The following is a 121,896-nucleotide window of genomic DNA, read 5'->3' on the forward strand; positions in this document are numbered from 1 at the left end:
AGTTCCTCCTTTTATAGATAGAAAATAGAGACCAAAAGTAGAGAAAAACGAGAAAACCTGGAGGATAATACAGAAGAGGGATGTTCATTTACTCTTTTGCCTTTACTTCTGTTAGAGATTAGTTTTACATGAAGCCCCGTAGCAACTGAGAGAGAGAGGCTGTTACTACAGCCTGTGGCACATAGGTTAAGTCAGAAATATGGAATTTTGTCTAATAGAAAAGATTGTTTCCTTCTGGCCTCTGAGGATCTTTCATGTAGATCTGAAATAAGTCTGGTATTTCCTGAAAGCAGGAGGCATGCATTCTTGTAATTTTGCTCATCTCTCCCCAGCATTAGTGTGGCCTTCATTTTGGGCATGGATCTGTGCTTGGAGTTTTACCCATCCCTATGCAAAACCATAAATCTCACACCAATCCTCTGAAAATTTCTCTACAGTCCTTTCTGAGATTCTTACATCACCACTAAATGTGTTTGTTTAGGTGTGTCAAGTCTCCTAACTTAGGGTGATGTCATTTGAGAAGTTGGTGGAGGGTGAAAGTTGAGAGAAGTGAAGATGTTGGAGATTGGAAGTGAGACTTGTGGATACTGGTGAACAACTTGAGAGAGAGGGCAGGCAAAGTAAGAGGAAATCAGTCATGTATTATTTTCTTTAGAAGAATAACATTGGTATATGCACCCTGTATTTATTAGCTCATTGAATCCTCATAACTAACCTATGAGGCAGGTACCATTAGAGTGAGAAACTGGGTTCCAGAAAGGTTAGAACCCAAGTAGGCCAGCTGAATAGGTGTCAGCACCCATATCTGAGCCCAGGAAGTCCAGGTCCAGAGCTACCTATGCTTCTATCTATGACACTACAGTGCCTCTCAAAGGAGATAAGGTATACACACACACACACACACACACACACTCACACACAGAGGAATATTACTCAGCCATAAAAAAGAATGAAATGCTAATTGTTAATCAACTATACTCCAATATAAAATAAAAATGAAAAAAAGAATGAAATCATGCCAGTTGCAGCAACATGGATGGACCCAGAGATGATCAAACCAAGAGATGTCAGACAGAGAAAGACAAATATCATGTGATATCACTTATATGTGGAATCCAAAAAAAAGGATACAAATGAACTTACTTACAAAACAGAAATGGACTCACAGACATAGAAAACAAACTTATGGTTACCAAAGGGGAAAGGGGGGTGGAAAGAGATAAATTGGGAATTGGGGATTAACAGATACACACTACCATATATAAAATAGATTAAAAAAACAAGGACCTACTGTATAGCACAGGGAATTATATTTGATATCTCTAATAACCAAGTGAGATGGATAGGAGGTGAGTGAGGCAAAGAACTGGAAAAGGAGAAGCCCACTAGAAGAAGATGCCTGTAATCCAGTGATTCATTGGTACTCAGGTTAAACGGGAAAAAACATGGCCATGAAAGACTGGAAATCTAGGACTGACCAGAATGAAAGTTGAAAAAAGGAAAATGACCCAAAGTTTGCAATCAGAGAGTTGAAATAGTGGAAGTGTTAGCAACAGGAATGAGTCTGTGTGGGATGTGTGGAATGTGAGAGCTCTGAGCGGGAACTGTGACTGAGTCACGTTTGTACCCCAACTCCCATCACTTGTGACTTCTCAGTAAACAAAGAATATGAGAATGAAAGAATGAGCTTGAAATTTTCTTTTTTGAGAAAGAGGAATCACTTTTAGGGGAAGGGGATGTGCTCAGTTTTGTAAAATGACTTTGCTTGGGCTGCCATAATGTAGTACCACAGACTAGCTGGCTTAAACAACAGACCTCTATTTTCTTGTAATTCTGGAGAGCAGAAGTCCACGAGCAAGGTGTCGGCAGGTTTGGTTTCTTCTGACGCCTCTCTCCTTGGCTTACAGATGGTCGTCCTCTCCCTGTGTCCTCACAAGATCTTCCCTCTGTGTTAGTCTGTGTCCTAATTTCCTCCTGTTTTTTTTGTTGTTGTTTGTTTGTTTGTTTGTTTTTGCAGTATGCGGGCCTCTCACTGCTGTGGCCTCTCCCTTCGCGGAGCGCAGGCTCCGGACGCGCAGGCTCAGCGGCCATGGCTCACGGGCCCAGCCGCTCCGCGGCATGTGGGATCTTCCCGGACCGGGGCACGAACCCGTGTCCCCTGCATCGGCAGGCAGACTCTCAACCACTGCGCCACCAGGGAAGTCCCCTAATTTCCTCTTTTTGCAAGAACACACTCATATATGGTAGTAGAACACCAGTCATATTTTTAAGAACACCAGCCATAGGACTTCCTTTTACCTTAATTACCACTTTAAATGCCCCATCTCTAAATGCAGTCACATTCTGAAGGTACTGGAGGTTAAGACTTTAACATATAAATTTAGAGGGAGACACAATTCTGCCTATAACAGATGGTTACCCAAATGCACATTCCACAAGAAACAGGATATTCAAGATTATAACCTGGGGAAGAGTACCACACTGAAGAGAGTGATTTGAAGAACTTAAAAGTGGATGAATATGTACAATGGAATATTACTCAGCCATAAAAAAGAATGAAACCATGCCATTTGCAGCAACATGGATGGATCTAGAGATGATCCTACTAAGTGAAGTAAGACAGAAAGAGAAAGACAAATACCATATGACATCACTTATGTGTAGAATCTAAAAAAAAGATACAAATGATTTCATTACATGATTAAAACTTTTATAGTATTAATAAAAATGAATAAAGTTTATTTTACCTTTTAAAAAACTGCTTATGATATGTGGACTTTAAAAGCATCTTTAAACTGATTTCTAGCTGCATTTTACTGTAATCAGAAAAAATATTCCGCATGGTATTCTTTGAAATTTGTTGAGATTTGTCTTATGGATAAGAACATAATCTTATTTTGCAAATAATCTATGTACTCTATAATGATATACTCTATAGTTTTGGCTTATAGGATTATAACCACGACAATTTCATCAGGTTTGCTAGTCATGTTATTCAAATCTTCCATATGCTTACTGATTTTTTTTTTGTATACTAGTTTAATCAATTACTGATAAATTTGTGTTGAACTTTCTCACTATATAAAAAAAAGGGATAATGAAGCCATGAGACTTATAGTCTTGCATGCCAAATTGCTTCTAATAGAAAAAATATATATATATATACATACATATATAAACAAACATGGGAGTTTCTCAGATAAGATTTGGGATTGACTGAAGCTAGGTGGGTCCAGGAAATAATGCAGAGAATGGAGCTAAGTCATTAGTACACTCACAATCCAAACAGTGCCTATCAGAGGAGTTCCCAACCTCTGCCCCAGCTGTGTGGGTTTCAGGACCATTACTCAGCTGAGCTGCACCATTGTCCCTAGGCAAAGACTCATGTGGCAAACAGATTTGGTGAGTTCCCCGTCTACAAGAGAAATGTTAGGTGTGTGACTGTCACCCTAACTATTACTGAAACAAGATTAACACTGTTTTCTCAAAAGAAAAATTTGTGTGTTTGCTGCATCTTAAAATCAAAGGCACTGTCTCTTCCATCCTGGTATCTTTCACTGTCCTCTCTGTTCTAATACTGCGTTTGTATAGTTGGGTCCACCTGGTAGGATTGCGCCAGTAGCGTTCTCCCAGCAACTAGCTCTCAGATTTGTGCCAAATCATGGCTATTTTGATGTCAGTGTTACAAAGGTAAGTCCAGTGGTCTCTAAATTGGCTTAATGAAGAGGAAGAAAGGAAAAAAAATAGTTGCACTTTGCTACCAGCAAAAGCCATAATGTTGATTTTCCTGTTTGAAGCACTGCTGTTCATTGGTAAGGGTCTCAGGAAGGTGTAGGAATTAAATATAAGATCAATACCTTGTAAAGGCTTCGCCTTACACAGGAGATCTTAAACAAAGACCTACAAACATGGCTTTTTTTTAACATAATCTGGCCCATGTTGACATCTCCTGGACGTCCCTAGCTTGTCAGCACTCAACAGGGTTTCTCCTATCACCTGTCGGCACTCAACAGGGTTTCTCCTATCATCACCTGTCAGCCCCAACCCAGCCCATCCCATCTCACCGACTGCTGCCACTCTGGAGATTTCTGTTCCAATAGATTCCATCACTGAATTTCATACCAAGTTGGGTCCTTCTGCTTATACCCTTTTAGAACCCCGTGTTACTTTTCCTCCATAGCTCTTGTTAAATATGACTATTTGATTAATATCTAGCAACTTCATAGGACTGGAAGCTCCACAAGGCGCAGACATCATACCTACTTTATTGGCCAGTCGATGCCCAGTGTCTAGATCAGTGAAGAATCTACCAGCTGTGGGATCAACATATAATTAGTGCATATATTTCTATGCCTATAGGTATTTGACTTGTCTTTTCAGGACCTCGGGTTTCTTTCTACGTTTGTTTGATTTTAATAACAAGTAGCATGGAACGGTGGAAAGATCACAGATTGTGGAATTAGACACACCTAGTTTAAATTGAGCTGTTACATGTTATTTGTCTAGATTCAGATGAGAGAGATACCAGTAACCGATGTTCAATTCTCATCCTCTTTGATCTTTCAATCGAATGTTCACTTTTACTTGAAAGTGTCCCCTTGGCTTTGTGGTCTCACTGTCTTATATTCTCCTCCTAAATCTCTGAACACTTCCTAGGTTTTCTTTCCTTGTCCCCAGAGTTGCATTCTGTGTCTTCTTCACATTGGGCACCCTTTATACAGAGCACTCATTTTTCTCTTTTAGCTTTAGCAGTCCCAATCTGAATTTTTCAGCTGCCTCACTGATACCTTCATGAGAACACAATAGGAAAGTATTGTAGTTAACCCCAGAACCATGCTGTAGTGATGTCTGCCCATCACTTGCAATTCTGTATAGTTTGAAGCTTTAGGTAACATTTTAGTGAATCACTTATAGTTTATTCTTAATTGCTGTGGAAAATGTATTTTGCACAGTATTAGTTCAGGTTCACTTACTTTGTAATAAGGACAATTCCTGTGTGTGTAATATATAATATACAGCTGCATCCATCATCTATTACAAAAAGAATCATCTAATATTTCACTGAATTACCTCAGAGACCACGGATCTCTTCTAATCCATCCATAGGACTTTCTGAGTGTAAATACTCTTCAATCAGATATTCAGACAACTTTTCAGGGCACTCAAACCTATAGCGAGGGAGATATGTATTCTAAAAATAATTCCAATAGAAGCAGATATTAGGATAAGAAATATATTCTGGACATATTTCTGTGTTATGGAAGACATCCCCAAACTTACTAAAACGATCTGAAATGGAATAACCTTCCTTGATGGGGAGGATAAAGATTTGACTGATGATGATCTAGCAAAAATCAAACCTGCCATCAGCAAGAGAAATGATTTTTTGTGTGTGTTTGAATAACTTCTGATAAGTCAAGGCATTTTCTTTTGATAAAAAATGTATTAGTTACATTTTGAGCTTCACATTACGCACTTTGGAGTGAGCCACATATGCTTTTAAGTTACTCTGCAGCCCTAGAGAACAAGAGAGACAAAAAATAATCAGGTCCTGGCTGTGGAAGGTACAATTGGACACCTTAGACATTGAGACTTACTCTCCAAGGTACTTTTGCCCAACTACTTTCTCATGTCATCTCTAAAATCAGTTGCTGCTTGGAGACATGTGGAGACCAGGTAAATAAGAAGATAAAAATTTTGCCATGAGAGCTTCCCTGGTGGCGCAGTGGTTGAGAGTCCGCCTGCCGATGCAGGGGACACGGGTTCGTGCCCTGGTCCGGGAAGATCCCACATGCCGCGGAGCGGCTGGGCCCGTGAGCCATGGCCGCTGAGCCTGCGCGTCCGGAACCTGTGCTCCGCAACGGGAGAGACCACAACAGTGAGAGGCCCGCGTACCACAAAAAAAAAGAAAAAAAAAATTTGCTATGGCTCTTCTAAATACCTACCCACCCAAAGTAATAAGACAACCATATACTAGAAAAACAGCTGTCTTCAAAGTTAAAGCCTAACTTCTTTTCCTAAACAGAAAAAAGGAATAGAGAAAAAAAGAGAGAAATACTGAAAACATTCTATACTTAATACTACCCCAAATCAGAAATCAGGTGTTCAACAGGCTTACATATCCAGAACTTAGAAGCAAAGCCTCTAGGTAACTATAAAGGATGATGGTGCCTCCAATGAGATTTAGCCATTTGACTTGTACACAAACCCTTCGGGAATTTATTCAAGCCCATTTATGGTTATTTTATGCCACACTAAATACATTTTCACATTTGAGAGCTAAGTCAGTATCAGTTTAAAATAAAGACATTAGAATAAAGAAATAGGCAGGGTTCAGTTTCAGCAATGATGTAACTCGTTTGAACCTATTCAACAGACAGAAGAAAAAAACTAAACAATCAGTAGTATCTCAAAGAATACAGAACATGTGATATTGGGGGAGGGACATGGAATCTTATCCAGCAAAATAGGTCCTGAGGAAAAAATATATGATAAACAGCAAAAAACCCTGCTGATCATAAGACACCAAGAAAAATTAAATTTAGAATCGTCTGTGAAAAAGAGTGCAATTTTTAATTTTTATTTAAAATGGATACAATTCGGGACTTCCCTGGTGGCGCAGTGGTTAAGAATCCACCTGCCAATGCAAGGGACATGGGTTCCATCCCTGATCCGGGAAGATCACACATACCATGGAGCGACTAAGTCCATGAGCCACAACTACTGAGCCCCCATGCCACAGCTACTGAAGCTGGTGCGCTTAGAGCCCGTGTCCACAACAAGAGTAGCCCCCTCTCACTGCAACTAGAGAAAGCCCGCGCGCAGCAACAAAGACCCAACGCAGCCAAAAAATTAATTTAAAAAAAATGGATACAATTCAAGGTTTGATGTTCAAAGAAGTCTTCAGCAGTTCATAATTTTTCCTGTGCTATTTACTTACTCTCATTCCCAAGCCCATCCTCTGTCCTCTGCATGTGATGCTGGGGCTTGCCATTTTGCTTCTGCTGAACATCTGACAATGAGAGGCAGTGGGAGACAGAACGGGAGAAGGAAGGAAGAAGGCACTTCCTCCTGCTTTCCAGCACCCTTTAGCTCTTCTCAAGCAGCAACAGACAGTTGGTGCCAGCCTATCAACGCTCTTAGCACTCCCGACACCTGCCTCTGCTGAGTTCTTCCTCAATAACCAATTCACAAAAGAGTGAGCACAATTAGAAGGCTGCTGTTTTGTACCACTACATTTTGGGATAACTTCCTGTGCAGCAATAGTAACCAGAGCATCAGACTTTTAAAATTTGTCCTCCACAGGAGGTGCTCAAGTAATATTTTATTGAGTAAAAGAATAAATGCTGAGAAACTAGATGGCAGAAGGTGGTGGCAGTATACCAATGGTATTCTCCATTTAGTCCCTAAGTTGGCATTACATTGACCCTAGAATGAACAAACTACCCCAGAAACAGTTCAGAAAGCAAATTCCACTATACAAAGTGAGTAGGTTGTTTTCCTTTTCTTTTTAATGAAGAGGAAGGTATTTTTCTTACCTTACAATTGAGGAAGCCTACTTGTGAAATATTGAACAGGAATTCCCACATTTCCCATACTACCACCTCAAATTCCCTTTTATTCTCATCCTTTCCTGAGACTGGACTTGATTTTCACGGTATTTGAAGAATTTCTAGGAATTGGTGTTAATGAAGTGCTTATACTACCTCATCATCCTAGAATTTAATTGATTAGCATCAACATTCCAGATGAAACTCAGATTTTAAATATTTACATGAATGACAGTAGCAAGGGGCACAACTAGCACCCAGATCTTGGTTTCTAATATCATTCTCCAGCCAAATAAACCAAGGCTCCCTGGAGAAATGGCTGACTGTTGGATTAGGACAGGAAATGTACAAGATGAGCTTGGGTCATCTTATAGTTCCAGAAAATAAAAAACTGCTCAAAATTTTAAAAGCCCAAACTGATGGGGGTATGTTGAAGGAACATGGGCACCAAAGAAAAGAAGTCCCAATAGTCAAAGCTAGAAAAATTTGAGCAACAGAATAAATAAAGTAGTATTGGATTATAATCCAAAGTATAAAATTAGTATCCATTAATCCATACTTATACAAATAAATGATTGAATAAATAAATAAATGGAGAGAATAGATAAATTCCTCAGGCAGAAAAATTCCAAATAATTTATACACACACTCCACTTTTAAGGAAATGTACTATAACTTCCCACTCCTTAAGTGTGGGCTCCACAGAGCAATTTCTTTCCAAGGAGTACAGTATAGAAAAAGACAGGGGAAGAAGAGTAACTTGACATTGGTGAAAGATATCAAGGAAGAAACAAATAAATGGAAAGATAGCTTATGCTCATAGATTGGAAGAATTAATACCATTAAAATGTCAATACTACCAGAAGCCATCTGTAGATTCAGTGCAATCACTATGAATATTCCAATGGCATTATTTAACAGAAATAGAAAAAAGTACTCCTAAGATATATATGGGACCCCAAAAGACCCTGAGCAGCTAAAGAAATCCTGAGAAAGAACAAAGCAGGAGGCATCACATTTCCTGATTTCAAGCTATACTATAAAGCTAAATTAATTAAAACAGTGTGGTACTTGCATAAAAACAGACAAATAGACCAATAGAACAGAACTGAGAGCCTGTAAATAAACCCAAGTATATACAGTCAACTAATATTTGATGAGAGAGCCAAGAATACTCAGTGGAGAAATGACAGTCCCTTTAATAAATGGTGCTGGGAAAATTGGATATCCACATGTAAAAGAATGAAACTTAAAATCTATCTTACACCACTCACAAAAATTAACTTAAATGAACTGAAGGAAAAAACCTACTTACTTTGTATAGTGGAACTTGCTTTCTGAACTGTTTCTGGATTGTTTATTCATTCTAGGGCCAATGTAATGCAAACTTTCTTTTCAAGTTAGTGTTTTTGGATATATTCCCAGAAGTGAAATTGCTGGATCATATGGTAGTTCTATTTTTAATTTGTTGAGGAACATCCATGCTGTTTTCCATAGTAGCTGCACCAATTTACATTCCCAACAGTGCACAAGTGTTCCCTTTTCTCCACATCCACTCCAGCATTTGTTATCTCTTGTCTTTTTGATGACAGCTGTGCTAATAGTCATGAGGTGATACCTTATTTTGGTTTTAATTTGTATTTTCCTAATAACTAGTGATGTTGAGCATCCTTTCATGTACCTATTAGTCTTTTATATATCTTCTTTGGAAAAAATGTCTATTCAAGTCCTTCACTTATTTTTTAATTAGGTTATTTGGGTTTTTGTTTTTGCTATTGAGTTGTATGAGATCTTTATATGTTATGGATATTAACCCCTTATCAGATATACGGTTTGCAAATATTTTTTCCCATTCTGTAATTTGTCTTTTCACATGGTCAATGTCTTCTTTTGCTGTGCAGATGCTTTTTTTAGTTTGATACAGTACCACTTGTTTATTTTTTATTTGTTGCTTGTGCTTCAGGTGTAATTTCCAAAAAATTGTAACTAAGGCCCACATCAAGGAGCTTTTTCATTTTAATTAATAATAATGTATTGGTTCATTAATTGTGACAAATGTACCATACTAATAAAATATTATAATCATAATCAAAATGGAAAACAGGTTGGAGTATATGGGATCTGTCTGTACTACCCCCACAATAATTTTGTACCTCTAAAACCATTCTAAAATAAAAAGTTTATTTAAAAAATGTTCACATGTGCTGAGTTTTGTCAACATAAAAAAAAATTGACAAAACTCAATAAAGTAACTTCACCATATGTACAACTGCCCTGTTGACCGTCGTCTCAATGACTAGACTTACAAGTTAAAAGCCTATACAAGTGTCCACTCATAAAGGGCAACATTAAAATCCTGCCAAGTTTGCTGATTAATAGTCTGGGTGCTGCCATAGCCAGGCTGTTCCAAGTACTTAGAAAAAGGAGCTTAGTCATCTGCCTACTCTCTCCTTTATTGTTTAATTTATGGACTGTGAGTTTCACTGGAGCGGAATCTTGAGCACAACAGCAAATTGTTGAACAGAAAAGGGAGGGCATGGAGGCTGAGGCCCACGCTTCTCAGAAACAAAGGGGAGATACAATTGTTGAAAGACAATAAGGGCTCCACATCGTTGAGATGGTCCCGGAACAGAATAATTACACCTAACTTTGTTCCCACCCCTTCCCACTTAGCCCGGCCCAAAGAGTCACTTTGAAGGTCCTAGATTTTCACTGTTGCCTTAAATTTTGTGAAACAAATAAAATAGCACTTAAAAAGAAAGGTTAAAGCAGCAACATATCTTAATTGTATTCATACATTTGCAAGAATTTAAATAATTTTTCATCTGTAATATTTAAAATAAACTCCTAAAAATATGTGGTACTAACAGGAAAAGTCTAGGCACCCTTCCAGAAGTGACCTTGAAGACCATCTTTGTACCACCTGGGCCACATGTCTCTCTTAGAGGACAGGAAAAATAAATCAAGACCTAATAACTGAGGAGGGGTGAAGGCCATCATTCAGGGTGTTGCATTCATCGTAGAGCTTTGTGGCTTTCCACTGGCTTCAGGTCAATTTGCTTTAAGAGCAGGGTCCTGTGAATCCAATTGAATGATCAATTTATTCAACTATTGTATTTCATAAATTTAATAAATTATTTAATTGTCGAAGTGTCTTTCAAAGTTTTCTTTTCAGTTTCAACCCTTACCCCTGCTCCTCCTACCTTTTCCAGCAACCCTGCCCCTGCATTTTCTTCTACTCCAGCCTGTTAATTTTTTACGAACGTAGTTGGCCTTTCCTTTAATCACTGGCACAGAAAGAGTCATGGCATAGTGCCAGACCCTGTAGAAGTGTAAAATTTCTCATAACGTCTCGGGCTAAAGTAAGTACAGAATCAAGACCCAAATCTACAAAAATAAAGAGACTAAAAATCGTAAAAGGAAAGGCTGTCCATCGACGTATAAAATGGCAAGAATAGGAACAAGAAGAGATGTAGGTGCAAGGGCTGAATAGGGGCTGAAACAATGTCAAAACTTTGAAATATCCTCACTACTTGGCAAATAGGATTTAAAAAAAAACCTGATCTATTGGCAAAATGGCTTTCTGCAAATTGACCAATTCTCTTTTGACAATACTATACGGCCTCATCATCAAACCAAATTGGACTTCTCTTGGCTTTACCAAGGACACATAAGAAATTAATTGAGAAATAAATGTTCAAACAGCCATGCACATAATCCCATTTCTGGTTTTCCTTTGCACCTTACTGTGTGCCTTGAGTAAGAAGCCAGAGCTGGCTGAATTTCAACATTTCTATTGATTTAAGAAAAGGGAGAAGAAGGAGAGACAAACTTCTTTCATTTTCCCAACTTCTGAATAAAATCACCTGACATATAATTTGTGCCTGCTTTTGTTGCTTGAAATGAACCCACTATGATGCCAGAAACCTCTTGAAAAGAATAATAGGACTTATTGGTTGTCTATTTTATATGCAGTAGTGTGTATATGTCAATCCCAATCTCCCGATTTCTCCCACGCCTCTAAACCCCAGTAACCATAAGTTTGGTTTTCTACATCTGTAACTCTACTTCTGTTTTGTAAATAAGTTCATTTGTACTCTTTTTTTAATATTCCACATATAAGCAATATCATATGATATTTGTCTTTCTCTGTCTGTCTTACTTCACTCAGTATGACAATCTCTAGGTCCATCCATGTTGCTGCAAATTATTTTGTTCTTTTTTATGGCTGAGTAATATTCCATTGTATATATGTACCACATCTTCTTTATCCATTCCTCTGCTGATGGGCATTTAGGTTGTTTCCATGTCCTGGCTATTTTCCATGTAAATAGTGCTGCAATGAACATTGGGGTGCATGTATCTTTTCGAACTATGGAGAAAACTAATAAGGACCTACTGTAGGGCACAGGGAACTCTACTACTCAATAATGGCCTGTATGGGAAAAGAATCTAAAAAAAGAGTGGGTGTATGTGTATGTATAACTGATTCACTGTGCTGTGCACCTGAAACTAACATGACACTGTAAATCAACTATACTCCAATAAAAATTTAAAAAAAAAAGAATAATGGGATTCTCCAGTTATAAAATCATTTAGGAACTGGTAAAGACAGTGGAAGAGGGGACTTCCCTGGTGGTCCAGTGGTTAAGACTCCTCACTGCTTTCACTGCAGGGGGTATGAGTTCGATTGCTGGTCAGGGAACTAAGATCCCATATGCCACGTGGCCAAAAAAAAAAAAAAAAAAAAAAGACAGTGGAGGAGGGTACGCTAGGAATTTAAGGCAGAACAACCCCCAACATTTTATAGGCTAAATTCCCACATCCTTAGAATAATAATATGAAGTCATGAATAATAGAGTCTTGTTCTACCCAGCAATCTGTTGGAAGGAAGAAGAGACTGGAAGGAAGGAGAGAGAGAGGAAAAAAGAGGACATGAAAGGACGTTGTGTTACATTCTTGGTACGGCCACCAGGGAGCCCAACGTTGTGGCCACGACAAGATAAACATTTTCCCACTTTCTTCACACTAGTCACCCCCAGGAACAACCTCGTCACTGTTCCCTGAGCACACTGTCGTTAATCGGACTTCTCACCCGTGATTACCTTTTCATTCTGGCTTTCTGAATCCCACCTATTTTCAGGCCCCTTTTCCAAGCCTCTCCCAGCCATCCTGCTATCTTACCTTACCGCCCTGGTATCTTCGCCCCTGCCATAAATTGACAGTGAGTTTAGGAAAGAAACTCATCTGAATTTTGACCCCTTTTAGTTTGTATAACTTACTTAGAAATGAAGGAGCAACAAATGCCCTGGACATGATTATTTCCTGTGTGTATTGTCTAAGAGGTCACTAAAGTACAAGACTTTTTTCTTTCAGCAGTGCTGGACCCATTGCAGGGGCTCTGTGAACACCTGCTGGGTGAACATACAGATTAATGAATAAATGAACAACTGAATGGGTGCCCTGAGCTAACAGTTGCAGACAAATGGAAGAAGCATGAGGACGTAGAGCAAAGAGTCAGGTCAGGGCCCTTTCGCTGGCTCAGCGGGCTCTTTCCCACAGAACTCTCAGCTTTCTTTAGAGATCAAAACTCAGTTGCTTTGAAATAGTCATGGCAAAGGAAGTGAGAAGACTTCAAAAGAAATATGAGTGATTTCAGAAACACGGATCCCTACATTAACAGCCCTTTATGGGCAATAAAAAGTCATAGGAGGCAAATTTAAAATAAGTCTCCTTTCCAGAGCCCAATGGAAAAATAACCCTTGAACATCTTTCTTCTATTGAGTCTACATTTCCAGTAATGAGGAAGCTGTTTATGTAAAATTTTTTATCACTGGATGCAGGGAAAAATATTCATTTTGTTGGCCTTCTCATGAAGGTATCACCCACTCACCACTGCCCTATTCTTTCAAAGGACAACTCATTAATGTCACCACCGGTCACCCAAAGACTAAATTGAGGCAAACCTCATGTTTTCTTTGTGTCCTGCAGTTTCACAAGGGAAGAGATTGCACTTGCCTAATATTTCATCTTGTTCCATGTCTAGGGGTTTTGGAAAGCATACTGTAAAGTTCCACCTGGGGTCTGTGTGAGGGATTCCTGGATTTGGACCGGTTTCATTTTCTAAAGCAAGCCGGCCTGCCTTGGTGCCCTTTTAGTGATGGTCTTTGCTGTAAACTGAGCCAAGATTGATAACTATTTATGCGGCATTCGCTCATCGCCTGCTTTCAGCTGGCAAATGCCAAAACTCTGCATTTGTTCAAACTATATTCTTGTTCTGCCAACACACTGTAGAGATAGCATCATCTAGAGCTGGCCGCTGTTCCTGCTAACTCCCTCATTCAAGAGGGCAGGGAAGCATGTGATTCTGGTAATTTGCCTGTGATGGAACTTTCATAGCCTGCATCCTTTTGCTTGCTGTGCCCAGCTGTTACATGATACTTTACCAATAATGCATATTTGAAAGAATTTGTCTTATGTGTTTGTTTTGAAAAAATTTTATGCTTACTCCATGTTTTATCATTCCCTCTCTCTTTCTCTCTCTTTCTCTGTCTCTCTCTCTCTTAATGTCTGTCTATGTAAATTCTTTTCTCAACCATTTGAAAGTAATTTGCAAAGACAATGCCCCTTTCCCTCCGTGTGTATTTCCTAAAAAACAAGAACATTATCTTAGGAATTCAGAGTGTGTACAGTTTTCCAAATCAGGAAATTCGCATCAGTACAGCACTGTTATGTAATCTACAGGCCTTAGTCAAGTTTTGTCATTTGTCCTACTGACTACTTTATAGCACAAGGATTTTATACTTTTTTCTGGTCCAGGATCCAAGCCAGGATTAATGTTGCATTTGGTTTACTTGTGTCTTTATTCTCTAATGATTCAAAATAGTTCTTCAGCCTTTCTTGGTCTTTCATGGTCTTCTAATATTTTTGAAGAGTAGTGGCCATTTATGTTGTAGAATAACCCTCAGTTGGGAATTTTCTGAAGCCTCTTCATGGTTAGATTGACGGAACTGCCATCAGGAGGTATCTGTTTTTCTCATTAATGGTGATGCTAACTTCGTTCACTTTGTTAAGGTTTCTCATCAAATGTTCACCCACCTGTTTTCGTATCTGTTGATGATTCTTGACTAAAAGAATTATTACGATGGTGGGTTTCAAATTGTGGTTTTCTGAATATATTATGCCATCTGCACTTGTTATTTGCCTTTCTACTGTAAAAAAGGACTTTTCCCTCTTGTTTATTTATTTATTACTAATGTGCATATTAATATGCATATTCAATATGGATTCATGAATTCACATTTTATATGTTTATGTTGATGCCCAAATTACCTCAAATTTGGCCGGAGGGGGTCTGTTCAAGCTGGCTCCTGTGTGCTTTGGATGCATCCCATTATTCTGTGAGCACTTCCTTACTTTTTGGTATAAAAATATATTCCAAAATTATCTTGAACTTTTCCAGCCCCAGCTTTAGAATTGGTGATTTCTATAAGGGACCTTTTTTTTTTTTTTTTTAAATTGGAAAACGGTACTTAAAATCCAAGATCTGGGGCTAGGTATGCTAATTGGCAGTGTCACTGTTCTAAGAAACTCCCAGTGGGCAGAGTTAAGAAAAGTATGCATGTATGTGTGTGCGCGCATGTGTGTGTATGTATACACAAATTTACATTTATATTTATTTAAAAATCTATGTATTTTATATCAAAAACTGAGTTCTGATAACCTCATTTCCAATCTAAGGTATAAGTTCTCAAAATGAAAGGTCTAAAGAATCCCAAGCAAGATAAATGAAACAAACATTTTTTTAAAAATCCCATTCAGGGCTTCCCTGGTGGCGCAGTGGTTGAGAGTCCGCCTGCCGATGCAGGGGACACGGGTTCATGCCCTGGTCTGGGAAGATCCCACATGCCGCAGAGCGGCTGGGCCCGTGAGCCATGGCCGCTGAGCCTGCGCGTCCGGAGCCTGTGCTCCGCAATGGGAGAGGCCACAGCAGTGAGAGGCCCGCGTACCACAAAAAAAAAAAAAAAAAAATTGCATTCAATTCATATCAATTAGAATGTTTCAGCACATCAGTTAGAAAGAGAAACTCAAAATGGGATTTGATAGAATGCCTGGAAAAAATGAGAATCTAATTAGATTTAAAAAAAGAAAAAAAGAAGCTATTTGGGTTTGTAGTTCTCTACCCAGAAAAATCTGTATTTTTTAAGGTTAATAATATGAATAAATCTTTGGCAACTGTGGTCAAAAGAGAGAGGAAAAAATCATGAACAAAGGGGGGATTTTCATGGAACTTGGTAAGCTATTTCTAAAATTCAAGCAAAAGAGAAATGTGTAAGAATAACTAAGACAGCTTTAAAAAAAAAAAAAGAGGGAAGTCTTGTCCTAACGAATGCCATGACATACTATAAACTTTTCAATAGCAAAGCGGTGTGCTAGTAGAAAAAATAAATACAAACAAGCCAATAGAAAAAATCAGGGAATCCAGAAGCAGAAATTATGTATACACGGGAATTTCTTACATGATAAATGTTGTCCTCATATTGAAGAGAAATTCTAATACATTAAATGGTATTGGAAAAACTAGCTACACATTTGGGAAAATATTAAATTAATCCATAGTTTTCAACATTCACAGAAATACATTTTATTTTTTATTTTTTTTAACATCTTTATTGGAGTATAATTGCTTTACAATGCTGTGTTAGTTTCTGCTGTATAACAAAGTGAATCAGCTATATGTATACACATATCCCCATGAAATACATTTTACATGGGTTTTAGACCTACAGGTAAAAAAGTATACAAAATACAAGAAGAAATATGAGATAATATATTTATCAACATAGGGCATGGTGTACATAACGCAATTGATATAATGAAAAATATTGAGGTCAATAAACTTTCAAATTTTGTGAGGTAAAACAAAAGCCAAAAAAATTGTAAATCATAGACTGTAGGAAATATTGATTGTAGTACTGTAACAAAAATTATTTTCTCATGAATTAATAAAAAAATCAAATAAACAATGAGCAGTTCATAAGAAAACTGGCAATATATATTAAGAAGAAATTCAAGAGGAAAAAATATAAATGACCATTAAACATATAAAAACTAAAAGAAAAAATTGTTAACCTCTCTAGTGATCAAGAAAAATGCAAATGAAAATAGAAATGAACCTTTTCTACCCAACAGTCTAACAACACATGAAGTTTGATAATAGAAAATACTGGCAGATCCATGGAAACTGGTTGCCATAGATGGGACATTGGTATGGCCCTTTTGTGTTGAAAATTTAACAGTATCTATTAAAAGAAAAAATGCATATCTTAAGTCTCAGCAATTCCACTTTCAAGACCTACTCTGGAGAATTATTTCAATGTTCAAGACAATGTATACAATGATATTAATTGCAGATTTATTTGTTGTAAGGAAATATTGGAAAAATCCTGTGTCTATCAATGTGGGAATTACTATCAAATACTATAAAACAGTTAACATGTATCTGTAAGGTATATTGTTTAGTGAAAAAAAAAAGCAAATTTCAGAGTGAGATACACAATATTCTATGTCAAGAAAAAAATCCAACCAATACAAATTCAGTGGAACAAACAGATGCATTGTGAACATACAAAACATTATTTAGAATACATCTCACACAATGGTAAAACCTGGGAATGGATTAAGGTATCTCAGAGTAAAAGTTCATTTATGGTTGTAGCAGATCTTAGTAAAGATCTGCATTCAAGAAGAAATGAGGGATGAAGTTACCAGTAAGAAGCTGAGCGACCATCATGCCTCAGTGCTAATGTATCAGTTTTACAGGCTCTCTTGTAGCTATGATCATGTCCAACATAAGATTCACCTCCACCCCTACCAACTTTCCAGGAATTGTTTTGGAATCCATAAGGTTTTTAAAAAGTAAAAACAACAACAAACAATATAAATTTGCATATGATTTATTTTCCTTCTCTAGAGGTTGACTGCTTGCCTTCTCCCATCAGAGCATAAGCTCCACAATGAAGACAGAGACTTTTTGTTCTCACCAATCTATTCCCAAAGCCTAGAACGGAGATGAGTACGCTCATAGAAGTTTGACTCCCATTTATGAATTTAAAGAGAGGGAAATTTGATGATGATGGTGATTATTATTATATTATTGTGATGTTCCACATTATTAGTGACATTACATTTCTGAGGGATGACAAAATTTCTTTTGTACCCATGTTTCAGATCATCTGGCTTCCCAACACAAGGAAATGCCGCTTCTCTCAAGAAATCAATGATAAATCTGTGTCATGGGAAAAAAAGTCCCTTCACCTGTGTTTCAGCCACTGTTACTGCCCCATGGTGGTGGTGGTGAGGTGTTTGCAGAAGGACCAGATAAGGCCTCTCAGGGGTTATTGGTGGAACAGGAAGGACAGATAATATATATTTGAAACCAATTCAAGCACACATTTTGAAAAAGGGAAGTGATAATAAAGGAAACCAGATATACAATTTGAAAGCAAGGGCAGTCCAAGTGAATAAGGTAAAATACATACATAAAGATAAATTTCGATAAACATTTGAAAAAGAAAATGGTCCCAGTATAATATTCATTCAGAAAGACATACAAGAGTATGATATTTAATGTAGATAAAACCATCATGGCTGTTGTTCAAGGGATAAAAGTTGCATTTTCTTATTAGTGTCTTATCTATTGATTCCAATCAGGTCCACGTGGCGGCAGGCACACTTAGAGGCAACCAGACACTCCATATTTAATGGAGCTTTGCACCAAATATTCTGAAAGATAAAGCTCAATTAACAAAACTCTAAAAGAATTTTTGTTTGAATTTTATTGTCAAAAGACTCATCTGCTTGCACTAAAGGAGATTGTCTGTTGTTTTTTTTTAATTTTTATTTTATATTGTAGTATAGTTGATTTACAATGTTGTGTTAGTTTCAGGTGTACTGCAAAGTGATTCAGTTATACATATATCCATCCTTTTTCAGATTCTTTTCCCATATAAGTTATTACAGAATATTGAGTGTAGTTCCCTGTGCTATGCAGGAGGTCCTTGTTGATTATCTATTTTACATATAGTAGTGTGTATATGTTAATCTCAAACTGTCTGTTTCTTTGAAATTAACCCTTGTACCAGCTTGCAGTTTCTGGGCAAGAAGTGGAATGAAGAAAAGCCTCTTAGTTCCTAAGGAGGGCAATATTCCACAATGCCCTTTCCATCATTAGGGAAGGAGGATAATCAAAAAAGTACTTTCAGAGGACCACAGAGAACAAAGGACAAGTGAGCCCAAGCTACTCCCAGGGCACTGACTGAGGACCTAATCGGGGAACATTCCAAACATTCCACACTCCCCAGATAGGGGGCCTCTGAATACATTCTCCCCGTGGAATTTAGGAATTGCTGCAGACCTTTGCCAACTGCGTGTCTCCCATTCTTCTTTCGGAAAAGCAGGGCTTGGTGTGTTGGGAGGAGCCAGGTAGGTTTGCTATCTATCTCCTAAGCCTCAAGAGGTCCCAGATTTCGACCAGAGCTGGAGACGACCGCACACTCTCCCTGGTGATGAGATGATTCAGTATCCTCCAGAGATGCTGGACCTTGAGCTCAATGCCACTTCAGGACTTCAGCTGGTTATCTGTGGAAGAGGTGTGAGTATTTGCACGTGGAAAGGAGAAGGGACAGAAGGTTTGGTTTTCAGCAGAGAAAACCTCGATTCCTCATTAAAGTTGTTGAGAAATATTCAGTTTCTCCTCCTTCCAGGCATACGGTAGGAACGAATTCTATATTTTATTCCCACCCTTGTAGTGAAATGTGGCCACGTGCCCTGTGCTGACCAATGGAATGTAAAGCAGGAGTCTATGTCCCTCAACGTGTAAACTTTCAGGGCGGTTGTGCTTATCACTAAATACTTCTCTCTGCCCTGGCACTGCCTTTGCTCTGGATCCTCCAGATGGTGGATCGTGGCTGCCCCAGTAGCCTATGTCCTGAAGTGAAGGACAGAGCAAAATAGAACCCAAGATGGCCCTCAGGGCCTGCATCAGGAGGAAGAAATACACCTCACAGCTCTGTCACTGAGATGTTAATATTTTTTATTAATGCAGCGTTTCCTAATCTATGCTGACTAGTTCACTGATGATCATTTTTTTACATAAAAATGCAATTAAATATTACCTATATAGTTATCTTTTTTTTAAAGGAAGATCAGAACAATGTCTAGAAGAAGAGAATTAAGAGAAAAGGCAGGTGATTTCTGTCTGTGAGGGGCTTGTCTAGGAAGGAAACTGGCAATACAGGGTGGAGCCCAAGCAGCTTTGTGATACCCTTGTGGTCATCCAAAAATAACTAATTTAGCCCTCAGTACAGGAGGTCATGTGCAAGGGGACTTCCTACAACCCGCTGAGCTGGGAAGATGGGAAAGCAAAACACCAGTCAAATCTCAAAATAACAAGGGTTAACTTCTTGGACTTTTTCTGACTTTAAAAGCTGTCTGTGGTTAAACATTAGAACAAAGAAAAATGGAATTTCTCTCTTTTCTCACTATCAGCAAAAACTTCTGGGAGATAGGCGTGAGCAAGTCTTGTTTACCTTTACATTCCTCTGCCAGGCAATAAATTATTAGTAAATCAATAAATAATCAATAAATTATTATTAACTGGGAAAGTAAATGTGAAAGAAAGGATAATTGAATGAAATGTATATCAATGCTTTGGGCTAAAGGCGTAATATTTGGGGTATGTATAACTCATATTTTGGTAGCCAAGTGGAGGATATAATGTAACACCTCACTGTATACACACTTAACACGTACAATTCAGTTCTTTTTGAAGGCTATGGATTCCATCACTTAAATACGCCATACCTGCCTGTTCTCCAACTCCAGTGGCTTTATTTGGAAACTCATTATCTCTTGCTTAGACTACGGCCATTGCTTGCTAATTGGACTGCAAATCTTTACGCTGCAATGCATCTCTCGCAGCCCTCTGAATGTAAAGCAGACTAAGCTTCTTTCCTAATAAAAAATATTTTAAGTTTCAGCTACAACAGAATCAACTTCAACTCCTTAGCAGACTAAGCTTCTTTCCTAATAAAAAATATTTTAAGTTTCAGCTACAACAGAATCAACTTCAACTCCTTAGCAGGCTAAAGGAAGCTTCATCTGGGTCTACTCACATTCTTCAGTAAAATTTTAACTCATTCTGGGCCGAGCACTAAATTTACGGCATCACTTAGTTTATTGCTTTTTCTTCAACATGTTGTAAGTGTGCAGGAACTGTGCCACAGGGCATACTATTCCTTTAGCAAAGACCTATCCTGAAGGTGCCCTCCGTATAACAGAACATAACATCAGCTGACTACTGCTGTTTATTAAGTGCCTACAGTGTCCCAGGCAGTGTGTTGTACATTATACGCATCCTATTATATAATTTCCACAACCTTCTGAGATGAGTATCATTAGGGGCGTTGGACAGTGAGGAAACTGATGCTTAGAGATAAAGAATAACCTCACCTAACTTCACACAGCTAATAGATTTGAGAGGTCGAGTAGACCCTGGGCTGACTCCAAGTCCATTAACCGCTATGTGATACTGCTTCAGACCAAGCTCAGACGTTAACTCCTACCTCTATACTGCCTTTTCTGGCACCTTGAGGCAAAGTTAGCCATAAATTTTGCCCAGAATTACCTTACAGAACGTAATATATTACGTTATTTGTTATTTGTTACACATCTTTCTCTTTAATTAGACTATGAGTTCTTGAAAATAGGTAATATATCTTATTCAACTTTGAATTTTCTTTTTGGGCATCACTGTTGAGCATAGTGGTTGGGCAAGAGAACGTAACAAGTGTTTGGGATAAGAAAAGTGGAGAAAGTATGAGAGCAGAAGTTTGTTTACAGTGCAGAGAAAGAGAGAGGAATATGTACTATTTCAAAAAAAATGGTATAAGCACTGGAACCCTCTATGGGTGTGAAGATACTGTTTTATAGAGAGACTGCATTCTCAAAGGAAGGAAGGAGATGTAACAGAGATTAGAAATGACAATATAAGACATTATAGAGTTAATGGATTTGGGCATTTTTTGACTTGGACTTTTTTTTATAAATACACCTTTAGAAATATCACAGCCTTTACGGTTGCCACTGTAATGGGTGGTCAAAGTGGCAAGTAGATTCAAAATAGGTATAAATGGAAGAGATTTCCAATGCAGCAAGCCAAAAAGAAAAACATAAAATTAAGATTCAGAATTAAGGGTGCCAAAGACTTGCAGAGGGAAATAATAATAACATATTGACTTTGAGCAAAGATAATTTGGATAAATCACTAATCAAGAGAGCAATTCAAAGAACTTAAGGATGACATTAGACACTTCAGGAATGTCAACCAAGGAATATTATCACGACTGGAAAAGTCTTCCAAACATCGAGGAGATAGGCTAAATTGAATATTAATTAATATTAATGGCGATCCTAACAGTGCAAATATGGACCAAAGCACACCTGACTTGGAAAGCTAGGGCAGAGGTATTCTCTACACAATTTGCTGAAAAACAAACCAACATCAACAAGGCTAGAATCATCTGACACATCCACAAGATCTGGTTCTAGGACATTAACTAAACGTGATAGAAACAGTTAAAATCAGGAAGCATCTCCAATCCAAGTGTTTTCAACCCAGGTCAATTGCAGATAAGCATGAATAAAAAGTAAAAGAAGGCAAGCAGGAAGAAGATGTATTTGTTCTGTGCAGATGGATTCAGGGACCGTGGAATACCCCCAAGGAAGGCAAGTGGAATCACCGTGAGGACCAGGCAACTACTGTAACTGGTGGGAACCTTTTCAGAAGCCCTAGGCTGTACTTGAAATGCAAATTTCACTTTGTGCCATTCTCAGCATGGGGGAAGGGTGTCCAAGGTTAGTCAGAGCCGGAGCCGGCTGAAGAGAGATATCAGATGAGTGTGTGAGCAGAGAGTGAAACGCTTAGAGTCAGCAAACATCCCAGACTTTTCAAAGGAATCTTTTTTTTTTTTGCGGTATAGCGGGCCTCTCACTGCTGTGGCCTCTCCTGTTGCCGAGCACAGGCTCCGGACCCGCAGGCTCAGCGCCCATGGCCCATGGGCCCAGCCGCTCCGCGGCATGTGGGATCCTCCTGGACTGGGGCACGAACCCGTGTCCCCTGCATCGGCAGGCAGACTCTCAACCACTGCGCCACCAGGGAAGCCCTTTTTTTTTTTTTAATTAATTTATTTATTTTATATATTTTTTATTTTTGGCTGTGTTGGGTCTTCGTTTCTGTGCGAGGGCTTTCTCCAGTTGCGGAGAGCTGGGGCCACTCTTCATCGCGGTGCACGGGCCTCTCACTGTTGTGGCCTCTCCCGTTGCCGAGCACAGGCTCCAGGCGCGCAGCCTCAGTTGTGTGGCTCACGGGCATAGCCGCTCCGCTGCACGTGAGATCCTCCCGGACCGGGGCACGAACCCGCGTCCCCTGCACTGGCAGGCGGATTCCCAACCACTGCGCCACCAGGGAAGCCCGAAAGGGATCTTTTTAAAAACACAATTTGTGCAAACTTTCTCATCTGTTTTGCTACCGAGTGGTGGAGTAAAATCGAGGCCCCCAGCTTTCTTTTCCTAATGCAATGCCCAGGAGATCAATCTTGCAACCAAAGGAACACCTGTTCGGCATTTTCTGAATCAATACAGTTTAATTTGGCTGATTATGGTTTAATACCAAATAGTAAATGGCTCAATAAATAAATATTTACTGAGGACCCACAATGCACAAAGCAGTAGGTGCCCCAGGTGAGAACCAGAGTTTGACATGCATGTTTAAGGATGGATTGTGGTGGGTAATTTCATCACATTACTGGGCACATTAGTGTTTATTCAAAAGAAAAATGAGAAAGTAAGCTGTAAAGGACCTGATCTAGCTCTCAACCTCCTGCAGCCTCATTAAAAAATACACAGACTTACTTCTCAAGCATGTTCTTTTCTTTTGACTTTACTTCGTTGTCTCCAACTTATTCTTTTTTTTTAACTTTTCTTTTTTTTAATTTTTATTTTATATTGCAGTAGAGTTGATTTACAATGTTGTGTTAGTTTCAGGTGTACAGCAAAGTGATTTAGTTTTACATATACATATATCCATTCTTTTCCAGATTCTTTTCCCATATAGATAATTACAGAGTACTGAGTAGAGTTCCCTGGGCTATGCAGTAGGTCCTTGTTGTTAATCTATTTTATATATAGTAGTGTGTATATGTTAATCCCAACCTCCTAATTTGTCCCTCCCCCACCTTTCCCTTTTATTCTTTTTTTTTAAAAAGTACTTTGCGTCTATTTTTTAAAATGCAAATATATAGGAAATGCTAAATATAGAAAAAGCGGGCATATGCTATCCACCAGATTTAACAAATATCATTTTTTCATATCTGTCATAGATCATTGTTGAAATAAACCAAAATATCACAGAAACGCTTAAGAAGTCCTCCCCTATCCCATCTTTCCTCCCCCCATCTAATACATAACCATTATTTTCCAGCTGTTAATGACATTCTATGTTCTGTTTATAAATTTATTATATATGAATGTAGAACATTTTCCTAAGCTAGATCATTTGTCCTAAAATTGCTTCTTGGAGTTTTAAGGTTGGTTTTTCACCCTTAGGACTTTGACCCAGGAGACATTTCATTTTCATCACAGAGCAATAGTGTGTGGTAGTTAAAAGCTAGCGCTCCGGAGCCAGACTGCTGTGTTCAAAGCAGGGTCTGTTTCTGCCACCCACTCGCTGTGTGACTGTCAGCAAGTTCTGTCTCTCTCTGAGACTCAGTTTGTTCATCTGTAAAATATCTCATTGGCAGGTAGAAAGGATTAAATGAGTTAACACATATACAGCGTTAGTACAGTGCCCGGCATTTAATGAGCACTCAACGAATGTTCATCATCGTTATTGTTGCAGTTATTATTATCATGTGATCTTGAAATGTGATTTAATTTATTATGAATGGTTAATTACTCCAACAGTATTTATTGTACAGTCCTTTTTTTTTTTTTCTGCACTACTGATTTCTAAAGCCACCTTATAACAAGCTTGTGTATATCCACCAGTCTGTTCTGGTTTCTCCCTTATTCATTTGTTTTGTTTTGTTTTTATTACAAATATTCCCAACTCACTAGCTTTTCTCTTCCTTTTTTTTTTAATAGATCTTTATTGGAGTATAATTGCTTCACAATACTGTGTTAGTTTCTGTTGTACAACAAAGCGAATGAGTCATATGTATACATATATCCCCATATCTCCTCCCTCTTTTTTTTTTTTTTTTGCGGTACGCGGGCCTCTCACTGTTGTGGCCTCTCCCGTTGCGGAGCACAGGCTCCGGACGTGCAGGCTCAGCGGCCATGGCTCACGGGCCCAGCTGCTCCGCGGCATGTGGGATCTTCCCAGATCGGGGCACGAACCCGTGTCCCCTGCATCGGCAGGCGGACTCTCAACCACTGCGCCACCAGGGAAGCCCTATCTCCTCCCTCTTGTGTCTCCCTCCCACCATCCCTATCCCACCCCTCTAGGTGGACACAAAGCACCGAGCTGATCTCCCTGTGCTATGCAGCTGCTTCCCACTAGCTATCTATTCTACATTAGGTAGTGCATATATGTCGATGCTGCTCTCACTTCATCCCAGCTTACCCTTCCCCCGCCCCATGTCTTCAAGTCCATTCTCTATGTCTACGTCTTTATTCCTGCCCTGCCACTAGGTTCATCAGTACCATTTTTTTTTTTTTTTTTAGATTCCATATATATGTGTTAGCATACGGTATTTGTCTTTCTCTTTCTGACTTACTTGACTCTGTATGACAGACTCTAGGTCCATCCACCTCACTACAAATAACTCAGTTTCGTTTCTTTTTATGGCTGAGTAATATTCCATTGTATATATGTGCCACATCTTCTTTATCTATTCCTCTGTTGATGGACATTTAGGTTGCTTCCGTGTCCCGGCTATTTTAAATAGTGCTGCAATGAATATTTTGGTACATGTCTCTTTTTGAATTATGGTTTTCTCAGGATATAGGTCCAGTAATGGGATTGCTGGGTCATATGGTAGTTCTATTTTTAGTTTTTTAAGGAACCTCCATACTGTTCTTCATAGTGTTCATTTGTTTTTATTGCTCATTCCTGCATCTAACAACACTCCCCTGACTAGTAGCCTTGTGGTAAATTTCACCTCTTCTCCCTCTTTTGTGTAGTTTGGCAATTCTTGGCCCTTTATTCTTCCATGTTAATTTTAGTATCCATTAGTTAAATTTGTTTGTAAACAACAAACAAAAATCCACTGTGAGAGTACTGGTTACTATTACAGATATTTAATGTTTCCATTCATAAATATGACTGATATCACCAATTATTTTGATCCTTTTAGAATATCCTTCAATAACATTTTATAACTTTTCCATAAAGTTTATTCTCTACTTTTCTAAAATATATCCCTATGTACTCTTGCTGCTATCATGGATTTGTTAAATTATATTTTCTGAATTTTTACTGTCAACGTTAGACATTATGGTTTTTTGAGTAATGCTGATGCACTTTTATTAATTTTAGTAGTTTGTATTTTCTTATCTTTTCTGTGTAGATAACCATATCGCCTTTGAATTATGTTCATTCTGTTTCTTATAAATTGCACACCTTTTACGTTTTCCTGTCTTATTGGTCTGGCTAAGACTGAGGGTTTAATTCTGAAAGGAATTGCTGAAAGCAGGCAGCCTTATATTTTTCTTTACTTTGGAGGGAATGTGTTAATGTTTTAACATGAAATACAATATTTGGTTTTGGATGTTGATTGACAAGCTTTGTAAGGTTAATGCCATTTTATGCCTTGTTTGTTAAGAGATTTTTAAAAATCATGAATATTGAATTTTAACACATGCTTTTTTGCAGGTGTTAAGATAACCATAGTTTATCTCCTTTAATCATTAATTTGTTAAAGTAGCGAGTGAACTATAGTTGTACATTTTATAATGTTAAACTCTCTATGAATTACTGGGATGCGCCCTGCTCATTCACTGAAAAAATGGCTGAATTCAGAATCATTTGCTAGTATTTTCTTTAGGAGTAATGCATCTGTGTTCCTGTATAAGAAAAGACTGTCCTACAATTTTTTCTTTTGATATTTACTTGTTCCAATTTAAGAACTGAGATTATATTAGCTTTATAGAGTGATTTGGAGAGCTTCTTCTCTTTGCTTGTTTCCTGGAATATATCATGTACTGTTGCTTCATGTTACTTTCTAGGTAGGATTTTTTGGAGGGGTTTGGGGAAAAGGAGGAATGGGTAGATTTTTGACCATCAATTGAATAACTTTAATGACAATTTCTAATAAGGTCTCTCTCTCTCAGGGATGTGCCTATATTATTAATCTTTTCAAAGAACTGGCTTTGATTCTTGTTCATCCTCTTTGTTTTTCTTGCTATTGTCTTTCTCCTCTTTGTTATTTCCCCTTCCTTTCCTCATGTTCACTCTCTTAGTCTTTGCATGCTTCATGAATTGAACAGAGAGCTCACTAAATTTTTTATTCTGTGTTCATTCTTCATTTGTGCATTTAAAGCTCCAATCTTCTATATTACTTCGGTTGCTACTCATGAGCTTTGATATATGGCTTTTCAGTTCTCTATTTTAATATCCATTCTGAATTCCTCTTTGACTTGTGAAATACTCAAATGTTCAAATTTTTAAAATTTTTGAATGAGTTGTTTGGGTATTTGTGGTCATATTTTTGGTACTTGGATTTTACAAAGTAAAATGTCCATTCCTATCAAATTCTGGCACATTGTGAAACATGGTCGATTTTTATCAGTATTCTATATCTGTTAGGAAACAACAAATATTTTAATTGCTGGGTATAACAATTAAAATTTAATTGTTTAAATTTAATTTAAATTTAATTGTTTGGTACAACAATTTAGGCAAATTTGTTATTGTGATTTTCTGATGCTTTTTTACTTTTTTCCATTTTTCCTGGTTGTACTGTTTGTGACAAGCGAAATCTTCTATGATTTTATTTTATCAATTTTTCTTGTAATTTTGTCTACATTTTGCTTGATATATTTTGAGGTTAGACAATAGTTTTAGAGATGGATGGGTTTAGTATTATTTTATTTTCCTGGGAAATTGCTTATTTTATAATTAAGCTCTATGGTTATCTTTATTGCAAATATTCATTTATATCTTTAAGTCTGATTGGCTGACATTAATACTGTCATACAATTCAACATCTTTATTTAGATTTGTATTTGCCTAATGTATCTTTTCCCATTTTTCATTAGTATCTTTTCTCCGATGCCTGTAAATTGCATATAACTTAATTTTTCTATATCAACTAGAGGATCTTTATCTTTCAACTGATGAGAATGCTCTATATTTATTGGAATTATGGATATGTTTGGAATTATTTGTATTTTTTGTGTGTTTTCATGCTATTTCTTGATATTTTTCTTTTTTAAAATCATCCTTCTGTTGGGTTATTAGAACTTCTTTCTGCTTTTTCCCTCTCTACCAACTTAAAAGATATGCTTTGTATTTTTTCTGACATAATGACGTCATGTTAAAATGTTAAAAGGTTCTTCTCATGAACAATAAAGGACTTTCATATTATTGTTGTGTAGCACTTTAGCGACATCCTGTGTTACCCCTCCTCCACAAGTAGGTGTTATTTTAATTATAATCATTAGTTTTTACAATAAAGTTTATTTAGATGTACTCACGTTTTCCTGATTTATTTTCTAACCATACATTTTTGCTTCCTTTTCCTTTCTTAGGTTCAATTTCCATCTTTATGAGATAAACCCTTTAGTGGTTCTTTCAGCAGGATATCTGAGTGGTAAAGTCAGCATTTGTGTGAAAATATTTCTATTTTACATTTGCTTTTGAAAGAGAAATTTAACTGGGCATAGAAGTCCAAGTTCACATTATATTCCTTAGCAACTTTAAGATATTATTCAGTAATCTCTACTTTCCATTTTAGTTGATGGAGCATTTAACTGACAACCTAATTATTCCCTATTTTGCAGGTAAAATGTCATTTCTGTCTGATTATTTCTGAGTTATTTTGCTTTTCCTTTCCTCTGCAATTCACTATGATGCATCTCATTAAATGTTTATTTTTATTTACCCAGTTCAGGAATTCATATCATTTTTATAATGAAGATTCATAGTTTTTAAAATCAAGTCTGAAAATTCTTAGCTAGTTATCTTTTTTTTCCCCCAGCTGTTCCCCTGTTCTTTTCTTCTGGAGCTCTTACTAGACACACATCAGTTACCTTTATTCTACTTCCCATGACACTCAGTCTTCACTCTTTCCATTCCTCTGTCTCACTGGGTTATTATTTCCTGTAGTAATTGCTATAGACTGTTCTTTCAGTTCACTAATTTTTTGTGTTCAGATTCTTTATTCAATTGTGTTCAACATGATATTTAACTAAACCTTTGAACACCTAATTTTGATGACTACATTTTCTTTTTCCTTAAAGTTCATTTTGTTTTTCTTTCAAAAACATTATTTCAAAAACGTTGCCTTTTTTGGGCTTCCCTGGTGGCGCAGTGGTTCAGAGTCCGCCTACCGACGCAGGGGACACGGGTTCGTGCCCCGGTCTGGGAAGATCCCACATGCCACGGAGCGGCTGGGCCCGTGAGCCATGGCCACACTGAGCCTGCACGTCCGGAGCCTGTGCTCCGCAACGGGAGAGGCCACAACAGTGAGAGGCCCGGGTACCGCAAAAAAAAAAAAAAAAAGTTGCCTTTTATTATAATTTTATTACATCTTTAAATCTTTAACAATTTTAAGCACACTTTATGATTTTTCTATTACTTCTAATTCTTGAAATCTTATTCCTACTTTTTGCTTTTAACCTGCTTTTAACCAGATTCTCCCTCAGGGTAGATTATTTTCTTGTGTGGTTTGTAATTTGTGTGTGTGCCTATTTAGCTGAGATGTGTGTGTGTGTGTGTGTGTGTGTGTGTGTGTGTGTGTGTGTGTGTATGCTAGGAGAAAAATCCTCCTAAATAACGTTTTGTTTTGTTTTGTTTTCCTGAAGGATCCTGTTTCCTTAAATCAGGATCTCAGCACGTCTTTATGGGACCAGTATTTATGCCAGCTTTTTCTCCTGCTTTATCTAGAGCATAAACTGGGGCTTCCATTTCCCACAGAATATTTTTTCCCAGTTATATTTCCAGGAAGTAATCAGGATTTTGTCTGTTCCTTTAGTTAGTGATAGATACAATTTAGCTTTCCTTTCAGTCCGTGAGCAACCCTCCCCTGTTCTGGACTTTATGCAGGAGTCTGGATTACATATTGCTTTTTCAAATGTGCCTGAAAAAAGGCACATTTTTCAGAACCCCTCGGCTACTCAGACACCATTGCCCCAGCCCCCAAGATTGAGTCATATCGGGAGTCAATTCCCTCCTGGCTACCAGGACATCACGCGTGAGCTTTGACTTGGTTGACCTCCCCCAGCTTCATCTCTTCTTCTCTGCCCGGATTTTCTGTGATGCTGCTGTGCTCACATCACCCCAACCTTCTTTCAGCTTTCTCCTTCCTGCAGGTCTTCAGTGTATGGGTTCTTGTGTCTGGAATGCTTTTTCCTCTTTCCTTTTCCCAGCTGACTCCCACTTGGTCCTCCGATATCCACTTCACCAGACCTTCCTCAGAGATGCCATCTCGGACATGATGAACTAACTATAAAACCCATATCTCAACTGCATGTCACACAATGGGCAACTGTGTGTATGTTTTACTTTTAAAATGTCAATCCCGTTCATTAGGGGGAAAGTCTACTTTATGCATCATTATATATGCAGAGCCCAACTTACATTAGGTACTTCATAAATTCGTATGGCCAGATGAATGTCAAAATAATGTAATACACAAAGATAGCTGACTTCAAAAGTCAGGTTGACTGCATGCCTCTACTAATAAGTCCTCGAGCTGCAACGAAGACCCGGCGCAGGCAAAGTAAATAAATAAATAAATATTTGAAAGTCAAGTTGAGCCCTTAAACTACTGATTATCTAACTCTCCTTTCCTGGAAAGCATGCTTTCTCATGGTTACTTTCGAATCTGTCACCTTGACCTTTAATGATGGTCTGGGATGTGTACACCAGAAATAATTCTTCATCTTGTGTAATCCTGCCACATTTTATCCTAGAGACAGCCCCCAGAGGAGCCTGTTAGATAACTTCCTGATTCTGGGACTCTACCGCTGACAAGGTGTAAATCACATCCCAAAACGGAGAACAATCTCTTTATGGCAAGATCACAACGCTTTAGATCAGCAAGCCCAGGTAAACTGTGCTGCTACTGCTACTACAAATAATAACGTTGTCATGTATTGAGTAATGCCTGCGTATCAGTCATTTTACATATCATTTCATTCATTTATTTCATTCGTTCACTTATTTCAGCTAACTGTGAGTTAAATACTGTGGTGGATGTTATTGTTTTCAGTGTTCATACCTGAAAAATGAGGACAATAATACCATACTATTTGCTTCCAGATGAGTCGACTGAGCAACAGAACAGTTGATTGCATGGCGGGCTTTGAAGCCAGAGGGGTCTGACTCAAAACCTCCTAACTCTTGACTTTAGGACACTCTCTATTATTCTAAGGCAGGTTCTGTCCGAACTGCCTACACATTCATACAATGTATACATACAACAAACGTCTAAAAGGGCTTGTGAAGTAAAATTCATATTTTATGGCAAGAAAAGAGAAATTTAAACATAAAAATTTTTCTCTGCCCTTTGGCCTCCTCCCTCCCCGCACTGTGCACTGTGTATCTGCATTAGGCATCACCAAACCTCCCCCATCGGCAGAAATACCTGCTCAACCATGGAGAGCAGCATTCTCCTAGCATCAGTAAGACAACTCCTTAAAAGATAACATTCCTTCCTGATCTTGCAAGGGGTCACATGACCCACCATGATGATGCTTAGATCTGGATTATGTGAACTGTCAATCATACATCATTCGATGTACAACCCTCTGTCTCAAAAAACTTATATAATGGACGGAACAGTTCTCAGAGCTTTCCGAGAAGCTCTTTTGGGGTCATAATCTTCAAATTTGGCTGGAATAAAATTTTCCATTTCTTTCTTAGATAGACTGATTAATTTTTCATTGACAGGCTAAAACACAAGGAGAAAGCATAAGCCCTCTAACGTATGATTTGCCACATCTGTTGCTAAAAGAAGCCTCTTCCAGAATTGTGTGTGTCGGGGGAGGATCTTTTCTAAATCTCATCACCCTTCACACTTCCTCACCTGGCCCTTTCTCAGAGTCGGGAACTACATGCCTCACTGCAGCTACATCTCCGTTCTGGGCTCAAAAGAGGGAACCTTGAGGGAACGGGGGATTTGCCTGTTTCAGACTCTAGGGGAAGGTCTCTGACATTCATTTTCCCTTTCTAAGTGCTTCTACTGAGGTCTGGGAGTGAAAAGCCCCAGGCTTCCCTGAAGTGTCACAGAGTTAGTCAGCCCTTCCTGAAAGCAAAAGGTACTCCCATGGAAGAGTCACCAGGCTGAATCACCTGCTGTTAGCACTTTCTAAAAGGAAGTGCCTGCAGACAAGTGCCTTCATTTGCAGAAACCACTGGTGTTTGTTTTGGAGACTGCTTGCTCCAGAAACTCCAAGGAAACTAGCCTTGGACTAAACATTCTAACAACCTGTTACAATTGCTGGTACGCTGACTTCCGGACTTGGGCGCTGTGGTTTTAATGTCTTTTTTTTACGTTGAAATCGGAGTGACAAAGTGGTCACATGTTTCCATCTTGCAAAGTTATTTCCCATGAGTGGAACAATGCTCCCCTTTACTTGCTTCTTACCTTAGAGACTAAGATTTGATAACCTTACGAGAAAGTTTATCACCCATAAATTTTGGACGTGTGATGGTGATTTCTGGTTTCATTAGACATTGACAGAAATTAGAATAATGTTTTTGTTAGAGCCTGGAAGTATTTTTTAACTATAACAGTATCAGCTTTGTAGGATGTCCATCTCCAATTAAAATCATATATTTTATATTCTGACATCCAAGTACTATGGTTAAGTACCAAAGTTGGTATTGTGTCTCATTCTGTGAAAGACTTGTCAGCTTGCAAAATTGCAAGGGAAAATTTTGATTGGAATATAAGATTGAGCTTGTGGGGAGTGTAAGAAAACAGTCTCGTGACTGATGGGGGTGGGAAATGTGTCCTGACTGAAAAAAAAAAGCCTGTAAAGAAATGAGGCAACATACCTGAGCAAAAGCCCGCCCCAGGCTCTGCTGGACTGTGGCAGAACAATGGGAAGGTTTTACCTTTCGTGTCTCTTCCCCTCTACCCCAGTTACATGTCCAATGCTAATGAGTTGACTTTGGGAGCCTCTGTGGAAAGGTGCCACGTGGGTCCTGTGTCACCCAGACCAGGGTGGGCCTGCAGCATGGTGGATGGAGACCGTATCTCAGCCACCTGAGACGTATATACATATATATACGTATATATATATATATATATATATATATATATATATATATACATTTTTAAGAATACTCATATAGATATATGAATCACTTTACTGTACACCAGAAACTAACACAACATGGTAAATCAACTGTATGAAGCAAGGATAAAGATCTTGGTTGGTGTGAGGTCTGCAGGAGCTGTGGGGAAGGCAGCCCTGTGTCAGAAGAGATGCTCTGCGGGAGGTAGTTCTGGTTATCCAGCTCCAGTGGTGGCCTCGCTGCAAAGCCATGGGACCAGGACAGTCACATCCATAGTCAGCTTTTCCTCTGTCAGCAGCCAAGGTGATTTTTCTGTGCTACAAAACAGAATTACGTCTCCTCTTTCTAAACAAATGTCCTTGAGTCCCTATTGCCCTCCAGATAAAGTCACACCCCCGATACGGCTCCGAGGTCTTTTGTCATCAGAATGCTGGGGACCTCTGGGTCCCACCCTCTCCTGCCTTTCCCACCCCTCACTCCCTAACTGCTCACTCCAGTCCTCCTGGACCGTGTTCAGATCCTTAGTTATATTATATCCCTTTAGATCTAGGCTGGGCCTCCGCATGCTTCAGGTCCGCTCTGTCCCCACGCCTCTCCATCAGCCCTTGTTGAAACACTCCTTTCCCTGTTCACCAGGCTAACCCTTCATCTTCCGGTAGGACTCCGCCTAGACATCGCGTCTTCCAGGAAGCTTTTCTTGAGCCTCCTCGAGCTTGAATACTGTGCTCCTCTTTGCATGCCTCTAGTACCTTGTACTTATTCCATCATGGCTACACTTCTGCTGTGACCACACTTCATTAAACTTCCTTTCTTTTCTTGATTTATATCCTCCAACAGACTACAAGCTCCATGAGAACGAGAACTACAGTGGTCTTATTTACTGTCCTATCTTTAATGTTTAGCACAGATTCTGACATATAGTAGGCAGGCATTCAATAATATTGGTGGAATAAATAAATTCAGTGTATAATACTCTTTGGTTTTATGCAAATATCTACACAAGTACTTTCTCATTTTGTTCTCTTAAAACTTCTGCCAGCGAGACCGAACAGATTGTACAGATTTCATTTCACAGACATGGAAATTGAGATCTAAAAACACTCAGGCAACAGTGTAGAGACACAAAGAAAGAAAGTGGTGGAGTGACTACCCGTTCCATCGTTCCATCGCAAGCGCCTTGTTTATATCACAACACTTCTTGCCCTGGCTTCCTCTTTCATATAACGGAAATTCCTCCTCTCTAGGTATCTCTTCAGATGCAAATTTTGTGTGTATCTGCTGACTGCAGCAGACACTACTGATGCCCCAATTCCCTGTCCCCATGGCCCACCTCTGAGTCCACCTGTGGTGGCAGTAGACAGCTTCCAGAATGTCGAGAACTTTCCACCTCAAGCCCCTCCATGTCTCTTCCCCTCTCCCCCGGGATTTCTTCGGCACCCCTTGTGCTCGCTGTCTGCATACCAGTGCAACCCAGCGGTGTGTGGAAGGGGTTTCAGTGACCTTGGGAGCAATCCCCAATTAATGGGGACGGAAGCTGCTGGAGACATCATGCAAGCTTCCGCACTCTCTGGAGGCACAGGTCTGAGGTGAGTTCCCTTCTCCTGTTTCCTTACAGGGTCTCCATCGGGGTGGAGCTCAGCCGCCTGCAGAGCTGAATCCCCACAATAGCGCACCTCTTAATGGTCATCACTCTCTCATCTGTGCTTCTACAGATTACGTCACAGATAAACTACGGGCACCCGAGCCTTTGCCTCAGGGACTTCTTTTGGAGAAAACCAATCCAAGATATTGATAAATCCATAACAAGTAGGAAGGACATGGGGAAAGGACACTGTCCCGCCATGTTCCCCTCCTGCCTCCTTACCAGATGATCTTTCGGAACCCCTTTCATCTCTGAAAGCTCACCCATTCTACCCTGGGCCCTTCTTGTCCATCAAATGCCAAGCTTGGAGATAATTGTCCTTCCCAATGCAGTGTTCCTATAGATATCCAGGCCCCCTCAGGGTACTGGCCTGTGGCAGCCTGGTAACTGGCACAGAGCAAGCAGTTTCCTACCTCTGTGCCAGTTCTCTCTGTCCTTTGTTTATCAGAACTGGCTGGAATTACTGCCTAGATTCCCTGGGGGAGGACAGACATTGCAAACAACCATGGCCATCACCACTTCAAGAGCTGAAGCAGACAGAGCCGGCAGCACAAGAGGGCATTAACTTCCAGACATACACATTTAATTGCAGAGAGTCTATGAACAAGGGTGGACGGTGCACAGGAGAAAACATCCCCACGCAGCAAAACGCCAAGGAGCGGCACACCAACCGTCCTGGGTCAACTCTTTCACAACGGGTTCCTGAAACCAGTGTTCCCAGAGTTGCTGAAATGTTTGTTTGTTCAAGGGGCCTTTCTCTAAATTCCAAAGGTCAATTTCGTTGATGCATGTCAATGCCATCTCCACCAAGAGATGTGTGCTTCTGACTCGCGTCCTTCTCTCCCCTCTCCCCGGGGATAAGGGTGACTACCTGCTTAGCGCCACTGGGCACCAGCTTACTCTCTTCTTCACCCCCAACTACCTTAACTGACTCTTTGAACCCTGCTCCACCACGCACTTGGCCCCAGCAGGAAGAACTCGCAGGCACAAGGAGGCAAATGAGTTTCACAGGCAGTGCGTTATATTGGATCAAACTTTGGGCATCTGACTAAATTTGTCTGTTTTATCTTCATATCCCTTTCCTAAGTAGAGGCTCTGGCACTTAGCAGTTGCTCATTAAATATGTGTTGAGTCTCATTAAATGTGTGTGGATGCACGCAGGAGTGGATTCATGAATATATGCATAATTCTTTCAGTTTGAAGGATTGGGGCTAATGCTATGAATATATTTCCTGAATAATCAGCTTTGTGCATAGTGGGTGCTCCATAAATGTGCATTAATGGATCAATAACGTGCCTAGAGAGGAACAAATCACTACGGAAGCCTGTGGGTATGCTCCCACCTTGCTGTCGGAGGGCTTCACGCTGTACCCCCTGAGTGATTATAGTCTCGTATAAGTGATTTTCATGGTAGTTTGCACTCCTGAGACTGGGAAAGCATCATTTGAGTTGGGCTTTCCATTTTGGCATATACTCTTTTTCCGTATCCTGTTCTATATTAGTCTTTTGAGGCATCTAGGAAGAATTAGATAGTGGGGGGAGATCAGGGCTATAATTAGGTTCCAGACAAGTTCCCTAATTGAATAAGAGTTTGTCTGTAATCTTAAGTGTAGCCAGTTAGTCCCCACGGGCAAGTACCAGCTATGTTATCTATAGTACACTGTGGGCACGCAATACATTTTATAAAACCATAATAGAGTAATGGGTACAATCATTCATTGTTATCTTTATCCATTTAAAGCTGCTTCAAAGTGTCATATCAAATACAGCTTTTTTTCACTTTATAATAATACTGTAGAATTGAGGTAAATTTTTCTTCTCTCATATAGCATTGAATATTTCCAGAAAGCTGTATAGCTTGGGTCAACCTCTCTTATGTAATAATAATAATAATAGTGCTAGCACCTGCCATTTTTGAGCCTTTACTCTGTGTTAGACTCTGTACTAAATGTTTTATATATGCGTCACCTTATTTATTCCTTGAATTAAGCTTTTGAAGCATTTATCGTAATTTTCAGTTTACATATGAGGAAATGGAAATTTAGAGCAGTAAGTAATTTGATCAGTATCCTATAGTTGGTAAATAGAAGTCTGTTTGATTCGAAATCCTTTGCTGTTAATTACCTTACTAGCATGCATGCAGGAACACTTTACAGAAGGCTGAAATTAGGGCCATCATTTTAAAAACTGGGACTTAGACTAACAACAGCTGTCATAAGATGCTGTGCTATTATGTAAGTTGTCTCAGTTAAAATTTAGGCTGTGTGCCTAATAAATTAGGTACTATAGCCCCTTTATACAGATGAGAAAATTGGAGCTCCTAAAGGTCATGCGATTTGCTACAGACAATCAGAAACTAGGTAGTAGAACTGTGGCCTACACCAACTCTGTCTGACCTTGCAGCTGTATCAGCACCCTGATAACACTCTACTGCATCTAATTGCCAAAGCGTCTATCTAATAGACATTTGTCATCTTTTTGTCTGTATAGCATCTGTTCCCCCTTCTTATCAACACCTTGATTTTGCATTTCACTTTTTTTGTGGGAGATTACCTCTTCTCGTGTATCTGGAGCTGTTGGGATAATGAACCCATGTTTCTACCTTTTACTAAAGAAGCTGAAAGGACCAGATTTTACCTTCAATCAACTCATGTTGACAAAATGTGGACAGAAGATCTAACTTGACAATTGGAATACGTTTTGTTTGTTTGTTTGTTTTTTCAGGAACTTGAATCTTGACAGTCTGATGCAGGTAGTGGAACATTGTTGGAATGTGTTAATCTCACTTCTTTTCCATCAAGTTTCCCTGCTATGAGATTATTCTTGTGATCCCCACATCACTTTAACTTCCCTCTGGCATAGCCCTGAAGCATCATGAAAAAAGAAAATACTTCCACGAGCCGAATTCTAAAGAGCTCATTTCATCAGCTTTGATTAGGAGAGATGGTCAGAGATGAGACCCTGCCTTAAACATGGGCAGTGGCTAACAGTCTGCTCAGACAATGAGGATCTTGGAAGGATCCTGGTTAGGGAATTGATGACAAGGACCTTTTGAGAAGTATGTCGACGGATCTTGATGAATAGATCCTATATTACCTATTTAGGATTAGCTACAGCTTACTACAACAGAAAACCCTACAAAACAGTAACCAAACAACATGGAAAGTCAGTTTTTGGTTTGCTTTGTTTTCTGTTCACATAAAAAAGAATTTGTAGGTGGGTGTCCAGGACTGATATAACTGCTCCACGGTCATCATGGTTACTTCCTGGTCCAAGATGTCTGCTGGAACTCCAGCCATCATGATGGAAAGAAAGAAGAGGAGAAACGCAAAAAGGGAAGCATGTCTCAGCTGAGTCAGCTTCTGTTAAGCAATCTTCCTGGATATTCCCTATGGTATTTCCGTTTCCATCTCACTGGCCAGAATTTAGTTACATGGCTACACTTAGGTACAATGGCAGCTAGGAAGTACAGTTTTGTCAGGTAGATGGTTTGATACTCTAAATAAAATCAACATTCTATTTCACATAAATTATCACCAGCAATTCACCACTGCAAAAGGGAATCTTAATAATCAGGTGGACAAACTTGTTTTGTACAATGCTAACTTCCTTTACTGGTCACCCCAATTTGCTCAGTACACTCTTGAGCAAAGACCAATTTCTTGAAAAGCATAAACCATCCAGTGGTTTGAGTTGAAAAGCACAACTCATCCAATAGAAAATATATTTTAAGGATAATTGAATTCCCCTATAACTATTGAGGAGATCAGTTACCAAAAACAAAACAAACCACTCTCAAATAGAAATCTCTAGGCCCAGATGGTTTTTCCAGAGAATTCTATCAAATATTTAAAAATTTATTTTCTACATAATCTGCTCCAGAAAATAAAATAAGAGGGAACACTATGCAATTATTTTATGAAACCAGTATTTACCTAAAACCAAAATCAGACAAAGCCTGTACCAAAAAACAAAGCAAACAAAAAAGACCCTCAAATTATAGAACCTGTATAAAGATTGTTCCTAGCAGCTCTATTTGTAATAGCCAAGAACCTGAAACAGTTAACATCACCCACAATGAGTGGCTGATTAAGCAAACTGTGCTCCATCAGTATAATGGAATACTGCACAGCAATCCAAAGAAACTGGCTTTTGACAAACAACAACTCTGATGGATCTCAAGGGCATTATGCTGAGTGAAAAAAGCCAATCTTAAAGGGTCACATACAGTGGGATTCCATTTATATAACAATTTTGAAAAGACAAAATTATAGAGATGGAAGACAAGTAAGTGACTTTTGGGAGTTAGGGATGTTGGGGGGGGGGGGATGAGTGCGACCATAAAAAGAAATAAAAGGAATCCCTTGGTGGCGACTGAACAGTTCTGTATCTTAAGTGCAGTGGTGGTTGCATGAATGTAGGTAGGACCATACCAATATGCCAATTTCAATTTTCTGTTTCAATATGTTGCGCTGTTAATTACATAAGATGTAACCTTTGAGGGAAACTGGGCGTAGGTTACATAGAACCCTTCTGTACTACCTTTGCAACGTTTTGTGACTCTGTGAGTACATAAATAAAGTTTTGACAGAGCTGATTATCTAGGCTTCCTTCAGTTCCATTAATTCCTAATATCTTTTCAATAAATCCCTCTTTTGCTCAATATAGCATGTCTTGCTTTCATCTGAATTATCCTGATATGCAACATTGATGTAAGTGATTCATCTTACCCTGGGAAGGGTGAGCAGGAAAAAAACTTCTAGAAGATACGCATTGGAAAAAGGGATCAGAAATCACCTGTCTCTTTCTTCTAAGTCAGGTTGTGTTAAATTTGACTCGTGTTTTCCTTTCTGCTGAACACAATTACACATTTCACGCACACACCCTCACCGCCAGATCCCACCCCATGCCACTGTGTCTTCGTCTGTCGGGACAATCACAGTCATCTTTATCTTTGGTAAAGAAGACACTACATTTTTATAACACTTACTGGACTTTTATGGTTGGTTGCAAGGGGCAGAGAGTCACTGCGCTAGGTAAGCACCAGGAGCTCAGTTGGAGAATATTAATTTCTTTCGTGTAGAGTAGTTTGGGAAATGGGCTTTCCATAGATATCCAAAATCAGGATCTTCACACTGTATTTTTTGAGTCAAAGTGATTATTCACGGACTTTCTTTGAAATTGTCTAGTGTTCCTTCTTCGGCATGAATCAAATATTCAAAATGTAGGTGCTTCTCTCTGTCTTTTCTACTGTCACCTGTTTGACTCCGGATCCCAAGAGGACAGGGTAACACAATACAAAACATGACCCGTTAGTTATCAGGAACCATAGGTGGAGCAGATTTCCTTGGAAGGGAATGTGAACAGAGCAGGAAATGACCAACATCACGAACGTGGCTTTGCTTGGAGAAGCCTGGGAAAGCTTCCAACCCCGCTGACCTGTCGCACTGCTTGAAATCTCATCTGTACTCCTTTTCAGTTGAACACATCTTGGGTTTCAGAATGCAGACATACCACTGGAGTACTAATGCGGACATACGCCTTCAATTAGGGTATTTTCTTTTCCAGGGTTACCTGATATTCTGAATGGGGATTCAATATCATCTGTCCATGCATAGACACAATCTGTGTGCTTTCAGGACAAGTGAGAAAAGTAAAGAAAACCGGGAATGGGATGAGATAGAATGTGAGCTTAAATGGGCTGGTGGGCTTAAATGGGCTGGGGTCATGGGGGCAAGTGAGACTCTCAAACATACTTATGAAGAAAAAACAGAGCCAAGGGTGTGGTCAGCATGAGAAACCTGCTTATCACCAGGGAGGATATAAAACCTTATCCTGGAATCTGTGAGTGTGAAATTCTCTTGATAGCTTTGAGGTCACATCTAGCAGAGTTTAAGAAAGAAGCCATGTACAAATTCCAGGACAGGTACATAGTGAGGAGAAATAGCTGTAGACAGCAGTTCATTGTGTCTAGACTTTTATTTATTTATTTTTTTAATGTAATGGAATTTATTGGCTTATGTAACCGGGAAGTCCAAGGGCAGAGCTGGCTTCAGTTGCTATGGCTTGGAAGGTGTTTTCTAGGTTCACTCTCTCTCCCTCCCACTTCTTCAGGCCCTGCCCCTCCCCCTCTTGACTCCCTTCTCTTTTTCGGTTGGTTTTGTTCTCAGACAGGCTCTGTCCACAGCCATCCCCAAAGTGACTTTTCCATTAATTTCTCTCAGCACCCAGATATCTAAAGTAAGAAGAGTGTCCATTGACCCTGTGGGTCTGGCCTGGGTAACAGAACACTCTGTTCAAATGTGATCACATCACCTATCCATCTCTGTGGGCAGGAGAATTGCAATTGGCTCCACTGTAATACATGAAATGGAAAAAAGCCACTCTCACCTTGACCTTAAACGACTCATGGGACTGGAAGGTGCTCTTACAGGTAAGATAGACCCAGTCTGGGGAATTAGGACTTGGGCATAAAAGCGTTAAAATGCTTGAGGGATGACATAAAAGTAAACATAGATGGGGGAGGGCACTGCAGGCCAAAAACATTTCCTTCAGCGTTTTGTCAGAAAAGATGTGTGTGGGAGTGAAACCGTGCAACTCAGACTGGGACTCAAACCCACATTTTTTAACTGAGATCACACACCTGGTCTCAGGACTTAATGAAGCTCAGGCTCTTGATGTCTCATTGCAGAAAGAATTCAGTGAGAGACAAAGTGATAGGTAAGGAGTGGATTTATTTAGAGAGAAACACACTCCACAGACAGAGTGTGGGCCACCTAGAAGGCCCCATGGGACGGGGTTGTCAGTTTTTATAGGAGTGGGTAATTCCATAGGCTAATTAGTGGGAAGAGTATTCCAGCTATTTTGGGGAAAGGGTGGGGATTTCCAGACATTGAGCCACAGCCCACTTTTTGACCTTTATGGTTGGCCTTGGAACTGTCATGTCACCTGTTTGTGTGTCACTTAGCATGCTGATGTGTGGCACTGAGCAGCTACTAAGGCTCAAGGTCTAGTGGAAGTGGATTCGTCCTCCATATTGGACTTATTTGGTCCTAATCAGTTTATATCGTGTCCTCAGGCTATGTCATTCTTTTAAAGGTTGTGCCCTGCCCCCTTCCCTCCTGTTTCAGGAGGAGGCCACACGTGGAACAATTTTGACATACAGATGCCACACTGGGAGAGTGACACAGAAGATCAAAGGAGGAAACATGGGAGCTCTGTTTCCCTGTGTCCACACCAGGCTGTCTCTGCACTTAACAGTTACCCCTAGGGAGTGCTGACATGGAGTAAAAGTCATCCAGCTCAGGAAGAAATAGAAGACAGATGTGCTAGGCCAGCCTGGAATACTCCTCAGCACTGAAGTGAAGAAACTGAAAATCTGGACCCTGGAGTAGCTTTTAGCTACGCTTCAAACATGTGTGAAATAGCAAAGGAACAGGTCAGGGGTACAGCTCATAGAGCAAGTCCTATTAAAACACTTAGTACTCACACAGTGAAGGATGTTTTGGAGCTTTTCACCTGATAATACCACCAAAAGCTAATGCATCATTTTATGCCTGAATCTCATGGTTTTTAGATACAAGACAAGGCACAGAGTTAGTTCTGGTGTTTTGAAAGTTGCCCCATAACACCAGCAGTTGATCCACACTCTTCTTTTTTTCTTTTAAACATCTTTATTGGAGTATAATTGCTTTAGATCCACACTCTTTATCTGACTTTCTGTGTAGGATCACAGCTCTTTGAGGACATGTCTTGAGACGATGCTATATGTACAGAGTATAGAACGTATATAATCTAGCGCCTGACATGTAAAAGGTGCTTTAAAATTTATCATAAGATGATACAGAAATGAATGCTCTAAAGACAGGCACCTGAAGTATGTCTTTGGTTTGGAAGCATAAAATCTAGTGTCTATTTTTTTTTTTTTTTTTGTGGTACGCGGGCCTCTCACTGCTGTGGCCTCTCCTGTTGCGGAGCACAGGCTCCGGACGCGCAGGCTCAGCGGCCATGGCTCACGGGCCCAGCCGCTCCGCAGCATGTGGGATCTTCCCGGACCGGGGCACGAACCTGTGTCCCCTGCATCGGCAGGCAGACTCTCAACCACTGCGCCACCAGGGAAGCCCGTGTCTATCGTTTTTAGCCCTTTCTAAAATCACAAGATGATTTTACTGGGCTCTATATGAAAGATTATATGCTGACACTGATTCAGCCCCTTAGCTGTAGGCAGCACCCACCTCAGGCGGCTCTTTGACCGTGTGGCTGAGAATCTCAGTCTAGGATCTACCCCTCTGTGCTTGGGACAGGAAATCAAGCCTTCCTTTCCTCTTTGGACAGAATAATCGAGGTACATAGCTTTTTGATAATACCATTAGGGTTTCAGAAATGGGCACTAAATGGAACCATGCAGAACCCTGTGGGGCTCCTGGGCAAGGGGGCCGTTCAACCAGTTGCTCATCAGGGAAGGGAGAGGATGCGGAGACAAGGGAGGAGCAGCCAGGAAACAACAGTGCAGCCTCGGGGCAGGTCCTGGTTCCGCCTCAAGGGATACAGTGACAATGTCTTTGAGCTTCTACAGCACAAATCCCCCCACCAGATGGAGGATGTTCCAGAGAAAAGGTCACAGTTTGATAAACACAAGAAGCTCATCAGGAGACCACCTGAGGCCAGACTAAAGCAGTGCAGGTCCTGCACACACCCTGATCCTTACCAGCAACCCAGCCCTGGAACTATTCCTATGAAACTCCTCACCAAATCCCCCCGAGTTGGACACAGAGTTTTGAGAGGCATGAGCCTGCTGTGTCCCCACTTTGCCTGGCAAAGCAATAAAGCTCTCCTTTTCTACTTCATCCAAAACTCTTGTCTCCAAGATTCAATTCAACTCTGCTGCACAGAGGCCGAGGTTTTGGTATCATAAAGAAGCCCCGAACCAAATCTCGCTCTGTTTTCTCCACCCAGGGCAGCCCTGTTGAAAGCTGGGGAACATACTTCAAAGCCACATCTGTGGAATTCCTCTGTCACTGCTGCAATAAAGGGTGATTTATGGTGATGCCTGTCCTTGGTTCATCCCAGAGCTAGGAGGACAGATGACAAAGGCACTCTGTATTACTACCTCTCTCACCATCGAGGAGTCCTGGAGGTGACCACAAGGATGGGCATGGTGGAGAAGATGCTATATTAATGGTGATTTTTACTGAGAACAAAAGGGGACCTCTGCTTTCCTCTTCTGTTCTCTTTTCTCTCTGTAAGGGGACTTCTGGCAATGGGCATTGCCATTGCTCCCGACTTTTAAATGAAAGGCTTCTGAAGTAACTGGCACTGTTTATGGAGTATGAATTAAAGATGGAGTTAAGTGGGCTGACTCACTGGCGATTGGTGGGTGATTCACTGCAGGGGAATCGCTCCCCAAAGCCCTTAGTGTAGAGTCACCAATTAGGCCCCTCACGTTGGGACCCTGTGTCTCTGTGTTTCGGTGGCCAGAGCAGCACAGACGCTCAGAAATGGACACTGGGACAGGAGAAAAAGCTACAGAAAGCTGAGGCTAATGGACTGGGTCTGTTTAAAATAAAGAATGTTGCAAAAGACAAGGAAGGACACTACATAATGATCAAGGGATCAATCCAAGAAGATATAACAATTATAAATATATATGCACCCAACATAGGAACACCTCAATACACAAGGCAACTGCTAACAGCTATACAAGAGGAAATCGACAATAACACAATAATAGTGGGGGACTTTAACACCTCACTTACACCAATGGACAGATCATCCAAACAGAAAATTAATAAGGAAACACAAGCTTTAAATGACACAATAGACCAGGTAGATTTAATTGATATTTATAGGACATTCCATCCAAAAACAGCAGATTACACTTTCTTCTCAAGTGCACATGGAACATTCTCCAGGATAGATCACATCCTGGGTCACAAATCAAGCCTCGGTAAATTTAAGAAAATTGAAATCATATCAAGCATCTTTTCTGACCACAACGCTATGAGATTAGAAATCAATTACAGGGAAAAAAATGTAAAAAACACAAACACATGGAGGCTGAACAATACATTACTAAATAACCAAGAGATCACTGAAGAAATCAAAGAGGAAATCAAAAAATACCTAGAGACAAATTGCAATGAAAGCACAATAATCCAAAACCTACGGGGTGCAGCAAAAGCAGTTCTTAGAGGGAAGTTTATAACAGTACAAGCCTACTTTAAGAAACAAGAAAAATTGCAAATGAACAGTCTAACCTTACACTAAAGGAACTAGAGAAAGAAGAATAAACAAAATCCAAAGTTAGTAGAAGGAAAGAAGTCATAAAGATAAGAGCAGAAATAAATGAAATAGAAACAAAGAAAAGAATAACAAAGATCAATAAAACTAAAAGCTGGTTCTTTGAGAAGATAAACAAAATTGATAAAACTTTAGCCAGACTCATCAAGAAAAAGAGGGAGAGGACTCAAATCAATACAAGTAGAAATGAAAAAGGAGGCGTTACAATAGACACCACAGAAATACAAAGCATCCTAAGAGACTACTACAAGCAACTCTATGCCAATAAAATGGATAACCTGGAGGAAATGGACAAATTCTTAGAAAGGTGTAACCTTCCAAGACTGTACCAGGAAGAAATAGAAAACGTGAACAGATCAATCACAAGTAATGAAATTGAAACTGTGATTAAAAATCTTCCAACAAACAAAGGTCCAGGACCAGATGGCTTCACAGGTGAATTCTACCAAACACTTACAGAAGAGCTAACACCCATCCTTCTCAAACTCCTCCAAAATATTGCAGAGGAAGGAACATTCCCAAACTCATTCTATGAGGCCACCATTACCCTGATACCAAAACCAGACAAAGATACTACAAAAAAAGAAAATTACAGACCAATATCACTGATGAATATAGATGCAAAAATCCTCAATAAAATACTAGCACACAGAATCCAACAACACATTAAAAGGATCACACACCATGACCAAGTAGGATTTATCCCAGGGCCACAAGGATTCTCCAATATACGCAAATCCATCAATGTGATACACCATATTAACATATTAAAGAATAAAAACCATATCATCACCTCAATAGATGCAGAAAAAGCTTTTGACAAAATTCAACACCCATTTATGATAAAAACTCTCCAGAAAGTGGGCAAAGAGGGAACCTACGTCAACATAATAAAGGCCATACATGACAAACCCACAGCAAACATCATTCTCAACAGTGAAAAACTGAAAGCACTTCCTCTAAGATCAGTAACAAGACAAGGATGTCCTCTCTCGCCACTATTATTCAACAAAGTTTTGGAAGTCCTAGCCACGGCAATCAGAGAAGAAAAAGAAATAAAAGGAATACCAATCGGAAAAGAAGTAAAACTGTCACTGTTTGCAGATGACATGATATTATACATAGAGAATCCTAAAGATGCCACCAGAAAGCTAATCAATGTATTTGGTAAAGTTGCAGGATACAAAATTAATGCACAGAAATCTCTTGCATTCTTATACACTAACAAGGAAAGATCAGAAAGAGAAATTAAGGAAACAATCCCATTCACAACTGCAACAAAAAGAATAAAATACCTAGGAATAAACCTACCTAAGGAGGTAAAAGACCTGTACTCAGAAAACTATAAGACACTGATGGAAGAAATCAAAGATGACACAAACAGATAGAGAGATATACCATGTTCTTGGATTGGAAGAGTCAATATTGTGAAAATGACTAACTACCCAAAGCAATCTACAGAACCTTGCAGATTCTCCAGCCCAGCTCACTCTCTTCACAATTGAGGACCCTGACTCTCAGTGAGGAGGGGTGACTGGCCTGCGATGGGCAGGCAGAGGGAAGTAATACAACCATCCCACCAGGCAGTTTATATTTATTTGCAGAAGAATCCTGATTTATATGGAACATTTTTCCAGTGCTGTCTTTTCTCACTAACATTTTCTTTTTTAATTTTTACTTTATATTGGAGTATGGTCGATTTACAATGTTGTATTAGTTTCAGGTGTACAGCAAACTGATTCAGTTTTATATATATGTGTGTGTGTGTATATATATATACACACATCCATTCTTTTTCAGAATCTTTTCCCATATAGGTTACTATAGATTATTGAGCAGAGTTCCCTGTGCTATACAGTAGGTCCTTGTTGTTTATTTTATATATAGTGTGAATCCCAAACTCCTAATTTATCCCTCTCCCCCCTACCCCCCCTTCCCCTTTTGGTAATGATAAGCTTGTTTTCTGTCTGTGAGTCTGTTTCTGTTTTGTAAATAAGTTCATTTGTATCATTTTTTAGATTCCACATATAAGTGATATCATATGATATTTGTCTTTCTCTGTCTGAACTTTTGAAGGCGTATTTTATCCATTAATTTTAGCACCACTTAAGAAATATGCCAAACTTGTTTCAACTCAAGTACCAGAATCAGTCTCCCCTCAGATAAAATCATGGTTAGTCAGCAGTTGATTTGGAATTTTACCATTTTGAGGAAACTCTTCATCTCCTTTCCTGTGTCTTTTGGCCCAAGCTGTCTTGCATTTTTTTTACTATGTCCTTCGTTTAACAGTAGTATTGTTTTTTTCTTTTTTTTCCTGAAACTTGAATTTGTGTTCTATTTCAGTTGAGACTTAATGGTGCAAGAGAATGATCAGAAAGAATTGCCTTTTATATAATAAAAACAAACACTTTTATGCAAGTTTTTGGAGAGGGATGGGTAGCCAGGCTATCAGAAGAGACATAGGCATTTTTTGCTTCTTATTCAGATGATGATAAAGAATTTATGTTTTCTGCTTCAGAAAACAAAACTCTTTTTCATTAAATGTGAGGTGAATTATAGGTAATGGTTCATGGTCTCCTTGCCAACAAGGGAAAGAGGAGAACGCCATTAACCAGTGGGTCTCAAACTTTAGCTTATAATGCCGTCACCTGGAAACTTGTTAGAAAAGCAAATAATCAGGTTGAACTCCAAATCTACAGATCAGAAACCCTGCGAGTGCTCCAACCCCATGTTTTATCAAATTTCAGGCAATTCTGACGTAAGCCTAAAATTTGAGACATACTGGGTCAGCCAAAAAGTCCGTTCAGTTTTAAGTAAAAATAAAAGATGCAGGCTTCCCTGGTGGCGCAGTGGTTGAGAGTCTGCCTGCCGATGCAGGGGACACGGGTTCATGCGCCTGTATGGGAGGATCCCGCATGCCGCAGAGAGGCTGGGCCCGTGAGCCATGGCCGCTGAGCCTGTGCGTCCGGAGCCTGTGCTCCGCAACGGGAGAGGCCACAACAGCGAGAGGCCCGCGTATGGTAAAAAAAAAAAAAAAAAAAAGATGCATTTTTCATTTTCACAAAGAACTTTACTGAACACCATATTCACTAACCAAACGAACTTTTTGACCAACCCAATAGATTGCTGGAAACTAAGGAATACAACCCATTTAAGAATTTACTCCTGACTATGAGAACAGGTAGAATTTCTTCCAATCTGAGAGCAGCTATTTTACCGAGGCAGGACCTTTTCCATATCATTGTAACTGCAAGGTGAAGATAATATTACAGCTTTTAGTGCAGGCTGACTGGCCCGAGGGGAGGAATGAGTTGTCAGTGTGCGGTGATTTCATTCTCTGCTCCTATCAGACACTGCCTCTGCTCCCTGTATTTGCCTCTCCCTCCCTTGAAAGTTTACTAGTAACGTTTAATAACTATACTTAAGGCTTTAATCTTATTATACGTCAAATACCTTAGGGAGGAATACTTTCATCCTTTACCAATCTCTTATACAATGAACTGAGTTTTGGACTCCTTTCTGAGGAAAAGTTTGGAGAACCATGAAAGACACAGAGAAAATTAGACTATTTAAGGAAGGTATAATAAAAATATGTCTTGTTGCCTACCTCAACAGGCATTCATGCCTTCTTCCTTTTTTTAACAGAATCCTATTTTTTGTGAGGTATACAGCAATTCTGCCTCTGTTGTAGCTGGGAAAGCTATGAGATTAAGATATAGTCAACAGAAAGTAAAACATCCATAGAGGACTTCGTGGAAGTCTTCTAAAAAAAGAAATTGTGGGGGCTTCCCTGGTGGCGCAGTGGTTGAGAGTCCGCCTGCCAATGCGGGGGACACGGGTTCGTGTCCCGGTCCAGGAAGATCCCACATGCCGTGGAGCGGCTGGGCCCGTGAGCCATGGTTGCTGAGCCTGCGTGTCCGGAGCCTGTGCTCTGCAATGGGAGAGGCCACAACAGTGAGAGGCCCGCATACCACAAAAAAAAAAAAAAAAAAGAAATTGTCCGTATTTCCCTTTTTCTTCCCATCACCTGGAAGGCAGATATAAAGGCTGGAGCTCCAGCAGCCATATTAAACCATGAGGCGGCAGAAATGTCCTGAGATGTCTGAGTGGAGAGAGAGCAACTTGAATTATTAATGACTGAATGGAACCAGCATTCCATTCCTAGATATGTTAAAACATGAGAGAGAAACAAACTTCTATTCTTGGGATTTTTTTTTTTGGTTATATAAAATACAACATGATATAAAAGATGGTGCCAAGATGGGAATGGACAGCACAGAAAGGGGGGATTAGGAGTGTGGAAGCTAAACTTTCCTACTTACAGCTTAGCCAACCCTGTCAAGCAGTAGGATATTAAATTCCTTCTCCCAGAAAATTAGCTCCCCCTTGCCAACCGGCTTATGAGTCTTTAACTCTGTAAGTACTTGTTCTAGTTTTTCAAACTCTATAGTATCTCCACTTCCCTCAAAGAGTGTTGTAAGGTCTCACAACAACACTGACATGATTTCAGTTATATGTTTTAAAGCTAGATATTTTATGTCATTTAGAATCTAGGAGTGGGATTGGAGAAGGTCTTTTATAGTGAATTTGACAGTAATCAAACAGAGTCCGAAAAATATTTCTCTAAAAAGATGACAATGTAATACCATAGAAATTTCTCCGTTTTCCCTGCAGCCTTCCTCTGGGGTTCTTAGGGCAAAAATTCCCTTCCAGGTGAACAGAAATGAGAGAACAGAAATGAGCAGAGCTTTTCTATGACTCTATGCCTCAGGTTTAAGAAAGTCACGTTTCCTTCCACACTGTTCAACTGTGTGTCTAACAGTCCCTGGAAATTCCTAATAGCACCAATCATAGCAGCAAATAGTTACATGGTGTTTGCTCTTTGTAGACACTGGTCCAAACGTTTTATATACAGTATAGTAACTCATATAATCATCATACCCTATCATGTATGAATCGTCATCACGCTGAAATTGACTCACAAAGATGTCACAAACACATTGAATGGAGGAACTGGAATTTGTACCCAGGCAAGTGACATAGAAAGGAGGATGTTATGAGGAGATTTCTGTGGGCTTCATGCTCTGTATCGAAATCTCTAATCCCAAATTTGTTTACTATGTGGCTACGGCTCATTTTGCAGCATAGAGTCTACATTTGCTTTTTTTCATTAGCTTCACATCAGAATTAATTCTCTGTTTTAATTTCTGTATTGGAAATTAATGGACAAGGGAGATGATAAATACGGACTCTTTAAGTTTGTTTTCTGTTTATGCTTGTTTTGTATTTTAGAAGAAGGTGAACGTGGTGACAAGGAGCAGATCAGTGAGATGTCACATTGTCTGTTCCTTCTCCTGTCTCTGTCCACCCGAAAGTTCCCCTCCAGAGTCTGAATACAATTTCAGTGATTGCCCTGATAGGACACATTTAAGTGAAGCGTCTATTTGCCTGTGCAGGTTTCATCCCTGTGTTCTTACCACAGTAGGAATTCCACAGGAGTCACACATGGCTCCGCGGGCAGTGGATCGGGTTGGGGGGTGAAGGAGGCAAAGAGGAGAGAAATATGTCATCAGTGATGACGTTTTTCTTTTCTTGTAGGCAAAGCCCCAACTAGTCTCTTTCTAAGCCCAAGGCAGTTATTTGGCTTTTCCTGTTTGTAGTATTTATGTGATCTTCCTTTTCAATCCTTAGTTGTGTTATTAATCTTCTTTTCCCAATCCGCCAGCATTTAAGCTTCCCTGACAGTAAAGATTCTCATATAACAGTGGTCACTGAGGTAGGAAGAAGAATTCCTCTCCAACTTTCAAAACAACAGGGAGTAGAGTTTTCTTTTTGATAAAGGAAACTCTTAAGAAGAGGAATCCAAGTTATCCACAGTTCTACCACCCAGAATATCCCTATTAAAAAATTTACAAATAAATAAAATAAGATTTGCTTTTATTTATTATTTTTGGCTGTGTTCAGTCTTCATTGTTGTGCATGGGCTTTCTCTACTTGCGGCGAGCAGGAGCTACTCTTTGTTGCGGTGCGCGGGCTTCTCATTGCGGTGGCTTCTCTTGTTGCAGAGCACGGGATCTAGTCGCGCGGGCTTCAGTAGTTGTGGCTCGTGGGCTCAGTAGTTGTGGCTCGTGGGCTCTAGAGCGCAGGCTCAGTAGTTGTGGCGCCCGGGCTTAGCTGCTCCGCGGCATGTGGGATCTTCCCGGACCAGGGCTCGAAACCGTGTCCCTGCAGTGGCAGGCGGATTCTTAACCACTGCACCACCAGAGAAGCCCTGATTTGTTTTTGGACACACAGAGAGCTGTCTGGATGGATTACTGTGGCTCTGTCTGGTGCCATGGCCCTGGGGGATAACCTCTCAAAATTCCCCAAGTCCTACTGTGGAGAAAGAGTTAATTCTAAAACATAGGAAAAGCTTTTGTAAGGTACTTGGGAAACCACCCTTGCTCGGGCTGGTGCTGTCTTGCAGGGCGCTGTTGCCCTCTGGTGGTGACAGGGCAGACTTGCAAGCAAAGTTTAAACTTTCAAGCCTGGGACAGAGGGAGGCAATCCCCACCCCTGATGTCTGCCAGGGCCTTTGGGGTAAATGGACATCCACATGTCATGTCTACACATATGTAAAAGTGATAAATCAAGATAGCAAATTATTTAAAAAGGTTTCCATCATCCCACCTCGAAAAAGATACTTTCGTTATAAGCTGGGGGCCCATCTTCAAGTTAAAATTCCCAGACCCCTGAGAATCCCATATGAAACCCGGAGGCCTGGAGACAGTGGGTGTCAGGCGTGGCTCACTCTTCCCAGCCCCGCTCTGTTGCACATCTCCAGGGACCGCACCATCGCACCATGACACCCCAGCCTCCTGTCCAAACACCATCCCCATCCCTGCTCTGCAAAGAGCCCCTCCTTCCCACGCACTCGCTGTGCGTCCACGGAACGAACAGCACTGACCCCATCAGGACCAAGCCCAGCAGAGGACTATGCAGGTTTCAGAAGCAGTCTTGGGACCCCTTGTGCAAGGATTCTGTGTTTCTCGTACCCAGAGCATGATCTAGAAGGTGGCAGTGGTGGAAGTGGTGTGGACTCTTGGGGGCAATTAGGGTGACCTGACTGGGTTGCCTGCATCTGTCCTGCTCTCAACACTGAAGTTCCATGTCCTGGGAAACCCTTCATCGGGATGTGAAAAGTCCCACTTTTCAATCTTGTGTCCAAAGATTAAAGGAGAAGGGCAAAATGCACATGACAGTCGCCTAAATAGGAGCTGAAAGTAACACTGTTTTCAATGTCAAACCGATGTGCTGTAGATTATCCCTCTCCTACAGTCGTGGTCACGGATGTTGGCAACTGTGGTCTGTGGTTCACAGCCATAGGTCCCCCGCGGATGCTCACTCCGAGGGATGTGCCTTATAATTCCAAGTGTTCACAATCCGTCCAACTTTGCCTGTGGACTGACTATGGTGTCTTCTTTGTATTGAGACAGTAAGAGAGTTTGATTTTTCACGGTGTCTGCAATCATGTTTACTGAACCCTATTGAAAAGTTTAGATAATTAAAGTGAGAATAATTACATATTATTGGTTTAATCAGTCCTCCTCTTAACCACTACTATTCCCACAGTTAAGTATATTTTTGACGATGCTTATGTTCAAGAACTCAGTTTTTTGTTTTTTTTTTTAAGAACTCAGTTTTTTAATGTTGCAGGCAGGCAGATGCTAAGCTGCAAAAATTAGAGATGGCATTTCAGAAAGCGATGATATCCGACTTCTTTATTAAGTTTACTGTTAAGCGAACAAAGAGAAAAACATTTCTTCCATTAGCAAAGCAAATAGGACATCTGTGCACAAGGAAATGCAACACACAATTTGGTGGGTGAAATTCATTGTCGTGGAAGGAATAATTGGCTTGTGGGTACAGAGAGTTTTCTATCCCAGATCTTAAATTGGATAAGATCTCACAGGCTTTAAACATTTCTTTGTTGTCATAGTTTAGTTTCATTTTGATTTTAACCCTGATTCGGAAACAACGGAAAGCAAAGTACAGATTAACAGTGAGGAAAGGGGAACTCAGTCTCTGAACCTCTCTGTCTTGATGTCTTATAAGTTGAGAGACCTTTGCAGATCTTTGCATCCAAGTTTGACCCAAAGGCAGCCCGGGGATCAGGCTGGCGTGGGGCTTGTGAGCCCACATAGGGAGCATGACATGTCAGCTGTGTTTGTTTTCTTGTAAAATCATTCCGGAGTCTTCAAGTCCTCCCTTTCTTTCGGGCATTGTTGTCGCTCTTTCTTCTGAAAAAGACAAATAAAATTAAGTCTTGCCCCGAATAAACGCATCATTTTGAATGAAACAGTGGCTAATCCCTCATGTCCCTGCGGCCCCGTCTAAGTAAAGACACTCATTTTTCAAAAATAAAATTGTCATGACAAAAATAAATAAATAACCAACATTTTTGGTTATTTATTTATTTTTGTCATGACAATTTTATCAAAAATAAAAATAAAATTGTCATGACAAAAATAAATAAATAACCAACATTTTTGGGGGGTTACAAAACTTCCTGTAGTCTGAAAGCCTGAATCTTTAAAGTCTCTTAAAAAATGACCACACCCATCCTAGCCAGACAAGGGCACAGGATGGAAAGGACTCAGTGCTTCCTTGTCACCAGCAGTGGTGGGCGGTGGCAGCTGCCAAAGGGAAGCTGAGTCTCGTGTACGAGGCTTAGCACTTGAAGGCCTCGTCCCTCCTTCTCAGGTGAAGATTTGTCCTACATTCTCAACCTCGGAGCAGTGGGGTTTTATTGTTATTAAGAGAAGCAATGGGGACTTCCCTGGTGGTCCAATGGCTAAGACACTGGGCTCCCAAGGCAGGGGGCCCCGGGTTCGATCCCTGGTCAGGGAACGAGATCCCACACGCAGCAACTAAGACCTGGTGCAGCCAGATAGACAAACTAACAAATAAATAAATAAGTGAGGCAATGGTGCCATTCCACGCAGATCACCCAGCGTGGTGGAGCCTTTAGCTGTGCCCTAAGTCAGCTTCTTCTAGGTGGTGTTCCTTGCTTCTCCCTAGCGGCTTCTACCCAGTCCACGGCTGCACCCCTCCCTGGCATGTCTTAGAGAATAGCTCTACTTGGTACCATTTTTTACCTCCTTGCATCGTTACAGAGGAAGATTCTTCTGCTAATACAGAGTGTGGGGAGAGTGTGGCGTTAGACACCATAACTTCTCAAGGAAGCTGGGGATGGCTAAGTTTAGACATCCGCTGGGCTGGGCCATGATGCCCAGATATTTGGTCAAACACTATTCTGGATGTTTTGGAGGGGGTTTGGGGATGAAATTAACATTTCATTCTGAGGACTTTGAGTCAAGCAGATTGCCCTAACCCTAGGAGGGTAGGCCTCACCCAATCAGATGAAGGCCTGACTAGAACAAAAAGGCTGATCTTCCCCATGAGAGAGGAGAAATTCTCCAACAGTGACCTTCAGACTTGAACCGCAGCATTGGTTCTTCCCTGGGTCTTCAGCCTGGGATATATATAGATGTGGGTATAGGTACAGATACAGATATATATGTAGATGTAGGTATAGGTATAGATACAGGTACAGATGTAGAAAGAGTTTCTAAGCCTTCACTTTGGCCTTTTCTTCGAGCTTGCGTTAACATCCTCACCTCATCATGGTCATGATCAAATCATTTCTACCATTAGTTATTTTTCCCACTGATACGGATTCCCTTTATCTCTAGAAATCTTGAGGAAAATGCATTCTCTTTTGTTCTGGAAGCTTTATTTTCACACTATGCCATAACGCTGCACATGGAACTCACTGGCCCTGGAAATCAAAGCTTGAACGTGAATTAGGAGTTGGTTCTTTGGCGAAGGAGCTCTTTGGTTTGCATTGATTTCATTCTTGTGTAAAGACAACAAACAAACAAACAAACAAAACATTCTGAAAGCTTTGAAAGACTACACTTTGTTCACTCCCGTTTCAGCCCCCTTTAATCTATCTGGTTTTCTAATTCTTCAACATTTACTGAAAACCTGCTCAGAGCCAGGCCCTGTGGTCTCTTTGTGTGGACTTGGATCTGTTGAAAGGATACCAGGGAAGAGGAATCTCTGTTAATCCTGTCACTCTCAGGGAAATTTTTTTTTTTTTTATTCACACAAACCTAGATTTAAAACACAGACTGAACTGGCATGCTTTTTTTGTTTGTTTGTTTGTTTTCGGTACGCGGCCCTCTCACTGTTGTGGCCTCTCCCGTTGCGGCGCACAGGCTCCGAACGCGCAGGCTCAGCGGCCATGGCTCACGGGCCCAGCTGCTCCGCGGCATGTGGGATCTTCCCAGACCGGGGCACGAACCCGTGTCCCCTTCATCGGCAGGCGGCCTCTCAACCACTGCGCCACCAGGGAAGCCCGAAAAGGCTTTTTGAGTGATGAGAGTCTCGGTCTTCTGAGCTGCAACTCTGACTTAAACGGTAGGCAGAGAGGACCTCATCAGACCCAGAGTTTCCCTTGGTCCGCTCTGACCACATGCTCTTGGCCCCTTCATGCCCACCTCCTCATTTTTTTGGAAAGGCCACGCCCTGGGAGGACGTGGGGCAGTAGGAGCCTTCCTGGCACCCCAAGAAATATACTGGTTCGTGACTTCTCACCAAGGGCCCTGGGCATTGAGGAGAGTCCAGAAACCCCTGCCCCACCCCCCCATTGCACTGAAGAGTGGAGATTGTGCCTACAGCTCTGGGCAGATGCTCTGAGCCGGTCTGGTAGTCGCCCAACATTCCTGGGGGCTGTGGGAATAAGTCGGTGCTTCTCCAGGTGGCGCGATAGGACCTTGAGGGCTGAGCAGCTTTTCTGGCTTAGACAGGATGAGGCACGCTGCGGGCTCCATTAGACCACTACCCACACAGGGAGGGGGCCTGCTTCGCAGATGCTCACTTGCCCACCAGCCCGATGATCAGGTGCCTCTCCCTGATGCTGTGATATAGATCAGCCCTCCGGAATTTAGAACTAGCCCAGGGACGTGTGTGTGCACAGTGAGGGCAACCCTAAATTAATGGAATTCATCCTAAGATTAACGTTTTCTAGTTTTCTACTGCCAGGCGGAGTGAGATCTTGTGATATAAACCAAGTCAATAAAAAGTGACATTTATTTGCCCACCACACATGTGGATTTCCCATGTATTCCCATTTCACTCATTTACTTCCAAAGGGTTCATTCATTTTACAAATACAAACTTTCAGCGTAAGGAGGAAGAATCATTCTTCTAAAAAGAAAGAAAGAAACCAAAACAGAAAGTACAAATTTCTGAACTTTGTGGCTAAGCCTCACCCGTTCCCATATCATTAACTTCTCATTTCCACACTGGTGATTTCAGAGTCTTATCAGCAGCTGCCTCTTCCCTTCACATGTCCACTGGAGCATCTCCAAACTTCTGCCCCCAAATTCTGCACACGTGGGGAGAGAGGACTGTAAAATCCCTGCTGTAACCCCTAAGCCAGGACTCAGTATGGGCTGAATAAGTCAGTAAGTGAACCAACGAATGCAGGAATTAAAATTTTTTTTTTCTGAGAAATCAGCAAGGTGATCTTTCCACAAGCAATTTTATTTGATTTGTGAAATTATGTTAGTTTTCTAGAATAGGGGTACACTCACTCCTCCGTGGGGTTCTGAATGAGGGGCTCTCCAGAGCTGTTTGCTATTACCCAGTGATCAGGGAGGGAAAGACAAGTTCCTGGCCATGAAAATTCTCTCAACATAGAGGAAGATGGTGCTCTGTGCAGCGAGAACATGAACAGGTCTGAGGTCCCTTTCGGATTATTCCAGACAGAACCCTCGTCCTCATTCTCCAGGCCCACCTGCTGTCCAATGAAAGGAGGATAAGGAAAGACCTGTGTGGTTTGCATTGCTGGGGAGAAGGGCAGTCTCTTAGCCACTTTGGTGGAGAATCGCCTCTATGGTCTTATCCCTGACACTCTTCAGGAATCTCACGACTGCCGTTCCGCCTGTGCCCCTCTCTTCTAAGGCCTGAGGTGGCCCCGGGAGATGGCTCGTCTTCCTGCCCTTTGCTTTGGGTGCGGCCGTGATGAGGTACTTGGTCACCATGGCGAGGTGGTAGCTGCGCAGGGCTGCCAGGGCCTCCACGCACTGGTTATAGGCTGTCAGAAGCTGGCTGTTTCCAGAGGACAGGATGTGGTCCCTCAGGGAAGGAGCGGAGTGAATTTCTTCTATGAAGGCCCTATGGGAAGGAGGCATGTAATCCCTCATTCTGTGCAGAAAATCAGCTGAAAGAAACAAGGCAGAGCAATGCCATGAAACAAGGCAGAACGATGCTGGAGCTCCACGTGGAAAGGTAAGAGAGCCTGTCTGCCTTCCCAGACATCAGCACAGCAGATGCTGCTGCTGCCCTCCTGACCGCTCATCCCAATGGTGTCTAATCAACTTGGCTGGCTCTTTTGCATACAGACATCAGATCCTCCAAACGTAGATTGGAGATGAGGCAGGAAAAGAAGCAAGTCCGTCACAAATAACTAAGATGGAACCAGCTCTACCGGCCAAGGCATAAATATTTATCATCTACCACATGTGGGCAACATATCTTGCTAGTTACACATGAGGTATATCTACAAATGTAAGGCATGAACCCTTAAACTGATGAGCTAAATACTCTGCTGAATTTTGTTTCCTGAGTGCTTCGTTGTGGAGGGAGTGCTAAGGAAGAGGAAAGTAATAGGGTTTCTAAGGACAGGAAGATAAAGAACGATCAACTGTTTTAGCAGCAGCCTCTTGAAGTCAAATTGTTTAAAAATCAAATCAATAGAGATTTATGTGAAATACAGGTAGACGAGAGATCATTTACAGGAAACTCATTATGGGATTAATATTAGGCATGGTACATCAACTACTAACCTCATCAAACCAAAAGTCTGTGAAAAGTGATCATGGTTCTATAGGACAGACTTTTGTGGATGAGACTGGACCCTATGACACCGAATTCTAGTCATTTATTTTTTCTTAATCCAACTTGAAAACTCTGTACCAGGAAGTGCCTTTTTGCAGCTGTTGAACATTAGGCTCGATGCCGGCAGGTAAGGAAAGGAGCCATTTCAGGCTTGTAAAATGGCAGAACCCCTCTTCTGGTCTACGTAGCCTTGGCTTGCGGCCACACCATTTTTACGGAATGGGCTTCACGGGAGGAGCCCATCCCCATCCCCAGCTGCATCCAGACCTGGCAACATAGTATCACAGCCCTGGATCTGCAGATCTCTCCCCCACTCTGCAGAAGCAAGCTACTGCCTAAGGACCCAAACAAAGTTACAGGGAACAGCTGGAAATATAGGAATGTTTTAAGATTTGGAAATAAAACCCAATATTCAGCTGAGCTCTGATACTGATTGGCTTGACAGCCCCAGATGGCAGGTGCACAGTCTCCTGGTTGATCTGGAGAAGTATAGACTTCCTGAGAGTTTCATTTACTTACTTGGACATATCAGTCGATAAAAACACCACTGTTCTTCCTCCCTGTTAAGGAAAAAACAAGAAAAAGAAAAACGTCCGACTTACCACTTTCCTTGCTGTGACGAACACCCAAGAATTCATCAAAGGCATGCAGCACTGTGCTCTGAGCAGCGCTCGCGCCGGAGTAATGCAGGGGCTCTTTGGAGACGCCTTCATATAACAACCCCGCAGGCATTGCTGGGTTATCCTTCCAGCTAGGCAAGAGTGAAAGTCAGAGAGAAGAAGTGGGTGCTAGGAGTTAAGAGTATATTTTCTGATATGGAAACAGAGATTGAGCGAGAAAGTGAACACAATTTCAATGGCAACTTTAGGGCAAGAGGCTGGATATCTTTGTAGGATGTGTACTTAAGCATTATCTTGACCCAACTTCCTAACAGGCCAGCCCTTCTCTTTGCTCATATAAAGGACTGTTCCAGAGAAGTAAAAGATATTTAGAGAGAAATCATTGGCATCGGTCCTATGACATGTTTTTGGAAAAATTCAATTATAAAGATGACGTCAGTGCTGATCAACAGGAACCATTAACATAGGGGATCTGGAACAATCTTCACTCCCTCTGCTAATCTCAACCTTGATGACCTTGATGCCCGTAACTCCACAAGTAGAGTTTTGAGAATACATGCACGTGCACACACACACACCCCCCCCCAAACACCGACACAAACACACAAATATACATACAAATACACACACATCTTTTCCCTTCCCTAAAAGTTATAGCTATAACAGTTTTCACATTAAACTTCAGTTCTAAATGCTACCTAACTTCATGGGAATGCCTTTATCAGATAGTTTGTTGATGGTAGGTGTTAATAATAAGGGTAGCCGCAAAGAGAACACAATATAGCCATGCAGATCACCAGAATCTACGGTCAAGGACAGGAGGAAGGACCGGAATTAAGGCTCAGATTAAATGGTTTTTCCTTCCTTCTCTCTCCTCTCTTCTCTTCTTTTCTCTCCTCTTCTGTCGCCCTGATTCCACGTCTTCATCTTTTTGTCCTTGAGTCCCCCTCTTCCTGAGGACCCAAGCCACTTTACTCAGTTCGCTGTCTGACTTTTTATAGGGTCTTGAACCGTCACAGAGTGTATGTGGGTGACTCCACAATGAGACAGTCAGCAGCGCCAAGAACACACCACACCTGCCCTTACGACGCTTTACAGTTTACGTATCATATTCACATCCATTTTCTCGTTTGTCCTCTTTGGAGCAGATCAAGGCAGGCATTTTAAAATCCATTTTACAGATAAAGAAATAAAGACTCAAGGCACTAAGTCTCTAGGACCACGTTGTTAGAGAGAGAGGGAACCAGAACTTGACCCCCAAACTTGACATTTTCTAGTTTCACTTCCCAAGACCACCCACGGGTAAATTTCTACTTTTACTAAAGAACAGAATCGTTTCCTTTTATTGCTGGGAACCCTGTTGTTAATGGTTTTAAATAACAGGCTTATGTTGATGTCTCTCCTTCTTCCTGTAATTCTACAAGTGATTCTGCTGGAGAGAAGGGAAACACACACATCTCGCACACACAAAAGCCGCAGACAGACTGCTCAACTCGCATCCGTGACCTTTTCCAAATACTTCCCTGAGGTAGGAAATGCTATTGTTTTCTTTGGGGGCTGTTTTGCATTGCCTGTTCTGTGGTTTCACTGGATGAATATCGTAGTGGCCTTTGCAGTTGTCGCAATATCACTATGGAAAGAGCTGACACATGCACAGCAGGGCAGGGGACAAGTTAGAGGAAACCAGGGAGGATTCTGAGTCTAAGATCACAACCTGCTGTAGCTCTTAGGAGAGAGCGCTCTATCTTAAGCAGATATGGAATGGAATCTCAGCTTTGATACTTAGTAACTCTGAGCCTTGGGTGAGTTAATTAACTTCCTGGAGCGTCAGTTTCCTCATCCCAGTAATATTAGTATCTACCTTACTGGGTTGTGAGAACTAATTAAAATAATACCTGGTCTGTGCCTGAAAACTATTAAGCATTTGATAAATATTAGCCGTTTTATCATATTATTCACAGTGAATTTTAACCTCTGCTCCCTCCTTTTGTAACTTTGTACAAACCCTTCTGAGTCTCAGTTCTCCTGACTTGTACCTACTTCCTGAAGCTGCTGGAAGAATCGAGTGGATTCCACAAAGGTCTACTGACTCCGCAGAGTTCAGGACACTGGTCCAATAAAATTTCTAAGCAACATTTCATGGGGCAGAAATATTGAAGACCAGACCACTATTGTGTGGTAAGTGGACCAAACACGATGGCTGTACTGGTTCAGGTTTTTTTCTCTGTAATCCTGTTGATGGTCTCATATAGTCACTTTGGTTTCCTTCTCTAGTTCCTTCCCTTCACGACCACTTCTAAGTGCTGGACACTCTCAGGACTCATTCCTTGGGCTTCTCACTACTCTCACTTCCCAAGTGATCTCATCTAAGTCTCCTGGATTTCAAAGCCAACTATATTAGGATTACTGACAAATGTGCACCTGGACCTGGATCTCTGCCCTATATTCCAGAGACGTGTATTCAACTGCCTACTAGACATCTCCATGGGAGGGGACACATCCCAAACTGACCTCTCAATTCCCCCTTCCTTTGGCCAGACCTGCCCCTCCCATGTCTCCACCTTCAGAGAAAAGAAAATGGCAGCTCCATTCTTTCCGTGGATCCGGCCACACACCTCGAGTCCTCTCTGAAGGACCTCATTCTCTTCCATTCTACGTGCAATCCAAGAGCAGATAACTTCAGTCCACATCCAGAACTGCCTGTTTCTCAAGGCCTCTTCTGCTCCTGCCTAGTCCAGGCCACCACCCTGGACTGTAGTCAGAGTTTCTTAGGTGCGTTCCTCGGTCCATTCTATTCCCCACTCAGAAGACAGCGTGGCGATTTGCGACTTCACACGGCTCGTGTCATTCCTCTCAAAACTTGCCTGTGGTGCTCACCCCACTCAGAAAAGGAGCCAACGAGCCTCTACGTGATCTGGTCCCCCCACCGCTTGTATTTCTCATTCTCCCCACATTTACTCCATGCGAGCACTGCTGGGCTCGGTGCAGCTCTTCCTCCAAAAGTGCTTCCACCCCAGGTCATTATGATGCTTGTTCCTTTCAGGCAGAGCAGGTACCTGGGTGGTTTGCTACTCTTCCTCACCTCCTTCACATATCTGCTTAAGCATCCTTTAGAAATGCGGCATTCGCAGATCACAATAAATAAATAAGGACTTCGGCTACCACCCCTAACACTCCATAATGCTCTGTTATCCTACTTTCAAGTTTCCTGTATCTCTTCTTGTTGTAACACATTGAGTATGGTATTGCCTTTGTTATATTTATTTATTCATTATCTGTCTCCCGTGATTAAACTGTAAGCCCCACAGAAATGAAGCTGCTGTTTTTACTGCTCCATCTCCAGCACCTAGAACTGTGCCTGGCATTTTGTCAGCCCTCGCTAAATATTTGGTCAATGAGTGAATGAAAAACTAGCCCTCTATAATTAGGTATTATCTACGTAGAATATGTAAATCCAAGTGTATTTGTTGAAAGGACCTGGTCAGCTTAAAAGAAGATGATAGAGAAAAAAAGAGCATGAAAGTCAAAAAAAAAATAAAAGGAAGGCATCTACTTTCAAAACCCATATTCTCCAACTATGATGAGATTAATATGAGGAAGAAAAATTGGGTTTCTCTGAATAGCCCAAGGATTGCTCCCATGCATTCTCAGGCCCAAACTGCTGTTTGTGAAGAAAAGGAATTAGTTTCCTTACAAATCTCTGTAGGCAAGTTTATTTTTAACATTTCTTGTAGCATATTTCTAGCAAACCCCAGAAAAGGGGAAGTTTAAACAGAAAAAAAAAAGAAAGGAACAGAGATGACTTTTATCCATAGGGGCTAACTTCCCTGAGAAATTTGACGTGAGTGAGAAATAAAGGGACTATGTTTCATTTACAGATGGAATTTCTTAATGCTCCTAAATAAAAATGTTTTTTAAAAAAGTCAACAAAAATAATGAGTCAAGCATAAGACAAATCAAGAACACAGGAGCAGATTTAGACTTTTCAAGACAATCCTACTGGGAACTCTCAACCATCCAGATGCTTTTGGCCACCAACACATTTAGGATTGGCTACTGGCCACTTAGTTGAGCTACGTGGGAAATAATTTTGAGGATCAGAAATAGAAAAGAGGCCTTTATGTAGATCACAGATAAAATGCATCACTGACTCAGAACTTATCTTAATGAAAATGAAGTCACCCTTTGGTATCCATTTAACTATGATAGATGGAATTCTAAAAATGTTGTCCCAAGATTCCCATTCTAACTCCTAGAACTATTAATATGATAAGAAAGCGTGCCTGTCAATATGATATATCATAAGGCAAGGCAAAAGGGACCTTGAAGGTGTAATTAAGGTCACTAATGAGAGACCTTAACATAGGCAGTTATCCTGGATTATCTAGGGGAGCTTAATCTAATCACACAAGACCCTAAAAGCAGGGAGTTTTCTCTGGCTGATGACAGGAGATCTCTGAGAGATCTGAATTACCAGAAGGATGGGAAATATCACTGCTGACTTGGAAAGCATACTGGAGGCTTCTAGAAGCTGACAGCAGATTCTGCCAGGAAAGAATGAGAGACCTCAGTTCCCAACCCACAAAGAGCTGATTCTACCAAAGACCTGAATGAGTTTGGAAGTGAATTCTCCCCCAGATTCTCCAGATAAGAGCTCAAGCCCAGCAGATCCCGACTTCAGCCTTTTGAGACCCTAAACAGAGAACCAAGCCAAGCTCACCCAGACTTGTGACCTACAGGAATGTGGGGTAATAAGTGAGTCTTGCTAAGTTGTGGTCATTTGTTATGGAACAGTGGCAACTAACCCCAACTCAGAGAGCAAACTGAAGCACGAGGAGATTTTCCAGAATTAGGTCTTCCTAAAACGCAGTCTATTTAAAACGTGTTGGAAAAATGGCCCTTTTGTTCTCCCCTCTGATCCTACCAAAGCCTGGCTGCATGCTTTGCTTAATATTTGTTGCTAGAATCTCTATTTTACGATCAGATCTTTGTATTGACCCTGGCTACATGCAAAAGATACAGAGAGCAAAAAGAGTTCCACAGGATGAATAATCCCTTTGTCGGGGTTTCAGGAGTGAAGGGTACATAGGAAGGTGTAAATTGTGAGATACGCTCTCAATTCCATTCCTTTGCTCTTCCCCTTTCCTTCTCTTTTCCCCATAAACCAGGTACCTGTTACTCTCAAGTTATTCTCCAGAAACTTTGCTTCCACTCACTACCCCTACAATGAGGGGTCCCCACCCAGGCTGGCCTCCCCTGAGAATGTCTCATACTACAGACCTACCCAATCTAGAGAAAATACTTAATACACATGGTCACTCCCTTCGTGCACCCATGGAATATACCACTAAATCTACGGATGAATCCGTACATCTATTGATGTTGGAATTCGGCATGACTCTTGCTACATCCAGACACAGCTTCATATTCTTCCTACCAGCAGCGTTTCAGGCACCTCCTAGTTATCAAGATGGTGCTTTAGATGATGTCTAGTTCACATTTTCACCTCTTCCATCCATCACCTCCACCTTTCACTCTTCACCATTAAAACAAAAACAAAAACTTAGTTTCTCTCAGTTAATGTGAATAGGAAAGCAATCTCATTAAAACATGTCACGTTATGACAAATGTATTTAAAATAAGACATGTATCTAAGAGTAGAGTTCTCTATCTGGGGAAATTGCAGGCCAGGTGACCAAAGAAGAACACCAGAAGTATGAAAAACTGTCTTTGTTGTAGCTATTCCAAGAATGGTAGAAGGAAGCTTTTAAGCTACTGCCTATGCCTCCACCTGCCTGCATAACAGGCGGGAGAAAAGATACACATAATCGAGCTTTGTGGGTGGCACACTGGGCTGTGTTCCCCTCTGTCATCCAGTGGTTTTCTAAGGTGAGTACATTGAATCGAAAGTGATGGCCTCAGGACAATTACCCTAAACTTAAATATTCAATCCTTCAGTGTCATTTATCATGCAAATGGTTCCCCACTTCTTTTATCCAGGAATGGATCCTGGTGATTCCTTTGTTAGCAAGGGTTACTTGGTGTGTTTCTTCCTCTGGGAAGCTTCTGTCTGTTTCTCCCCTCATAAATCTGGGAAAGGCTACAGATGTCTCATGCAGGAGAAGAGTTGAACTGTACTTACCCAGAGAAGAAGATCCGGATGACTGCGTAAAAGATGTCTGGATCTACATAATCTAGAGGAGCAATCAAAATGTGAACTTTACTACAGGCAAAAAAAGCAATTGGTTCCACATGCACGGGCTCTGCTGCCCTCCCAGGACACCCCCTCTATCTGATCTGCACAGAAACCTGGAGGGAACACAGCAGCAGGAGGGGGAGGAATGTTCCCTTCTGTCGCTCCCCTCACTGGCGCTGACGGGAGGGTTAAACGGTTCCAAATGCTGCCTTTTTCTATTTGTGGTTACTTCCCTCTTCTGCACTTAACAACAATCACCAAAAAGAGAGGTCAAGGCCATCTTTAAAAAATTAGTATTTTAAACAGCCAGAGAGAATGAAAGAATGTGGGAAGCAGAAAGGAGAAAAGCAGAGAGAAAGGATCTGCTCTCTTCAAGGCTTTCAGAAGAGAGGACCGCTGAACCCCTGGGTGCATTTCTGTGTCGTCAACAAAGGGCAGAGAGTGGAGGACCCTCTGCTCAGGCTCTGCCACACTTGGTCGGACACAGGCTCACTCATTAGTCCGTGCAGCTCGTTGTGTGTGTGTCTGTTGTTGTTGTTGTTTCTGTTTGGGGGGGGTTTTCTTTTAACGGTGCCACATGTGGGACCTTAGTTCCCCAACCAGGGATCCAACCCACGGCCTCTGCATTGGAAGCACCTAGTCTTAACCACTGGACCACAGGGAAGTCCCTATGCTGCTATTTTGAATGTAAGCCAATGCGTGGGGATAACTGATCCCACTCGCTTGTTAACTTGTGTGTGTAAGGAAGCACGTCCTCACGTTTGCACCGAATTTCTTTTCATCCACTTTTGAACGTTATTCTCTCTTCTTCTCACAATGGGGCCCCTCTGGGAGCTGACATGTTCCTCTCATCCAGATTCCTGTCTATGTCTCTTTGTTTCGGAGAAAAAAAGAAACATCTTTTTGATGAGACCTAAATAATGGCATCTCTACACCATCAATTTACCTTTTCCACCATCACACCTGATCTCTGGTCTTCCATCTCTGTCTTCTCTGAAGCCCCCTGGGCTCAGGTAACTCACATTTCCCATCAGCCTCAGGGCTTCCCAGGGCCTCTGAGGGCTGTCACATCCTCCCTGCTCATTTGCGACACCATCCCATGTGCTGGACTTTTCTCTGGGCCCTATTTCTGGGTCTTTCCCATTTGGTGCTCTGTTCCCACAAATATGCTAAGTACTATGTACAAATTTTTGCTGAAGCAGTAATGACTGGAGACAATTTAATGTTTTACCCAACTTATCATATTTAAGGAGGAAAAGCCAAATGATTACTTCAGTAAATGTGAGATAATTTTTTCTTTTTTTTTTTTTGGCTGTACCACATGGCTTGCAGAATCTCAGTTCCCTGATCAGGAACTGAATCCAGGCCCTCGGCAGTGAAAGCGCAGAGTCCTAACCACTGGACTGCCAGGGAATTCCCACATGTGAGATAAGTTTGATGTAAAATTTTCAATAGATATAAAAAAATCCATTCATGATTAAGACAAACAAAAACTTTTAGCTAATTAGGAATAGGAGGGAACATCCTTAAGCTGATCAAAGGAAGCCACAGAAAGCCTCCAGTGCATGTTACACTTAACGTTGAAATATTAAAAATGTCTTTTAAAATGTCAGACAAAACCAAGTATCAGCACGTCCATTCAACACCGTGTTAGGCATCCCCTCGCCTGAAGAATAAGAATAAAAATTGAAAGAAAAAAGTTATGAGTATTTAAATGAAAAAACAAAACAATGTTATTCTCAAATAATATGATTTCTACATAGAAAACCTAGATAACCAACAGATCATCATTAGAATGAATAAGAGTGTTTATCAAAGGGCTAGATTCAAGGTTCACACTAAATATCAATTTCATTCTATAAACCAAGAACAAACAGGAATTAGTTCAGTCAAAAGACGCCATATTGGCTAGAAACAAAAATATAAAGTAACTATGAATAAAGCAGAATGTATCTAAATCTCTTATGTTGAAATAAGTCAAAGTAATTTAAGAAAATGTGTCTTTGTTCATGGACAAGAAAACTCAGTATCAATATCCAGGAAAATAAATGTATCTCAAGAAGAGTTTTTTGTTTTGTTTTGTTTATTTTGTTTTTATTGTATATTCAAATATTTAATGTAATTACTGATATATTTGGGTTATATATACACTTTTATTTATTTTGTCTTTGTCTCCTATTCTCTGTTCCCTTTTTTCTTCTTTTTTGACTTTCATGAAAAAGATGTTTTAAATTATTTTATTTCCCCCCTTATTATCATTAGTTTCCCCCTCTTAATGCTATTCTTTTAGTAGTCATTCTTGAGATTACAACAGGTAGCTTTGATTCAATAGATCTACGAAATTTAGTACTTTGACCACTTCCCAATCAATACAAGGTCTGTAGAATACTTTATCCTCTTTAACCCCTTTGCCTTTTGTGCTATTGTTATCATTTATTTTATTTCGACGTACATTTTAAACCTACATTATTATTGTTGTATAAATTCAATAATCATCTGAATTTAACCACATAGTTACCATCTCTTGCTCTTCATTCTGTCCTGTATTTCTGTGCTTACATCTGGAATCTTTGTACTTTTGCCCGAAGAACTCAATCGAATATTTATTTTAGTGTGGGTCCTTTGGCAATAAGTTTTCAGAGTTTTTATTTGCCTGAAAATATCTTTGTTTTAATTTCAAATTTGAAAGATATTTTGGCTAGGTGTGTAATGCCAAATTGGAAGTTATTTTCTTTCTGCACTTCAGTGGTACCATTCCATATTCTTGGTTTCTTTTTTTCTGTTGACGAGTCTTCTTATTTCTTTAAAGAAGAGTTTTCTATCTGGATAAATTTCAGGCCATGTGGGAAGAGAAGAACGCCCAGCAATATGAAGACATGATTCCGAGAGCACGTTAATGTCTTTACATTAGTCTCCACCTGTCCATCCGCCCTGATCAGAGGACAGAAGGACCAGATAGAATATCAAAATCAGGTAATTTTTCTCCAAATTAATATACAGATTTAATGCCATTTGAGCAAAATTCTTAACAGAATTTTTTTATTGGGATTTGACAAGCTGATTCTAAGTTTATATGAAAAGCAAAGGGTCAAAGACAGGATGCGCGCCCCTGGAGAAGAGAAAAGTGAGGGGGATTTTCTCTACCTGAAAATGAGAAATACTATGAAGCTATGGTTCATTTAAGACAGATGGTTTTTGTGTGGGGAAAGACAAACAGACAATGAAACAGAATAGGGAGCCTGGAAAGAGATCCAATCATTTAAGAAAATCTGATGTAAGACAGTGTTAATATTGTAGGTTAGTGATTATTCACAGAAGGGAAATTGAATTTATTTCCTATGTCATACTGTATAGAGATAATAATTATATGTGTATTAAGGGGTGAAAGGTGAAAGACAAACAACATCAACTACAGAAAAAAATGTAGAAAAATATATCTATGACCTCTGATTATGAAATTATATCTTATGCCACACTTCCTAAAAATAAACTGTTACAAAAGAAACTACAAATACTTTGACTATACTTAAATTAAGAACTTCTGCTTTCACAAGGCAGAATGAGAAAAACCACAACACTTGCAATCCATAACTAACAAAGATCACCCTCCAGAGTGTACCCAAAAACTTATTAAAGGCAATGAGTAAAAGATAAAAGACATTTCCAAAAATAAGGAAAGCCATGCATTTCACAAATCAGGGACACACGCGATGAGCACGCAGGAGCACAGGCCCTTCCACCCCCATCCCAGACACACAGACGGTTAACTCATTAGAAAACAGGGAGATGCAAGAGTGACATCATCAGCATGGCAGAATAAGAGTTTTCGACTGTCTTCCCCCCAAAGAACATTGTTTTAGACAGTCACCCGTGGATAAGACAGCATTTGTGGAAGTCCAGGAGTCCAGCGAAAGGTTCCAGAACACCACTGGAGCAAAAAAAAAAAAATCTAAGAGTAGATGCACTGAAGAGGGTAAGAAGAATATTTCACTTTACCCACATCACCCCTTCCCCAGGGCAGCACAGCACAGGGCCAAGAGAGACCTTCTTGGCAGACTCCTGAGGGTGGCAAGAGTGAGCCTTTGCAGATAGGTAGCGAGCAAGTACAGCGGGACTCTGTGGGATTGGGAGAAAGCAAACACACTTGAGAGTTTAGCACTGCCCTGGGGGAAGCAAAGGAAGAATGTCAGCTCCTGGCCTGGCTTTACAGGATCCAAAGAAGGCATGCACGACGATGAGTACTAGAAATTCTGCCACAAGAGGGAGCAAAAAGATTGGAGCAGGTGTAGCCATAGACGTGTGAAAAAGCCTCAGAATCCCTACCGGGGCTGACGGAAGGTATTTCTCGCCCTAAACCAGATAGAGAACATCTATTAACGTGGGGCTGGTAAGGGACAAGGGCCACATAAAAACTCTTGCTTCTGGATCTGATGTGTGTACACTTGGGCTGAGAAGGGCAGTTCCTGAAAGCCAGTGCCATTATCCTCCAGGGAGCATAGAAGACCCAAGAAGACACCTGAGTTACGTCTCCCCCTTTCCTTCCCTGTGTCTTCCTAGAGGAGTGGAAAAATGGCCCCATGGACTGACTGCAGTTTCTGCCCCGATGGCCAAGCCCAGGTGCGCTTAGTGGATGGGGCTAGATGTCTTCCAAAGTTGCTGTTGTTATTGTTCAGAAAAACACAAAACACTTTGGTCAAGTATCTTGTTCTTTTAAATCTAAGTGACTCTCAAGAAAAAAACAATGTCTGCTTTTGATTAGTTCACTCTCATCTCATTCGATCATAAGCAGTATTTTTGTTTTGCTTGGAAAACCTAAGGAAACTTGCTTTTTCAGGGGTAGGGATTTAGGTTTTATACTGAGAAGTGGCCTTTAAACAAAACAAAACTCAGCAAATCCTTGCTTTGGGTCAGTACGAAAGCCACAGACCCAGAACCACTGCAGTATTTTCATATGACATCATTAATGTTCACTATGGTCATCCTACCCAGAAGGGTAAGGCAGTCAACGCTCCATTACTGACACCCAAAACAAAGCACTGTAGGTGCATAACTGAAATATACATCTGATCGACCTGACCACCAAACTGTCTTTTTTGGGTAATTCCCACTTTTTTTTTTTTTTTTTTTTTTTGCCGTACGCGGGCCTCTCACTGCTGTGGCCTCTCTCGTTGCGGAGCACAGGCTCCGGACGCGCAGGCTCAGTGGCCATGGCTCACGGTCCCAGGCGCTCCGCGGCATGTGGGATCTTCCCGGACCGGGGCACGAACCTGCGTCTCCTGAATCTGCAGGCGGACTCTCAACCACTGCGCCACCAGGGAAGCCCGCCGTAATTCCCACTTTTAAAGCCACATATTTCCACTGAATGTCTCACCATCACCTTAAATGTGACATGTTTCAAAGCAAGTATTGTTTCCTTTCTCTGTGCTCCCTATTTACTTTGAAACTCAATCTGCCAACCAAGCAGAACTTGATTCAATCTTCCAAATAACAGATCTGTGCCAGAGGCCTCGTGACTTTTTTCAACCAGCTTTGAAATCATACGTATGTATATACCCTTGACCCCTCCTCCTGCCTCGGCTCACGCCTAAGCTCTGCCAATCCTCAGCCCTTCTCCTCGGGGAGTCTTGTTTATTTCTCCTGTGGCTCCATCCCTTGCCCCATTCCTGGGTGTGGCAGCATTGCTGATAGGGTTTAAGCAGCTATAGATGCCTGGATGAGACCAGGGCTTAAATCTGGGTGTAAACAGGAGTTAAGTAGGCAGAGGGTGAGTTAAGAAGAATGTCTGAAGCAGAAGGAATAGTCCGTACACGAGCCTTGAAGTGGAAGAAGTTATTTTCAGGAGCTAAAAGCTAGTGTCAGAAAGAATAAGTGAAGGGAAAGATGATGTGAAATAAATTAAAATTAAAATAGCCTGGGGTCAGTTCATCTTGGGTCTTGCAGAATAGGTTGATTTTGGCCTTATCCTTAGAATAATGGATAAACTAGTGCTTTCGGTTGAAATCTAATGTGATAGACACGTGTAGTTTTAAATTTTCTAGTAGCCATATTTCAAAAGGTAAAAAGAAAAGGAAAAATGAATATCAATACTATATTTTAGTTAACTCCAAATATCAAAAATACTATCATTTCAGTATGTAATCAATATAAAAATTATTAGTGTGGTTTTTAAAAGTAATTATTTGAAATCCTGGGTATATTCTTATAGATTTAAAATTTATTTTATACTTAGAGTGCATTTTAATTCGATGCTGAATTTTCCACAGTTAAGTGAAAGGTAATCTTTCTAACAATGAAGCTGAGTCTAACAGAAAAGTATGTGACACTGATCCAGTCTTTCGACTTCAATTTCAATTAGCTAAATTTAAATACAATTAAAAATTTAGGGCTTCCCTGGTGGCGCAGTGGTTGAGAGTCCGCCTGCCGATGCAGGGGATGCGGGTTCGTGCCCCAGTCCCGGGGGATCCCACATGTCGCGGAGCGGCTGGGCCCGTGAGCCATGGCCGCTGAGCCTGTGCGTCCGGAGCCTGTGCTCCGCAACGGGAGAGGCCACAGCGGGGAGAGGCCCGTGTACCAAAAAAAAAAAAAAAAAAATTTAGTTCCTCAATCACACCGTCCATATAGCAAGTGTTCAGTGGCCGCGTGTGGCTGGAGGTTACCATATTGGACTGTGCCAGGAGGGCAACGGGAGGGTTTTAAGAGTCAAAGTGATGCAACCGATCTGCACTCCTAAGAGTTGATTCAGGCTTCTGTGAAGAGCATGGATTCGAGTAGGTAAAGGACAGATGAGAGAAAGGATTGAGAAGGCCACTGCAGGAGTGCTGGCGGGAGATATGATAGCCAGGTGCAGAGGAAGTGATGGTGGAAACACAGGGAAAGGAAGAGATGACAACAGTACTCCAGAAAGAGACTTCCCTTTGTTGTAATGGAATGTTGTTTTACTTGGACCTATCCTTCCCCTGACAAAAACAACAGAAAGCTGGGTAAATGTGAAAACATCCGAAAGGCCATCAAAGAGCTCAAAAGACAGCAAGGAACCACCGAGCAAACATTGCAAGGGAAAGCAGAAACCCAAGGAGGTAGAAAACAAGACCAGCAGAGATAGTGTTCCCTGAAATCACTTGCCCATCCGGGTTCGCCAGGGCTCTGGTTAGGTGGCTTCTCTGTACGATGGGAGCCCTGGTCCCAGCTTTGGTGAGGAATTTTACACCAGACTCTCCTCATATTATCCGCAGAGCCCCAAATGCCTATACTCACAACCTCCAAGTGAATCAGGGCCCCCCTGTACCCCCGTTTGCCACAGGAGGCAGAATTAGAACTAACTTTGGCACCAAGCCAAAGAGGATTAAAAAAAAAATCTGTCCCTGAAAAGTCGTGACCTTTTCTTTTGCACATTTTTAGCCCAAGTTCAGTTGTCGGGTCCTTACTTGTTCAACATGATTTAAGATGATCCAGAATTTTAGAGTTCCAAAGAACCAGGAAGAACCAAATATTTCTCTCTCCTAGTCCCAAAAGCCTGCCTACAGATGATGTTTCAAAGACAATGAACATTACAAGGTGAAAACAAAATCAAGCATAGAAAAAAACATGGCAACCACTGTGAGGACTGAAAAAGGAAGAGAAGGTTAAAAAACAAGAAGGAAACAGAAACCAGTTTCAAATATTAGAATGACCACATCTTTAGGCGTGACTTTGAAAATTCCTGGAAAGGAGGGTTTATACAGGAAGGGAGTACACAATTCGTGCTAAAGTTTGGCTCCGAAAGAAGAATGGTTGGGTAAGCTCCATTTGGGGGAGGACAGCAGTGCAGCTGGGCTCTATTTATCAGGCAGAAGAAATTCAACAACCATAAACCACAATCAATCACTAACAAGTCCATGTGATTCCTTACACCTTGCAGTTTTTATTGTTCGTTATCATTTTTTTTTTTTTAATTGCTGTACGCAGGCCTCTCACTGTTGTGGCCTCTCCCGCTGCGGAGCGGACGCGCAGGCTCAGCGGCCATGGCTCACGGGCCCAGCCGCTCCGCGGCACGTGGGATCTTCCCGGACCGGGGCACGAACCTGTGTCCCCTGCATCGGCAGGCGGACTCTCAACCACTGCGCCACCAGGGAAGACTGTTATCATTTTTATAATTTTACTTTTCTGGTTACCGTGGCTGCATAACAAACCACTCCAAACTCAGTGGCACAAAATAACCATTGTATTATGCTCACGGACTCAGGGCAGGAATCAGGGCGAGACACAGTGGAGATGGCCTGTCTCTGCTTCTCAGTGGTTGGGTCCTCCGCTGAGGAAATGGAAGAGTGAGGATGCCTGGAAAGTGGGAACTTAGACTCATCTGAGGGCTTATTCGCCCCTGTGCTAGGTGCTAATTGGAGCAGCTACAGTTGGCCTCCCTGTGTGGTTTGACATCTTCCTTCACAGCCCTGGTGGCCACAGAGTAGATGGAGTTTTTACATGGCGGCTCAGTATACAGGGTGGCAGCTGCAACACTTTTTCTAGCCTTGTCTGGGAAGTCACGCTGTGTCGCTTCCGCTGAGTTCTACTGATCGCGAGCATGTCACAAGCCCGCCTACGTCACAAGCCAGGACATGGGCTTTGACGAGAGGACTATCCGGACCACATTGTAAAGGAGCCCTGAGGATGGACGGCGGTGGTGTGGCCATTTTTGAAAACTGCAGGCTGATACATTCATCTATTTCGCTGCAGTGACTAGTAGTGAAACATTTAAAATACAGGATGTCAGGCTTCCCTGGTGGCACAGTGGTTAAGAGTCCGCCTGCCAATGCAGGGGACACGGGTTCGTGCCCCGGTCCGGGAAGATCCCACATGCCGCGGAGCGGCTGGGCCCGTGAGCCATGGCCACTGAGTCTGCGCGTCCGGAGCCTGTGCTCCGCAGTGGGAGAGGCCACAGCAGTGAGAGGCCCGCGTACCGCAAATAAATAAATAAAATAAAATAAAATAAAATAAAATACATGATGTCTGTGTGGGAAAATTTGCCTTTGGGGGACACAAGGGAAATCACCCCATCACCTGCCCAGGCCATCAGACCTCCTGCAGAGGATGGTCAAGAAAGCATCAGGGTTGGCCTGGGCTGAATACGTGACTTTGAAAATGAGTGCTAGGGAAGCGTGTGAGAGCCAGACAGGGCTGTGCCACCTTACTGGGACACGCCCTGGGACAGGGTGGAGGGCCTCCTGTGACCTTCCAAACCACTCACTGCTGCTTATGCCTAAGATCTGAAGACCCTGCAACGCGCCTCTAGTGGTCTTCACATCCTGAGTAATAAACGCAGGCCATCTTGCAAAACTAAAATCCATCTCCCTGAGCTGGGAGAGCTTGTTTGGCAGGAGACCTACTGATGTGATCAGGAGGAATTTACAATTAAAAATCAGGGCAATGGGGAGATGTGAGTCAAACGTGTAAAACAGGGGCCTTGAATGGAAAGAATACATAACCTGGTGACTTCCGATGGACGTCCCAGAGAGTCTGGGATGACAAAGAAATCTATCCTTTGAATGAAAAGTCACAAAGCTGAGTACCATCCGGTCTCCGGCTCCCTCCCTCCTGCCCCGTTTCCTACAAACACTCTCTTTTTCCAGAATCTGTTTTGTTTTCCAGTGAAGAAGGACTTAGGGGAACTGATACTTAGCTGCTTTTCCCTTGCTAAACAGATCACGCCCATTTTCCCCCTTAAATTTTTGAGATTCTTCTGCTAGGGGAAGTTGAAGAGCTGCCCAGACATTGGAGAGGAAGGCAGTTGCCAGAATAATATGTAACCAGTTGCAGCAAGGGTGGGCCCCTTAAGTGGCCACACTTGTGGTAACCCATCCCTGCACTGGTCACAGACGAGGGCTGAAGAAGCCAAGGTCAGTCATGTCCTCCGGTACCAAGGTCACTGCTGGATAAAGCAGGTACAAGCCATGTTGTGTGCCCTTCCCCTCCTCCCAAGCTTCGTGCAAGACCTCAACACACAAAGAAATACATGGCAGCCGAAGAGAGGAAATTAGCCTAATCACATGAAAATAGAAAGACTATACCAGGAGAATATCCCTGCCAACTGAGAGATCATTTTCCAACAGTATGAGCGGCAGTTACCTAAAACAAAGCTAGCACAGCAGTGCCATCTCATGGACGTTGCCAACCTCCAGGCCCTTTCTGCCCCGCAAGCGATCCCTCAGCCTTCAGGAGCCCCTTACCATGCATTTGTCCCAAGGCTCTGGTGATGTCCTGAATGGAGAGCCTCAGTTGCTGCAGGGCTTGGAGCAGGGAGTCTGGGCTGGGCAGCAAGACGGCATTCACCGCCTGAACAAGGGCCTGGGGATGAGATTCGGTCTCACAATGCATTAGCATTTACTGAAGGCCCACTGAGATGCAGTGAGCCTCAGAGATGGGGGAATCCAGGAAGGGCAGCCCTCTGCCTGCTGGACTGTGTGACAGGGCTCCCCAGGGAGTGCTTCTAAACTACATTTGGCCATGAGGTCCTTCTCAAAGGAGAATCTTCCTGGTCACCTCCCAGGTGGACCTGGTTAGGTCTTTCTGGATCTTTCCACTGGCTGATACTTCGTGTGCCTCTCAGGGGCCTCACTCTGTCATTTTCCTCCTTTCTGCTTCTTGAGTTATTACACATAATAGTCCTGCGTCTTGACTCAGGATGGCCTCACCCCTGAGCTCTGTCTTACAGAACATCAGAATTGTGGAGCCCTCAGCTCAGACCCCCCTTCATTAGCAGTCTCGACCTTATCTGAGCTGTATTTGGAAGACCAGTATTTTATTCTGTATCTTTCTATGGAATGAACACACGGATGAGAAGTAAAGTGACCACATAGTTTCACTTCTGAGAGTGCAAGAGGGAGCTATAATAATTGTAGCCCGATCTGGTCACCCTACAGTAGGTACAGTAGGCACCCAAAATGTGCGTACCAGGGAAGGCGGTGAGGAAGGACAGAGATCTAACTTCAATATCTTCAGGCAGGGCATGGGTTCTCTGGCAGACACCTGACCTTTCTGGGACCTGCCTGACCCCTAAAGGAATTCAAGTTTACAGCCCCAGGGCTAGGTAATCTCAAGGATGGTTCATTTGAACTCAGAGCCCTTGCATGGTAGTTCCAGGCATCAGCATCTCTCTCTCTCTGTCTCTGTCTCTGTCTCTCTCTCTGCTTAATTCCTTTACATTACTCAGGCATTAACTTTCAGAGCTGTCATTTCCCTTGGAAAGCTTTGCCCGACCCTTCCAGTCTGAATTAGGTTTTAGACGTCTTTTCATGAAACACGGCACTTTTTTTCATGTTACTCCCTCCATCGATGCACCCTCCTCCACTGGATCCTGAGCCTCTGTGGAAGCCAGAGCAATGTCTGTCTTATTCCCCCAGATCTCCCATTGCCTAGAACAATGCTTGTTTGTTGATGGGCAAACGGTCAACTGCGTGTTTTACAGTCGTTGAGGAAAGGTAGATACTTCTGTGGGCCAGAACTTAAATCTCTTTGCTCAACTAACCAAGTAAGATGAGGCCTGTATTGATGAATTCATGCAGGGAAAGGGCCTGGGTGGGAAGCAAAGCTCAGACTGACTTTTCATTTAGAAAAAAAAAAGTTCTGTGTGTGGGAAGATACCTTAATCCCGGGTACAGCTGCTTTCTCCACCAAAACAGTCACCAGTATAAAACCACGCAGGCTTTCTCCCCCTGGGAATAAGACAATGGGGTCCAAGTTCCTTGGGAGGGACATGACCACGTGGTTAGAAAGGTCTGGACACAGTGAGTATGCACGGCCCAGCAGTGGCCTCGAGTCAGGTAACTGCTATAGTCCAAGGTGGAACCAGAGGTTGATGCTCTCCTCTCCACAGGGCAGCCCGAAGATGGGCCTCTTCCCTCCAGCAACGTTCAGGTAGGAAAGAGACAGATCTGCTCCAGCCCAAGTTCACCTGAGGACTCCTAAGCTAGCATGGCCCGGATGATCCCAGACCATCTCCCCCACCCCCCACCCCCGCCCCTGCTGTGGAACTGCTAAAGCATGAGGGGACAAGTAGGGTTGATTCTTCACAGGGCCAGTCCGGGGCCCATCACACCCTTCCCGTTAGGAGCACAGTGTCTTAATGCTGCAGTGACCACAGGCAACAGCTAATTACATGCTCCTTTCTTACAGACAGAAAACTATGGCCCAAAGAAGCAAAATCGCTTCCCCAGTTGCATCCAGCTGCTTAGTCACTGGACCTGGTCCAGAGCAGTTTCATAGCTCAGGCTAGTGCTCTCTCTCATTAGTCATTTTCCCCCCCAAATTCTGTATTATAATAGTGAAAGCTGAAGACTGTTATAGAGGGATCATTCTTAAATGATCTGTTATCACATGGATTCAAATAGCCCAGAGGCGGATCCAGTCTACAAAACATAAAACTTCATTCCATAAGTCACTTCTGCCTCTAAAACATGAGAAGACATGAAAATCAAACACAAAAGATAACTCAGTCAGGGACCCCCGTAGTTTCAGCAGAGTCACGTTAGTGTGGAAATGGGGTCTTCAGGCTTCATCTCTCCATCTTCTGAGGTACAGCTTTTATACTGAGCCCCTTTATGGAGTTGAGGTTTGGTGACCGGAGAGGCAGTGTCAACTTAGAGGTTAACTGTGCTCCCTGGGGAAACAGGGGCCTAAGAACATCTGGACCAGACTTGCCCCACGAGCTCCAGTCTATGTAATATTTCAAAGGGATTCTGTAGCTGTAGCAGCCACAGCCTGCAATTCGGCCTTTCAGAGAAGTTACAGTGAGACCAGAGATCTTCCTCAGATCATTAGACTTCAAAAAATCACAGAGAATTGGAGAACTGGTGAAGTTTTGGTGTTTGGGGGGGTTTTGGTTTGTTTTTTTGCTCTTCTTACATTGCATTTTACTTGTTTTATTATGTACAAATTGGAAAATGTAGTCAAGAAAATTAATCCCTTAATCTCTACAAAGCAGAGACAACTACTGTTAACTTTGGGGCTGTTGATTTGGGGTACATTTCCTTCTACTATTTTTTCATGCATTTTTATATGTTTTATGTACTATACGTACAATGTGGTATGCTTTCTCTTTTTTTTGCTTGTTGTTTTTATTGTAAGCTTTTACAGTTAGCAAGAATTCTGAAGTGAGTGAAGGATTTCTGAGAACTTACCTGATTTCCAGGGGTCTAGTCCAATTTCAGTTATTGACAAAAGGAAAGAAAAAGAAGAGAACAAATCAGTTTGCAAACCTGATATGCCTTCTAGGGTCACGTGGACACAGGCATGCACACTTGTGTGCAAATGCACGCACAGACACACACACATCGTGCACAGTTTGGATGTCACGGGTTGTGACTAGACCGTGGGCCTGAGGGGAGCAGAATAGACCACCTCAAATATGCCACTTAGTGGATTGATTATTTTGAATTAAAGATACTTGAGAAACAGCCGGTGCCAAAAGGACACTAGGACCTCTTTGTGCCGCTGAAAGTAGGAAATAAATCTCCCATGTGAAGGTCCCCCTCCCTGTACCAGGAAGTAGAGAGAGACAGGCTTATCACCAGAGACAGGAATTCAGGGCTGAGAAGCCTGTATAAACGAACCTTGTTACTTCTTCCCTAGTTAGCTAACCCAAGCCCCAAAGCCTGTGTCTTGTCAATTCTTCATAAATGCAGTGCTGCCTCATCTAGAAGATATACAAGCTTCCGGCTTTAGTCGCATATTCGAGTCTCATCTTTTTATGGGGATCTAATAGGTACAAAAGTAAATTTGTTTTTCTCCTGTTCCCCTATCTGATGTCAATTTGATTATTAGACCAGCTAAGCAGCCTAAATGGGAAGAAGGGCAAGGTTTTCCTCCCCTACGGTCCTCGGAGCAACAAAGAGGCAGATAGATCTCAATTTACATATCAGCCCCAGAGCATTTAGCCTGTGGCCATCCTGACAATTGAAATTGCTCCTTTTATATACTTGCAATTACCTGCCCCAATGTTTTCAGAGTGGGTTGAGAGGAAGCTCCTGGGAACTGTGATTATTGAACTTGCGTTCAAGTTCACCCCTTCTTTGGCACCATAAATCGGGTAATAAATATGAACATCCCTAATCACAACATAGCTGACAAAGCCTGGATTTTCCCTGCAGAGAGAAGGAAAAGTCAAGACTCTCCCTTACCCGCTTTTAATCTGTGCAAATCCCAAGCGCCTTCTCCCGCTCTTACCTTCCTGGGTTCCTAGTAGCCCAGTTGGCCAGAACCACGTCCGAGTGAAGCAGGATAGGAGGGAGCCCCAAGGTCCTGGAGACCTCGACCAAGGGAAGGGCAAGGGTTCTCGGCAGAACCTTGAAGATACAAATCCAGACAATTAGCACATTCTAGAAAGAATGCAGCAGAGGAAGCAATCTGTCTTTTATTCTGGCAATCTTGGGGTAGAGCAACGAGCCGGGGATAAAACTGGAATTATATGAGTGATCTATAGACACACACCTCATTCTCATATTTATTCTGTTAACAGCCTAGTGGGTATATTGTTTATGAGTGCGGTCTGAAATATATGTGAAGATTACAAAACTGGAACACACACACTTACACATAGGGTATAAAATAATCTCTGAATATTGTGCAGAGAAGGGCCTGAGCAAATGTTTAAGCATAAATGGGGGCTGAGTTGATGAGCAGTGGGAAAAAATCTCTCTCTATCTATATATATATCTCCAGAGAAATAGATCAGACAGATATGTAGCTATCTAGATATATGTGTGTTTTTGTGTACAGTCTTAGTTTTAGGAACATATGCGTATGTGTTTGTATGCAAGCGTGTGTGTGTGTGTGTGTGTGTGTGTGTGTGTGTGTGTGTGTGTATCCTCTCCTCAGGGAGAGGGATGGGAAGGATAGAACGCTTCATCAAACCCAATAACAACTTTGAGTAAGTCACCTCAAGACAGTCCCCATTCAACCCCTGAGTTATCCTAGGACACTCTAAAGAACCCTATATGCCCCAAAATCCAGAAAAACTACCCATGTGGGTACCAGTGGGGGACTCCAACCACGAACAAGGCTAAACTAGTCCAGATCCAAAAGAACATTCTTATGCTTCCTGTCTCCCACTTCCCATTTTCCTTCCCCTTAATCTACTCAAAGAAGTCCAGCTTCTGCCTTAGTTTTCCGTTAGATTTTTAGAGAGAGTTGGGACAGAACTGTTTCTCAGGTAGAAAACAATAAAGAGCTTTAAAGAGTTGTCAGATTCAAACCTAAGGCCAGCTTCCCTTGGGGGGCAGTGGATGAGTAGGGCAGCGCAGAAGCGAGGTGTCTCCACAGTGAGGAAGCGAAAGGAGGAGATACAAAGAAGGTAAGAGATGGCCCGAGGCGGGGGTGGGGTGTGACAGGGGGCTCCCACCCCTTCCCCTCATTGAGGATTGTGGTTTGGAGAACGGAAGGAGGGAAGCCCATTGGGATGTCCTGTCATATGTGCCTAGATCTCAGACTTTCCAACATCAGACACATGACTCTTTTTAAAAAAAGAGTCTGAAGCAGCTCTATGCTTTCCTCTTCTCTCCTCTCTTACTTGCCTTTCTTTTTCTCACTGGGAGTCTCCTGTATTTACTTGAGAGAGAAAAGGTAGAATCAACCCAGCAAACAAGATAAGCACAGGCTGCTGACTCAAGAAGCAGGAAGTACTAGAACAAGGGTAACACCCGCATTTCTGGAGAATGTCCATTTATAAAAAATGCAGCTAATAGGAATTTATCCTGCAGTTAGGGAAACAAAGACTTCACGTTCCAAGTTTCAGATTGAAACTGTAAAAAGTTATGAAAAGATTCAGAAGAGATTTACATGAACTATTAAGAGACACAGACCAATATTTGGTGGATAGCAAGCAACATTCAAGAAAGGAAGATTAGTGTTATAAATAGCAATGTGTGCTCTTCCCCGCTGGGGAAAGAAGGTTACATTAGTGAAATCAGAAGGTCTGAGTTGTGGCCCTGGATTTTCCACGAACTTGCTATCTGACCTTGGGCAAGGAATTTAACTCCTGTAGTCCTCAGCCATCTGTAAAATGGGCACAGCATTGCTATACTTACCTTATGGGATTGTGAACATTGACTGTGATTACGGATGTGTATAAGAGCACAAACTGCTGTAAAATGGAAATCATTAAGTTTTCCATGACACCTCAGAACTTGCCTTCAAATGCAGCTCTTCACAATTCTTGGAAGAGGGTGAGTGCCAGAAAAAACAATATTCAAAAACTAATGAGAGGGCTACCAGTTCTAAGCAAAATTAACCTCCTGGCCAGGGGAAAAAGGTGTTTTCATTTAAATGGGCCCTTTGCCCTTCCTTCACCTCATACCCAAAGGAAAGAACAAGAAAGGACCCATTTTCCAGGCAAACAGAGAGCGTTTGCCAGGTGCAGCAGACCTTTGTAGAGAGCGTCCTCCAGGTGCAGCAGACCTGCCAGATGACAGGACAGGTGTCCCTTTGTCCCTACCTCTTTGGGCTGTGCCTCTCCATCCTGCCAGACATATCCCATGGTAATAAAGGTTAGGACCAGGTGTGCCAGCCGCTGTTCCCGGTAACCCGTGAGGAACTGGCAGTTCAAGAGGGGCATCTGTTCAAGAGAATTTCCAGAGATTACCAGCTGCAGGGGTGTGAAGGGTGCAGGGGTTCTGTGGCTTGAAGGGGTTATATTTCAGTGACGGGGATCCACACATCCCCCTCTCTACCCTGATCTTAGGACACTGCGGTAGAGGAGGTATCCCAGATGATATTGTTCACGAAGTACCTACACCAAATTGTCCCCGTGGTTGTGCCGGACACTGATCACCATCACTGACAGCTTGGTTAGAGTGTTCTAGAATAACTCAGTCCCAAGACTGACATCATTTATTAAACGGGAGTCTCCCGGGGCAACTTTTACAATCCTGCCTTATCAAAGCATCTCTGCGTAACGGGTACCATTTAACCCTAATAACAGCCCTGCTGCTGTGGGCGTTACTGTCTCTGTTTACTCTGTTTAATTCGTAGGTAAAGAGTACACGGAGGCCAGTGGAGTTAGGAATCCGATCAAATCCCTTAAGGGAGGTTGCTGAGCGGGAATAAGAGGTTGTTCAGTTCTTGTCCGAACACTCCCCGTGACCCTGTGACCTCTCCACGCCCGCTCCCTCCCTGTCAAGATGCGTCATAGAGAGGTGTAAAGGTGATGTCGTTGAAAGCAACACCCTGTACACAAGTTAGTTATTACTGACAGCCCTGCCTAAGCAAATATTACCAGTTTCTCAGTTTTCCCCCGGCCAACCCTGCCTGTCTCGGTTGACGTCAACAGCCTCTGAGCTCCAGCTTCCCTGTACTTCCCCCTCGGCTTTCCTCCGTCCCCTATCCCTTCCCCAGCTCTAGACACAGTCTGATCTAGTTCTTCCCAGGTGCCCCTCTCCAGGATCCGAAGCGCCAGAAGGGGCGGCGGTGGATGTGTGTATCTCTTTAAGCTCCGGGCTCTTAAACGATGAGTGACAAGTGGGCTGGGACCGAGGTTCCCCACGCCCAGCGCCCGGCAGCCGGAGCCGCAGCCTCCCCGATGGTAATCCTTCCTCCGCTGGCCCCTAGGGGACAGCCTTTCTGAGTCTGTCCTCACTGTGCCAGACTGTTTATTTCACCCTTAAAATTGGCTCTGAGATAGAATCGCGAAAGTTCTGTGCAGAATCGCGAAAGATCTGTGCCTTAGGGGGTGTGTGTGTCTATTGGAGAGATTGCTGAGATGTTGCATTTTAACAGGAACCAGCCTGAGAATTATAACCACAGTTATAATGTATTCAGTTATTTCTTCAGCACTTATTCTAAGGCAGTTACTAAAGTGTCCAAGGCATAGTGCGAAAAGCGTCCCAAGCAGGTTGATACTCCATTTTCCCCCAAACCCACAGGCCAAAACTGAGGGTCAGAGCGGGTAAGATATTTGCCCAGAGCCACAGAGCCAGGAGGGACTGAGCCAGGATGCTAGTTCAGTTCTGCTGACCAGCCTTGCCCTCTGAAGTCAGCACTGCCCGAAAGAAATATGAGAGCCATACGTGTAATTTGACATTTTCTACCAGCCACATTTTAAAAATAGCAAAAAACAAAAAAGCCCCAGGTGGAATTAGTTTTAATAACATTTTATCTAGGTCAATGTATGCAAAATGTTTACACATAATCAATATTAAAAATATCGAGATTTTTACACTCTTTTTCTAGTAAGTCTTCAAAATCCAGCGAGTGTCTCACATGCCAACTTGTCCTGGCCACATTTCCACTGCTCAGTAGCCATGAGTGGCTACTGGCTACCTACAGTGCAGCCTCAAGGTAAAGGAATAAGGTCCCAAGATGTTCTGGGGTCACCTTCTATTTTTCCCTGTTCCGGGTTTATAATCAGCTCTTTCTCCGAGAAGCCCCAGTTCCATTTATTGGAAAAGAGTTCCAATAAATGGACACTGCGTTTGCTCTTTGCTAGTGGAATGCCACTGTTTCTAGATCCCTCACAGTGGACAAAGCTAGGAAATGTGTGTTCTGTGTGTGTGTATACACGTATTACGTACACATACATATAATGTTTGTTTACCCATCTATATATCCACAAAATGTGTGTGTGTGTGTGTATATAGACATTTTAGTATCATATGTATATATGATGCTAAAATGCTAAACATGTCAGACGTCTCCAACTCTTATCTGGTGTCACAGGTTGATCTTATCTTTCCCCCCTTGCTAATTTATAACTTTCATCTCTGATGGTGAAATATTATCCACCATTCATTTACTTATTTATTCATCCTAACATTGGGTTGGCCAAAAAGTTCGTTTGGTTTTAAGTACAAATAAAAGACATTTTTCATTTTCACGAAGAACTTTATCGAACAACATATTCACTAACCGAACGAACTTTTTGGCCAACCATATATTTTATATATATATATATATGTCACATGAATGGAATCATACGATATGTAGCCTTTTGGTTCTGACATGTTTCATTTGGCAAAATGTATTTGAGGTTTATCCATATGTTGAATAAATCAATAGCTTATGCATTTTTGTCACTGTACAGCGTTCCAATGTATGAATACAGGAGTCCTCGTTCAGACTGCTGTAACAAAGTACCATAGACTAGCTGGCTTATAAACAATGGAAATTTGATTCTTACAGTTTTGGAAGCTGAACGTCCCAGATCAGGGTGCCAGCATGATTGGGTGCTGGTGAGAACCGTTCTGCTGTCTTCTTGCTTCATCCTCACGTGACAGCAGAAGAGGGCCAGAGAGTCCTGGGGTCACTTTTATAAGGGCATTCATCCCATTTATGAATATCCCATTCTACTTTCATGACCTAATTACCTTCTGTGTTGGTCAATTTGATGTGTCAACTTGACTGGGCTAAGGGATGCCCAGATACATTATTTTTGGGTGTGTCTTTGAGGATGTTTCCAGAAGAGATTCTGGAAGAGATTGGGAGACTGAGTAAAGCCCATCACCCTCACCAATTCGGGTGGCATCATCCACCCTGTTTAGGGCCTGAATAGAGCAGAAAAGTGGAAAAAGGGTGCATTTGCTCTCTGGTTGAGCTGGGACAGCTATCTTCCCCCAACATTAGCACTCTTAGTCCTTGGATTTTCAGACTCGGGCTGGCAATTGCACCACTGGCTCCTCTGGTTCTTGGCTTTCCTGGGCCTCCAACTTGCAGGTAGAAGGAAGATTGTGGGACTTCTCAGACTCCATAATCATAATCATGTGAGTCAGCCACTCCCAATAAATCTCTTTCTACACATCTCTGTATTGGTTCTGTTTCTTGGGAGAACCCTGACTAATACACCTCCCAAAGGCCCCACCCATAACAACATCATGTTGGGGATTAGGATTTCATCATATGAATTTGGGGACCACACACACATTCAGGCCATTGTACTCAGTTTAACCATTCCCCTGTTGAGGGACATCTTGGTGGTTTCCGGCTTACGGGATCATTTACCCACAAGCTTTTCCAGGCACATAAATTTTCAGTTTATTTGGGTAAATACTTAGGAATGTGATTGCTGGGTCATATGGTAAGTCGATGTTTGCCTTTAAAAGATTCTGCCAGACTCTTCTGCATTCCCATCAGCAAGGTGAAGTAGAGTCTCTTTTGGTTTATAGCCTCACCAGTGTTTGATGTTGCCAGAGTTTTAAAAAAACGTTAGCTGTTCAAATAGGTTTTAAATTGCCTTTCAGTACTTATGAACATAGATACATCGTCCTATGTTTCTCTGTAAGTCACCTAGTTTCATTTTTCTTCCTTCCTGATTAAGGCTTGCAAAACTTTCCTCTTATTCTACAAACTCTGAAGTTTCACCAGGATATCCATGGGTGGTCCCCCGCCCCCATTGTCTTTCTGATAGAAATACTCCAATCTTTCATAAGAGCTGAAAAATTCTGTTTTTATGTGTTTAAAGCTTTGCTTTTTCTTCACCCACACTAGTCTACTTGTGGGACTTCTGTTTTGTGGAATTTAGATCATCAATTTCTCTTTTTCATATACTTTTATTTTTCTGATGCTGGCATTTAATTTTTGCTTTCTGCTTTATAAAACCGTTTCAAGGAAGTCCCTAAATCACCATTATTTTTCTATAATCAATGTTTCCCTCATTTACTCGGGTCGCTATTGAGCTTTTTGGTTATTTCTTTGCTTTCCAATAGTTCCTTTTACCGAGCAACTTTATTGATTTTTATGAAGTACATATACTGAAGACATTAATGCAATTTTTAAAAGCACTGATCTCATCTTTTGGCTTCTGTCGGAGACCAAATGTCCTGTGTCTCCCTCATCCTTCTTGACTTGCTTATTCTCTTCATATCGTTTGGTCATTTGGGGTTATCCATTCGTGTTCAGGAATGGAGGCCAGGGTTATCAGAATTAGTAACTAATAGAGCTTCCCTTATCATGTTTCCAGAATACTTCTGAGCTTCCTCTTGTGACCTTCCTGTGAGTCCACCAGCTGTCTGTAGTGTTTTGTCCCAGAGGGCTGGAGAAGGGGTACCCTTCCTGGAAGAAGATGGTTGAGTCTAAGCCAGTTAACAAGTTTTTGTCTGTCTTGTTTTGTTTTTTACCAACATACGGATAGGGGCCTTGGGGGCTTTCTAAGAGTAAGGTGGTTGGCCTGGAGGTACTGTGAGATTAGAAGTGCAAATTCACTTTCTGTCTTGTCCGTGCCAAGTAAAGGCCTCAAGAGGACAAATGTCTTAGTCTGTAGCTCTATGTGTGGTCCTGGAAGCCACAGTATTTGCTTCTCATGACGGTTTTCCAATGGATTCAGTCTCCATCTGTGGTGGTGAAGTCTAAAGAGTGGTTTTATCCAGTTAGTTGTTTTAGAACTAATTAGAAGCATAGGGAATGGCCACAGATGTTATATTAGTTTCCTGGGGCTGCCCCAAAGAAGGAACACACCAGAAATTTATGCTCTCACAATTCTGGGAGATACAAGTCTGAAATTAAGGTGTTTGTGAGGTTTGTTCCTTCTGGAGGCTCTCGGGGGAGAATCTGTTCCCTGTTTCAGTCCAAGTTTCAGGTGGTTGCCAGCAACTCTTGGGAGGGGCCTGTAGATGCATCACTCCAGTCTCTGCCTCTGTCTCCACATGATGTTCTAACCTGTGTATCTGTGTCTCTGTGTCCAAATTCCCTTCTTGCTCTAAGCATGCCAGTCCTCGCGAACTTAGAGTGCACCCTAATACAACACACATGACCTAATTTAACTTGATAACATCTGCAGAGACCCTATTTCCAAATGAGGTCATCTTCACAGGTTCCAAGACACAATTTCTGGAGAGAAACTATTCAACACAGGAGAAGTATCAGGGGGATTAATTCCACGGCTGTACTGAGCTGTATCCCCCATGCCCATGTTTACAGTGACCAGAAATTAGCTGGACACTCCTGGCCTTTCCTCATTGACACTTAACCTATGAGAAGCACCGATTCAACAAGTTCTTCACTTCGTTTATGGAGGTTGAGTTACATAAAGCCCGAGGAAAGCCTTGTACAGAGGACCGTGAAGTTCACATATTGAACTTGAATCTACCTTCCTGCAAACTGCCCCTTGCCTCTGTGCGCTCTTACTCTGAGATGGGAGAGGGAGCCTCGGGGGTGTTCTTTGTGCTTTGGTTGAATGCTTGGCATGGGTACAATAGACTCATTTCTGGATCTGATATAATTTGATTAATATGGTACGAAAGCCCTTAAGGCTTTTATTCCACCATTTCTCTGGTTTTCCCTCACTCAGATATCTCCTTTTTTCTTCTTTTTGTATTTCTTTGGTCATTTTAATGAGACTTTAGGCAGCAGGAAAATAACTTCTTAGGCTTAGTTTCCCATCTTCATAGACACTGAAGACAGTGTCTTACATCTCTTACAGGGTTTTAAACCTTGTGCTTGCACTTAGCAGGCATTCCATAAGTATTTTTAAATGAATTTGTAATTATAGACATGAAATATGCATACGTCAGTGAAGGAGAATTTTGGAGGGGAAAACCTCTTATATGTCTAAAATCACACGGCACGCCAATTGGTGAGATTAAAACAGATGGAGAAGAGACGAGAGGGAAGTGTAAATATAAATATCAAACACTGTTGTGTGGCAGGAAATACAAAAACACTATTGCAAAAGTCATTTAGTTTTCGCAACAATTCTAGGGACCCCGAATTTCTCCCATTTTATAAATATGAAAACAGAATAAGTAACTCGTTAAGTCAAAGTTTATAACGACTAAGTGATAAAACCAAGAGTCCAACTCAGGTCCTCCTGAGTCAAATCTGTGTTCCTCCTATAACACCTTCTTCTTATTCCTGTGGGGTCATGTCAGTTCTCCCAGGACGAAGGAGTTTCACCGTTCCTTACATAATTTGGGGAAACATTGCTCATCTTGTCTCATATGTGGCATTTACAGACTTATCAATGATTTCTGAAGAATCTGCCAACCCTGACTTTATAACTGGGAAAGTCTCTTGACTCAACTATTCTGTGAAACGCCGACAGTAAATCAATGTGGCTTCACTCATGGGGAGGGGAGCCCTGACCATGTGGCTTGGCGTGAGGGCACTGAGAATTTTCACACCTGTCCTTCCCCAGCTAGGTCTTATTCATCAGTTTCCTGACACTTCTCAACCAGACTGTCTTTCTTCTTTAAACACATGCTTGTTGAGTGCCCAGGAACTGTTCTGTGCAGGCTCTGGAAATTTTAGGGAAACACACTTGTCATACCAGAAGCAAGTGTCATTCTGCTCATCATGAAGGGTGAGATAGTTCTAGTTTCGTGGATAAACTCAACAGCAGTGATTGGTCAGCTGACCCACTTCCACAATGCTGAAAAAGGAAAATGGTGTGAGGATGAAAATAGGGTAGTGAGAAGGGGTTAAGGAGAAGAATACAAAACATTTGGGGCTTCCCTGGTGGCGCAGTGGTTGAGAGTCCGCCTGCCGATGCCGGGGACGCGGGTTCGAGCCCCGGTCCAGGAAAATCCCACATGCCACGGAGCGGCTGGGCCCGTGAGCCATGACCGCTGAGCCTGCGCGTCCGGAGCCTGTGCTCCGCGACGGGAAAGGCCACAACAGTGAGAGGCCCGCGTACCGCCAAAAAACAATACAAAACGTTTTACCTCGTTCACTTGAGCTCGAAGCTGGTGACTCCCAATCAAGTGAGGCAGTCGGTTGGCAATTTCCATCCAAGGTCTATAGTGATCAGGGAGTTCTTTCTGCATTGAAAAAATAAAAATGTCTCAGTATTTTAGAGCTCTCTGGGAAGCAGCTTCGTGTAGTAGCTGTTTGCAGATTTCAGTCTTAAGGCAGAATTCAGGTCAATTCCATTCAACAAACATTGAGAATTCACTATCTGCTGTACCCTATGCTAAGCACTGCAGATACACAGGTGACTAATATACAGTCCTTGTGGTGAGGGAGCATATGATCTAGTAAGGATAAATAAAATGCAATCAGACATACCCAATGCAGTATAATATGTTCAATTAAGGATATGTGTAAGCTTAACAACCAGCTGAAGAGGAAGTAGTTAATTCCATAAACTGTGCTAGGGAATAATGGGAAATGTTCATAGAAATATGATAGTTGGGGCCAGTAGTAGGGTCTGAAAGTGACTTTTCTAGTTGGAACTTTTAAGATGGGAAGCCAGTGAAACAGAGGAGATAGTGGATAAATAGAGATAACTGTGCTTCTTGGGATTACAGATGATTCAGTGTCACTAGAATATAAAGTTCAAGAGAAAGGATGATGGAAGATTTGACCAGAAAATCAGATCAAATATGCTTTTTATTGACTACATAAGAACTTTATTTTTTATGTATGTTGGTGACATGATTCAATCTGAATTTTAGGAAGATAACTTTGCTTTGGGATTTTAAGGTATAAAGTCAGATTAGGAAACCTTTGAAATATTGTCTGAAAATTAAGCTTAGGCAATGGCAGTGAATTTGGAAAGGAGAAGGTATGTATTCAAAAATATTTGGAAAATAAAATTGAAATAATTAAATTTAGAGGCAGGGATGGGGCTAAAGGCGAGGTGATCCCTAGCCCAAGAGCACAGTTTATTTGCCCACTCTGGGTCGTTGGTTTAGCCAAGAAGAACACAGGTTGGCTTTCAGCAGCCCTGACTCTATCCCAAGAAATGGCAAACTGCAGCAAACTACACTCGTGAATAAGCTTTTATTAGGACACAGCCAAGTTCATTTGTTTCCACATCGTCTACAGTGGCTGTCACTTTACAATGGCAGAGTTGCATAATGGCAACAGAGATCATATGGTCTGCAAAGCTTAAAATATTTACTATTTGACCCTTTACAGGAAAAGTTTGCCAACTCGTGACCTGTCCCCAGGGTCTGGGCCTCCTTTTACAGAGTACAGTCTGCAAGACTGAAATGTTGTGTCTCTGGGTTAAGAAGGAGAGGCAGTGAGGATGATTTCCATGTTTCTGAATCAGATGACTGAATGAATTGTTGAGAAGACAGATTGAAACAGAAATGCAGGTGGAAGTCAAAGAGAGGACATGCAACAGTGAATTTGTTTTTACATATGTCCAACCTAAAATATCTGTGGAATGTCAAGATATGGCTATGTACTTGGCAGTTGGATATACAGTTGGAAGCTCAGGGGAGAATTAATATTAGAAATATACAATCGGGAGGCATCATAGTAGTGCAAATTCTGCATTGTGGTAAAAACCACAAGTGGGTACAAGACCATTCGGGAGAAGTTGCCAAGTGGAAGGAGAAGGCTTAGATCAGCACACTGGGGGGATACTTACAAGGCAGGCAGAGGAACTGAATCCAGCACAAAAAGATATGTATAGAGGCTAAATAGGCCAGAAGAGAATCACCCTATAGAAGTCAAGACATTAGAGGATCTCTCGGAAGCAGGGATTCATCAGATGGCCAAATGCATCATTTAAGTAAGGTTACCCCTTTGGAAGACAAAACTAAAGAGTCACTAATATATCAATATATACACCAGTCTTTCCACGTATATGGCATAGAAATTCAGGTCAGGGTCATGGAAACAGGGTTCAAATTTTAGTGTGCTGAGGAGGGAAGAAAACAGAGATTGGAAATGTGAATTACTTTTTTGGGAGAGCCATAAGCCATCACAAGGCGACAGTTTGTGTTTGAGAGCTGTTCCCACTTTCGAATGGGAAACTTGAGCGGTTTACAGCCTGCTAGTGTAAGAGGCAGAGATTGAAGAGAAAGGAGAGAGGGAATAATTAAAAGTAAAGGGTCGTGAGGAAGAAGAGGAGGAGAGGAAGAGCCCAAATGCAGCGCCTGGCTGCGAAGAGCTGGAAGGAGAAAGTCTGGATTTTGAGGGACTCATTTCTTATGAACTCAATTTCTCCACAAATGGTGAAGATTCAGGTTACATGACTTGGGGAGAGGGGTGGGTGTTCAATTAATTATCGGAGGGAAGGGAAGAGGAAATTAAACATAAAAATGCAAACAACATAATATATTGCAATATAGAATATGTGTATTATAATACACTATAATGACTTTCAAAACCCAGGGAAGTTTGAAAACTATAAGTTTGGAGTGCTGTAGATGTGTAAGTTACCAATAAGTCACTTGCTGGAGATCCTCTGTCTCTCAGCCTCTAAAATAAAACTGGGTGAATCTAACATCCAATACACAATCTTTGAAAATTATAGACTTTATTTAATCCTCTGCTTCTATCTTTGTCCCTGAATCAATTTAGGACAAATTGGGCACCCTTTACTACCTTTCTCGACAAATCAAATTACACCAAACATCATAATTTAACATTTTTAATATAGATATTGTGCAGGAGGGGGCGATTTTACCCTCTACTCCTCTTGAGTTCTTGTGTCAGGAGTCAATAAAATTGACGCAAAACAGATTAACAGGAGAAACAGAAAGAAATGTTAGTTTGTACGTACAGAGGTCTCATAGAAATGGGACCTAAAAAGTGGCCAAAGCAGGCTTTTATACTTTGTAGACAAAGAGACAATAAATCTGTGAGGAATGGACAAGACAAAGAAACTTAGGCTTCAGGTGCTTATCTAACCAGAGTTTGGTCTTGGGGTCGTCAATTAAAGAAGTAACAGGGTTTTATTTATTCAGGCCTCTCACCTTGAATTCCCTACCTCTGGTGGTAAGGGTGTCCTATCTCCAGATGCGTGGAGGGTACCTTTCATAGGAGAGATTTATTTCCTGCTTTTAGGGAGACAGAGAAGAGGGTCAAATTTCCTCTTAAATTGACTGTTTCTTAAGTAACTTTCACCCAAAAGAATCAATATGCATTGAGGCATATTCGTGGGTGACTTGCCCCGGGCGCCAACAATACAGATATTCACAAAGAGGAAATCACACCTCTCTCCTCATGCATTCCGCATCCAGTACCTCAGCTTCTGAGAGGTAGAGTCCACTATGCTCCCCTACTCTTCTCCCAGAGAGAACATTTATAAGCATAATGGTATAATTTTCCCTAGCAGTGCTCAGCGGTAGTGCAGAATTGAAGAAAGCCGCTAATTGACCCGAGTTTGGGGATTTACAGAGCAGTGGCCCAGCTGAGAATGCTCGCACACATAAAGGCAGAGAGATTTATGGTAAACTGACTCTGAACTGGCAGCTTGTTTTTCTTCTCGTCTATATGATGCATATGTTTTATGAACAAAAACTGAATGCATCTACAGAGACAAAGGAATATAATATTTATAAAAGAAAACCACAGAAGCAGACTCATAGTATTCAGAACCCCTTTTAAAGTGGGTTTGAAGAAAAGCTGTAGCTAAATCTGTCCTTCCTTCTTTGATGCCTAGAGAGGGGATCGTATTCTGAGAATTAAATTAGAGCATCCTGGAGAATTCCCTGCAATCTAGTGGTTATGACTTGGCACTTTCACTGCGGTGGCCCAGGTTCCATCCCTGTTTGGGGAACTACGGTCCTGCAAGCCACGATGAATAGCCAAAAAAAAAAAAAAAAAAAAATTCAAGCATCCTGGATTTCTGCTTCCTGGCTTGCATGGGAATCCTTAAATACTACATTTTGCTTCAATCTAAGCAGCACTCTATTCTTGAATATCTCTTTTTCTTTCCCCTTAGATTCCTAGAGGCTTCTTTTTCTTCCTTCTTCTCTTCATCCTCTCCCTTCTTTAAACAGTTCTAGTCTTTGGACTCTGGTATCACCCCACAAATGTAAGAAAACCATGAGCTTTGAGAACCTCTGGATTCTCCGAGTGTGGTTCCCATCCAGCACCGTCAGCATGATGTGGAAACTTGTTAGACATGCAAATTCTCGGGCTCTACCCCAGACGTACTGAACCTGAAACCAGCTGCCTGTGCTTTAGCAAGCCCTGTAGGTGAAGCTACAAAGTTTGAAAGTTTGTTGTACCCCAAAGCTTGAAAACCACTGATGTGGGGACCTCAAAGGAAAGGGAGAAAGGATTTTAAAGCTAGTTCATAATCCATTAAAAATGTATTCACCCTAAGTGTCCATCGACAGATGAATGGATAAAGAAGATGTGGCACATATATACAATGGAATATTACGCAGCCATAAAAAGAAATGAAATTGAGTTATGTGTAGTGAGGTGGATGGACCTAGAGTCTGTCATACAGAGTGAAGTAAGTCAGAAAGAGAAAAACAAATACCATATGCTAACACACATATATGGAATCTAAAAAAAAATGGTTCTGATTAACCTAGGGGCAGGACAGGAATAAAGATGCAGAGGTAGAGAATGGACTTGAGGACACGGGGAGGGGGAAGGGTAAGCTGGAACAAAGTGAGAGAGTGGCATGGACATATATACACTACCAAGTGTAAAATAGATAGCTAGTGGGAAGCAGCTGCATAGCACAGGGAGTTCAGCTCGGTGTTTTGTGACCACCTAGAGGGGTGGGATAGGGAGGGTGGGAGGGAGACACAAGAGGGAGGGGATATGGGGATATATGTATATGTATAGCTGATTCACTTTGTTATACAGCAGAAACTAACACAACCTTGTAAAGCAATTATACTCCAATAAAGATGTTAAAAAATAAAATGTACTCACCCTTTCAATGGGATTTTCCTCTAGAGACTGAATAAAATATTGAATTATGTTACTTTTTGATTGCCAGATCTTGTTTTAAGTTACAGTATGGGGGGACAGGATCAGCTGATGAGTTTTTCACTAAATAGCACCCCTTTTGGTATTAGTTAATACTTATCTATCACATCTATTTCAAAACCTATATACAATTTCAATATTCTATTAATGAATATTGGCAATTGCTTACAATTTTTCACTATCATTAACAAGTTTGAAAGAGTCATCCTTATACATGTGTTTTTAGATGTTTTCTCATTATTAGGACAAATTTATAAATGTGGATTTACTGGATTAAAGATTTTGCACATAGAAAGGTTAAGAGCTACTTCTTGGTTTTCTTACAGAAAAGTTACATGAATTTATAATCACATTTATAGTATGTAATATATAATGGGAGTGCCAGTTTATTTACGATTCTAACAACAGAGCATCACCAAACTTTTTTGTTATTTTTAAAGATATAATATGTATTATCTGCACTAAAATTCTATAATTATTTCAATATTTAATAACAATAAAATAACCACCCAAAAATACACCTTTCACAGAAATGATTAAAATAATGTAATCAATATTTATGGCAAGACAGTCAAAAAGCACAAAATTTATAAAGTGGAAAGTAAAATTATTCTTATTCTCATCTAGCGATGATGACCCTTGGAAGTTTGAGTGGTTTTCCAGAAATTTTGTATGCTATCATTTTATTGTTTAAATTTACATTTCTGTGATTATTAATGAGTTTGAATATCTTGTCATGCTTTGGTCATTGCATTTTGTATGCGGGTGTGCAATGCCATTCATACCAGGGTAGTCAAATGAACCAACATTTTCATTTATGCCATTGGGTTTTTGATGATGCTTAGAAATTTCTTCCCATCCCAATATCATTTCTTTTAGAGAATTTCTAGTTTAATTGTTGGTGCTTACATCTTTCATCTGTCTACGCTTGTGTTGTGAGTTAGGATAGATTATCTCATTATTTCCATTTCAAAATAGAGGAAGTTCAAGCCAGAGAAGTTTTATAACTTTCCCGAGTTTACACATCTGGTCAGTGGTCAGGTCAAATCTCTTCTGACTCAGAGTTCAGTGTACTTTCCAGTACCTCCTGAGAGTAAACACATGGAGAACGGTGACTGCAGAGGTGGTTAGTACAAAGGGACAAGAAATTGAAAGAAACTTTACATGTTTTTCTTCCCCTCATTCCAATAATCAGAAGACCCAGAAGTGGGATGGACACAAATAATAAAATCTCTGACCTTCTTTTCTATTTTTTCAGTTTCCTATTTTATGTTATTCTTTTTCTGCACTTTTATATCTGTCAAAGTACAATTTTCAAAAAGTTAAAAAAAATGACTCATGCAAATATGGAACGTGTGTCCAAAATATATTTAGTTTATTAATGAGGAACTCAGCAGGATGGTCCAGTTGATTCAAAAGCACTTGATAAACTGAAGTGTTTAGAGTTTTGATAAAAAGAATGTTAAAATTAAATGCTAAGGTAAAGACACAGTAATTGGTTAATGTCCTCTATGGCAGAACAATCATAAGGTTTAGGGTTTTATTTTCTACTCAGCGGAAATCACTGGCAGCTCTTTTGCACAAAAATCTGCAAGCTAATGTGCAGCTTCGGAGATTCGGTCCTAATCGATAGGAAGCAGCATGTCAAGAAAGGAGCATCCCTTAGGTAGTTAAGTAACCTTAAGGTGAGACTGCTTAGTTAGACAGGGCTCCGGATGGTACTAGATAAAACTCAGCCCTCCTTTTGCTCTGTTTTGGATAATTCTTCTCAACACATTTATAATCTAGAAAAGAACAGACTTTTTAAAAAAATAATGTATTTTATAGAAACAATAAACTGTATTAGCACTGATTAAGTTAATGAAACCAGCTTCTGGTTAAGAAAATAGCACAGGAAGTTTAAAAAATGAAAGTTTAAGTGAAATTAAAGCTGGCGAACATCAACAAAGGAAGTTGGGTGACAATATTATGATCATAAAAATTAGAATGTAAACTATGGGACAGAGTAGAATGTGAAGGAGAGGGTTTTAAGTGAAATAAAAGACAAGTTTCAATGGAAAGAGGCTGGTGTGTCATTGCTGCCAACTACAGAGGAGAAAGATATTAGATGACTTTGAAGGGGTGGGTAAGCAGCATGAGAGGGCCTTGGAGGCGACACTAAAACATAGGATTTTGTTCCAAGGAGCGGAGTGATGTGATTTGATTTTTGTTTTAAAGGATCACTCTGACTGCCATGCGGAGACTGTACTATGGCAAGAGGGGAAATAAGAAGACGGGTTACAAGGCAATAGTCCAGGGAGAAATAGTGGTGGATGGGACTAGGGTGGAAAAGAGAAAGGTGGGCAGCTAAAAGACAGTTTTCAGAGACAGGGCTGAACTCCTTAATTATCACGAGTCATTTGAGAATAATGAAGATCACTGTGAGACTCAAATGGGAAATGTGCAGTTAACACAAGGCCTAGTACAAAGTGAGCACCTATTAAATAATAATTACTACTCTTATTGTATATTATAAGAAGGTTACCATAGGAAATAAGAAAAACTCCATTCTTAATGAAATATAGGAGAATGCTATCAATAAATTTTGCTAATACTTTGAAAATCTGAATTAAAACCACTGCTTCTCTCAAGTGCTTTGAATTACTACAGGAGATTATATATGACTATTTTTCCTAAATCGTTGCTTGGCCACTATACAAAACAAGGTTCCCGGCATCCCGATTCCTTTTCTTCTGCTCCATGGCACCCTTACAATTTGTTTTTGTTTTTCCCTTTCCTTTGTTTTTGTAGTTAAACTACTTCCAAGCTCTTCTCACTGTTTCTCATAGTTACGACACCTTTCTTTCCACAAACAACCTCCTACGTGTAGCCCCTCAGCCCTCACCTGGACCTTCACTGTCCTTTACGTATTCTGTCGTTTTCAAGTACCAAGCTAGTTAGGCTAGAGGTTCTGAATTAACTCCTGGCTGGGGTTCTGGCATCAGTAATTTTTAAGCTTCCCAGCCAATTTTGATATGCAGTTCAGGAACCATTGCTGGAACCCACCCTGCACTTAACCTTCTGCTAGGAATATATTCACACACCAGGGCATTGTTGCTTACCAGACGCATGAAATCCAAATTCCTGAGCCTAACGTTTGAGTTCCCTTGGTCTCACTCCAATCTAATCTCGTGCTATAAACTCTCTTGGTTCCTCCCTTCCTGCCAAGCAAATTTCCTCACATTCTTTATGTCTAAAGAAAAATTACTCCTCACCCACGCACCAACCCAAACACACGTACACAACAGACACACGATCTGGCAATGGATTTCTGTGGCTTCCTTATGGACATAGGTCTGAAAGGTATACATTTTCCTCACTGAAACATTAGACCCTGGAGGTGTTTGAGAGTTTATAGAAACAGTGGGATGGAGTATTTGAAACCAAGTCAGACCCTTCCCCCAAAGCCAGAATGATTGCTTATTCATTAGTTTGACTGTGTTTTCTTTTCTTTTTTGTTATTATTAAAAATCAGAACCGTTTCCATTATTTGTTAGTTTTAGTCATAAAAATGCTATTAGAAATAGCATACAGATTGGTCCAATATCCATAAAATCATTGAAATATAACAAAATATTTACTACCTGTGGTACATGGTGACACTCACATGCTTTAAGTATTTACGGTAAACAGCCAAGCTTGCTGAAAGAGTATGTTTGGGCTCATTGACATGAAGGGATAGCCAGCCCATCACTTACCTAAAGGCAAACAAATCCTACTCATGCCCTTAGCAAAGTCAGCGGCTCCTATTTCACAATTTGTGATCTATTGCGACACCACTGTTCTCCGATGATGGGTGATAGATTCCCTCCTGATCAGGTGAATAAACTGCCTCAGAATCTGAGGCAGATTCTGGTGTAAACTCTCTTCCCTTTCCTCTTCCCAGAAAGGGAGATGTTTAAAATTCTTCCACAAGTGAGAGAAAATTAAAACTGAAACAAAGAATCGCATTCTTCAGAACTCTGACACATGACTGCGAGCGTAGGCCCAGTTTGCCAGGAAATTCTGAGCTCCAGAATGGAAATTTCTTCTAAGGAGTATCCATCAACCAAACTACAGGGCAGATAGAGTCCTGTGTTTCCTCAGAAAGTCACAAACACTTGATGTTCCTCTTGTTTCCCGTCTGGTTTTCTTATTTATAAGATAGGAAACAGCAAAGAAAGGAACACAATCGTGGTGGCCCTATCCAATGTTTACATACTTTTAAATATTATTTTTCTCAGCTCAGTGTATATATTTAATCCCAATAAGAGAGCGTTGGCCTGTTGACAGACTCTTCCTTGTGAACTAGGGATGATAGAAATATTCCTGAATCAAGTCATACACACAGAATGGAATTTTGAATAAGCACTGGACTGAGGGTTGTGCAAACTAGCTTCTATCCTTCCACTGGATTTATGGAAGTGCTTTCATACTCCACAGCAATCCAGTGGCGGGGGGGCACTAAATCTCTCCAAGTACATGTGAAAACTGAGGGTCAGGCAATGCTGGTGGTTCATTCTAGGTCACGAGAGTTAGTAAGTGAAACTTAGGGTGACTAAATAATTCTGTTTTGCCCAGGACTTTCCTGGTTTACCATGGAAAGTCCTGCATCTTGGAATCCCCTTCGGCCTGTAGCAAATGGACGTTCTTGATCACCCTAGTGGCAGGGTCAGAGAACACAGTCCAGTGTTCTGGGCCACAACCCTCCTCTGCATAACACCCTAGAGTCATTACTTTTAATGCTCAAGTTACTTGCAGATCTGTGACTTGGTCTCACAACTAACAGCTCTACAGAGGGCTTTGGGGATCAGCAGATAGATCCTATCTTCATTTTTATTCTTCTATTCACACTCAGAAGAAGGTATTCCATAAAAGCTCCTTAAATGCCAGATCATTGATCACAGTTAAACCCCCTATTAGACCCCTAGAAGGAAAAACTAGATCTAATAAATGGTGGCAGTGATTGTAACTTTGGATCCCTAGATTCTTAGCTGAGTAGGCTTGGCCCTTATTTAGAATGTAGTAGAAAAAAGATGTCAAGGGTCCTGAGTACTACTTCTGCTTTTTCCAGTAATATAACTTTGGGCAAGAACCCCTGGCCTTCAGCTATGGTTTCTAAGGACTCTTGCAGTTTTGACATTTTAGACCTGACCATTAAAGTGTTGAAAAGGAATTGCATTACAGGTTGAGCCTTAAGAACAATTAAGAAAGAGGTACTGGGGCTTCCCTGGTGGCACAATGGTTAAGAATCCGCCTGCCAACACAGGGGACACGGGTTCGAGCCCTGGTCCAGGAAGATCCCACATGCCATGGAGCAACAAAGCCCATGCACCACAACTACTGAGCCTGTGCGCCACAACTACTGAAGCCCACGTACCTAGAGCCTGTGCTCCGCAACAAGAGAAACCACTGCAATGAGAAGCCTGCGCACTGCAACGAAGACCCAACACAGCCAAAAATAAATAAATAAATATTTTAAAAAAGAAAGAAATAGGTACTGTTTGTCCTCAAAAGTTCTTTCCTCTTCTCAGCACTTTCTGTGAATATCTAATCCCTCCTACGAACCTCGAACACAGCCAGGGTCCCTTGTGATCTCTTTTCTCTCCCACTAGCAAGTCAAGATAAACTGATTTACTCATATAATTGATCTTTATCTAAATTCTCTCTCTTTCTCTCTCTCTCTTTTTTTTTTTTTTTTTTTTTTGATAACTGCACATTGGCTCATGAATTTGCTGGAATGATTGACAATCCATTAAAAAAAACCCTGACATTAAAACATTCCATTTGCTCTATCCCCTGCTGTAGCGGTCTCTTCTCCTTTGTTGGTAATCACACTGTGCCTTATTTGAATTATCTGTCCCAAATCAATGGCTTGGCATTTATATTGCATCTCTCTTAATGACCACATAAGTTAAACAAAAAAACACCCAAGTCAGCATCTCAAGAAACCTATACTGACCTGCTTTAAGACCCTATCCTTACCAGAGGATTTGGAAGAAGAAAGCCATAATCTTCAGAAATATGAAATCTTCCTAAAGTCAAAGATGGTGCTGTCTTCAAATTCTGACTTTGAGGCTCCATAATTTTGTTTGAAGTATCTGCGCAGAGGCTGCTGCCAAAGAGACAACCGCTCCAAATACATCAAAGACCCGGGGTAAGGGAGCTTCAAAACAGCATCTCTTCCTCACAGTAAGCTGTGCAGTTGTCTCGGGAACAGGGGAGAACCTTGCTCTCAGGTTGAATTCCACACTGCCATAGACTTTCTCTGACGTAAGGCTGAGTAAATTATTAAAGACTGCTGATTAAAACAAACAGGCAAACAAAATCACCTCGGGAGGGGGGGAAACTCCTTTCTTTTCATATATGTGAATATAAGAAGATTGATTTTAAACCCAGAGAAATATCTGTTCTATTTTAGGAAATGGGAAATGAACAAGTGTTTTGGCTGTCGATGATCCCAAACACCCCGACGGGAACCTGGTCCATGATAAACTTTGACAACTGGGTCTTTATTTCAAAGGTGTAAACTATTTAAACTAGAAGTTAGTTACATTCAGATATTTCGGTGGATGGGCCATGGGTAGAGTGGGAATGAGGACTCTGAACGCCCATCAGACACTCAGAAGTGTTCTGCACGTATTTGAACAGTGTATTGTAAAGATTATTATTGCTTTGATTTACCTTAAGAAATATTATTGTTTTTGAAACCTTCCATGACATTAAAGGAGAATATATACTTTTGTGAAGTTTAACAAATGAGGTATAGCAGATACTAATGAATTTGAGAAAAGCCTAACAGATCATTTGATTTAACCTTCTACTTTTATTAAACATCTTTTGAGAACCGACCACTGAGATGGAAGACTTTACCTATGAACCAGGTACAGATTAGTACACTGAGGCATACGCATGTGAATAATCCTGTCCACTGTCACTCCACTGATTATGTACTAGAGCTGAGGTAGCTTGATCTCCAAGCCATTCCTTTGTTCACTAGATCAGGCTGCCAGGCTGTCTGTCAAAGGCGCCATCATGGTTTGAATTCACATCAGTATGGAGCTCATCGATAAGTTCCAGGCCATAAATCCGCACCGTGAAAATTCCGAAGACTCTACCTTTTGCCCAGTTGGACCCTGAACTTAGGTCGTCAGGTTGTCATCAAATTTATTTGGAAGCTGATTTGTCTATACACATCTTCTCCTCCCTCCCTTTCTCTAAGATAAGTATAAAAGCTAAAGCAGGAAGTGCTCTGATAACTCCTGTAACTGTTCCCATGGAGCGTTCAACTTTGAAGGTAGGATGTCAAAAGTAACCTAATTGATTTATGGTTCATTAGACCCTAAGAGCCATCCTCAATTAACCACTTCCTCTTAGCCCAGTACCCAACCAGTTTTGAAGATTCGTTTCTTATGCCTCCTAAAGGCAGTTTGTCAAACTTAATTTGTTGAATCATCTTCTTGTTTTTTCCTTCAATCTCAGGTGAAAAGAAGGCACAGGTATCTTTGTTTATGCTAGTCCTGTTATTTTTCATCCATTCCCTATGCAGCTCGTAAGCATTTACTGTAACATTATAAGAGTGTGGCATCAAAGTACCAAAACTAAAAAGAGCATGACAGAATAAGCGACCTAGCCCAATGCTCTCAGCAAATATGAAAAACCTGAGGCTTATTGGAGTGAAATGACTTACCAAATGTCACCCTGGGTATTACCATCAGAATTGGACTAGAATTTGGACTTCTCAGCCCAGAACTTTCCACTCAGCCCACTCAGCTTGGCCTACCCAAGTGTGAATTTCTATTCCGTCTCCTATTAGCTACGTGGCTTTTTAAACAAGTGGCTTAAAATTCTAAGCTTCTGTTTGCACATCTACAGGAAATAGTAATGTTTATCCCAGTGAATAAATGAGGAACATTAAGTAAAGCACTTATCAAATGGGTAACAGTAAATACTGTTTTTCTCATGTTCTTTTCCCCTCATTCTGGAAGTACATTTTTAATATCTTATTTTTTCTGATATCCTTCCCTATCATTCTGAATATATCTTTTCTGTTTCAGTAGCTGACTCCTTTCCCTACTTCAGACCTAAATGTATAGATATTTGCAGCATTATTATAACCATTTCCCCACCTCAGTATTCTTATGTATTTCCACCTGATCTTAACCATCAGTTCTATGCTCAGGTATCCAAGCCTGCATATTCAGCCTTGACTTTTCTTACTTCCAAGGTCTAGGTCCATGGAACTTGTGGGTCAGTGAACATCTCAGATTCTGCCACAAAATCATTAAGAACTCCTCCCTGTAAATTAAATAAAGTTCAAATTTCCTTGCCCTGACGTTCAAGGATGTCCATCTCCTGACCTCTAAACACCCTCTAGCTGTGCAAAATTCTTCTATCACCTTGAACCTGTTTTACATCGTGTTTCAAGTTCTACCTAGTTGACTGTTACTAACACTCAAACATTGTATTTATCTAATCTTTTCTTTTTTTATATAAATTTATTGATTGATTTTTGACTGTGTTGTGTCTTTGTTGCGTCGGGCTTTTCTCTAGTTGTGGCGGAGCGGGGCCTGCTCTTCGTTGCGGTGTGCGGGCTTCTCATGGCGGTGGCTTCTCTTGCTGCGGAACACGGGCTCTAGGAGCACAGGCTTCAGTAGTTGTGGCACGCGGGCTCAGTAGTTGTGGTGCATGGGCTTAGTTGCTCCGTAGGATGTGGGATCTCCCCGGACCAGGGCTCAAACTCATGTCCCCTGCATTGGCAGGCAGATTCTTAACCACTGCGCCACCAGGGAAGCCCCTCTAATCTTTTCTATTAGATTGTAAGTTCCTTGACGAACCCATATTTAACACAATTTTGTATTTTCCTTTATCAGCAAGTTCAGTGTCTGAAGTTCAATAAATGTTGGTTAAATGAATGATGTCTCTCAACATCTCATTTTTAGATTTGGTGTCTTGATGCCAGGCAGAAGTTTGTGCTGTTCTCTGTTACACCATTGTAACCCTAGTCCCAGAGACATATTCTGAAGTAGGGAACACAGTGGCCTCATGAAGCTTTGCTTGACATCTTTCTTATTTACCAAGAGGAAGTTGGTTAAACATAATTGTGCCCAAGAACTCCCTCTCCTAATAGTAAGGTTGGTCATTTCAGAGTCCTGGGTTCTATAATCAGCTTTCCCATGAATTATTGTAGTTTCAGTACACAACGAAGGTTCCCCATCTCTTAAACAGGGCATTAAGGCCTTTTGGAAATGTAGCAAGAAATGTTCAGAAAAGAAAGAAAAACATTCACAATGGAAAATTTTCTGTGTGTGATTTCAGATATACTCAGTTTTAGTTTCAAATTGATAAAGTCCCAAATCTGAATTGTCAAAAGCAATCAGCCCAGACAGCACTGGTACACTGAGGTTAATCTGGTACAGCTCATTAATTACACCTTTGTTCATAAATTCAATGGGAATTTCTAGTCCTTTCTAATTGTTCAAGCATCTGGCATTTTGCTTTTTTTTTTAAACTCTCTTCTCTTTTTGACCTTTCCTATGACACGTATTCCTTCTGGTTGCACTATACTTAAAACTAATAAGATAGAACTGATACTTAACACTCACTGATTTTTTTCCTCTGTGCCAAGTCCTATGGTAAGCATCTCCCATGGAGCACCTTACTTAATGTTCACAACAGCCCTGTGAGTTAGGTGCTATTATTATCCCCATCATTCAACTGAGGAAACCGCAGCTTGGGAAAGTTAAGTAAGAGCCCAAGGTCATACTTTTTGTAAGTGGTAGAGTCAGGGCTGGAGCCATTTGACTTGAAAGTCATCACTTTTAACCACTAGAGGAATGGCTTCCCTTCTCTGGTTTTTCTCTCTCATTGTTCTGGTTACAGTTTACCATTGGTGCCCTCCTTAGTTCAGGTCCTGACTTCCCTCTCGCTGGGTGATTGCCTCTGTTCAAAGACTTTAGCCATCATCTCTAGGCTAAGGACTCCCAACATTTTGTTTGTAGTTGGGTCTCTCCTACCATCTACTAGACATCTTTACTCAACTGCTCTGTAGACGCTTCATAAGAAATACCTTAACACATCAGTCATAGACTAGACACCTTCCATTAAGACCAGGGCAAATGCTTACAAAACCTCCAGCAACTAGTTCAAGCTCTTGAACAGAGAGCCCACTGCCAAGCAACAAATCCAAGGCTTACTTATTACTTATTCTCTGATAATAAGAACCAAGCTCATCTCCCCCATCGATGCCGTGTCTTGGTGAATGGTATCTTTCGGAACTGGCAATATAATTTGTGGGGCGCAGAGAAGAATAAAAATGTAAGGACCCTTGTTCAAACTTATTCAGAATTTCAAGACAGTGACAGTAGAGTATGAAGCCAAGTGTGGGCCCTCCTGCATGCAAGACCCTACCTGACAGCATGGGCTGGTCCTAGTAACTCTGTTGACGTAGCTGATCGTTAGAGACCTAAAAGTCATCCCTTATCACATCCAACAGAACACCAGTCCTGCCACTCTTACTGCCATGATAGTTCTTATGTTTCCATGATCTCCAATGCCACTGCCATTGTTTTCAATTCCTCACCATTTACTGTTGGAAGAGTATATATTCCAATCCTTAACTGATCTCTTTGCCTGAAATCTAAGCCCATGATACTTTCCCATCGTTGCAGGCTTGGATTCCTTTTACAACCTCCAAACTCATCCCCCTGCCTTCATTATCACTCCCCATTTTATCCCACCCCTACTATTTTTCCCCCAATACTACCAGTCATTTAAATGCATATTTCTTTACAATGGGCAATGCTTCATTTAAATATGATTCAAATAGACGAATATAATAAAGTCATTTCTCTGCTTAAAAACATTCCCTCTGTTTTCAGGATAAATTGAAACTCCTTTATCGCATGGCCCTTTTTATTCTTTAATGCTTCAGCCATATTGAGCTCTGTGTCTTCCTCAATAGACCTTGTTGAGCTGCTAGCCTTTGAACACCCTTCTTCCTCTTCCTGGAATTTTCTAGTCTTTGGTTTGCATATTGTACAGTAATCACCCTTTAAAACTCATCTCATGTATTGCCTCAACAAGGAAAATCTATTCTTACCACGTACTTTTTTCAGTACCCTCCCCTTCCCTGCTTTGTCCATGGAAAGCCCCACCCCCTCTGCTGCCCTCTAGTCTGGGTTGGGGACTCTATACTGCTAAACTGTCTGCTTATGTTTATATAGCCCTTATTTCATTGTGCTGAAACAATCCATTTGTCCATTTCTCCACTAGTGGGCTCCTTGAAGGTAGGGTTGGTGCCCTTAATCTTTTCTACTATCTAGCTCAGGAGGTAGCATCCTAGGTTTGCTTATTAAATGGTTATTGAACAAATGAGTCATTAGAGCAGAGATTCTGGTGCTTACAGGGTTAGGTCTAACCCGGTTAATGAAACAATACTTGAGTCAATGCAGTATTCATCTACAAATGATCCTTGAACAACATGGGTTTGGACTGCATGGGTCCACTTACACGTGGATTCTTTTCCATATTGAATACTGCAGTGCTACAGTGTTCCGCAGTTAGGGTCAGGATTAGGGTTAGGGTCAGGGTTGAATCCCAGGATGTGAATTTCAGATACTGAGGAACTACATGTACAGAGGCCTGAACAAAAGTTATATGCGGATTTTTCACTGTGGGGAAGGTTGGTGTCTCTAACCCCCAAGTTGTTCAAGGGTCAAATGTAATTCTTCTCTTAACGGATGATATTTTAAGTACACTGCTAAGTGCTGTAATGTAAAAATGAGAAAGCCATGGATCTTTTCTACAGGGAACTGACAAATTAGCAGGTGAAATAAGACACACACACACAGCCATGATCACTACATAAGAGAAAAGCGACATGTACTAAAAGAGAATAAAAAATCTGTGGGAACAGAGACAGAGTTGAGAGAGAATTCCCTACGTTCAGGTGGTTTGGGTAATGGCCTAAATTAGTGTGTCTCTAATAGATATGGGTGGGTAGTGGTTGTTTTGGCATGATCATTGGAGATCTTCCCAGGGTCCATGAGGCTTTGACTATCCTTGGAGAATTAGGCAGCCTGTTGTGTGTACTCTTCAAACGACACTCTCTTCAAAGGACAAGTTTTCCTGGTGTTGCCCTTTACTCATTCACCACGCCTCCACCACGTTAGAAAACCACCAGCAAAAAATAAGAAACATAATTCCTGTTCTGACTTACCGACAGTGTTATAGACAGGGAAAAAAATGCCATTGAGGGAAAATGCGTTGTAAACTTTTAAAAATTATAGATATATAAAATAATTGTTACATCAAAATCATTGTCTTTATGATCTGGAAGAAATAGAAGAGCTATTCTACTTTTGAACGTGTTGTTTAAAATTTCCATAGATTAACGTAGCCTATCAATTGATTTTTTTGGTGGATGAATTTGCAGGTCACATACAGGATTGAATCATAGCTGGAAAGCATCTTAATCTATTTATCTCTGATTATTTTTAGATGTGTGAAAACAGACGAGAGAGGTAAGTGAATTATTGAAGGCCACAGAGCAGTTTTCTTTTTAACAGACTTTATTTTTTTACATCAGTTTTAGCCCATAGCAAAATTGAACAGAAAATACAGAGTCCCCATGTATCTTCTACCCAACACATGCACAGCTCTGCACACCAGAATGGTACCCTTGTTACAACTGATAAACCTACATTGACACATTATGAGCATCCAAAGTTCACAATTTACATTAAGGTTCACTGCTGGTGGTGTACATTCTGTGGGTTTGGGGAAATGTATGGCATGTGTCCACCATTATACTATCATACAGAATAGTTTCACTGCCCTAAATGTCCTCTGTGCTTCTCCTGTTCATCACTCCCTCTGCCCTAACCCCTGGCAATCACTGATCCTTTTACTGCCTCCATGGTTTTACCTTTTTCCAGAATGTCACATAGTTGGAATCACACAGTCTGTAGCCTTTTCAGAGTGACACCTTTCACTTAATAACATGCATGTCATGTTTCTGCAGGTCTTTTCCTGGCTTGATCACTCATTTCTTTTTAGCCCTGAATAATATTCTACTGTAAGGATGGGTACCTTGGTTTATTTCATGCTTCCAAGTTTTGGCAATTATGAATCAAGCTGCTATAAACACCCACGTGGAGGGTTTTTTTTTTATGGACATTAGTTTTATTTTCCTCTCCTCAAGTTATGAATGTTAATGCTATTTCTGATATAATGGGAAGTGACATTACCACGTGTGGTAGCAATATAAGCACTTTCTTGGATTAATCTTCCTTCAACAGGGAATTCACAGTTGTATTTCTTACAGTCTTTAGAAACCCCATGAAATCGGTGCCTCCAGTTCCTTTATTTTTTGGTTCTGAAGGCTCTTCCGAGGTTGGTTTTCTCTTGGATGGCTGGCTTGCAGGAATCACAATGTACTTAGCTACTACTTGCAAGTGGTAGTTTCTCAGAGAGACCATGGCTTGCACACATTCATTATAAATTTCCTGCAGGGTAGCATCACCTTTTGAAAGGACAAACTTACGGACCGAGGGGCCTGACTCTAACGAGCGAAGAAAGTTCTGGTGAGCTGATGGCATATATGTTCTCATTTCCTGGAGGAATTTAGCAGCAGAGTCTGAAGGAACTAAAGACAAAAATGGATTAGTAAGGAGGCCAAAGCATTCTCCAATCCAGGGAAGAAGGGCAGAGTGAGGTCGGAGCGGGCGGCCACGAATTTACAACCATCTTGTTAGTCTCGCTACTAGTAAAGGTAATTATTGTAAAATATACTTAATTCTGAAAACCACATGAACTAAACTCTTAATATTTTTGTTTTGCTTCCTTTCTCACTTTCCTACTGGATTTGATCCTTCTAAGAAGGACAGAGTATATGTACTATACCTGACAGATCATGTTGCTGAATCCAAGAGAATATAAGGGATCTTTTTTTTTTTCAGTACGCGGGCCTCTCACTGTTGCGCCCTCTCCTGTTGCGGAGCACAGGCTCCGGACGCACAGGCTCAGCGGCCATGGCTCACGGACCCAGCCGCTCCGCGGCATGTGGGATCTTCCCGGACCGGGGCACGAACCTGTGTCCCCTGCATCGGCAGGCGGACTCTTAACCACTGCGCCACCAGGGAAGCCCAAGGGATCATTTTTAAATAAGTGAATGAGCTCAGGAAAAAGCGTATTATCATGCAGCCCAAAGCTTTCCCCTTTGACTATTCAATAGAAGTTTAGGAAGACAAAGAAAAGTAGAAAGGAGTTCTTCCTGGAGCTTCTTCCTCTGCCCCCTTAATCCTCTAGAAGGAATATAATGAGTGTGGCTCATCTTTAAACTTTGGTGCAGGCATTGCCCCGGGACCCCCAAGGCAGTAGGATGGTGGAACTAGACAGTGCCAAGCCCCTCCACTCCCCAGTTTCAACTCATGGTCTTATCTCATTTGCAGGAGACTTTCTTTTTCTGAATCTGGTCTTACATTTTCAGAACATGTGATATTGGTTTCACCACAGTCAATCAGACCTCATAGACATGTTCAAAGGTCAAGATCAAGACAGTGTTGAACTTGGTCTAAGTTCCGGCTTCACTGCTTTCTAGCTCGTTAACAGGGAGCCTGGCTATTATCCTCTTTAAGTTTCTGCTTCTTCATCTGTGAAATGGGATGATTGCAATAAAGTCCCTACTATTCTCCTAAAAGCATCAGATAAGCTCAGATAAGGTGCTGATGGGAAAGTACTTTTTAGATACTATTCTATTAGCATAAGAGATGGTGATTATTTGTCATTTGCCACTCACCTCCACCAACAGTATGCTGAATGCCCAGCAGAATATCGAAGCACTGGAAGATGCTGCTTTGGGCTGCACTGCCTCCGGCAAACTTCTTTGGGGTGTCCCAGACACCTTCATACAGCAGACCCTCTGACAGCAAAGGGTTGCCTTTCCACCTAAACCAGGAAGAAAAGAATAATTGTTATTTTATGAATTGCCAAATTTTCATATGTCAAATCTTGCAATAGAGGATGAATGGAAGGTGAAATGAGATAGATTTCATTATACTTCTTCCACATTCTCCCTTCTACTCATGTTCATGCATGAGAATAATAAATAACACGGTTCTGAGCAAATCTGACATAAGTATTCTATGCATGAAACCTTACGTTTGCACTACCAAAGATTATTCCACTCTCTTTAAAATGACTAGCTTTCCTGTCCATACTCCAGCGTATGCCTGGCCAAGTAATAACCCAGAGAACAGTCTGTTGTTTCTTACAATGTATATTTTAGGATATAAATGGATTCTTAAACTGGATTGATAGTAGGGACCATCAGTGGAAACGTCGTCTTCTTTACGTTCATTGTCTAAGAGAAAACAGATTCAAGCATAAGGCTACGTACCCAGACAAGTATATGCGAAGAACATTGAAAAATAGATTTGGGTCCACATATTCTGAAAAAAAGATGAGATATGTTTAATTAAGTAGCATCAGATTGGGAAAAATCAAGGTGTTATAAACAAGTGATCATGGATTTCAGCATAGGATGTGAGAAAGGCGTTAGGTCGGCCTGTGCAGAGACATTCCCTGAGGACAAGCGCTCCCTCACTTGCCCGTTCTCATCACCTGTGTCCACTGAACGGGGTCTACCTTGGGGCTAACACACAGCTTGTAACAAAGAGCCTGGGCCCGCCACCACTCATCCTCAGGAGACCTATTAAGCTGTCAATATTTACTTAAGGCTACTTCATGTGTTTACTGATACAACAGATAAAATACAACAGATAAATTTACCTGATACAACAGATAAATTATTTACATAAAGAAAGCAACAAGCCTAAACAAAAAGAAAACTGAAAACAAAACCTCCAGGAGCCCTGTGGACAACGGGTGTCCCTCCCCAAAGGTTGCTAATGTCTTTAGTTTGAAGGTCTATCTTCTTGCCAAAGCCCAGTGATACACAGTCACCTGTTTGTTAGGAGCATCCCAGTAGGACACATTTCCTTTCGCAAATCCTTGTTTCTATACTCTTTTGTTTATTGCTGGGTTTTAGCTGTTAATTTGCAATAACTTTTGAGCTCAATGGCTTTTCTATTTTTCTTTTTTTTTTCCTTTTTTAGTTAGCTTGTGAAAAAGCAGAATTCGCAGATGGTTCCTATCAAGCAAAAGCTAAGTTTTTCGGAACTTAAAACATCCTGTACTTTTGGTAAGTTTCTCCACAGTTTTTAGTGAGAGACAAGGATGTTCCTCAGAGGTAAATAGCCCTAGCTTGGAATTCTGGCTTCACTATTTACTACTTATGTAATCTTGAGTCATTTATCTTATCCCTCCAAATTTAGATTCCCTTATATGTAAAATGGACATAATAAAACCTGCCATATGGAAAGTATAATGATTTAGTGAGATAAAATAAAGTGCAAACACACCCACTATGTGAGAGTTGGTTTTGCTTCTGTTTTCTCTACATCTTAGATAACTAGAAACATTTGACTGTGGCCTGGCATGTTGTAAGGCATACAATACTTGCCATGAATTTGGTGAAATATTTCAAGGGCTTTGTGCAGACAAGAAGCTATATCAAGCAATGCCTTTCGCAAAGTGTCTGGGTCTTCACGTTGTATTGCATTAAATATAATGGGGATCACCTTTAAAAAAAAAAGAAAAAGAAAACAAACACTTAAGATTTCCTAACACTAAATATTGGCATAGAATAGAATTCTCCTAAATCTTAATCCCCCAATTAAATTTCATATTTCCATTTCTTTCTTGGGCTGAGTACCGTCTGATTGTTTGACTAATTTCCATATATTTAATTAAGCTTGGATTTGTCCTTATTCACTTATCACTTAGAGATAAGTTTATATAATTCTATATATTTCTATTTCTGAGGGATGAAACCATTAGATTTATGTCACTGTGTGATAGAGTTCCAATGCCAAGTTTCATTGAGAATACTTCTCTCTTACTGGGGTTTCAAATTTTATTCTAAATATATGGCTTCTACATTTTATCTTTTAGGTAATACACAAAACCAAATAAAATATTTATTTCTTCCAGATGATCCCTTGTCTCCAATTCAGTCACCAAATGCTCTATTCAGTCAGGATAAAGTTATTTCATGCACAATATAGTTCAGCTACTAAGGGATTGCTCTGCTTATGTGAATCAAGATATACATTTTCCAGGATAGACGGACATACTTTGATTGCAGAAGCAGCTGCTGTTTCCACCACCAGAGAGACCAGGAAGAACCCTTTACCACAGTCCCCGCCAGGAAACGAGAATAGGATGTCCATGTTCCTAAGAAAAGTAATCCAGGAAGTCAAGAATTTAGAAAAATATAAAACAAAAACACTAAAAACAAAAGAATTTAACAAAAATATTGATATATTTGTTGAATATTTATTAGTTTTCAAATCTTTTTATTTATCCTACATTTTCAAAATAATCTTGTGAGATAAGTATGGCAGGTTTTACTATATCCATTATGTAGTTAGGAGTAGTAGTGTTAGGTCTATTGTCTAAGGTCATATAATTAACAGTAGATTAAGCTGAGACTTGAAATTCCTTTCTAGAACTTGAAACTAAAAACTTTAAGACTAGTTCTTTCTCTATTATCCCATCAATTTTTCACATACACATGTATTACTGTATATATACACACACACACACACACATATATATATATATATAAGCTCAATGTTTATAGAGATATCTGTGAGGTATGGTTTTTAAAAGTAGAATTTTGGCTTAAATAAGTGAATTCATATCCATATTTTTATCTGTGAGCCTGATTCAATTTCTCAGTGATTTATCTGCCTAACAAAGGAATTGACTGGGAAATTCAAATAACTGATTACCCCCTATTTTCTTTTTCACTGAAGTTTTGCATTGATGCAAACGTGGTCTCAGTATCTGTATATATCTGAGTTTCATGGCAGTTAAATTTATGGTCTCAACCCAGACCACTTGCTGTGTGACCTTGAATAAGATTATTTCATCAGTTTCAGCCTCAGCGTTCTCATCTGTCAAATGGGACTGGTGATATCATTCTCCCATTTGAAAACCTTCCGTAACTTCCCATTTAAGATACTGTTTAAACCCCATAACAGAGCCAAAAGTCCTACATAATATTTTTAAGTTTATTTTTTCATCCGTTTCCTGTACTGTTACTTTCGTCATTCATTATTTATCAGTGACACTAGCCTTCCTTCGGTTCTGAAATGCACCAAGATTTTTGTTACTTCAAAGCCCTCACTCTTGCTGTTTTCTCCACTGTGAACATGCTCAGGCTTTCCTTCTTCTAACTGATGCCTAGTCACTCTTCAGGACTCAGCTTCAATAACTTGTTGTAAGGATTCTTCCCTTCTCTTAATCATATAGTAATTTACATAATTTTCATATATCTTCTTTCCTCCACATTAGCCCAGGTTCATCAGGGCAGGCTTATTCCAATGATAATGACTTTTGTTTCCTTAGCTCTTAGCCTCTATTTAGTACACAGGCCAAAAATAGTAAGAATTGGGTCAAAAGGAATAGATTTATATTTCTGGCCTCTGAAGTCATTGAGTCATAGATGTGTAGGTGTATGTGCATTTTGTATATATGCATATTAATTAAATTTACTGACAGATCTTCCTCAACTTATGATGGTGTTACATCTCAATAAACCCATCTTAAGGTGAAAATCTTTTCAGTTGAAAATTCATTTAGTACACCTAACCTACCAAACATCATAGCTTAGCCTAGCCCACCTTAAATGTGCTCAGCACACTTACATTAGCCTACAGTTGGGCAAAGTCATCTAACACAAAGCCTATTTTATAATAAAGTGTGGAATATCTCACTTAATTTACTGAATAATGAAAACGAAAAACAGAATGGTTGTCTGGGTGCAGAATAGTTGTAATTGTATCAGTTGCTTATCCTTTGATTGCGGGGCTGCTGGGGAGCCGTGACCATTGCCCAGCATCACAAGAGACTATGTACTGCGTATCTATCTCAGGAAAAGATCAAAAAAGTACGGTTTCTAGTGAATGTGTACTGCTTTTGCACCATATTAAAGTCAAAAAAATCTTAAGTCAAACCATCCTTAAGTGAGGTATCATCTGCATATGCAAGTATATATATTAATAGCTATAATATCAAACAGATACAGTCTCATCACAGTCATAGATATTATTAAGAACCAGAACTACTTGCTCTTTCAACAATCATTTGAATTACTTTTTGCCTAAAATCAATTGGTGTTTCAAAAGAACACATTTGGAGGGTATTGATACACCTATGTTTACTTTGAATAACAAATAATTCTTAGAATAAAAAAGATCGAATACTCACTCATAAGTCATGGGCCTTAGGAAAACAGCCATGAAGCAGCGGATCAATTGGAAGAGAGAAAGGAAACCAGTGTAAACATTAAATGCTTTTGAATTATTGTTATTCCATTTAATACTACTGATCTAGCAAAGGTAAAAACAATAGATAAAAACTAGAAAAAATATGTTTTCTGATATTTATCAAGTAGGCATCACAAACGCCTAACTTAGGACTTTTATAAGTGAAATAAAAAATTAAATATGCAAGGAGCACACGTGGAGAGTCAAAACTAGTTGTTACTCATAAGAAAGCTTTCTAGATCAAATAATTTCATTTTGTGGTATTCCCACATCTAGAATACTCCTCTGTAGATACACACTGAGAGCCTCTGACCCTTCACTGCAGCAGGTTCCATCACTCAGTGCTTAGGAAGTGCCTAGTTTCAAGCAGGCTGCTTTGAAAGCCCAGACATTGCCATCTATCCAGCCAGTCAAATTAATCAAACTGAACACTTAAGATGTGTGCACTTCACTGTATGCTAACTAGACACCTCTCTCTCACATGCATATGCATTTTACACCCCAACAGCAGAAAAGAAAGCCCTGCGGCCAAAGATTAAACGAATGACTAGCTCCCCTTGATTCAAATGGTGTGCACTCCTTTCATTCCTGTTATAATCGCTGTTTACGTACCCACTGGGATCCTTTTTCTTCCAGTTTGCCAAGACACAATCTGCATAAACCAGAATAGGGGGCAGTCCTAGCTTCTCAGATACCTTGCAGTAAGGAACAGCAATATTGCTCGGCAAGACCTAATTAAAACACGATAGTTAGCGTTCACATTTGAAATGTCTCACCCTTTCTTCTGCTTTCTGGGTGTCAAAACATTAACTGTTTTACCTAAGGGCACTGTGGAACCAAACAAAGGTCATTTTCTCTTCCTCATTTCGTAACTTAATCCCAGTGCTTGTTAAACCCTTACGTTTTAGATTTGTGACGATGCAGACATAATCTGGGCATGGCAGTAGAGGGCGAAAGGAAATAAAAGCTGTATCTTGATTTTCTAATGGCCAGTGAACCATTTGCAGCCATTCGCTCATGCATCCATCCATCTCACAAATATTCGTTAGGCAACTCCTCTGTGCAAGGTACTCATTCTGTTAACCAAGCTTCACAAAATGCAGTTACAATACTTTTAGAATGTTTTACATTAACTGTAAACTGGATATAAATCTGTCATGTTAGCATAAGAAATATGAGAAAATCTCCAAACCTTCCGGACGTCTCCATCACCTTCACCCCACACGTACGCCATGGTGATATACCCCAGAACCAGATGTGCAAGGCGCTGCAACTTGTGTCCTTGGAGGCCGTCAATGCTGAAGGTTGTTAACTGAGAATAAACAGAGAGGTTGACCCAACTCAAAATGCATGTTGTGATAGCTGCAAAGCCAAGTTAACACTTTGAAGACGCTAAAACAGAAAACGTCATATTTTTTCAAACCTTCTCAACTTCTGCACGTAGTTGGCCATTCTTAATCAGTTCAGGCAGATTTTTAGCAATGGAAATCCAGGCATCATAAGGGTGAGGTAGCTCCTCCTTGAAAAGAAGAAACAGGACTTTGAGTTACTAGTGGAAGGTATCATAAAATAGTTTTGCCTCCGCGGATGGTCCGTCTTGCCTCTTTTGCAGTGCTGTGCAATGCTGACACTCTCTTACCTGTCGAGTGACACCAGCCCATGCATTGTCATCTGCACACTCAGGGCTCAGGACCTTCTCTGTGCCCTTCTTCTTCCTCTCATCTACTTCTTTTTCAGAGGTCACTTCAAAAGTTTCACTGAAATCTTCCTGACTATTCCATTCTATTCTTATACCTCCAGTGAGGAATCCTGTGGATTCTACCTTTTCACATTAAGTAATTTATTGCTATCTGCTATTATTTTTTTCTCTTCTCAGCTAGATTTTAAGGTTTTTTAATGGAAGAGAAATGAGATTTATTAAATGTCAGTAGGAGACTAGGCAGTTTTACTCAGTAATTTCTCATTTAGTTATAATAATGGCCCCAAAAGTTGATTGTTATCTCCATGTCATAAATAAGAAAAGCAAGTGTTGGGCAGTTTTTGTAACTTGTTTTGTACATACAGTTCATTGTGATTCAAACATGAGGGTTTCCAGCTTTTAAAAAATCTTGCCCTTTTTACATCTCACTACCTGATGGCAAGGATTTTATCATGCTTTTTATCCTATTTTTCTTAGCACAGTACTGGACATGTACGAGGTGCTGTATATATACATGTTGATTGCTTCCTTTGGTACTACAGGCTAATTTTTTGCCCAGCAAGTAAAAGTGAAATCCAAATAAAAGAGTGTTAAAAACAAGACAACAGGCCCCAAATGGAGTAACTTAAGTCCCATGTCACCAAATCAAGACAATACTTATTACAGTTTCTGCCTCTCCCAAAATGGAATCTTAAACCAGTCAATTCAGGATTACCTGGCCAACAAGTAGTGCGGTCATCTGCTCACAGACTGCTGCCATTCCCTAAAGGAACATGACCTTGACACCCCAATCCACTTTTTGCTGGTGTAACTTCCGTGTTCCTGCTCTCTTCTGCCTAGAGAAGTCTTTCATTTTTGTGCAGCTCCTGAGACCTCCTTTCTTTCTGCTAGTTGGGATGCTGCCTGATTCATGATTCCCTGAAGGAAGCCAATGACATCTTTAAAATTTACTCAGTTGGGTTTTGTTTTTTAACACGTGTCTCCCTGGATCTTATATTTATAATCACATCTCAAGGGAAAACATAAAAACCAAAGGCCTAGGCCACACCCTGGAATGAGATTCACATCCCTGAACAACTCCCCTAGGCCTTCTTCATTAAGCTGCTTCCAGACATGCTCTTAGCAGCACCAATACTATGGGGATGGAGGACACATCAAGGTGAAACCAAGGTGAGTGAGGCTTTAAGCTTCAAAACCAAGTTAATACTATAAAGAAGCTATAAAACACAAAGACAAATGTAACATAAACTTCAAACATGTTCAGGGGCTGCAGATAATTGGCCAGACTTAATCTGTCAGGGCAGATTTTTAGGAATGAAAGATCCAGGCAGTATATTCACTAGATAGTCACCTTTCTTGTTTGCTCTGAGTTTTTCTCCCTAACCACACAAATACTGTGCTCTGGTGTTTTTAGTAATACAGATACATTTTCTTTGTTGTGTATTTCACTGTGTAGCATGCCCGACTTTTTGATTATTGCTATTTCCCCAAAATAACAGAGATACTTTATTATGTGTCAAGATTAGTGTCTTATTGGACAGAACTTTCAACACATGTAAAATTCAATCAGTAATATCCTTCTGGTTCAGAGGATGCCTAAATGATAGAATATAAATTAATAAAGAGTGACACAGAGGGCCATTCAACTCCTGCTAGATTAGAGAATGTATTTTGCATCTACATGGAATCAGAAGACATATTATTTTCCTTTAGAATAGGAAGCTGATAGATTATAAGAGATGAAATAGACATTTTTGAACACATAATTTCCAGGAAAGATCTTCAGTGAGGAAATAAAAGTAACCTCTTTTTTTTTTTTCATCCTGTTTTAGGATATTGAATCTAACTTCCTAAGCATCTCAAGTAGCAACATTATTTTTTAAGTAGCTCAGGAAGAGTTTTGTTTTGCTTTAGTTTTCGGGTTTTGCTTTAACCCTTGGAATCTGTTTTAGAGGTCTACATAATTACTGTGATTTTTTTTATTTTCCAAAAGAACCAACTTTTTAGGAAAAAAAAAGAATAAATTTGATATGAGGCTTTGCAGTTTCTGAAAAAGTTTTTTTTTGGTACCATTGATAAATACATCCTTGAAACATCCAATCCTGGCACTATGGCACTTGTGTGCTTGTATGAAGGGGAAGTAAGTCTGAATATTATGGATTTGCAAATATAAAGTAAACCAGTGCTTTTAGTAAAAAAATTAAAACATACTTCATTTTCTTCAATTAACTTAATTATGCGAAGAGGAAGACTAGACTGGGGAAAAAAAATTGTTTGAGATTTGCCTGAATTACCCAAGGTAGTTACAGGATGTGATTTCTAAGTACAGTTAGATTGGAATCTCTGAGTAAATTATATATACGCTGCCTTTAAAGGTTCCCTTTAGAGTGTGCACTCATCCATTTGAGCCACAAACAAATAGAGACATCCTGGTATACAGCATTGTCACAACATGTAACTGGTTCCTAGAAATCCTCTCCTGGAATCTCATGTACCTTGTTAAACCCAAGAGTAGGGAAAAAACCCAACAAAAAATGCCTTGTGATCTCTCCTTCTCTTGAGTGAGGCTGTGTAGCATAATTGATAACAGTTTTAAGATCACAGACTCTGCTGTAAAGAGAGAAGTAAGTCAGAAAGAGAAAAACAAATACTGTATGCTAACACATATATGGAATCTAAAAAAAAAAAAAAAGGTTCTGAAGAACATAGGGGCAGGACAGGAATAAAGACGCAGACATAGAGGATGGGCTTGAGAACACGGGGAAGGGTAAGCTGGGACGAAGTGAGAGAGTGGCATGGATATATATACACTACCAAATGTAAACTAGATAGCTAGTGGGAAGCAGCTGCATAGCACAGGGAGATCACCTGTGACCACCTGGAGGGGTGGGATAGGGACGCTGGGAGGGAGACGCAAGAGGGAGGAGATATGGGGATTTATGTATATGTATAGCTGATTCACTTTGTTATACAGCAGCAACTAACACACCATTGTAAAGCAATTATACTCCAATAAAGATGTTAAAAAAAGAAAAAAAAGATCACAGACTCTGGAACCAGACTGATTAGGCTCACATCCTATCTCTGCTATCACTAGCTGTGTGAGTTTGGATAATTACTTAAATTCTGCATTCTACATTTCTCATCAGGAAAACAAGATTAATAACATACATACCTTTCAGGATGATTGTAAAGATGGAGTAAGTTAACATTTGTAAATTTGCTAAAAAAATGCGATGTTAAGTGTTTGATGATTGCAATATTAATGATAAGATGCTTTTCATGACACTCTTGGGAAGATAACTTAGGAAAATGTAGTTTTAAGGCACACATTCACTCTAATGCCTTGCCCTTTGTAGGCAAAACTTGTGGAAATAAAAAGGTAGCTCTAATTCTCTCTAAGCCTGAATCTTAGGCTCAGTAAACACCCAGCAATGTTAATACAACACAAAGTTGCTTGGTGGCCCACCTCAAAAACATTATCAAAGCAGGAACACATACTTTATACAATCTAAGGTATATCAGCTGAGAAAGGGAGTTCTTTGACTCATGGGTCATTTATTACTTTTTTTTTTTTTTCAAAATACCCTCTGAAATGCAATTGCCTTAAACCAAAATACTTCTGTAGTCTCCTTAATTCATCACGCTCTGTGCCTGTGTAAGATAAGTAAGAAGTGCTTCTAAGGCTAAGTTTCTAGGTAGAAAATTTTAAGAAAGTTGAGACCCCTTTTTTCAAACCCTGCCTCCAATTTTGGTAATGCTTTATCCACTTGTTCAATAGAAATTACTGAACCACATTTGTTCTATAGAAGTTAACTTGTCCAGGTAAATCATGATAAGAAAATATTTTTGCCCAGATCTCAGTGCCCTTTCTTACCAATGGATTGGGCAGAGCAAAGCCCACATCTTCATCTATGTGGTATTCTTCAAAGATCTTCCAAGAAGTTTCCACAGGAGATGACTTGCCAGGTGCCATTCTTACAGCCTGCTCCTCTGGTACTTCTCAGTCTCTTGAGTAGTTTCAGATCATCTATTTATTAGAGAGGCTGTCATAGCCAATGACCACAACTCACCTCACAGGCAGCAAGAAATTACTTCCACTTTTAGAATAGTTTCATTTTCTACTTTCTTTACGTGTAATCTGATGAAAAATAAAACTAAAAAAGTCTCACTATTTATCATACGAAGAAACTGAAAATTTATATTCTGGCAAACATTTATTACTAGGAACATCTACTGCCTTAAGGAAATCAGAAAGGGCCTGAAACAACAAAAACCATAAAAATAGGTGACCAGAAAGAACATTTTTATTTTATGGGAACTTTTGAATCTTTGAATTAAAATAATGAATTTAATCATGGCTAACGTCCTAAACCATCATTTAGTTATTAGTTACTGGCCTTCTTTAAACCCCCAGGGTTCTTTGAACATATTAGTGTCTTGTTTCAGTAGCCATGAAAGAAAATCTCTGGTACCCAGAGTCAGTGCCTCTGAAATAGAAAAAAAAAAAAAAGAAAGAAAAAAGCAAGCACATGAAGAATTTAGAAACATAGCATCTCTTCACCCCCTAGCTCCATTTTTCTTACCCAGTCTTTTATGTGCATTCACAATGATACTGTTCTTTCTTCTTCATATTCCTAATGAGTCATTTCTAAGGAAGATTTTCCTGCATCTCTACTTCATCTGATCTCTAAGGGACTGATAAAGAAACAGTCCACATTTGGAGACTCTGGAATATGTTCATAGTTGAAAGAAAGGATAAAACACCTTGAAAATGGTTCTTTCAAAATGCAATTAAGATTGCATTTGGGGGCTTCCCTGGTGGCGCAGTGGTTGAGAGTCTGCCTGCCGATGCAGGGGACATGGGTTCGTGCCCCGGTCCGAGAAGATCCCACATGCCGCGGAGCGGCTGGGCCTGTGAGCCATGGCCGCTGAGCCTGCGCGTCCGGAGCCTGTGCCCCGCACCGGGAGGGGCCGCAGCGGTGAGAGGCCCGCGAACAGCAGAAAAAAAAAAAAAAAAAGATTGCATTTGGTAAAGATTTTTAGGGTTACTGCAGGTCTGTGGTCACTTACAGGCATCATGTGATCTTATAATCTCATACAAGAAGCTGAAGCAAGAGAAGAAGCCATGTTGTTCCTTATGACGGTCAAAAGGAAAAAAAGGAGTTAGTGTTCAGTATATTAAAAGACAATGCAGTGCTGTCATCCAGCTTGTCAGTACTTAAAATACATTTCAATAGTACATTACATTGGAATGACTACATTATAGAATGTTTTTCACACTATTCTTCCTTATTACATTATGGCTTTTTTTTTTTTTAAGATGTAGTTTTCCAAGAATAGGTCCTCTTTACAGTAAAGATAGAGAAAACTGAAACTAAAATTACACAGCCAAGAGAACACAATGGCAACTCTTCTTTAAAATGACTTACTTATCCTCCTACACTGTTGGTGGGAATGTAAGTTGGTACAGCTACTGTGGAAACCAGTATGCAGGTTCCTCAGAAGACTAAACATAGAATTACCATATGATTCAGTAATCCCACTTCTGGGCATATACCCAGACCAAAACTCTAATTCAAAAAGATACATGCACCCCTATGTTCATAGAAGCACTATTCACAATAGCCAAGACATGGAAACAACCTAAATGTCCATTGACAGAGGAATGGATAAAGAAGATATGGTACATATATAATGGAATACTACTCGTCAATAAAAAAGAACAAAATAATGCCACTTGCAGCAACATGGATGCAACTAGAGATTATCATACTAAGTGAAGTCAGAAAGAAAAAGAAAAATACTATATGATATCACTTACATGTGGAATCTAAAATATGACACAAATGAACCTATCTACAAAACAGAAACAGACTCACAGACATAGAGAACAGACTTGTGGTTGCCAAGGGAGAGTGGATTGGGGGAGGGATGGAGTGGGAGGTTGGGATTAGCAGATGTAAGCTATTATATGTAGAATGGATAAACAACAAGGTTCTACTGTGTAGCACAGAGAACTATATTCAATATCCTATGATAAACCGTAATGGAAAAGAATATAAAAAATGTGTGTGTGTGTATATATATATATATATATATATATATATATATATAAAACTGGATCACTTTGCTGTACAGAAGAAATTAGTACAACATTGTAAACCGACTATAATTCAATAAAAGATAAAAATATTTAAAAAAATGAATGGTTCATGAGGCTAAAACTGCTGAAATCAGGCCCAAGGGAGAAAACAAAAAATATGATGTTGGCCTATCCATATGGAAGCCAAAAATACCAGCAAAATTTTATTTATTTATTTAGATAGATACATGATAGATAGAATTAAATATATTACAACAATAGCATGAATATGAGAATAGATATAAATGTTATTAAAATTCTTGCATTTTCTGGAATGATAAATGAGAACTAATTTATAAGGGTTTTGAAAAGTTACAGATGTTTGTTCTAATCTTTACGGTAATCAGTAGGTAAATGCTGTTACAATTATAAGCAATAAGCCAATAGATGGAAAAACTGATTAAGAAGTAAATCTTAATCAATACAAGAGAAGACATAAAAAGAGAAAAATGGATGCTAAACAGAGCTATCACAAAGAAAATAGTTCAATGGTAGATTTAAAATCATGTATATCAATAAATACATCATATGTAACTTGACTAAGCATTCCAATTTAAAACTACAAAGATTGTCAGACTGGGCTTTTAAAAACATCATTTTTATATGTTATTTAAAATATAAAAATCCAAAATATAAGGATGCAGAAAGGTTGAAAAGTAAAATGATAAAAATATACGTCACAGAAAACAAATAAAAATAAGTAGCATAGCTGTGTAAATATTTAGTGTAGACTTTAAGGCAAAAAGTATCATTAGATACTGTATCACTCAGGATTCTCCAGAGAAACAGAACCAGTAAGTAGGAGATATTTCAGATAGATATGACTAGATTATAGATAGATAGACACATATCAGGGTATGGGTTTATTTGATATGATTGTGGGCACTAGGAAGTCTGAAATCCAGAGGGAGAGGCAGAAAACTGGAAAGTCTCTGACAGAATCTCATGTTGCAGTTCACAGGCAGAATTTCTCCTATGTTTTTGCTCTTAAGACCTTTCAACTGATTGGATAAGGCCCACTCAAGTTATTAGGCTTAATCTCCTTTACTCAAAGCTAACTATAGATGTTAGCCATACCTACAAAATACCTTCACTGCAACCTAGATTAGTGTTTAATTGAAGAAGTGGGTACTATAGCCTATGCAAGTTGACATAAAACTAATCATCACAGTGATAAAAGGGGAATACTTTATAACATAAAGCATTCAAGTTACCAGGAAGATATGCCGATTTTAAATTTCTATACATTCAAAAACATAACCTCAAAATG

At 40.8% G+C, this 121,896-nt stretch overlaps 2 protein-coding genes across 2 annotated transcripts; both read right to left on the minus strand.

The window, feature by feature from the left end:
• Positions 1 to 56,170: 56,170 nt before the first annotated feature.
• IDO2 (indoleamine 2,3-dioxygenase 2) lies at positions 56,171 to 99,503 on the minus strand. The gene is made up of 10 exons (XM_004286511.4): positions 99,371 to 99,503; positions 88,396 to 88,491; positions 81,243 to 81,362; positions 78,977 to 79,095; positions 77,932 to 77,946; positions 76,397 to 76,496; positions 74,983 to 75,100; positions 64,730 to 64,781; positions 58,570 to 58,718; positions 56,171 to 57,290 (listed from the first exon to the last, which is right to left on the minus strand). The coding sequence occupies exons 1-10, from the start codon at positions 99,467 to 99,469 to the stop codon at positions 56,935 to 56,937; spliced, it is 1,224 nt and encodes a 407-aa protein (XP_004286559.1). The 5' UTR covers positions 99,470 to 99,503; the 3' UTR covers positions 56,171 to 56,934.
• A 6,436-nt stretch (positions 99,504 to 105,939) lies between these two features.
• On the minus strand, positions 105,940 to 118,514 carry IDO1 (indoleamine 2,3-dioxygenase 1). The gene is made up of 10 exons (XM_004286512.4): positions 118,359 to 118,514; positions 114,206 to 114,301; positions 113,975 to 114,094; positions 113,395 to 113,513; positions 112,724 to 112,738; positions 110,584 to 110,683; positions 109,911 to 110,028; positions 108,786 to 108,837; positions 108,186 to 108,334; positions 105,940 to 107,033 (listed from the first exon to the last, which is right to left on the minus strand). The coding sequence occupies exons 1-10, from the start codon at positions 118,455 to 118,457 to the stop codon at positions 106,669 to 106,671; spliced, it is 1,233 nt and encodes a 410-aa protein (XP_004286560.1). The 5' UTR covers positions 118,458 to 118,514; the 3' UTR covers positions 105,940 to 106,668.
• Between the last annotated feature and the right edge of the window lie 3,382 nt (positions 118,515 to 121,896).

The sequence above is a fragment of the Orcinus orca genome, chromosome 21 (genome assembly GCF_937001465.1).
Source record: "Orcinus orca chromosome 21, mOrcOrc1.1, whole genome shotgun sequence".
Lineage (NCBI taxonomy): Eukaryota > Metazoa > Chordata > Mammalia > Artiodactyla > Delphinidae > Orcinus > Orcinus orca.

Excerpts from the sequence above, each read along its gene's own strand:
- IDO2 (XM_004286511.4), bottom strand. The coding sequence starts at position 99,469 with ATGGAGCCTCAAAGTCAGAATTTGAAGACAGCACCATCTTTGACTTTA. Across the intron at positions 75,101-76,396 it reads CAGCTGTACCCGGGATTAAG|GCCCTTGTTCAGGCGGTGAA; the intron begins GTATCTTCCCAC and ends TCTCATCCCCAG. Across the intron at positions 57,291-58,569 it reads TCGTCACAGCAAGGAAAGTG|CTGATTTTCTGCACAGAATG; the intron begins GTAAGTCGGACG and ends TGTTTCTTTCAG.
- IDO1 (XM_004286512.4), bottom strand. The coding sequence starts at position 118,457 with ATGGCACCTGGCAAGTCATCTCCTGTGGAAACTTCTTGGAAGATCTTT. Across the intron at positions 108,335-108,785 it reads CTTCGCATATACTTGTCTGG|GTGGAAAGGCAACCCTTTGC; the intron begins GTACGTAGCCTT and ends TTCCTGGTTTAG. Across the intron at positions 107,034-108,185 it reads TCAGCATACTGTTGGTGGAG|TTCCTTCAGACTCTGCTGCT; the intron begins GTGAGTGGCAAA and ends TTTTGTCTTTAG.